The sequence below is a fragment of the Bacillus rossius genome, chromosome 8 (genome assembly GCF_032445375.1).
Source record: "Bacillus rossius redtenbacheri isolate Brsri chromosome 8, Brsri_v3, whole genome shotgun sequence".
NCBI lineage: Eukaryota > Metazoa > Arthropoda > Insecta > Phasmatodea > Bacillidae > Bacillus > Bacillus rossius.
In genome coordinates, this window is record NC_086336.1 from 39,548,997 (window position 1) to 39,670,892 (window position 121,896).

At 38.4% G+C, this 121,896-nt stretch overlaps 2 protein-coding genes across 16 annotated transcripts; one reads left to right on the forward strand and one right to left on the reverse strand.

Annotated features, from left to right (window-relative positions):
* Nucleotides 1–21,079: 21,079 nt before the first annotated feature.
* Nucleotides 21,080–97,343, forward strand: LOC134534775 (protein tramtrack, beta isoform-like). 12 transcript variants are annotated; one of them, XR_010075536.1, is made up of 8 exons: nt 21,085–21,175; nt 23,420–23,804; nt 27,809–27,910; nt 29,910–30,279; nt 37,297–37,365; nt 85,468–85,731; nt 91,005–91,167; nt 96,651–96,736. XR_010075536.1 is itself a non-coding variant. In XM_063373342.1 (8 exons), exons 1-7 carry the CDS (start codon nt 21,138–21,140, stop codon nt 64,683–64,685), a joined length of 1,293 nt encoding a protein of 430 aa, XP_063229412.1. In that variant the 5' UTR covers nt 21,085–21,137; the 3' UTR covers nt 64,686–64,706; nt 75,991–76,347. The 12 variants fall into 12 exon arrangements, 9 of the variants coding, with proteins under 9 accessions (XP_063229419.1, XP_063229414.1, XP_063229412.1 ...); XM_063373342.1 differs by lacking the exons at nt 85,468–85,731; nt 91,005–91,167; nt 96,651–96,736 and adding exons at nt 61,730–61,807; nt 64,435–64,706; nt 75,991–76,347; XM_063373341.1 differs by lacking the exons at nt 85,468–85,731; nt 91,005–91,167; nt 96,651–96,736 and adding exons at nt 61,730–61,807; nt 64,435–64,696; nt 75,991–76,347.
* Nucleotides 97,344–102,394: 5,051 nt separating this feature from the next.
* On the reverse strand, nt 102,395–121,690 carry LOC134534777 (casein kinase II subunit beta). Of its 4 annotated transcripts, none has more exons than XM_063373351.1 (6): nt 121,605–121,690; nt 117,461–117,536; nt 111,013–111,115; nt 108,317–108,508; nt 107,182–107,371; nt 102,395–106,732 (listed from the first exon to the last, which is right to left on the reverse strand). In XM_063373351.1, the coding sequence occupies exons 2-6, from the start codon at nt 117,530–117,532 to the stop codon at nt 106,624–106,626; spliced, it is 666 nt and encodes a 221-aa protein (XP_063229421.1). In that variant the 5' UTR covers nt 117,533–117,536; nt 121,605–121,690; the 3' UTR covers nt 102,395–106,623. The 4 variants fall into 4 exon arrangements, with proteins under 4 accessions (XP_063229421.1, XP_063229424.1, XP_063229422.1 ...); XM_063373354.1 differs by having other exon boundaries at nt 121,401–121,607; XM_063373352.1 differs by lacking the exon at nt 121,605–121,690 and adding an exon at nt 121,338–121,553.
* Between the last annotated feature and the right edge of the window lie 206 nt (nt 121,691–121,896).

Here is a 121,896-nt window from a genome sequence, read left to right on the forward strand (position 1 = left end):
AATCCTATTCCTTGTGGGACCCCTGAACAAATAGTTTCAGTTCCGGCCGAGCCAACGGCAGCCATCTTGGATCAGGGTAACACCACTTCACACGAGCACCTTAATACACAGCAGCGGGCCGCCATTGATAAATTATGCAGTAGTTTTCCAGATGTCTTGAGTAGTAAACTAGGTCGCACAAATTTAGTCGAGTACCAAATTGAGTTAGCGGATAAAATACCAGTGAGATCTCACCCTTATCAATTTTTAGGCCCTAAGATGCAGACGATGCGCAATCATGTTCAGGAGCTTTTAGAAAAAGGGGTAATCGAACCCTCGACCTCCGCCTACAGTTCCCCAGCTTTCCTGGTGCCTAAGGGCAAGGATCAACAACGATGTGTAATTGATTACAGAAAAGTTAATGAGAAAATAGTCATACAAAACATACCTTTGCCAGACCTAAACACTGTTTTTCATTGGTTCAGTAAAGCCAAATATTTTAGTGTGTTTGATCTAAATTCTGCCTACCACCAAATTCCCCTTACTGCGGATTCAAAACCCATCACAGCCTTCTGTGTCCCTTGGAACTTGTACCAATACACAGTAGTACCTTTCGGACTTGCCACGGGAGCCCAAGTACTAACTCGACTCCTGGATCAGATACTAGGAGATCTAAAATTCAAAACAGTGTACAACTACCTAGACGATGTCGTCGTATATTCAGAAACATTTGAAGAACACATCAAACATTTAGAGGAAGTCCTAAGTAGATTTCGTAAAGCGGGGTTAACTGTCAACACAAAAAAGGTTAAGTTTGCAGTCCAAGAACTGTCTTTTCTAGGACACCTGGTTTCTAGCAAGGGAGTCACCATTGATCCTTCACGTACTCAAGCTATTCGTGATTTTCCGCCTCCCACAAACCCTAAGGGTATTTCACGTTTTATTGGTATGGCAAATTTTTACTCAAAATATATTCCTAATTTCGCTGAGCACGCAGCACCACTAAATACGTTGCGTAAGAAAAACACACCTTTCACATGGGGTCCGGAACAAGAAAAAGCTTTTAATTTCCTGAAACAGGCGATTTCTTCCCCGCCTGTACTCCGCATGGCAGACTTCACCAAACCTTTCATTTTACAGACTGATGCGTCCAGTGTGGCTATAGGCGCAGTACTGTCACAGGAAGTCGAAGGCTGTAGACAGCCCATTGCGTTTGCGTCGCGGACACTTACCCACGCCGAGAGGAAAGCCTCCTCGATCTACGAATTAGAATGCCTCGCCGTGGTTTTTGGCATTGACAAATTCCGCCAATTTATAGAACACAGGGAATTCCTGTTGGAGACAGATAATCAGGCATTAGCCTGGCTTTTGGCACACCCGAAACAATTAGGGAAACTCGGGCGATGGATTGCAAAAATTTCCTCTTTGAAGTTCAAAATCCAACATATTCGGGGCACACAGAATATAGTAGCGGACACACTGTCTCGCATGTTCGAAAACCCAACTCAGACTCCGCCCGAAGGAACACCACTCTTATGTCAAGCCCTATTGACAGACTTTCCGTTGGCATTTCAGGATTTACAGAGCCAGCAGGAAGCTGACCCACACATTTCCAGTATTATTAAACTTTTTAGTTCAGGAACGGCGCCAAAATACTTTAGGATGTCTAAGGGGCTGTTGCAAAAACGCACCCCCCAATCAAAAACATACAAAATCGTGCTCCCGCAAAATCTACGTAATATGATATTACATTATTATCACACCTCGCCGGTGGGCGCACACCTCGGTATATATAAGACCATTCAGGGTATCCGACGTCATTTCGTGTGGGACGGCATGCACAAGGACATCACCGAGCAGGTGAAACTATGCAAAATCTGTGCGCTGAGTAAGCCAGCCGCAGAACACTCGTTTCGGTTATTTAACTTCAGATGTGGCCGAGCGCCCCATGCAAAAGATGTTTATCGACTTTGTCGGGCCTTTCCCGCGCTCAAAGACAGGAAACACTATGCTGCTGGTGTGTATCGACGCCTTCACAAAATTTGTCTGGCTCATCCCCATACGAAAAGCCACCGCAGAAAACACTGTATCTGCGCTACGTAATCAGATCTTCAAGACGTCGGGAGTCCCGTCTATAGTAGTGTCAGATAATGCAACCCAGTTCACGGCTAGGAATTTAAGAACATGTGCTTCTCACATGGCATTCTGCACGTCACAACCTCGCCTTATTATCCACAGCCCTCGCATGCTGAGAGATTCAACCGCAATCTCCGGTCTGCTTTAATAGCTTACCATGCGCAGGAGCAGGATAAATGGGATTCGAATTTGGTGTGGCTGCAAATGGCCTTTAATTATGCACATCATGAAGGACACAAAAGTACTCCTTTCGAACTCATGTTCACTTACCGACCAAATACCCCTCTTTCAAATCTTTGGTCTTTGAATGACCTATTGCCCGATGATCCGAGAGACATCAGGGAGATTTGGAGAAGAGCTCGTAAAAATCTTAATCTGGCTCATGAAAGCAAAAAAAGGAAATACAACGAAAACAGATCTCCTAACCCTTACAGGGTAGGCGATTTTGTGCTTTGTAAGGCACACCCACTCAGCAAGGCAGTGGATAAGTTTTCCGCCAAGCTGGCGTACCGCTGGAGGGGTCCTTTTCAAATACAGCGATTTTTAACGCCAGTTACGGTTAGCCTAGCTAACCCCAGTTCGGGAGAATTCGTGACCAGAGCGCACATCTCCCATCTAAAGAAAACACAGGCTGACTTAAAGTAGATGTGTTTAATTTTCTTTACCCTAACATAGGGGACTCTCTAATATTAGGCATGCCAGAAAGCCTCGAGGTCTTAAAAATCCATGGTACTAGAAATAAGAATGCTAGCTTTACGTTGTATTAGTTTTAAGTGACCACTTAGTTAATAAGCTCTTAGTTAATAATATTGTTTAAGGGTTATCGATATGTTGTGCCTGAGAGGCGGACGCGTCTCAAAGGTGTTAGAATATAAGTAGTAGGATACAGGCGAACCTGGTACTAGTTTTACTGAGCTGTGTAAGTGTTGTTTTTTTTCTTCCCTATATGCTCCGCATTCAAGCGGGGGAGTATGTGCCGGAAATTAGGCATTTCGTCACTTTTTTTTTATTTTTTTCTATAATTTTAAAATTTTTCGGGGTTTCTATTTTTTTTTAATTTATCTGGTTGTTAATGGGGGTGATTTACTTTTTGTTAGGCCGGTGTACGCCACGGATTTAAACTTTGTGCCAGTGGACCGAAGCCCCTTCCCAGGGGGCCAATCTGATATTTTGCTGTCTAATGTGGACATGGTCAGCCCGGTTGAAATTTCTCTCGCCTGCAGTCACGCCCCGAGTTTGTAATTTTAATTCCCTGCATGACCAAAACTGCTTTGAGCAGCTCCTGGGCTGCAAGCTGCTACCTTGTAGAGGCCTGCTGAGAAAAGCATGTCTCGTCACGAAGCAGTCTCCAGTGGAGCTGCGTTCCCACCTTAGTGGCTATTTCTGCCCCTCCTTCCTCTCTCTCCTCCTCACTTCAGTTCTGAGAAATTAAGCTAAGAGCAGTGACCGGACGGGACGATGACCTGATGCAAAAACCTTCTCCCGGGTCCGACAGACACATCCCTGACATCTAGCGGCAAAAAAAAGTAACCGCGGGCCTGGTCGCCAGCGTGCAGAGCTTACCCTCATGACACCTGGTGGCAAGTCTGCTCACCACCTCAAGTAGTTCCCCCTTACGCCGCTAGAAGGCAGCGTCGCGGTGCCATAAGGCACTATGCTTTCCTCTCGCGGCCCGGAGAAGTCGATTGTTCTTTGTTTTCGTTTCGGTCCGGTAGAGAGCGCGCATGTCGTGTTGTTGCCACGACCGCCTCGGACTCCTTCGGAAATTTTCGGCTTAGAACCGAACCTACCCCCTCCTTTGACCCGGGGCCTTACCGCCCGATTTAATTAGGGGTTTTGGCCGATTGCGGGGACTCAGCCCTCTGACCTCGGCTACTGACCTCGTCTCATCTACGTCCTCTGCGCTAAGAGGCTTTTTGCGGGAACGGTGATTTTCGCGTGCACGAGAATGTAGTCAGTTTGCTTAAGGGATGTGATCCCGTTTGTACAGTAGCCAGGCAGAGGTAGTTTTTAGAAAAGTCATGCGTGGTTAAATTTTTATTTCTTCTTATTTAATTCTAAAAATTCCGGTTTCATCCGCGCATCCTGATTTCTCGGTCCGCGGCATCCTGATGTCGGCGCGAGACACCTAGTGAGCTCCGAACTCTACACCCTGGTTGGTGAGTAATTTTTTTTCTTTTCCCCCCCCATTCCCGTTTGTTGGCCTTTTGCGCCGACGGTATAGGACTGTCTGGAAGCAAGTCTAATTCGTTTTGAATTTGATTTGGGTTTCAGACAGGGTCGAAGTGCTGGAGAGAGAAATCGCTCCCAGCTCGTGGTCCTGCACCTCCACTGCGGGTCACGTAAGAAGAGAGGTTTCCGCGACCCGACGTTATTTTTTGAAGACCCGGGTGGTAATGTGAAATCAACACCCCCCCCCCCCCCCCACTTTCTAGCTACGAACTAAATAAATCGAATGAATAGCCTACCAGCGAACAGTGCTTTCCTCAAGAAAATGCAGAATCAATAAAACTAATCAGCGATGTAATTCTTGGGACATTCAAATTTGGTGCAATTTTTAAAATTTAATTATGTAATAATTTTTGCTAAGGTGTAACATGTACTGTTTTAATTACTCCTGGGGCGCCCCCTTTAACCTTGTTATTTACTAAGATTTTTATTGTCAGGTTTGAATAATACGAACACAAAATTCCTGAATAATAAATCAGGGTACCTATAGACCAAGCTACTTGTGTAGTGTTAATTTATTTATGATATGCCTTGTTCCCTTAAAAGATCCACCAGCTCCCCAGTTGCTTGTGTCAGGGAGTTCCAAATTATCTTGTTCTCCACCTCGTGCCACCTCTGGTCAATAACTTAATTGTCTAATTTTTCTTACCCAGCAGTTTCCAAGGCTCTTTTTTTAATTAATTTAAAATAATTCAACTTTGAAGCAGAGGGGCGTAACAACGTTAGCGCGGACGGGTACCCGCAGCAGGTCCAGCTCCTCGGGGCCGACCCGTTCCAGCTGGGCAGTTGTCAGTTCCCCACTGCCCCCGGCCTCCGGGGAATGGTGAACTCGCGGAGAGGTCGCCGGCTCACCCTGGAGTCGACGCGCCGATGCTCTGGTTGCCTACCCCGCCGGTGGCATGCCAGTGGGGCGGTTGGTCCGGTTCCGGGTAAACCCCTGTTGGGGCCTCTGTAGTCGTGGTGACACTCTGTTGTCTCTGCGGCCGCCCCGGCACAGAAACAGATTGCTGGTAGCGTACTCGTTTCTCGCCATTCCCTGCCAGTGAACTTGATGTTGGTGTCCTTGGTGCAGGTGGTGGTTGGCGAGTCATCCTGGTTACTGGGTCTGCCGGTGGTTGGTGGATCGGGGAGCAGTGCCCAGTTGTCCTTCCGCCCCCATCCCCGCGTTTCCCGTCTGCGATGCACCGCTTTCGCGCGCTTCTTTCCACGCGGCTCTGGTGGGGCACAGGCGATGCCAGTGGTACGCCTCCAGGCAAAACCGTCACTGTGGCAGGTGCTCGTCCTTGACTCCTTCCTGTGTCCCTGTTGGCCTGGTTTCCGTTCTTCTGTGACGTCCCCTTTCTGCTGCTAACCGCTTAGGGCGTCCCCTGGTGCCGCCTCGATCAATCCCCTTTCGAGGTCCCGCGCCATCAGTGAACCTCACCACTGCCATGTCATTGTCCGTGACTTCCGTGAGAGTCACCCCCCTTGACCCTGAGCGGACCTAGGAAACCCGCGCGCCCCTGGGTGCCGTTCTCCACTGCAACAGGTCGCGCTCAATTACGCGAGCGAGGGCCGCGAACTCCTCCGTGCCTCTTCCGGCGGCTGTTCTCACGAAGGGGCGAAACTCCGGTAACAGCTGTTCGGCGATGGTCGGTAACGCCGCACTTATGTCCCCATCCGTCTGAACAGGCGCAGCTTTTCATAGATAACCTGTTCCGCGCTCTCTTCCTCGTCCTGAGTCCGGCAATAGAAAGTCCTCAGACACATCGCACATTCCTGATCGTTGTTGTATCTAGCCTCGACTTGACATACAAAGTTTCCCCAATCAGTGACGAAACTCCCGGCCATTGACCACCAGTTGCTCGCATCTCCGCGGAGCTGCCCGGTCACTCGAGATGCCCACTCTGCCCGTCGCACTTCTTACAATTTCAGAAGGTGCTCGCACTCCTGCAGACACTCCCGCGGGTCCTCATTGTCACTCCCCGAGAACACTGGCAATACGAACAGCGCATTCACGTATTGCTCGACCGACCCCTCAAAGTCCGCGGGTCCGTCACTCTGTTCACGTTCCCTGCTGTTGTCTGCCCTTACCACATCGTTCACACTTCCTGCTGCTCCACTCATCCCACACTTTAACGTTACTTTTCCCAGAGTCCTACCTTTCGCTCATCTCTGGCTCGAAGCTGATCAGATTGTCCGTGTCCTGTTCTCTCTTTTTCCCCGTAATCCTTCATGCCGGCACTACTGATTCGGGAAGTAATCTTAGCTGCCCGGTAACACAGTCCACGCCTTCCCGTCGCGTTATCTTGCGCCGGTTATCCCGCTGCATCGCCTTCTTGGGTTCCTGTCTCTCTCACATCGCGTTATCTCGTGCCGACGTCTCGGGTTCGCGCCGTTCCCGAGCTGCGTTATCTCGCGCCGACGTCTCGGGTTCGCATCGCTCCCACACCCCGTCGCTCCCACGCCGCGCCGCCGCACCTGCTCCCGACCGCGACTGGATGCGCGAAACCCGGCCCATCCTGTTTACGTGCGTTTACGTGTGTTTATCTTCTGGCCACACTAGTTGGGCGCCACATGACATCCCTTGCCCTGTTCTCCCTAAGTCCCTGTTGCGAATTGTCCAAAACTCGCCCTGATTTGCCCATGTAGCTCCAGTCGGAGAGATAGTGGAATTCAGGACAACGTGGCCGGGACCGGGAAATGTAGGACCGGGAGGGAATCTTGTCGTGGTTAGTGGTTATGATAAAGGTAGAAAGGAGAAGAAGTTGCTGTCAGTTTTCACGAGCTACTTTATTCTGTCGATGGCCTATCGCAGCCTGGCTGACACGTTGCAGGACATACGTTCTCCCTCGCCGCGACCCGGACTCCCGGAAATACACTCGTAGCAACTTATACGCGACTTGATATGACTCCAGAGGCAGTCCCGTTACGAACGTGCTTGTTCCGAGAATTATACAGTACTGAGCGCGCGTTTCGAGCGTAGCGAGCGAGAACCTGTCTGCTCGGCTCGGAGTCTGGCTAGCCACTGCCTTCCCCGCCCGCCCGCGCGCCGCTATGCGCGGGCCACGGAGGAGGGGAAGGGGAAATAGGCCGGTGTGGGAGAAACGCGACTCACAGCGGGCCAGGTTGCGGGTTACGTATTACGAACACAGCACTTGAAAATAAATACAAAATCATTTAAATACAAATTATTCAAGAGTTAAGACGACATTATAGGTTATTATACAAAAACGTAAACACAAGTTAATCAGAATTATGCAAATATTACAAAATTATACAAAATATAGACACTCGTGAGTATTTACAACAGAAACATAATGACACAATATTTATAAGATAGTAGAAATTATTTACAAAACACATGGTTGTTTATGGACGTTCCAGGGCGCACGCAGGTGCGTCCCTGATCGTAGACACTGCACTACACTTAGGTTGCACTAATGGGGAAAATACCTCCCTTAGGCCCATGTTGGTGGACAGGTACGACCTCTACATTTAGGAGGGCACGATGACTGTCGTCATTTTTAACTTAATTTTTTTTTCGAGTTGAAAAAAGTACCGTAAGTAATTTTAAGTAAAAAGAAAATATATTTTATCTGATCTAAATTCTTGTTACCTTTTGTTACAAATGCAATTGCATATTTGTAGTTTTTTGGCAATTGTAATTCAAACAATAATTTATGGGATTGTTACAATTATGATAATACACTTAATCAAATGTTAGAACTTTTTATATCTATGTCGTTTTACCCGTTGCATTATTTAATTATGATTAAATACATAGCAAAAAAATATTTAATTATTTTACCCTCTTCTCATTCTTAAAAGATCGCCACTGGCCTTTTGTGCCCCTCCCAAAATGAAGTCCTTGATCCGCCTTTAGTATTATTTATTATTTTGGCAAATTTATAGCGATTTTTGATGTTGAGACTAGTGACTCGGATTTATTGGAGTTGACAACACTGAGTCGGATGCAGACCAGCTTTCGTTTCAAGGGGTCCTTGGTTCGAGACATGGGACTCTGTCACGAGCGCTCAGCCTGTGAGCACGCGAGAGGTCTAGATCAAATGGAAATGGAGTCGAATAGTTTGACGAAAAGGAAATTATCATAAGAAGAATTGATTGAAGTACATCGTCATGCGAAAAATCATAGGACAATCACAGTTTCTCAACCTAATACTGAAAATACCAGGTATGTACATGGTTCAAGGCAGCTTTACTGATCTAACCATCCTGGCCCATTTATAGTTTTGGTGGAATCACTAGAACATAATATAGGGAACCTGCATCCCATTTCTCTCGGTAGGAAGTTACACCCGAACCACGACATTCTAGAAATTTCTCGCTCCGGGCCGAATAGGTTAAGAATTTCCTTCAGTACCTCTAGTGGGGCTAATCGATTCGTGTCCTCGGATATCCTTGATCGACTACGTATCACATACCACATACCTCAAAGTTTAACCCAAAGAGAAGGTTTGATTTATGGCATTCCTCTCGATATCAACTTGGAGGAAATTATTGCGGGCATCGAATCGTCTCAACCAGTACTTCACTTAGAACGTCTAACCAAATTTGTTCCTAACAGTGCCCGTGTGCCTACAAAACTTATAAAGGTAACCTTCGAAGGGCAGGTTTTACCTGAATATATTGCAATTTTCAAAGAACGTTACAAGGTTAAACCTAGAGTGCAGTCGGTGATCCAATGTCACAAATGTCAATGCTTTGGGCATACAGCTAAACTTTGTAGAGCTAAACTACCTACGTGCGGTATCTGCGCAGAGAATCATACTCAGGATGACTGCCAAAATCAAAACAATCCTAAATGTGCCAACTGCAAAGGCTCCCATTCTTCTCAAGATAAAGTACATTGTCGTATCTGGGAACTCGAACGGGAAGTAAAGCTATTAATGGCTTATCTCAACATACCATATATGGCGCAGCTAAACACCACGTGCTACAATCGACAGGACAATCTGTACAGAACACAAGCCCTTCCCGACAACAGCTGGAGATTCCTACAGTAATGGATTTCCCCCCGCTACAAACAGTACCTACTCTAACTCCTAATCGTCCTCCATCGCACCATACTTATGCACAAACGTTCCTACAGAAACCTCATTCTTCTCACATCAGGCCGGACGGCTATAATGTTTGCTACAAAGCAATTCCTCCAATTACCATGACCGCTGGTTCAGAGCAGTTTAATCTACAACGTTATTACTCACAATTCCGCCCTGACACTCCAGATATTACTAAAGGAAATTTTCATAGGGGACCAGTTCCACAGAGTTTGGACAATGCCCAGACACAATCACCGGATTCACCACCCCGATATCCAGAGACCATTGGCAATACAACTACACCCACCTGTCTGCAGCTGCCCACAATTCCTCGGATTAACATGGACAAGCTTCACTCTTTGATTGATACTCTAAATATCATGTTTACTGAGGTACGTCAACGATCCTTCTATTCTTTAGATAAGGAAAGTTTAGTAGCCGCTTTTATTCAAGTTTTAGACTAACTTGGCTCTCAATAGGCAATTTTTTCTTCTCCAATGGAACATTCGCTCCTTCAACGCGAACTGTTTTCTGCTGTTACACTTCCTTGCGAACAATCCTTGTGATGCAGTCTTACTTACTGAAACTAGGTTTTCACAGGGTCATACATTTCGTATCCCGGGGTTTCAACTTCATTCGTCATATCGGGGCGACAGGGGAACGGCAAACCTGGTAGCACATAAACACATTAGTTCTGGAATACACATTACCTTTCCTCACAATACTACAGGTACAGATGCGACTGTGTTTAAACTAACTTTTCGAAATTATAATTTGCATATTGTCACGGTTTATGTACATCCTAATACTGCCTACGAGACCCATGAGTGGGAAACTTATTTAATTAATTTCCCAGTCCATGTATTATAGGAGGGGACTTTAATGCTCATCACACCATGTGGGGTAATGCTTACAATGACGCAGCCGGTGTGCGGCTTTTTGATTTCCTACATTCCACACCGTTCCTGTTACTTAATGATAAACAAGCCACGTGGCTCGGTCCACCCACCACCTCACCCACTGCGATTGATTTAACTTTCATTTTCCCGGACCTAGCAGGTCTACTATGATGGAACGTCTGGTCAGATAATTGGGGTAGCGATAATTTCCCTATTCATATTAGTACACAAACCTCTTCTAGTGAGGGTGCCCCCATTCTGGAATATTACTCTTTCCTCACCTCAAAGGCCGACTGGAATAAATTTTCACAGATCAGTGAAGAACTCACCATTACTACGCTCAATGAACATATAGATGGTGTTAAAGACCTATATACAACATTTTGTACTAATATACTTGCAGCGGCAACAGCAGCTATCCCACTTAAGTTGAAAGGTTTACCTACTAAAAAGTGTAAGGCCCCATGGTGGGACAATCAATGTTCAGACATCAACAATCAGAGAAGAATGGCTCTCCGCGAATATCGTCGATCTTCTACAACAGCGAATTTCATTAAACTCAAAGAAGCCCAAGCCTCGGCTAAATTAATTTGGAAACGACGCAAAAAGGCCCACTGGCAACAATTCTGTTCTTCCTTGTCACGTACCACCCCACTGCATTCTATGTGGAAAAAATTTGCTTCCTTCAAAAATTGTAGTAGTCCATCCCCTTCAATTAATATACCCCTCCCACTGCTACCTGACTTTATGAAAATGATTGCTCCAGATTATGCTCCTAATATCAATCCATTTACCCAGGCTGTACCGGTACCCACCGGAGGTTGTACTCCAAATCCTCACATGCTGTTAGATACATTCTCTCTTTCTGAACTCCATAAGTGCCTTTCTTCTTCCAGAGATTCTGCCCCTGGGCCAGATTTAATAACGAATACCATGATCAAACATTTACCGTCCAACGCCCTCAGTCTTTTGCTGCGTATATTTAATATGGTATATAATGCTGGGTATATTCCTTCTCTGTGGAAGGAGTTTTATGTTCTTCCCATCCACAAACCTGGTAAACCTCCCCTTTTACCTTCCTCTTACCGCCCTATAGCCTTGCGTTCTAATATAGCAAAACTATTTGAGAAATTGATTAAAAACTGATTGGTCTGGTGGTTAGAACATTATTCTCTTGTACGACAGGAGCAATATGGTTTTAGATCTGGTATTGGTACAGTGGATGCCATCAGCTATTTATATTCACGTATTCAACAAGCGTTCCAACGAAAAGAGACCCTAGGCTCACTTTTCATGGACATTTCTTCAGCGTTTGACAATGTCCAATTACATATATTGCAACAGAAATTAAACTCCTTAGGCATTCTGCTGAAACTGAACAAAATTCTTCATGAATTATTCGCTCAGCGGCTTTATAAACCTCGAATGATTCATAATGGCCCTTATACTCGGCAAGTGTTCCAAGGTTTAGTTCAAGGAAGCTCACTCAGTCCCATTTTATTTCTTATTTATACGCAGGACTTAATCTTCCATCTTGGACCCTATGTTCGCCTTACCGCATATGCGGATGACATAGTCCTATGGTATCAAGGACCCACTTTCCAGGACATTAGTGCAAAACTGGCTGTCACCATTTCATCTGCCAATGAATGGTTAACGGCTCATGGAATGTCCTTATCGCTATCGAAGACCCATCTGGTATATTTCACTAAAAAATGGTACAGTTCACCTCTTCCTACTCCATCATTAGAAGGTCACACTTTTCCGGCCATTTCCCAAGTAAAATATTTAGGTGTTATTTTTGATAGAACGCTCAATGGTATTGGCCATTTAAACTATGTGATCAATAAATGCTACCGCAGGATACAACTGCTTAAAGCTCTAACTGCCAACAGATGGGGAGCAGATATTCATACCCTGAGGATTATCTTTCTCGCTACCATCCGAACTAATCTAATATACGGTTGTATTCTCCTACAGCATATATCTAAGACTCAAGCTTATCGGTTGGAAAAAATACAGAACGAAGCCATGAGGATTATTTTAGGGGCTTTCAAATCTACACCAATTATATATCTGCAAGTTTTTGTTAGGTATATTGCCTTTAACGTTGTACCGACCACTAACTTACTGTAAACATTGGACTCATCTACATCCGACGAAGTTAACCAGCCTCAAAAGGTTGATGGATAAAGTATATGAAATTCCACTGTCCATAAAACGACGTTCGGTAGCCATGTTGCTCGCCCAGATACAATCAAACTTTTCCTATGATTATGCATGTCACCATTATATTCCCACTGTCAGAATTTTCGGAGGCAAAGATACCTCGCCTATTGCTCTCCGTCAGATGGCTAAAGAAATGCTCGCACAATACCCTGACAGTACCCATCTCTAAACCGATGATTCCAAATCTTCTGATGGAACGGGAGCAGCTTGGTTTGATAAAACTAATAAGAAAACAGGCTTATACCAATTACCTACTTACATCGCCATTTATCTGGCGGAAGCATTCGCGATTTATCAAGCATTGACATATATACTAAACTGTCAGATAAAAGCTCCTCTCATTGTCTCAGACTCTGCTAGCGTTTTAACCTCGCTACAATCCTTCCGGACTCCTGCGGAGCTTCTTATCCTTGAAATTAAAAAATTATGCTTAGCCATTCGTCAATGCACAAACGAACCTGTATTTCTATGGATTCCCTGTCATACTGGCATACACAGCAATGAAATATTCGATAATCTAGCGAAAATGGCAATTACACAGGGTGTCCCTATGTACCCACGATCTCCGCAGCTCTTACAACCACTTATCAAGGCCCATTATCATTCTCTCATGATTTCCAAATTGACACAATTATCTACTGCCTGCTCTACCTTATATCATGAGTTACATGGCACTACATTTAAGGTTATATCCCACTACCCCCTGTCATCACATCGCAATCGTGCTATAATATCTTTCCGCCTTCATTCAGATCAGAATAGTTCACTGGCACATCTTTACAAGCTGGGTATTATTGATTCGGCGGGTTGTTCCTGCGGAAACTCTTATGCAGATATGCGACATATACTTCTGGAATGTCCAAATTTTGTGAACAGACAGCAAATGTATCAGGACTTCCAAAAACTGGGATTGCCTTTCCACTTGTTGTATCCTTAGATGTTATACCACCATCCACATGAAGTATGTCAGATCTTAATTGATTTCATTATGGGCAATCATATTCATGTATAACCCATAAGTAGTAATAATCTGAGGTGGCCGGTTTCCGTGCCCATCCTCTTACTCCTTCATCCATGGCCTTCCGCTCCTGTGGTCTAAGTTCCGCTGCTTTGAACTGACGTCGTACCGCCTGTGACAGTGAAGCCCGGTCTCCACCCCGCCAGTACCTTACCCCGCGGCGAGACCGCACCCCTAGCCTAGCCTAGGAAGGCTGACGCTGCCCCCCCCCCCCCTCTTAGGCCAGCCGCGGTCAACGGCAGTCGACAACGGGTCATCAACTAGGACGGAAGTGCCGTTCCCCGCGTTTCCCATTCGTTCAAAAACGGTCAAGTAATTATGTGTGTGTGTTAATTGTGTTCAGACACCATATAGCCTAGGAGCTTAGTAGTGAATGCTGGGGCCGACGACCCACCACAACAATGGCTAGACGCTTTAAGACTAGCCTGGCGCCCTCCCGGAGAACAAACACCTCAACAGAGACACCAGGAACTACTAGGCTCACCCCGGGTATCGAGTTCAAGACCCCGGGTGATGGCATTTGGCGCCCATGCATGTGACAAAAATGAATAATTCCAGTGTTTTTCCGCAATCCGCCTACACCAAGGAAACCAGTGCGCGTGAAACGGCCGTCTCGTGCGTGTGAAGGAATTGGGGTTAGACAGGCAGGCGCGACCAGGACAGCGGACAAAGGGCCCCCTCCCTTTCACTTCTGGACATTCCAAAGGAGCAAGACCGACCTCCCCCTTCCACCAGCCTGAGCTAACGCTCTTCTCTTTGTGCGACCGTCTGGGCAGCTGCTCACACCCCTCCCCCCGCTTCACACCCCAAGCATTCCTTTACGGCTCAAACTGCTTATCCCACCAGCCGAAGTTATCGCTCTACTCTTTGTGCGGTCGTCCGGGCAGCGGCCTACCGCACCACCCCTCCCTCTTGTGCACGCGCACGAGTCCTCAACCCGACTACACCAAATATCACCGGACATTATGTGTGAATTTCTTTTATATTGGAAAAAATTGTTACGTGATCTAATCCTTCTAAATTATATTAGCTACACCAAATCAACTGGCACCTACCAGTGACGTCAACAACACAATTTCTCACCGGTAAAATGTTACCACACATTTCAACAACAGTCTATGCAAACTGCTACCTACCTAAGGGCATGGACCTATTAACAGGGACACTACCGTGGCATAACACATGCCGATGCGCACCCGACACCTTAAAATTCCCGATCAAGCGGGAAACAGTAAAGTCCACATGGGAAATGCAATCGAATCCTGTGTGGCCAGGGAAGGATGAAGCGGGGCTACCACCAACTACACCGCCTGCCCTAGTGACCACAGCACCAATCACGCACACCGCCACGGGAAACCCATCAGATAAAATAGAAACAACAGAGTGTGCAAACTGCGCACAGCGCGAGCAGAAGCCAAGGCAGGCACGGGAACACACATCGCTGACCGACCTGAGCGCCACATGGGGGGCACTGCGAATGGTGACGAACACGGGTAGAGCAACACTACCGGAGTTCAGTGGATTGCCGCAGGAGAACCTGGGGCGAGTTTCTACGGCAATGCGAGGTGCGCCTAGCGAGGGCGGTAATACCACCTGATGAATGGGCAGAACGTGCGAGTGAGCAGCTGCGGGGCGTGGCACGTCACTGGTGGAGCCTCTGGGGCCAGTTCGGAATGCTGTGGCCAGAGTTCACCACCAAGTTCATGCAGCGTTTTGACACAGGAGAGGCGGTGGTACAGTGTACCTCCCAATTCTACGGGAGACAGCAGCGAGACGGAGAACCAGTGGAGCAGTTTGTAGCCCACAAACTGCAGCTGTTTCGGCGGATCATGCCGAACACAGAACCAACGGCAGCGCTGCCAACTGTCACCACCCTGCTGCGTGATGAGCTTCAGCACTTCCTCCGCTGCTATCGACACACCTTGGTAGAAGACTATGTGCAACAGGCAGTGGCCACTGAAAGAAACCTCCAGATGGTGTGGCACCGAAACCCATCAATGACAGAACGGGGGTACCATAGCCTAGCGTTACCGGGCGCACCAGTGACCAACCACCAAGCCAGGCCAAGTGAGCCTCAACCATCACCTAGGCGGCAGCGGGCCATCGAGGATGCACTGGTGTCACGCCAGAGCACCACGCAGCCAGGCCGCCGGGACAACCAGTCGCAACGCAACCATGAGCGGCCACCTCAGTGCCAACGGGGTTGCGCCACTGGAGCATATCACTGGCACAGTGAATGCCCACTTCCCCCACCACCACGCCAGCAGCAGACAGTGCCACAGTCGGGAAATGGACCACCGGGGGTGCGGGACTGAGGGGCCCACCCCCCGCGAGAATGGCACCACCTGCCGCAACTCCCTTCTCAACACCACCTGCCGCAACTCCATTCTCGGCACCACCTGCCGCAACTCCCTTCTCGGCACCACCTGCCGCAACTCCCTTCTCGGCACCACCTGCCACAACTCCCTTCTCGGCACAACCTGCCGCAACTCCCTTCTCGACACCACCTGCCGCAACTCCCTTCTCGGCACCACCTGCCGCAACTCCCTTCTCGGCACCACCTGCCGCAACTCCCTTCTCGGCACCACCTTCCGCAACTCCCTTCTCGGCACCACCTGCCGCAACTTCCTTCTCGGCACCACCTGTCATGACCTCAGCCAGGGCACCACCTGCTGCAACCTTACTCTTGGCACCACCAGCCACACCACCAGCAGTGCTACTGGCACCATCCTTACCAACGGCATCACCGGCCACAGGGCCAATGCCCTCAAAGCCCCCTGCACCACCACCTATCAGGATGATGCCAGGTACCACACCGATGCTGGGCCAACTGTTCCGGCCACACGACCACCTGCTGCGCATCCCGGTGGAGGTGAATGGCCAGCCGACGGCGGCACTGGTCTACACAGGTGCGAGCCATGTGTTTGTCGCCCCAAGCCTGGTACCCCCGGGAGCACTCCAACCCCACCGCGCTGAGCTGCGCCTTGCGACCACTACATGGCCAGGGATGACAGTGGGTCAAGCCGAACTCCAGGTAAGCCTTCGGGAAATGTCAACCACAGTTCTTGCCCTTGTTGTGGAGGACCTGCATGAGGACCTCGTATTAGGACAGCCCTGGCTAGCAGAGCATGATGCTGTGGTGGAGCTAAAGGCTGCACGAGTCCACATGGGAACCCGGGAGCGATACACAGTGTATGCCACGGGGTTCGCACCCGAACCACCTCGCGAACCGCTTACACTGGCGCAACTGCATCACGGTGTACCCCCGCAGCATCAGGCAGCTGTGGAAAAGGTGCTGCAAGAGAGGCAGGATGTGTTTGCACTCGCCAACCCCCTGCAACGCACCACAGTGGCGGAGCATCGTATCCCAACCATGCACGATCAACCTATTCATGAGCCACCCAGGGGATATGGCTTCCGAGAGCAGAGTGCCATCAGAGAGCAGGTATCAGAAATATTACGGGATGGCGTCATCGAGCCCTCCAATAGCCATTATAATTCATGTGTGGTGTTGGCACTGAAAAAGGACGGCTCGCTGCGTTTTTGTGTGGACTTCCGGCCCCTGAACGCCATCACCATCAGCTCACCTCCGCCCCAGATCAGTGTCAAGGCCGCCATCGCAGGCTTAGGACGAGCCAAAGTGTTCAGCACGCTTGACCTCAAGGCTGGCTATTGGCAGGTGCCCATACGGCCAGGGGACCGAGGTAAAACTGCTATTACAACACCAGATGTGCGGCGCTTCCAATTCAGGGCCATGTCATTCGGCTTAAAGTGCGCACCAGCTACCTTCCAGGAGATGATGACACGGGTGCTAGAGGGGTATGTGGGACAGATTGCCATAGCCTACCTCGATGATGTCATCGTGTTTTCCGTGACATGGGAGGACCACATCCGCCACCTTGCCCTCGTCCTAGAGCGGCTCGCGACACACCTTACAGCAGCCCCAGCCAAGTGTCATATCGGAGCAATCGAAGTCGAGTTCTTAGGGCACTTGGTGGATGCGGCAGGCAACAGCCCACAACCAGTCCACCTGCGGAAAATCGCGGAGGCTGAGGTGCCGAGGACCCGCAAACAGCTACAACATTTCGTGGGACTCGTTAACTGGTTAAGGAGCTATATACCGAACTTTTCAAATATCATTGTTCCACTCACAGACCTTTTGTCACCACAGTTGCGCTACAGGTGGGATGCGATCGCACAAAATGCCTTTGACCACATTAAGGCTGCATTCACGAGCTGCCACACATTGGCACGGGTGGACCCAGAGCGCCGCCTGTACCTGCAAACCGATGCCAGTGCACTAGGGGTCGGAGCTGTACTATTCCATCTGGACCAGAATGGAGACCGACAAGTCATCGACTATGCGAGTGCGAAGTTCGGCTCGGCAGAGTGTCGTTACCACAGTAACGAGCAGGAGTGCCTGGCTGTCGTGTGGGCCGTGAATAAGTACCGCCCGCACCTGGAAGGAAAACCATTCATGCTCCGCACCGACAACAGGTGCCTGACCTGGCTGCACACCATGCAGGGGAGGAAGGGCAAGCTGATCCGGTGGGCATTGTTCCTGCAATCTTTTGACTTTGAAGTCGAACACGTCCCCGGAACAGACAACCAGCTGCCCGACCTTCTGTCTCGTGAGCCAGACGAGAACAGCGAGCTAGCCGACCATGAAGACTGGGAGGATATGCTGCCACCCAGCCACCAAAACAGGCAAGCCCAACCAGATGCAACATGCACGCGGATTACAGCCGATGCCCAGGAAAACAATGTACCACCGAGTACAGCAGCCGATGTCCACCACCGAGTTTTGGAAGCCCAAGGGACGTCACCAGAGGCCGATCGATGGCGCCAACAGGCGACGATGGGGGAACATGACACCTGGTGTGTACGAGACGGGACCATGTGGTGCCGTACATCTGGACACCAAGTGGACTGGAAGACGTACGTACCACCTGAAGCCCGGGAAGCTGTACTACAGTTCTACCATGACCACAACCTAGCCGGCCATCCTGGCACCGACCAGACGAAGCGGGCTGTTTGCCAATATTACCACTGGCCCAGGGTCACCAGCGATGTACGCGAGTACGTGCGCGAATGTCAAGTCTGTCAATCACGGAAGGCACGACGGCGAGATGGGGAGGAGCAGCAGCGGCCACGGGAACCCACCACAGCCTTCCAGACAATAGCGCTGGATGTGATGGGCCCATATCCACGAACACCGAGGGGGAACAGGTTCTTGCTTGTAGTAACTGACCTGTTCACCCGGTGGACAGAGGCCTATCCCTGTCGAAATGTGCGAGCCGCCACCATCACCAAGATCCTGGTACAAGAGTTCTTGCCGCGCTGGGGCTACCCGCAGTCAGCCCTCTCCGACAATGGCAGCCAGTTCTTGGGCCGACAGTGGAGGACTTGGTGCGACGACCACCAAATACAGTACCACACCACACCCGCATACCACCCGCGGGCAAACCCTACCGAACGCCGCAACCAGGAGCTGAAGGTGCAGATGCGCATACACCTCAGCTCAGACCATGCGCAGTGGGACAGGCACATTTCAGATGCCCTGTTCTGCATGCGCCGTCGGGTGAATGCGGCAACTGGTAGAACACCCGCCGAGATGGTTCAGGGACACAATCTACCCCTGCCCGGTGAATGGGCCACACATGGAGTACCACACCCGACAGAAGGACCGGAAGAGCGAGACCGCCGCCGCACAGCCACACACGAAGAAGCACGCCAATGTCAAAAAGTCTACGCGATGGAAATAACACCAACGACGAACCGCACACCACCCACCGTACAAGCAGGAGACCAAGTGTTTGTGCGTGTCCATCCCCTGTCGGCTACACCATGTAATTACTGTGCAGGATTGGCCCCCCACTGGGGAGGCCCCTACATGGTACAGAGACGCCTGGGCCAGACCACATACCTCGTGCGCTTAGGTGGACGGCGGGTGAAGAAGATTCATCGTGATGACCTGCGCCTTGCCACACTCCCGGGAGACAGGATCCCAGAATCGCCTGTAACACTGACTCCACCAGAACACCCAGCACCCAGGAGAGAACTGTACGATCCAATCACCCCTGAGAGTGAGGGGGACGAGGACCAGAACGGTGGGCAAGCCTCATGCCGACGGTTCAGACGCAAACGATTACCACGAGTAATTATCACTGATGTCTCGGCGGATGAAATAACATTCGATGCAGACGAGGCACCAAGTACACCACCGGTCGTGACCGAACCGTATGAGACTGACCCCGATGCATCTTTGTCACTGACCTGGGGAGCCTGGGGCCACCTGGCATCCCTGGAGAATGCGCACTTCACTGTCCATGTGATCGAGCCGAATGACGAGGCTAACGAACAGCCCCGCCGGCCAACCCAGCACCCGTGTCACCTGGATGATAATGGCCTCGATGAGCCAATGACCCCACAGCGACAAATTCAGCGACAAATGCGAACAAGGCTGTTCACAGGTGCAGACACCGCACCTGATAGGAGCAGCGACCACGCACTGGCACCACCCACAATGGAACCAGAGGAGGACCAAATTAACCAGAGCTCGAGTGGTCCGGCATCACCCGGGATTCCAGAAAGTGAAGAGACCACGTCGGCCACCCAAACTGACCTCCGCCAACATGAAAACCTAACTGGACGGCCCCAACGGGTCATACGGCCACCGGGATACCTTGCAGACTACCACCTGGGAACAATCCGGGGTGTCCGGTCTGCTGATGCAGCCCCTGGGTGCACACAGCGGGAGACCTGTGAGCAGAGCGCGGGCCCTACCAGCTGTTGCCACTCCAAGCGCCTCCAGCTTGGACCTGCTGCCAATGCTAGGGGTGCAACCATGCTGCGGGGTACCTATCGCGGTGAAAGACCGGGCTTCTCCAGGGGGGGGGGGGGCGTTTGACGTCGTACCGCCTGTGACAGTGAAGCCCGGTCTCCACCCCGCCAGTACCTTACCCCGCGGCGAGACAGCACCCCTAGCCTAGCCTATGTAGGCTGACGCTGCCCCCCCCCCCCCCCCTCTTAGGCCAGCCACGGTCAACGGCAGTCGACAACGGGTCAACAACTAGGACGGACGTGCCGTTCCCCGCGTTTCCCATTCGTTCAAAAACCGTCAAGTAATTACGTGCGTGTGTTCATTGTGTTCAGACACCATATAGCCTAGAAGCTTAGTAGTGCACGCTGGGGCCGACGACCCACCACAACAATGGCTAGATGCTTTAAGACTAACCTGGCGCCCTCCCGGAGAACAAACACCTCAACAGAGACACCAGCAACTACTAGGCTCACCCCGGGTATCGAGTTCAAGACCCCGGGTGATGGCAGAACCATTGCTGCTGGTTTACACCGTAGGCCACACAACCAAAAAAGAAAAAAGTTCGAGACGTGTGTAAATTTACATGTTGATAATATTATTTGTTAAAGAAATGATATTGATGGCATATGACAAAAAAAAGTGAACAAAAAATGAAGAGAAAATGGCCGTGGGTTTCGAGCCGTTGGCCACCTCTCTCATAAATAAATAAATATATATATATATGTATAAAGCACAGATTTGTTTAATAACAAATTTGAATTTCTATGCTGTACGCATAAGGCATGTCCAAGTGTGTATATAGAAAAGAGGATATTAGCAGGTATTCATTGAAAGAATCGAACGGATTGGTAATTTTTTTTTACATTATGACCAATGAAGTAGGAAAATACATAAATGTGGACATGCGTTTTTTCGAATGACTGTGGTATACGGTGAAACAGTGGAGGGAGGCTTGCAGGATGATTTTAATAGATCGGCAGTGTGGGTGGAGAGGAATAATATGATGACAAACGTGGGGAAAAAAGGATAGTCAGTTTTTCAAAGAACATCTAGTTATAATGCTCCAAGGATTGTGGAGAGAAAGTGCAGGACGCACGCACGTCCGAAGTTCGAGAGGGATGTGGAGAGTGCCGTGAGGAGAGAGAGCAGCTGGGTGGGTGAAGGGGACGTAGAGGATAATATAAAAAAGAATGAATAAGTGAGATCATATAATCAGCCCATCAGTGCTAATGAAGAAATTGGGGGATGGGAGAGGGTGATAGACGCAAGAGAACATAAAGGCTAGTTACGACATACCGGAATATTGAGGGGGGAGGGAGGATGGGGTAAGATAGGTCACAGGGTAGGAAATTTTTTTAGAGTAGAACAGAAAAGTAGAAATTCGCTGATCATCCGAATGATTGGAAAATGGGATAATTTAGATGAGAAGGTGGTAACAAGGAATGTGGTAGAGTTCAGTAGTGGTGTGCTTGCGACCAAGCTTGTGCCCAATATCAGCAGACCTCAATTATATAATTTCTAAATAAAAATATTTGATTCAAGAAATGTTTGCAAAGGAATCAAAATGTGTTCTTTGGAAAAAAGTAGATTAATTCTTCTGTTTCACATATCCAAAATTATTATATGAATCCTGATGGCATGATACTGTATTTTGATATATTGATTCTTTGATACATGATGCTTGTAGAATAGGTCAATTATTTAAAAAATTTGTAATGTGAATTTGTAATTTTGGTCATGGATGTTGAAAACTATATGCTCTGTGTGGTCAAATATAAATAATTATTGTTGCGTTCTTGCGGGGTTTTTGGGCGCCTACCCTCTTCGCAGTATATACCAGGAACGCTGCTTCTGGATGGTCTGCCCAGACTGATAACCCAGCTAGCACATCACTGCCCTGTGTTACTGTTCAGAGAGTAATTATTAAAAGGAAAATTCGGTAATGTTGTGTGAATAGTGGAAATTTGCATTACTTAACTGACGTTTGTTATAAATGAAAGAGTAATAACTGAAAAACATATGATTTTAATTGGTACTTGAATATGGGTGTGAAGTTACTGTTACCATGTGATTACGCAAGAACAACCAAGATAATATATTTTGTAAGTTAACCTCTGTTCAAACCTATGTGTCAGTAATTAAATGCAAATGACGTCACTGGAACACTTTAAATAACATGCCGGGTCTAGCTATACGATGTCGGAGGCTTGAAGCTCTCTTCCCAGGACCTCCAGGTGGTCTGCTGCTACGCTGGAACACTGGACGCTGTAAGCTGTAATTGACGAACTACAGGAGATCTGAGGTAGCCGGGTGTCGGGCTGAAGAATCGACTTCCCTCTCGTCCTAGAAAGTCTGGTTTAAAACTGGATCGGTCTCACCAATCGTCGTGGCCGATCGCAGCTGGCGCTGACATCAGTTGTCTGGAACCACTACGGGACGAAACGGGACCGACGCGGAAGTTGGCACTCGATGTCGCCGATACTCCCTATCTCAGACTTATTCAGTCTAGGTACTATTCTCCCAACTCGTAGAATGGAGAATTCTAGATAGTACACGATCGCGGATGACGCGAATCTTCCATTCCTCGGGCGGCAACCAAGGCTTTGGTTCGCCCCAGCCCGAGAAACGTCTTCCCGCTGCAAGATGGCGATGGCGTCTCCTCTCTTCCTCCTTATAACTATTTACTTTCAGTCCCTAGCAACCAAGGAGCTATAGCTATCAGCAAACTGAATAGACTGCATAGTGAAATAACACTTGGATGTTAGTGTGAAAGAGTATCGAACTAAGACCAAATGAATAAAGTTTCCAAAGAATAATTCTTAGAAGACCCTGAAGTTAAAAGTGTGTTGTCTCTGGCAATCAGATGTGTAATATCTATTATACATTGGTTGTCCTCTTTACAATAAAATAATCAAATACATAATATTGGCCCATGAAATATACAATTAATGTTACAAATAATAATAAAAATAATAATAATGTAACTGTAAACAGTTGGACTGTTTACAATGTCATAGGGAAATTTTTCTACAAATTTTTGTGGACATCCTGGATACGTTCTCAGGGCGAAGACGATGGAAGCGAAAAGCGAGCAGTTCTCGCTGCGGTGGGACAACTTCCACAGCAACCTGTCGACGAGCTTCCACTCGCTGCTGCAAGGGGAGGAGCTGGTGGACGTGACGCTCGCGGCCGACGGTCGCTTCATCCAGGCCCACAAGCTGGTGCTGTCGGTGTGCAGCCCGTACTTCAAGAGCCTGTTCAAGGCGAACCCGTGCCAGCACCCCATCGTCATCCTCAAGGACGTGGGCCACAAGGAGCTGGTGGATGTGCTGCAGTTCATGTACCGCGGCGAGGTGAGCGTCGGCCAGGAAGACCTCGCCGAGTTCCTCAAGACCGCAGAGCTGCTGCAGGTCAAGGGACTGGCGGGGGACGACGCGGACGCGCCCGAGGTTGGTACCCGTGTCCTGGCAAACATCATTGCAAATTTAGTTACACAGGTTTCCCGCAGAGGAAAATCTGGAAATCAGAGAAAACTCAGGAAATTGAAAAGGTGTCTTCAAAACTTGGAAATCTTATTTAAAGACTGTTTCTAAAATTTCTACACAATAACTTCATTGCATTTGTTCTGCTGCAAATCTTTTCAACATATATTCACGTAGCATAATATTTTTATCACCTCTTGGTTTACCCGATGATATTACAATAAGTGAATATCTGTTGGAAATAATTGTGGTAGAGTAACAAATGCAATGAATATTTTGAATTTAAATTTTATGAATAGTCCCCAAATAAAAGTTATAATGAAAAAAACTTTAAAAAAAATCAAAAAAAAATCATCATGGTGTTTGAGGCAGAGTCTTAATTGCCAAATTGGTTTTGTAATTTTTTAATACTAGTGTATTTCTTTGATGTCTTGAAACCAGTCTATACTTTAAATCATAATATAATGTGTAGTTGAACACCCAGCTGTTATCATTAACTAAACTTAATAATAAGAACTAATGAATCAACTCTGTATTGATTTAATTATTTCAAGCACAATGAAATTTTAATAGTCATTCACATGGTCACAATCAGTGATGTATTGTTTCATAATTTGATCAAATGAAGTAGATTTATATCACAGCCTTGCAGTGTTGGTTGCATAGCTTGATGGAAAGGTTAACACTGCAAACTGTGTACCTATGGGGAATAGGTATATTTTATGGTTAATTTTACATGTTATATATGGTTGAAATGTGATTCAATACTTATTTTGAGTGTAATATATTTTTTTTATCTTGCAAAATGGAATACTGAGTCAGGGTGAAAAAGGTTTGGTTAGACAGGAAAAACATGGAGACTCGGGAAAAATTCTTTAGAGTGAGAGTATGTGAACTTTGTTGTAGCTACCAGTATTTTAGCTTACGTCAGTCAGCCCCACAGAGTAGCATAAAGCCAGTGGCTGTAAGACTCCAGACTTCCAGGCTACCTCACAATTGGTCTAGATTGCTCATATATGAACACTTAAAGAAATTAGTTTGGCAATGAAAAAAATTTGAGTTCCAAAAAAAATTACTGTTGATGATTAATGATTGATTATGTAAAGTCTCTCGGACACAAACTGATTTTAACTGAGTTTTTTATTTATTTGTTATGAAAACTCCACAACTCATGATGGCCGCCATCTTCCGGCAATGAAAACTTAGGTTCAGTCTAAAAATAAAAACTGGTCGCAGAAAACAACTTCACTGATTTAGAACAGATTTGCTGTACGTTGGTAGGTACCGAAAGTGGGAAAATTAAATACTGTTTGGTGGAAAATCCAGTAGTTGCTTGCAACTTGCAGTACAAGTCGAAGGATTCCATCCTCAAAACAGTGACAAAGTTACTCTTATCAACATTGTGGGCTGTTACCAACGCCTGTGGCCAAAATTTCTAATTAAATGTTCCGAAAAAAAAAAGAGTTAAATATAAACGGTAAAACCCTAACCACAGCCGCAAAATTCTCTGCCCCTACATTCTTTTGTAAAATCTAAGCCACAGCTTGACACGCAACCTTTTGGACTGAGTCCATGGCCGCACTTCTCTACCAATATAGACAAGGGTGCCCATATGACGTAATTTCCAACCAATCACAAAATATTCATTGAAAAATATTGGCCAATCATGGCACATGGTAACAGCTTTTCAACCAAATCGCTAGTCTTTCCCATGCACATGCACTGGCTCTCTTTTTCTCACACTTATATATAACTGATAAAACCGTTGCATCAGCCCGATTGTTCTAGAAATTCAAAGGAATAATGTGAATATTGTGACTAGTGGTTATGGTTGTGTGTAATGATATTGACAAATTCTGGAAATTTAATTTCAATAAGAAAAATATTGTTGAAATAAAGGCCTAATTAATATTTTTTTAACTCAGTGAAAATGAATAGTTGACTGCCAAATTATATTTTTAGTTTATAAGTATAATTTTTTTAAGGATCTTGAGAGAGAAAAAAAAGAAAGAAATATTTGAACAATCAGCTATTATTTTAAAATAAATTCTCTCTCTACACACACAACCACAATCACACCCCCCCTCCCCCCTGGCCCACCCACAATAAATTATATTGAAAGGTTGTTTTATTGTCAAATCATTTTAATTCAATACACCTCCAATTAGCTACATACTTAAGTTGCGGTTGAATCTTGAAGTACTGTATATATTTAATTTATCCACCTTTTACTATTTGCTTACAATTTACCGTATTTACTCGCATATAGGTCGCTGAAATTTTACCAGATTTGAAGGGGGGAAAATGAAGTGCGACCTATATGTAAAGAAAATTTTTTTTAAATTTTTGAGGAATTTTTTTTGCAATACTGTAGAATCCCGCCGATGCGACCCTCCTCTTATGTGTCCATTCCGTTTGTACGACCGTTTTTGGAGAAACCGTGAAAAATTTGAGCAGAGAAAGTCGAAAATTTGAGTAAAATCGGCTGAAAAACAAGTCTGTTACACTGTTGGGCGTTGTGTGTTCACTTTTATCTTGGCGAGAGCTGTACTGTAAACAGGCAGGCATACAAAAGATGGCTAAAAATAGATACCACCTCTCTAGACTGTCCACGCGGCAGAGTCTAGCCGAGCTCGGCACGTCCACTATCGCACGAAAAGCCGTCTCAGCTGTCATGTTATCTTACCCTCCCGCAAGAAAAGCCACCGTGGTAGCTTACCTTCTGCGTGAGAAACTGTCAGCATCCTCCTCCCCCCCCCCCCCCCCCCCCCCCCCACACCGCGTGCGGCAAAAGCCAGGTTGTGTAGTCCATTCTCGGTAAAATAAATATTTTTATGGGCTTATACGACTGTCCTTCGCCGTTAATAAATACTTTATAAGTTATTATGATAAAATTTGTTTATTAGTCACACAGCAGTTTCTGCTGAAAAATCACTAATACCTTGAATTTTATTGAATAGAAAAATTTAGCAGGGCCGTAAATATATTTATTTTACTGCATAGTTACTTTTCCATATGCATTCAAACGTTTTTTTTTTTTTTTTTTATGCTGTGAAGGATTGTGGATAATTGCTTGAGCTGTCAAAATAAACATTGCTGACGGCAAGGGCGGGAGCGCATCCTGTCGGTCTGTCGCTGTCATTATCTACTCCAAAAACATGTCACAGCATTTCAGGATAGCATTGTTCTTATATCTTAATTAACCAAGCAAATTTTCATAACAAGGAATCAAACACACAAAAAAATTAAAGGCAACAAAGGCAACGAAAGATTTAAATGGCATCTTCGAAGAAGGGGAAAAAAACTGTTAAAAATGTTCACGCAGTAAACACAAAAAAAAATGGTAAACGAAGGGCGATGTTGCACCTGGATGGCAAACAAGTAGAAAAAGGGAAGGGGAGAAGCAATGGTTTCCCCAGCCACTATCTTATCTGTGTCGGGAACTTCCTCACGCGTCAGACCAATCGCACGTTTAAAACGAAAACCGCTGTAGATATAAAAACTCATAACAGGACTTTTTTATTCGTAATTAAATTTACTACAACTTTTATTCTGTGCATTTTTTCAATACAAAGCACTGTTTTCGAGTTATAGTCTACAATTAAGAATTTTTATGAAGTTAGGAATCTAACTTGACTTCAATTTTCTATATTCAATTATTACGAGTACTTGTTACAACAATTTATCACGCCATTATCAGCTCTCGTAGTAGCGGAGTTTTACAGTACCCGTTAACTCTTTCCTGCACGGCGCGCCGGCCGTTCGCGTAATTAAATTACCGGTGCGACCTATATGGGGGGAATCTTAAATACCAGATTCAAGACCTCAAATTATGGGTGCTACCTATATGCGATGGCGACCTTTATGCGAGTAAATACGGTATTTACTGTCTGCGTTTTTTTTTTATATGTCTATGCACTTTAAATGTTGTTTTGTAATTTGCTGTAATAAGATTGTGTGATCCTTTGCAGGGCTCCAAGGAACAGAAAACTGCAATAAAAGATGCTCCATCTGAACTGCCACCAATCTCACAGAGAAGCAAGATCAAGACACCACTTAGGTCTCCTGCAAACGTGAGTTTTCTATCATTAATGTGTATAGTTGATTTGTTTTTGGAATACCTATCTTTTTATGTGTGTTATTTGGCAAAAAAAATTGATAGACCTTCACTGCCTTGTCTCCAAGAACAAATTCGAACTGTACTTTTCCTTGTATTAGTTCACTTGGAAAATCACTTCAGTAATAACATGAGGAAACTTCCTGAGCTAGATGCATTGGTAAGGGTGCTGTCGTCCACTGAAAACTGCATGGGTTGTATCAATGCCAATATTTCTTGTATTGAACATTTTCTGTGGCATCTCTAGCTCCCTGGGCTGTGTACCACATCCTGCATCCTGATGTGTGCAGAGTGTGTCTCGTAGGAAGACTTCCTTGGATTTGTAAGGCATCACACAGAATGGAAGCTGAATTGACCACATGTCTGTTAACATCTAGGTATTCTTCTTCATATTGCTGCACCCAACTTTTATTTAGGTGAGCTAAGAAAATATGTTACAACACAGTTTTAATGATTCAAACTACGCTTATAATTTAATGGAATTATATTATTTCAATATTAACTATTTAACTTAATATCATATTTAATAACAGCGGCAAATCGAAAATTGTAATATTATGTGCCTAATTTCACATTTACATGGTGAGTTCCATAAGTGATGTGACCAATTTTTTCCTGACACGACAATACACTGCAGCATGTTCTAACTTGCTGGGCTAGGTGGAGAGGGGTGTTAGCGTCAAAACATGCCCAGTCTGAAGTCGCCTTCGAGCTGCCGAAAATCAAAAGTGCAAGGACATGCGTTCCTGTGAACCCTGTTTTGAGTTAATGTAACACAGTGCGATGGATATTTGTAGAGCTATTTTATGCTTTCAAATTTTGCATTAAACTTGGGAAGTTCGCCACTGATGTATGCAAGGCCATTTTTGAAGAGTGCATCTTCACTGGAGAGAATTGAGGGAGGAAGTGTGTTAAGAGTCAGTGCCTAGTATCCCTTAATATTAATTTAAGTAATAATTGTCATTGTTTATTGTTCATATTCCTAAGGATTATTGTCCCTCCAGGCATGAACGTTTTATGGACATTTAATTTTTTTTTATCTTCAGGCGTACTTGGCCATTCTGAACGATTATGAGTAATAATAAATTCCTAAATTGTTTTAAATTCCTAAAAAACTATTATTTTATAGGGTTTAAATAATTTTATATTTCTGTCTTAATTTTGTGAATTGTTTTATTCCTTATGCTTTTAATGTCTGTGGCATATTTTTTAAAATAATCCAATTGTCTTTGTGTCTTGGTGTGGATTCGCCATCCAGCGCCCTCTGGGGCCATTGCTCGCCCCAGTCTAACTTCATCGCCACCTGAGGCTGGACGCTCCCAGCACCCTGGGAACATCATCGTTACGCGCTAATGACTAAGTAATTCTGATTGTCTTGAAACTGCGCTAAAATCTTTCTTATATCATCGGGACCTGACTGTTTTATTTTATTTTATTAGAACTAGGCTTTGATTTAATTATAATTAGAATTGGACTTTGTCATAAACTAAACACGAAAGTATCGTTCAGCTATGTCAGTGCACTAGACTTCAACCAAACTGATTCGTGCTGCAAGGCTTTTTATTTGTTTTTAGCATTATGTTTAAATTTTGACATCAATAGAAACAGAAGCCTCAAGAGTGGAATAAAGGTGTCATGGTAGACTCATATGTTTCTTTTAACCATATGGGAGTGCACATAGATGTAGAGGCATGTAGGACGCCACAAGACCCCATGTAATTAATAACATCTAGCGTGTCCGTTGCTGAGAGCGGACCAGGTGTTTGCTCTAGGCACTGCTATTAGGGTTCAAGTCTCAAATGCTGCCGCACCTGGGCTACTTCACACACTGAGCCAAGAGTTCTAGCTGGGTCTGTGTCGTCCTTAATCACATGGTGGTGCCCATAGCAGTAAATCAACACACACTCAACAATCTATGGTAGTGACCCTGATGTCACTTGGTATTTTTGTTTAAGGTGGTTGCTTCACCTCTGTCGTCAGCTCCCAAGACACCGATCAAGACTGAAACTGCTCCCAACCAAGAATTTGCACAGCAGCCACCCCAGAAGCGAAGGTGTCATGAACAACCCCAGTACAGTCCCCAGGGACACTCGCCTCCCCTTCCCCAAGCGACCTTGCCGCAGATGTGTATGACCACTTGCAAATCAGTGTCTAGTGTCAGTGACTCGAGCAGAGAAGTGGAATTTGTTTCACTGCCAAACCCCAAGGAAGAGCCCGTTGAAATAGACTCTGACATTGAGGAAGTGGATACCACTTTTGACAATGGCACTGACTTATCAGAATTCCTCGAAGGACAAAGCAGTCAGTTATTTCAAAACTTTCAAGGTATGCATATAGTTTTGTAGTGATAACATTTTTCATAAGTTTTAGAAATGCCTCTAAGTAAGTTGAATTCTATAAAATAAATAATTAACATTTTAGCTATAGCATGTCTCATCCATAGTTGCAGAGTAGGTCTGTCTGAATACTGGTTTTTTGATGCAAAGCGAATCTTGAATCAAATATTCAATTTGCGAAGTCAAATCTAATCACAAATATTTATCTCAGCAAAGCTTCATTACACGTCATTTATAAAATACCTCAAGTAAAAAAATAACATAATTATTATAAGTAAGATATTTAAACAAAGAAATATATCTATATAATTATTAAAACCAACAAGTAAAAAGTATTAAGTGTTTTAGTAACAATGGAAACAGTGACTTTCACTAGTGGCAATATAAATATGTTTTTCACATTAGAGTAACGTATACACAAATTTGTCTCTTTCATTAAAACAACACATATGTGTTCATAGTTGCTAATAAGGATATTTATTATAGTGTGTTAATTACACTACATTCAAAATAGAAACCACCCTCTCTGCCCAAGTTTTATCTTTGAAGGTATCTAACCTTATGATTTATTAAGTACAGTAAACTCTCAATTACCCAGGCCCAGATTATCCAGTTTTGAAAGTTATCTGTGCTTAAATTTAGTTTAGCATTTAGTTTGTTGTATTCTTGGTGCACTTCTTCGCTTGGTCTATATTTTTAACCACCCTGTCACTGTGTCAGAAAGCTGTTTGGTCCAACACTTCGACCCACCACAGTGTCTCCCACCCCCTCAGCTATCACATTTGTCACTCTTTAAAACTGAGGGGGATGTCCTGACTGCTGCTTCGCCATCTGCCTGGCAGCTTGCCTGCCTGACTGGCTTTCGGCTGGAGGAAAGGACCCCTGGAAAATCTAAAAATAAACTAGCCAGAAGTTGATTGTAACTTTTTTTTAGTGTGCATGATCTAATCTTGAGCAGAGGTGAGTGAACTTTCAATTTTCTGCCATTGTAAATGCACGTGAACTAGCAACTTACTTGAAGACAATCTTCACATGTATATCATGACAGGGTTTCAGCTGTTTCCCAATAATATTTTTTTGACATGCTACTGATTCCCCATACTTTTAACTGCAACATTTCACAGCGAATAATGTAGCCACCGCTCCGCAAGAGCGTGTATTGTGGCATCCAGCTTTCATTTATGAAACTTTTAGCCTGTGAACCTTGAAGAATGGGTGTGTTAAAATGAGATACATATATGTTCCTCCATCCTGGCACAGGTTTCTTGCTAACTTCAGTGTGCATGATGGGTTTATGAAAGGACAAGGAACTAAGAAGAAAGAATAACGTTTTGCCGAGGGGTAGAAAAAATAAATAGAATGGAGGGGGGAGACGAGTGGGCAACTGCCACCCCTCCTTTCCTGTAGCAGATGGAGAAGGGGAGAAGGACCGCAGGGCGACTCAGTGCCGGTGTTGTTAACAGTCGAATAAGCTTAGAGACAGTACACAGAGACTTAAGTTGTGCCCATAATTTATACTGAAGGCAAATATAAGTAATCCTCATTTTTTATAAAAAAAAATCAAACATTATTCAGATTGAAGATGGATTTAGTTGGTTTTGGTCTTGTTCGTTAAGATTAAGAAGATAATACTCATTGAGCTTGCAGCCCTTTAAGGACTTAATTATGGGGGTTTAAAAAAAGTCCTCCTTAGTAGTGACCTCAGATGTATGGAAGTGACATTCCTTACATTGTTGTAATCCATGGAAATAATAAAAAAACAAGTGACACTTTTGGCAAAATATAATATCATTTAATTATAAAAGGATATTAATCTATCTATATTTAAGAGTAGATTCACAGGCAGGTATCTAGCTAATTTTACTTTTACAACATAGAAAACGTAAAAAAAAATCAGCAACGAAATTTCAGTTTGAATTAACTCTTAACTTTCCCAATAATTATCTTTATTTAATCAACTCTAAACTTGTGAATCTGTAGGTCCTGAGTTAAGTGGTTCATTTTCAACTGGTCCAGTCGTCGGAACATCCTTTGCATCTGCTTCAGAACTAGGAACATCGTTTTCATCAGCTGTAGACCCTGGAGAATCGTTTTCATTTCTGAAACTTGAAAACTCTGCACTAGGTACGGGATTATTGATTAAACATGGACTACTGATGAAACCAACAAAGCCTTTCTGCAATGAATAATGAGGTAATGGTACATTGGACCAGGTTTACAAGTAACTCATGTCAGCGTTCTCAAATAAATCCTCTTTAGATTCACAGTGTCCCAGGTGATTTGGTGGATTTTTAGTTCCAGGAATACTTTTCTCTGGTTCTGTAGAGTCTTTTTATGTCCTCTATGTCCATTTCAGTTACGATAGAAATTGTGACATTAGCTATGCTTGTTTCCATGGATGTCATGAAGGTAATAAGGTCGGGAATATCTTTGCCTTGGGCTTTTATGCAATCTGCTGTGCGTTTGACTACTACTCCCACACCATCCATTGGACCATTGCCAAGTCTGGCTTCGTTATAGTTTCATGTCACAATTTTTATCCCATATCTCCGCATTAAGTATTGTGAAAACAAATGAAACACCTTTTTATTTCTGTATTGTGTTGTTGGTTCATCGCTCAAGACATGCAATATTTTCATGGGATGTGACAAACATATCTGAAAAGTATCTCTTAATGTGATTAAAAACTGCACAAGCATCATGTTGTAAACAGTCTGAAAACATGAAGAAAGATTTATCTTGGCACTTGTAGTAATATAATGCCGGTATGTAGACATATCTGCTGCCTTGAAGCACCAAAATGTATTGCGTGTATTTAGTCGGAATACTTGCAGCATTAATTTTCTGCGAAATCAACTTGTTTGAACATTTATCCTACAGAAAAATTTGTCTTTAGTTGGTTAGTGGCTGTGTACTGGCAAGTTATATCTCCAAAGCTTCAAAAAACTTTAATAGCAATGTTTTTTCAGTTATTTTTTTCCAGTTTTTATAGTTCTGCATTTTTCTTTTTCCTTGCCATGTATCAGTCTATTTACTTTTTTCAGTGTCCATAATTTGTGCGTTGTTTTATTTGATTCATCAAAAGCATTTATTTTCGGAGCATTAGTCATACGTATCTCGCATTTGCTTAACATACAGGCCTCTGAATTAATGTCACATAATACTGTTTTACAGAACTACCGTAAATACCGACCAGAAATAATGTCCAGATATTTTAGTTTCTCAAACATTAGCTGCAAAGACATGTATCTCTTTCAGAAATGTTTCGTGAAACAATTTATAAGACTTTATTCAGCAAAAAGTTGCAAGGAATATTTTGACCATATTTTTAGTTTGTAATTTCTTGTAAAGTTTTAGCAAGGTATCTTTTGCTTTTTTATTTTTAGTTACACAATATTTCTTTCCAGGACACAATTTATTATTGTCGCCCATTTGTAGGAATTTATTCATGGCTGTGGAAGTTTCTTTTGCTACAATAACTTTGAGAGGGCTCTTTTATTCAATCAGCTGCTCTTATTAATTTACTTGTAAGGTATGCAAGTTTTGTTTCATAGCTTATTTGACATATAAAACACAATAATTTTTTTTTATGAGACAGTGATATTACCCACTGAAGGGACTTTTAGGATGATTTGAAAATTAATAAATAATTAATTATGCATTAAATTTATCCATTTCTTTTCTGAAGTAATAGTATTTTACCTATAATTTACTAACACAAAGCACGATTCCAAGATTTAGATTACTACAGGTTAGTAAACTGGTAGTCACTGTTATTTTTTTCTCAAATGAGAATTACCCATATATGATTTGACCCTGAGGTGGGTTGCAGAGTATCAATCAGCTACTTTGTTACTGATACATACCTGTATCAAGTACTGCAAACAAGTACACTATTCAAGTATCAAGTACTTTAGTATCAGTTTAGAATTCACCTGGAACAACACCACGGCCAATGTGCGCAGAACCCGATCGCAGATGACGATCACTTGGGCGGAGCTTGTGAAAGGGGAGGGAGCGGCACTACGAATAAGGGATAAAGAAGGGAAAGAATGTAGGGGAGGGGGAAGCCTAAGATGTACATCAAGTTCTGTCCCTGCCCGAACACGCCTGAATATTCACCTTCGGCCAACCTCGGTTTATTTATATATATTTATATTTCTCTGTTTATTTTAATGTAGCTATACTAACCTAACTAACCGTCCATAGTGTTCTAAAGTGTTTTAATGTAGCTAACCTAACTGACCACTTTTAATATTTGAATTCATTTTTCCTGCGCAAAAATAAAACAAATCTCGAGGTTGGCTGAAGGTGAATATTCAGGCGTGTTCGGGCAGGGACAGAGCTTGATATACATCTTAGGCTTCTCATCAAAGTACGCTCAGTGCGCAGTGCGTGCTCCTTGCAAAGATTGAAGACTCCGATTACGAAAGGCGTGGAAAGAGAACACCGATACCTTTTTTCGACTACGAAGAATGTAGAATGAGAAAACTGATACCTTTTTACGACTACGAAGAATGTAGAATGAGAAAACTGATACCTTTTTACGCTGGTGATGATGGCACGGAGGATGTGTAACCTGTAACGAGAATGCTGATACCTTGTTGCTTCTGGGACTGCTATTTTGCTACTGCTTAGCTGATACAGAAGTATCAGCTACTTGTAACGAGTACATTACTGTATCAGTAACAGGTCGGAACAGATACCCAAAATTGCTGTAACAACCCACCTTTACCGTGAAATGGATTATCTCGGTGTTTTATGGGATTTCGATTACCCGGGCATCGGTAGGTCCTCATTAACTAAGGATAATTGAGGTTTTACTGCACCTATTTAATTTTATTTCTGATCAGCTTTAGAAACATTTTACTAATATGATGAAGACAAAAGTATTATGTTTCAAACAGTAAGAAAAAAATTTGCTTAAATTGCTTAAATTTGTGCTCATTTGTTTGTTAAAATAAATAAATTAACATCACCATTAATATTAGTTGTGTGTTGAAGGGAAGACAAAGATTGTGGTGCCTCAACTACCAGGCAGAATGTTAATCTACCAGTGCTTTTAAAGCTTCGCATCACGACAAAGCTTCACATTACATTCAAAGCTTCAAATTAAACCAATATTTTTTTTTTTTTTTTGCAAAATTGACGCAAACATCAAAAAGCTATTAATTTTAATTTGATTTGCTTAGTCAAAGCTTCACACAGGCCAAGTTTGCCATGTGCATTAAAATGGGCATATACTCTCTCTTTCCAATACAATAATCTCTGCTATTAGCTCTACCCTTGTTTCCATGTGCTCTGTTGCCAGATATACACCATAGAGAAAAAATGTTTTAGACACAACTTTGTAATGTTATGATATATTTTTTTAATGAATCTAAAACATTGTATTTGGTTTAAGTAAAATTTGGAATGAGAATTTTGGAAATATAAATTTTTGTTGTATTTAGTCATGAGCATCATCTGATAAAATTGCAATATATTTCTAAAGAGTCAATGCAATCTTGATTTCAACTGTTTTTGTCAACAATTTTTTTATTTAATTTGATATTACATTTTTTTCCTCTTTTGAGCATAGCGCCTAATTTTATGGAATATCTTGTTATTGATAGTGGCTAAAAGCTTCAAATAGTTTCTTCTGTGAAGTAATAATAAATTTGTGTTTAACATTGAATTTATATTTGTCAGAATGACTACTACCGTAAAAATACTGTCAATAGACACTAATTTAGGTCTTAAAAATATCTACAAATATTAAAATAAAAATAAAGAGTGTATTAAAAATAATTATTAACAACTTTATACAAAATAAGATTTTAGTGGTAACAACCTAGGCAGAATCAATCTGATAACAGTGGTAAATCATTTACTCTTAACTGCAATCTAAGCATGATAGGGACTATAGCTAACATCAACTGTGACTTTGGGTCAGTAGCGTAGCCAGGATTTGTGTATGGGGGGGGGGGGGGGGGTTTAAGAAGCATGATCCCCCCCCCCCTATTAAAGCGGGGGTGTCCGGGGATCCTCCCCCGGAAGAATTTGGATTTTAAGGTGTAAAATAGTGCTATTTGAGCAGTTTTCGGTACTTAACTTTAAATATTGTAATGGTAAAAATATTATATTAATTTTTTAATAAAAACATTGTTTGAGTGATGAAGTAAGAAATTAATTAAAGATATTTTAATCAATCCAATGCCTTGTCTACGTCCACTCAAAATCATAAATCATGCTTGAAGCTCGACAATACAAAAAAAAGGAATAAAAATGGTTGGGTTTCGGCAGAACTGGCCTATTCCTGGAAACAATTAGTTTCAGCTTGAAGAGTTACCCAGTCACCACCTGCTTATAATTACCGCACTGGTTAAATACAATAGGTGTAAGATATTTGAAAACTTGGGACCCGTCACGGCGTCACAACCTTATAGCTTCTGCTCGCGACAGGGGTAGGGGAAGGGAAGGAGAATCGGTAGGGCTCGCTTACTCTTCCCCTCTAGTGCAGTGGCCGGTGATAGCAGTAAGACACCCAGGCTTTTAGCTAACCTGCTTTCATATAAGAAAAAAAAAATTGTGGCTAAGGGGGGGGGGGTGGTGGTTATAAACACCCCCCCCCCCCCCCCCTTAACTTGCTACGCCCCTGCTTTGGGTAGCACAAAGTATGGAAAATCTCTATAAAGAAAGAATAGAAAATAAAACTTAACAAATAGCAGGAAAAGTGGGTGAAATCACAAAAGATCCTGAAATTTCTTATTGCAACAAAATAACTTGTGAAATCCATTTTTTAGACCATTAGATTGGGAATTATGTTTATATAAAAATTTCTTGTTTCTGTGGTATGGAAAATTCTGAACATAATTTTGAGGAATGAAATTAAAAAAATTTTTTAAATAAAATGGAGGTTATGAAGTTTGCTAATTATATATTAAAATAATTATTGATTGTGCAGAATTTAAAAGTAATGTGCATATAGTAAGTGTAATGTAGCTTATGTTTGTTTTTATTCTAGAAATGGGTCTTCCTGATGGGCAGTGTGGTCCTTCACAGGACATCGGCATTCTGCAAGAAGGCGAGCAAGGTAGGAAACTATTATTTTCTCTCCTAAGGCATAATGACTTGGTAGAGCACCTGGATATTAATCACCGTATTGTACTTGCTTATGATTTGATGTTCTATAATAAAGGATTAAAATTTGTCTACGTGTACATCATAATAATGTATACTTAAATATTTATTTTACTTTTAAAAAAATCATGATATCATTTTCCATTAGCCCATTAGTAGGCCTGTGTGAATATTCAAATTTTTGAATATGAATAATAAACTATTCGTATTCGATTCAACTCGAATACAAACACTTCCAAATAACGAATATTTGTTTGCTTACGAATACTTGACATAGCATACTTCATGAGTTTGTCATGTACCAACGTTGACTGCTGAGATTGTCATTTGTGTGATATGGATACCCTTTTTTGATGTTTAATGGGACTTCATAATCAAAAACATGAACAATAAGGGACTTTTAAACATGCAACAAGTATTTAAAAAAAAATTTCGCTGCTGTCTTGCTAAAAAGCAAGAGAACAACTCATGTAAACAATTCAAAACACAGCACATATGTCATTTAAAACTTGAAAACAAATTATTATTTGTATTTTTTGGTCACATGTACCATAAGTGGGGGGAAAAAAAACCATCAACCATGTACTACAACACCGCAAAACACTGACATTCCATTGAGATGGGGATTAAAAGAAGTAATCGTCGAAGCAAATATTGTAGTAGAACAATATAGGAAAGTCGTCGAAAAAACAGGAGACACATTACGCAGCGCATTCTACCACGTTAGTGTGCATTTGCGATAAGTTTGGCAATTTCGAATGTACATTTTTCCCCCTCTTTTATGAAGTTGTACTTATTTATTATGGCTGGGAAAGCTCGCGCAATGTTTGGTTGCAACAAGTATGATGTTGCTAACTGCTCGAATTCGTTTTTGAAGTTAAATTTCTTTAAGCGCGTTGGTGCAGAAGTGGTCTGCGTGTGGCTGCATTAACCTATTTTATATTCTCTTACATGAACATCGAGGAATATATCAAGCTTATCGGTGTACCAAATAAATCTCTGGGTTAGCAAAAATATTCTGGATTAAAAATTATAGACTTTAATAGTCACACAAAGAACTACTCTAGTACCATTTTAAAAATACATTATAATTTCGGGATTAATATTTTACTTGGAATTTTGATTGGTATATTTAGCATTGTGGTATTAAGCGTGACTGATAATTGCCAGTTCACTGGTTCAAATCCTGATTCATCATAATTTTTTTAACATTTCCTTATATGACACATTATTACATTTTAACACTGTATTTAAATAAAATAATATTATTAATTAAGAAAGTGTTATAACAACTTTAAATACGTAGATCAGTCCTTTGGAATGTTTTTTTTTACATTAGGTAGGAATATAACATTAATTTTTTTACTGACAATAAAAATATTAGAAAATATATTTGAAATGAGGGATTGGGTGTATGTGAATACGTGTATATATAATACATTTAAAAAAGAATTTTTGTTTGTTTGCAGTGTTATTGTACTAATTTAAAGTTTTATTCCGAGCTTGATAAAATTTTGCACTCTCGACCTTCAAAACGCATAAGATTCCTAAAAATTTACTCCCATTACCCTTTCCAAATCCCTTAAAGCAAAATTTTATTAATTCTTGGTGAAATGCTGTATAACTGACATTCAAAATAAGAGGAATGTTACTGGGTACAACTTAATGTGGGAAAAAAAAGTCTTCATCCTTTATAGAAACAAATCTAATTTAAATTAGAGTCATTCCGTGTGAAATCACCAAGTTGAGGTTGCTCGACTATTTTTAAAAAAATTAATATTTTTACCACATATAACCTTATCAATGGGTAGTTCAAAACCATATTCATTTTATTTTTGTGTGCCACCATTTTCAGTAGAGGCTTGTATATCTTCCCAAGTGCGTGCTCTAACAGTGGTTTGCAGTGGTTTCAATAAAAGGTCATTGTTGACATTGTATTAAAGATAGAAGGTTCTGGTCTTCACTGAAGTAAAGTAAACATTGTATGGTTACCAAAAATGTCTAGAAATAAAGATATAATTTTGTTTAACCTTATGTGAAATGACCTTGAAATTTGTCAAAAATGTTATAAAAATTCCATTTTGAACATTTTTTTAAAGTGACTTGGAGTTGGAACCACAGGGCAAATATTTTTTTGCAATAAGTATGGATGGCAGACTTTCCAGAAAAAATGAGATAATGTGTGGGTTTAAACTCCTTCCTGGTTTTCTGTTGCATTAAACTTCTAAAATTTTCATTTTTTTGAGTTTTTCAAGGTCAAATATCTCAAAAGGGGGACCAGGTAAAATTTTTCTGTTTCCACTATTTAGTACACCTACTGGTACTTAACAAATTCTGCAAGTTTCATTTTGTGGTTCAAACAGGTGTAGAAGTTACAGGCTTTGAAACTTGGGTAAAAAGTTGCATTTTACGTAGAAAATAAAAATTAACAGTGGCTCATGTTCACATAGTCTTTTAGTGATTTTACCTTTAAGTTAAAACAATTTGTAGTGCTAATAATAAAAAACATAAAACTCACCCTATTACATTATCCAGATTTGCAAACCACAAAAAAAAATGTCAGCTGCAACAGATTTATTTTACAAGTTTGACCCGCAGTTTCTGAGAGAGTTCTATATTTTTCTCTTCAGTTATATTAAATGTTCTACCTGTTATAGTAGTGAACTCTGTAGGTTTCAAAATGTCTAGAACATTCTTCATCTCCACCCATAAAACATCATCTTTTGTTTTACTGAAGCTTGTAGATGGACCACCTGGTGTGTAGAAGACCACCTTGATATCACTGTTTTCTTGAGAAACCTCACAAACTCTACCAATATACCATCTGTTATCATAAACACACACAACAATGTCGTTTACTGAGATGTCACTAATGTTAAAAACACCAGTAGTGCCATCAATTGGATATTCTTTGTGTTTCGTATCAAACGATGCTGAAATGATGCTGTATTGTATTGTTGATGTGTTCTTCGGTTTAAAACAATGTTGATCTCTAGTGCTTAAAATTCTTTTAGCATTATCAAACCTGCTTTTTAAGTGAAGATCTGCCTCCTGAACTTCTCTTTCTCCCACAAACACAAAATTTATTCCTTTTATGTTTTCCACACAAAATTGAAACATACTCATTGGTGTTATGATATGGCCTTCTTTCGGTCGCTGTAAACTTGTCTTAGCCACCAGTCGCTTGACAGTTCCACCAATACCATCACAAGGCCCCTTTCCATGACTTGTTGCAAAGAAATGCCACTCTGCTTCTAATCCAAAATCTTCTTTATGCTTGCACAAGTTAGAAAAATTGAACCTGTTCTTGTATTGAGCAGCCGATCCATCAGAAAAATAGGCAACTCGATTCAAATTAGGAATAAGGGACTTAACAAAGTGTATCAACTTTGTTTGGAATGTGTACACAGCAACTGTGTTATGATTCATACAGTCACTTATAACACAAAGGCTCTTAGTACACAAATTCTTAGCATCATCTCTGTAGTACACACAGAAGGGATGAATTGTGGCCTGAGAATTCATCCAATGATAACTCTGGATCTCATCTTGGATGATAAATGTATAGTTTTCTGAGAAATCCAGAATTATTACACATTCATCACTTTGTAGATTCTCTTTCTTACTTTTCAGAAATTGTGATTGACTCTGCGAGATGAAATGGTGTTTCTTCAATGCCACTAGTTTACTAACAAATTTCTCTTTGAATTCAGCATGTGGTTCTACTATCGTTACAAGGTTGCAATGGTCTGCTACTATCCACTGACTGTATGTGATATCGTCATCATCACTGACACCCTGCAATAGTTCATCTACTTTCAGGTTTCCTACTTCAGGACAATTTGGGCACTCTCCAAACATACAATCTTCACTATTTAAATCACACACAATATTTTCAAGAAGGACCTTCCAGTCATCTGTTTTTACTGCCATAGTCATTAGTTTGAAATTTTGGTGAATTGAACATACACAAACAGAATGAGTGCCACTAGCTCCTGCAAGGATGCACCACTTGGGACGCAGAATACAGAATGTAGAAAACCCAACCTTTACAGATTGATGCTCTTCTCTAAACTTTTGGTATAGTTCTTTTAAATTACACAGAATTAAACGTTTTTGCTTTAGTTCTTTCTTCCCATCATCAAGACGAACCGATTTTGTATCCTTCATTCCAGGACAGATTCTACTAACTTCATCGTTTTCATAAAATTGAACAACGAGATCTCTAGTTTCTTGAGGCAATTCTTTCCCTTTTTTCTTAGATGTGAGCTGTGGAATAACACCACGTTCCTTAACAATTTCACGTGTTCTTCTAACCAGATATTCGCTTACATCTAACTCATGTGCAGTTCTTTTCATTGACCAGCTTTTTGGCACTACACTAATGACTTGTATTTTCTCATTGTTGGATGTACAGGTCTTAATTCTTTTCTTGAGATTTTCAATATGAATTTCCATGTCTTTTATTGCAGTATCAGCTATTTCTTCATCATCCTCATCTTGAGACTCACAGGTGATGGTAAAAGTGTCGCTTAATTTTTTCTTAATTGCACAAGAAAATTTGCTCACAGTTCGTCTAACTTCTAGATGTTTTTTTGTATCACTAAGTTTAATAATTTTAGTTGGGGAAACTCCTAAAGCAGAGCCAGCTTGATTGATAGACTCTACAACAATTTCAGGTGCGGTGAATAGTTCTTCGTTATCACAGTTGCTAGTACTAGTACCTAAATTCCCCTCAACATTACTTGAAAGTTTTTTATGACAAGAGCAACAAACAGATTTGCCAGGAATCAGTGATGGCCATCTTTCAGACAACTCTACAGTTATTTCCCTTAACTGTTTTTTGATAACTTTTTTATGGTATGAAAATGGATCGCAACACGAATTTCCAAAAAGATGATTATACTTGTCCAGATATTTTTTTTCGTGGAAAGTACACACATTAACAATGTTATGTAACTTACTTCTTTTCTTAAGAAGGTCAATTTGCGATTTAGTGAAGTCTGATGATAATTTTAGGTAATACTTGCCATATGAATCATTTTCACAATCTTCATGTGTAAAAGTACCCAAAGAACACTCCATACTTCTGGTAGATAGTTCTACGTAGTCACTTTGAGACAGAAACTGCAGGTAACAACTAAGTAGCTCACTTCAATGCAGAATTGTAACACATACCAGCAATACTTGTGTGGAGCCAAATAAACAATATTAGAGTAGACAGCACATACAAAACCACAGAACACAAACACATCTTTACTCCTTGGCAGCAGACACAAGACTAAAGTGGTTGGCTGCAATGCACATATATTCAACTTGTCACAACTTGCTCTTTGGATGGTTACATCAGGTTTGCTTGTCACAACTTGTCCATTCATGCCTCCTTACAAAATGATTTATTTTTAACTTTCCATATGTTACAACTCAAAGCCTTATATTATATTTGCACTTCATAAGAAATAAAATAAACATTAATAACTGTTACACAATTTGATTACAGTCAAGTAATTAGAGCTAAAATATTACAACTTTTTACCTAAGTTTCAAAGCCTTTAACTTCTACACCTGTTTGAACCACAAAATGAAACTTGCAGAATTTGTTAAGTACCAGTAGGTGTACTAAATAGTGGAAACAGAAAAATTTTACCTGGTCCCCCTTTTGAGATATTTGACCTTGAAAAACTCAAAAAATGAAAATTTTAGAAGTTTAATGCAACAGAAAACCAGGAAGGAGTTTAAACCCACACATTATCTCATTTTTTCTGGAAAGTCTGCCATCCATACTTATTGCAAAAAAATATTTGCCCTGTGGTTCCAACTCCAAGTCACTTTAAAAAAATGTTCAAAATGAAATTTTTATAAAAATTTTGACAAATTTCAAGGTCATTTCACATAAGGTTAAAAAAAATTATATCTTTATTTCTAGACATTTTTGGTAACCATACAATGTTTACTTTACTTCAGTGAAGACCAGAACCTTCTATCTTTAATACAATGTCAACAATGACCTTTTATTGAAACCACTGCAAACCACTGTTAGAGCACGCACTTGGGAAGATAAACAAGCCTCTACTGAAAATGGTGGCACACAAAAATAAAATGAATATGGTTTTGAACTACCCATTGATAAGGTTATATGTGGTAAAAAAATTATTTTTTTTAAAAATAGTCGAGCAACTATTTAATTAAACATTTGGTGATTTCACACGGAATGACCCATTACTTAGTATAAAGTAAAGATTACAGACTGGCAACATTTAATGATTTTAAATATTTATTCCTTTTTATATTAATATTAATTTAAAAGCATTTTTGTGAATATTAAATATTTTGCTGAAAATTGTATTTTTGAGTTCCTCTCATTCTATTTGATGACTGCTGAACAGCATTGTAATATTTGTTAATGATGTTTTCATGGACATTAGTACTTAAAAATACAATTTTTGAAGTTTTCATATACAGTCAAACCTCTCTGAAACGACCCCTCACGGTTCCCAGGAATAGGGTCGTAATAGAGGGGGGGTCGTAATAGATGTTTTCGGAAATTATCAGTTGATTTCAACCTTTCCCCCACCCCTTTTCCCAAACAGCTACTCGCTAAGAAACCAGCCGTACAATGGCAGGATGCTGTCACTCACAATGCTAGACGGCTTTGCTTTAAACCCACTTCAACCTTCATGACAAGTCCGTCGCCCTACAGGCCACCTCTAAAGAAAATATGTCAAAAGACGGTTTATTTTTACTGGTTAGTTTACATGTACGTTTTTTGCTTGCCGTAGTTAAATACACTAGAACCCCGATGTCACGAACCCCGGATTTAACGAAGCAGTGATTTTAAGAATACATTCTCGGGAACCGTCAAAAAATTGGACATTTAACCAAAATGTGAAAATCAGAAAAAAAATAAAAAAAACAAATGAAAGATTATTAAAATTTGTTAATTTTAACACACAGCGGATTTTTGTGTCGGCTTTAATACTTCCAATAATGTTTGTGTAAGAATAACAAAAAAATAATGGGACATTTCCTTTAAAAATATGGCAGTGGTAGGTTCTGCAACGCGAGTGGGCGCACACGAAGCTCGCCCGGCTGGCTGGCGGCAGCGGCTTCATGACGCATAAGCTCACCCCTCCCTCCCCTCGGTAACATTCTTCAAGGCTAGCTCATCCCTCCCAGACACACAAACCATCTAGTGTCCTCCCTTATAACACCCCAACTTCGCTTCCTTTGAAAAACCTTCAGTGAGAAAATGTTCATTTCACCCTCCCTTCTCCCGTAAAATTGGGCTATTATGATTGGGGTACTAAAGCGGTAAGGGAGGGGTAAGATCGTTGTAAATATTTTCGGACCCCTCCCTTCCCAACCAAACACGCCCAAAAAAAAAGTATGTCAAAATATGTCATTTTTCACACCAAGTTCGAGTTCTGTCATCTCTGGCAAGGAATTTACAAGCTTTCAAACTTAAATTTAAAATGTATTTTAATAGCAAGGGTCCTATGAAAAGGAATATACTGAATAAAATCAAGCTACTGTCACCAAACAAAGCATAAAACGGCCCAATGCGTGGTCGCTTCGTTATTGCTCGCGCGAGAGGCGAGACGTGGAATGTTAGAAGAAAGATAAATGCGGGGGAGACAGACGGCAGCCAGTGTGTTTCCTGCGTGGGGAATAAGTGGCGTAGCCTTTTTCTTTATGCTGGGTGAAGCGACCTTTTTCTATCAACCCATGGGAAAAGATAATTGCTTGAGCTGTCAAAATAAACATCGCTGCAGCAGTTAAAACAAGTCGAGGTGGGCGTGCATCCAGTCGGTCGCTGTGTATATCTACTCGAAAAACATAACATCTCAATTCAAAACAAGATTCCTTATAATCTACACGAATTGCCGGATGTTTTCAGCCTGATCCATGCAAGTTCTTTAGTCACCTTATGAATGAAAACAACTGGCGGGCCAGTGTTGTGCCCTGTTTTGCGGACACAAAGCTTTTATCAATTTTCTGACAGTTTTAATATATTTTTACTCTCGTTAAAATGAAGCAGATAACGTGATCGTTGCCACAAAAACCTTTATCTGCACCCTGCCGGCAAAGGGACGTGGAATGGGGGTTGTCAAGCGCTGACAGCGGTCGACAGGAAGTGGTATCTATTTTTAGATATGCGCTGCCTACGGCAGTACAGCACTCAGCAAGAGAAACGCAGTAACATGCTACTCACCACAAGAAACTTATTTTCTGTCCGATTTTCTTCGGATTTTCGGCAATTTTTTCACGGTTCCTCGAAATCGGGTTGTAATAGAGAGGTGGTCGCAATAAATGGGGTCGCAACAAAAAGGTTTCACTGTATTTTTTTTTTCAGTTCAGCACCTATATAAAAAAATTAAATTTTATAAATTTTAACATGTTTTATGAAATTATTACTAACTTAATAATCAATTTTTAAATATCAAGTTTAAAGTTAAGTATGTTTAATTGTTTAAAGTTGTATTATCTGTCTCATGTTCATAGTTCGGTCTTTTTTCGTGATCATTAAATCAATATGTGTTTGTAGATTACGAAAACTTGTTTCAATTATGAATACACTGTTTTTATGCAAATATATGGAGTGAAAATTCATTACTCTATGACAACAAGATTTCAAATGACGAGAGAAAATCTGTGCCCTTATCGTCCATTGTAATATAAGGGAAATTGAATTTCGCAGTCATTCTTAAGGCCGAGCCTCTAGTTTCGTTGTAGTCAGTGTCGCCAGCGTTTGCCATGTTAAAAAGTCAGAGTTTTCGATATTGTCCTACTAAAATATCTGGCCATAGTTTCAACAGCATATAAATCCATACACACAGTTGATCTAACACCATGTGATACAGAAGCAGCTTACTTGCTGTATACAGCTATGATGAAACAGACGTTTCAACTAAAAAGTATATAAATAAACATAAATAATGGTTTAAGATGCAAGATGAAATCAGCATAAATTGTATTTATAACATTGCTGAACTCAAATAAAATTTACGTAGCTGCTGTTAACAACGAAAAATCGTGAATAACTAGAGTTTAAATTATGTAAATATGAGCTCATTCAATCACTAATTTGGGAAAACAAAATTTAAAAAAAAGATTTACATTTTTCATAAAATAAATGGATTTTGCTGTATTTTGTGGTTCGAGAACATTTTTTTTGATCAATATGTAGAGTAGTAGGTTGTGGAAAATAAGGCAGATAGGAACTGAAATGAAAAGTTAAATGGTTGGTTAGGTTAAGTAGGTTAGGTTATCTTAGCTTAGCTGCATAATAAAAACGGTTATTTCATAATTTAAATATTTTAACAAAAAATTTTTCATATAATTAATGTAGCTAACAAACATTTCACTTTAGTATAATTTTTCTAATTTTCAGGAAGTTGTTACTAATTGAATTCTATATTCGTATTCGCAAATAATTTGATATTCGTATTCATATTTGATTCTAACTAAAAAAAACATGTATCGCACATGCCTATCCATTAGTAATCACGTGATACAGATACATGCAAGTTCACATTCGTGGTAAAATAAATTTTTACACTATACAAGAACTTATAGTTTTGGTTTTGAAGCATAACTGTTCTGGAAATCAACAGTGTCGGTGCCACACCAACTAGCGCAACAAAAAAATTTGCAGGCACCTCGCCAAACTCGTTTTAAGAGTTGGTACATTTTCAATTGTTGTGTTGCTGCTTCTATTGTGTTGGTTATTTTGCAAAACCGTCACAGCAAAATGCAGCCTTGTTGCTTTGCATTTCATGTACCATTTCAGTTTTTTCAACTTTTATTAATTTATATATTGATTCAATCAGTTTGCAGGTGTATTAGGAAAGTAGAAGTTTCATGTATATATATATTTTTATCATTGGTAAATAAACCCCAATCATTAATTGATAACCTTGAATTCTTTATAAAAATAAACACACAGTGAGTTCAGTGACTTCAATCCTGACTTCTAGTAAATTCTTTGTTCAACTGTGGAGTCAGTAATGTAATGAAAACTGTGTACTGCAAGCTGTCATTCAATTTTGAAATAATTTGAGGTATTGGGACTACTTTTTAGTAGAATTTTGGTTATTATATCTAATAAGTAAGGAAAAATAAATTACTGTATTTACCAGCATATGGGTGGCACATTTTATGCAGATTTTTAGTTTAAAAACAAATGTAGTGCGACCCTTTAGTGAGTTTTTAACGTGGTTCAAAAAATATATATATATAATTACACTGTATTTTTGAATGTGTGTAAATAACTCTCTTGTGTTGGTTTTTAATATTACTACATAGTATAAAACAGTCGCTTCACCCTGTCTGTCTGTCCCTATGTATGCAATAGATAGAGTGATTCAAGAGGAAGGTTTATATGTATAATACATGCATAATATAGTAGAGAAACACTGATAATTTTTGAGGTTTCTAAAGTGATGTCGTAAATAAACACATTTTTTTGCGCTTACATTGCAAACTCTGGCTGAACCCTACGAGATAGATCAAAATAATGTGCTACAGTATTGTACACCTTAAAAAGGTCTACATAAATGTCCACAGTGGTATATGTCTATCTCTTAGGGATAACCCACAATAACCATTTTTTTATCCTTTACTTTTTACGAGAAATAATGGCTTATTTACTAAGCCATTTTAAGCAATACAGAATTAATCCTTATCCAATTAAGTACCTTAAATACATTGTGCATTTAATATAGATCAATATGGCCCTTTACAGCATGTAATTTAAATGAATATTTTCGAAGGTATTAGAGATTTAAAATGCAGGGACATAGCGGTTGCAGCAGTACCGGCCGGGGGGCCGGCAGCGCATGTCTATAAGTAGCATTTTTATCTACGTTGTATATAAAGACATTCTGTAGTATATTTAGTATCAGCATTGCACCCGTGCGAAGCCGGGGCGGGTCGCTAGTATACACACACACACACACACACACACACACACACACACACATACACATACACACATATGTATATAATGTAAGGAGTAATTAAAAATTGTTTAGTTAGAATATCTGAGCAGTGTGAAAATCACCATGAATTGCGCCATTGTGCTACGTCTGGTCTTCCTGCACCGACTTTCTGAGCAAGCATTCAGCTCGGAAGGGGAAAATATAAAAATAAACCAGCCAGAGTTTGTGAGTGCATTCAGAGAGTGCGCGTGGCCCTGTAGCGGTAATTGACGGTTATCCCTCTCGCCCTCCTTCTCTCTCTATCTCTTTGTTGTAAATGTCATTGAACTGGCACTGCACACAGACTCCACATCTCTACTGCGACAGGTTTTTAAGATGTAACTGTGACCCGACAATATGTAATGATTTTTTGCTTTCAATGACAGAACTGCAGCCATCATTGGTACTCTGTAAGCCACACTTCAAAGCACGGCTTTGCTTTTACGTTCCTCCAGCCCCTGCACAAATTCCTCCATTCCGCACTGACTAACATGCTTGGTAGTTTTTGTCAAAGGAACTGACAAGAAAGGGTAGCTTGCTGTTTTTTTTTCTATTCGGAATGAGGACTGGTTAAAAAAAATACAATAGCCAGGAAGGGATACACAGCTGTAAAAAATAGTAGCCGCCTCCTTTGTCTTTTTGTTAGTGGGAGGGGTCGTGAAGTAATGGGTGGGAGAGGGAGGAAGTGGGTGCCAGAATACCGCCTCACTCCGCTACAGTGATAAAGTAGCACAGAAATCAGACAAGAGGACTGAGAGTTAACCCTAGAGCAGCGATTCTTACACACCAATCAGCTGAGGCCCTTACCGTGAAAATGTAGGATTTTTCTGACCCTAATTATAAGATTTACCTACATGCAGGGGCGACCCTTCTGCGGGTAAATACGGTACTGACTCAGCATAAAAAAAATGCATTTTTCAAGAATTTTTGTAACCAGGTGCTTTCATCAAGTCATTATGTCTTAGTATTCTTCGTGGATGCAGATAGAAATGTTCTACCAAATAACTTGATTCTAGTATTAAAATTGTCTGTTCTAAAATAAAATAAAAATTATATTATCAAAATGCTAATGACTTAAGTTTAAATAGTGATGTAACTGCTTTTGAAATCTTTGCTATGTGTTATCTGTTGTGACATCACCCAACTTCTAGAATGGATAAAAAAAGTTGAGTCCTATAGTCAGGAACAAATCATTTGAAAATCCCTAATGCACAAATTTACCGTAAAACATTAAAAGTGCTATTTAGTTTTTTCCCCTCCTTTAGTTATGATAGTATTTCTTAATAAATCACATTTATCCAAATAATATCACTAAGGTAATTATTATTTCTGTAATTTATAAGCTCACAAAGTTATTTCTGTGTTCCTCCCCCCCTTCTCCAGAAATCATCGAATTTACAAAATTTTCAGTTTAACACTGTCTTAAGAGTAGGAATGATTTAATTTTGGCTGTGCTACATTGGTTCTCAACTGAAAGTTAAAGCAGGTTAATAGGTCATATATATATTTGAAAGTGAATAGATTCACATGTGCATACGTTGTCGTGGTGCCAGCCTTCACGCAGGGTAAAAGCATTGTAGACATCTTGCAGTTTGGAATGAGGCAATGAAAGATGATTGTTGCCTATTGCTACCTGGAGAGTTGCCTCATTTTAACGAATTGAGATCATGGCTCATTTGGCTTGCCGGAGACATAACCATGGTTAACAAAGCCCAGGGAAGGATTGCAAAGGAACGCACTAGTTGGCTAAAACGGCATCACTTGCTAACCTGCCCCTACAGTGCCCCAGAAGGTTGGTGGCAGGAAACTCCTTGAATGTTGTTCAAGATGGCTTTATTGTAGCATCACTCTTCTGTGAGTACAGCTACGACAGAACACACACAGAGTTTTTCAAGGCTGGCTGTATTGTAGCACATCTGTACTGACTACATCTGCAACAGAATACTCACAGAATTGTTGTTCAAGACTGGCTTTATTGCAGTGTCTCTGTACTGAGATTACAGCTATGGCCGCACAATCACTACCAACGGACGTGTGTGCGAGTGCTACATCGTAACTCATGGTATTGGAGTAACTAGTAAATTTATCGGTATTATTAACTGTCATAACGGGACTTAAGGAACCTGATGTTTCTGCTGGAGCAGTGGTCTCGTAATGGAGTCAAGTAAATTGGAAGATATAATGAATCTTGTGAAATCACTATGCTTGAAAAATGGTTACCACCAACAACTATCTTTAAATATGAATGAGGTTTCAAGTGACCCTACCCTCATATCAAATTGTTTTGCTCAATATTTTTCTAATGTATATACTAAGCCGCATATTATAACTGCATATTATAACACCTAATTTAAATTTTGATACAATTTCAGTGTCATTTATTTTTGAGAGCTTATAACTTTGGGCCATTAAATCCCTATAATCCACCTTTTCAACAGGCCCTGATGGAATACCTGAACTTTATCTTGAAGGGTTGTTCGCAAATTCTTGTGCCCTTACTACAACACATTTTAAACATTAGCATTAAAACCTAAGTATTCCTTTCCAAATAGAAAATAGCCACAGTTATTCCAATTAAAAAAAGGGGTAATTTTTTTTATGTCCCTTTTGTAGGCATTGTTAATGGTTTTGATAAAATATCTGAAGAAAAAAAATAATTTTCAAACATCTTGATTTCAACTTAAAAAATAAAGCTATTAGTCCGGCAGAAATTGGCCGTTTTTTGCATGAAGTGAAATTTGGAGTCTATAGTTTTGTTTTAGGTGTCAAATGAATGATATAAATGTATTGTAACAGAAATTGCTGGGTGACATCCGCTATCTGTTGAGCATTTTAAGATATTCAAAATGGTGGCCAATAGGGTGTAATATATTCAGAACTTGTAATCAAATTATATGTATGTCAAATTTGGTATCAAAATATATGTTTTAGGGGCATTTAATCGAAATACTAGCCTATACATTGTGTAAAAAAAAAAACTAGCAGATAAGCAACATATTTGCAAAAATAAATGTGTACAATTTCGTAATTCCTCAATTTATAATTGTATTGTTAATTTTTTTTGTATAAGTAAACATGTTTAGTGGCTGCATACTTGAAACTTGGCTGTACATCATATTTCAGGCGTATGTCAGAAAGTGGTGATTCCATTAACACGCAAGCGGAGACATTGTACTGTTGATAATAATGCAATAGAAGAACAAATACATCAGTGTCATCTGATACAATGGATATGACTTTAGGGTTCTCTCTTGAAACTACTCTCATTTGCTGAATGATATTTGTGTCAGCTTCTTCGTGTGCTGTGCACAAATCCTCTCGATTCTGGATGACATGACCAGGCGATATTTGATAAGGTGTTTTGTCCAAGCCAGTTATGACAAGTTTGTTTATCACATCTTTGTGAAATGATTTGTCTTTACAGAGATCTTCACAAATCAGTCCAACCAACTGCCTTTTTGTTTTCAGTAACTGTTAGAACAACTTTTTGGGTTGGAAGTGGTGTATTTTCTGTGAGTTTATACACTCGACTAGCAGATGAAGATATTGTCCCCCTAGTTGCGGATTTTATACTGTAGTCATAGTACCGATCGAATATTAGGTACACCTCACTTCTATCCAACTTTAATTTAAGTAGATGCTTGAGATTTGAGATAAGTGTTGTGACTGTCCCTTGGTTTGGCCAGTGAACAGTCCACAAGAGGGCCATTCCATCTATAATGATTATATTCCGTTTGGGTATCGTTCTAGTAGACACACTTACTTGTAGCACTTTTTTAAGCATTGATTTTGCTTTACCTATGCGCATTTATCCTTCCTCGGTAAACATTGATGTTGGAACATGTGAAAGCTCATGATCAAGTGTTTTGCCAATATCTAATTCATGAGAACTTGCCTGTATTCCAATAATCCTTGAATAGATTACGTTAGGATCTGGTATACCTTTTGAATTTTTCACAACACATTTTTTTTATCAGCCATGGAAACCACTTTCTTTGCAATTGTCTTGTGAAAATTTTCAGGTAAACCTTTTTCGAACTCTTTCATCTGTGCAAGTCCAATTTCTAGAGAATAATATACATTCACCTCTGCTCAAGCAACTTTTCCACTCACTATATTTAACAGTCCATCCACATGGTGTGTTGCATTAAGAGGATTGATGCACAACTCTAGTTTCTGTCGAATACCTTCTCGATCTGTTTCATCACTCAACACTCTGCAATTTCCTTCCTCTTTGTGCGACATTTGAATTACATCCTTAGTACCTTCAGCCATATCAAACAAGGAATTTTCTAACTGACATGATATATGTAGACTTAAAGCCCAGGTTTTTAGAGTTTCTGGCTTTAAGGAAATCCCAATGATTCCTCCTTTACTATGCCCATACTTCATAAAAATAGTCTCTATATACACGTCACTCCAAATACCGTTCCATACATCCGGGTTGTGTCTTATTACATGCTGGCCTTCCAGACAGTATTGACGAACTTCTGCAGGCAGTGCAATCATTGACCGAAGGTAATATGTAGCATACCTTGCATAGTGTACATGGCCAGCAGAAAAAAAAGGTAGCATTTCTCTTAATGCTTCAAGATGCAACATCTACTCCTTCTCTTTCAGCTCTTACAAACTTCATCATAATGAACACTGGTTTGATTAGGATATCAACCCATAGTTTACTCGTTCTGCTTTTTGATGCCAGTTCACTGAGAACATTAAAGAGCTGATTTTTGCTTGTGACATTATTCACTATAACTGTATGTCTTAAAATCTCTTCAGCTAGTAGGCGAAGAGCTCGAACATTCTGTGGGAACTTTTTCCCCAACATCATTTTTGGTACACCAGAGAAAACATCACTTAAAATTTCTACAAGCCCACTTCCTTCCATCAAAGTACTTATTGAGCCACAAAAGGACATCAAAGTGTGCATACCACCAAGTCGAAGAATTAAATTCTGAAAATGCTCTGGTAATGCCCACTTTATATGTACCACAACACGATACAGCTGTAAGTCAAATGTACAAACAACAAACTTCTGACCAGTTTGATGCACAAGCTCTTGGCTTCGATTCAAAGGAGTGATGATGGTATCCGGATCGGAAGGTATCATGTCAATAAGGGGGAGATATACTCGTCTAGTTCTATTTTTAACTTTGTGACCTTGTTTCCGGCATAAAGATGTGTTGTATCCATTGAATTCAGGACACTCTGGGTAAGTAGTTACCTCTTTCATAAACTGAAAATCAAGTGCTCCAATTCTTACACTGGCTATTGTCTTGTGACAAAGAAGTTTTAAAGGTAACACTGATGTCTGTGCTTCCTTCTGAGGCATGATTGTTTTTTGGGGGCCATTAAATCGGTAAATTGGAACATCGTACTTTACATTTTTTACCATATCAGTTTTCGATATGCGCTTAAAAGTCTCTTTGAATTATTATTATAAGATTCCGCTGATTCTTCTTGGGATAGAAGTACTGCGAGTGAGCGAGTAGTACTTTTACAATTTTGTGATGAAATTTCTGCATCAAAATTATCTGCGACAACTTGCACCATTCCATCTACTGCATCAAAAAGTCCAGACTTCTTGGCATCTTCTACAACTGCTGTGGCTGCTGATTTCTTGAACCTCAACACTTCATCATAAGAACATGTGATTCCAAACTTGTGCATCAGCTGTATAAGAGACTTTGTGTCACGAAGGACTATGCCTAAGGCTATTTGCAGATTAGTTGGGAAGTTTTATTTTTGTACTTGTAACAATATTACCAATCAAAACTGAAATCAGTGAATTGTTTAGTTTTTCAGAAATACTACATAGCAACTTCATTAGAGTGTTACTGACTTGCTCTGAAGCAATGTCTATATTGATGGTACTTCTGTAATTCGTGCTTTTCTTTGGAAGTGATAGTATTTCTGTTGTTATTGTTTTGCTTACCATTGAAATGGCATTTTCAATATCATCTTCTTCGCTGTGCACAAATTTTAGAACTTGTCTTGCTGTACTTTTAAAAATAATAATGTTGGCAACACCCGGAGAACTGAGGACAACAATATCACTTCCAACTTTCGCTGATATTGCTTTGGTTAGATGTTTTCTTGAGAGTTCACTCCCTGGTATATTGCTGGTATATTTCATACAGTTCTACAGATGTCCACATTGTTGATCTGTTACTAGTCACTTAATTGATGACAAAATATAATGCCGCATCATTTTCACCTTCACTGTTTTCTGTCCTTGTAGCCAGTTTAATATATTTTGGTGACATAAAGTTTGATCTACAGTTAACATGATATCTTGCATCTGCAGCAAGAAGGTCACTCAGTGATCCCAAAACACGTATGCGTACACTATACGCCCATTCATCTTTTCGTATTTCACACACTTGAAGAATAGAATCTTTGAATGAAATTTTTAAGCCACCCACATTAGCCTCTTTACAGATATAGGCTGGTCTCCAACGTGATGGATTTTTTTCATCGTTCGAGACTTTGCATTCTTCAGTGCAAAAAATGCAATGTTATTTAAATGAGAATAGAGTGTTTTCATTTTTCCTTGTTCTTTTTGGAGGTCTCAAGGACACTTCTTCTTGGCGCTTCCTCTTGCGATGTCGTTCCAGCTGTGTCACTGAACAGTATGTTGATACACAACTCTTGTGGCACTTCACAGTCAATTCACTTGTTACAGCTATTTTTTATTCTAGCACATTGTAGAGATTATCATTGTATACTTTACTGCATTTTATAATAGTCCGAATTCTTTTATCACCACTTTCAATAAGTCTTTCATTGTAGTTTTCACAATTAAATTTACAGTCAAACAGGCATTTTTCTGCCATTTTCTTCTCTGATTTACTTCACATTACACTTGCAAAAATAAAAAAGTATTAGCCAATTCCTTCCATCATGCATGATCCACAAAAAAACAATGTTCATGCCACAGCAACTGGAAGAGTTACATTTTATACTAATATTCACATGTCATTAGGCTTAAATTTAAAAAAATCCGGCATACATATTGAATATGTAATTAAATAAAATTTTACACGATATCTAAACACAGCACCCTTGAAAACATGTATTTTGTTTCCAAAAATTACCGTAATATGTTTGTATTGCAATTTTTGAAAATATAACACCATATTGGCCGCCATCTTGAATATCTTAAAATGCTCAACATATAGCCGATGTCACCCGGCATTTGCTGTTACTAGACATAATAATCTTTCATTTAAGACCAAAAACAGAACTATAGACCACTTTTCCAACCCATACCTCATTTCTGCCAGACTATATGATTTTAGATTAGAATGACAACTATAGCAACTCTACCCCATTCTTAATCCTATATATACTGAAGTAACAAACAGAGGTCAGGTAGATGCTTGCTATTTTCATCTGGCCAAAGCTTTTGACTCTGTGAATCACTCCTCATTACATGAAAAACTTTCAAATTTTGGCGTATGTGACACTTATATATATATATATATATATATATATATATATATATATATATATTTATATTTATATATATATTTATATATATATTTATATATATATATATTTATTTATATATATATGTATATATTTTTTTCATTCCAATTTGTAATCACAATTCTTCTAATCATTATTTTAGTTCTGGAATGCTGCAAGAAGGTACTCTTATCTATCACTTTTTTTATTCAACATTTTTACTAATGATATCACTACAATTATAATTTACTCCTCCAGTCTGTTATTAGTTGATAATTTAAAAATCTGCAGGGAAATTACTTTATTTCATTATTTCATTATTGTTGGATACTCCAGTCCGGCATTGCATAATTGAAAAGTGGTGTACCTCCAATCTTGTGCTCTCAATAAAGAAAAAAACAATATCATGTTCACTAGGAAATTTCACCCTATCAGATATGATAACTCTCCACTTTCTGTCACTCCCTTCATTAAAGTTCTAGGTGTCATACTTGACACTAAACTATACTTCTACCATCACATATCTCACTTGATTTCCTACTCACATAAAATATTAGCCTTGATTAAATTCAATACTTATCATGTATCAAACATTGATTTATTTATTTCTCTCTATTTAGCCCTAATAAGATCTAAATTAGAATATGGCTCTGTTATTTGGAACAACCTCAATAAAACTTATTGTGACAAACTTAAAAAAGTTTAAAAAAAATTCTTTAAAATATTGATTAAAATTTTTTTCCAAAAGAAAATTTAGTATTTCTTGTTGAACTTAGAAATCTTTTAGATTCACTTTATGTTTGTAATGGCCACAATTCTAAACTTAACTGCAAATATGTTCTTCATAATACTGGTTTCCAAGTACCTAAATTTAATAGTCATCTGTAGCATATACGTTTTTCAGTTTATACTAAACATATTGTTTTTTGATTTTATAGAGTTTAGAGATTAATTTCTAATTTTAACAATCTTAATAAAATTCTACACTTCTTTGATAGTCAAATTAATACTAATAAACTTTGTAGTATTATTAATAAATATTTACATAGCAAACTTTATCTTCTTTTTCAAAAATACATATAATTTTTGTTCTTTTTTTTATTTCACATGTAGCCCTAGCATATATTGCATTTATTATGTCTTCATTTGTTTGTTTTTTCCCTTCATATGTATTTGTTTGTAGTTTGTTCTTATCTTTTGAAGTATCTTGTCTTGTTCTGTAGTCTGTTGTTGTCACTGTACACTTGCAGCCTGTTTGTAGTGGGATGCCTACCTGCATGTGGTGCATACCTACCTACCGGTAGTGCCTTCCTGCTTGCAGTGCTCGCTTTGTCATTTATGTCATTGTTTGTATATGTTTGGTAAATTGATGACTGTTTTATGTTGTGCCCATCTCAAAATTTTCCTGTTAGTGGGCATGACACAAATATATAAATAAATAATACAGAGTATTTTAAGACTGGATTTATTGCAGAGAGTTTGTACTGACAGTAAAGCTACATCAGATTGCTTAGAGTCTTATTATTAAAGATTAATTATTGGGTACTCAGAACTGAGTGTACAGTTACAACAGAATACTTACAAAGTTGTGGTTCAAGGTTTGTTTTATCGTATCACCTATGACCTGAGTTTACAACTATAACAGAATATTTAGAGAATTATTGTTCAAAGACTGACTTTATTGTAGCGTCCCTGAACTAGATTACAGCTACAATGGAATACTCACAGAGTTGTTGTTCAAGACTGGCTTTATTATAGCATCCCTGTACTGAAAGTACAGCTACAACACTCATGCATCAATGACACTAATTTTGTAACACTTAACTGGCCCTCAGTTCAGTCCCATAATACGTTGTATTCACCACTCGCTTGAAGGAACATTTACCTGGAACTCTTCCAGAGTCATCCGGTCTCGAACAATGCTCACCTACACGCATGCCTAACTTGGCGAGGCGGAGACAAATGGGAGAGGAGTTAGGCCCTTGCTCCAGAGTAGTCAGGGCACTCTTGCTCGTAAAGAAAATGGTGTTACTGAAATATTTAACTGTTGAAACTTACTGTGAATGACGGAGCCCCACGGGATAGTGTCTGTGTCCCTGAAATGGACCCTCTTGGAACTGAACCATTGTCCTGAGAGTAGACACTTGTGACGTCAAGGATGGCAACTGAATTCATAATGGATAAACACAAGTCTTTCTCTGCGTAGCCAAAAAATACAAATAAACTGCTCAACGACATTTATAGAGAACAACCCATGCAGTCTCTGTTAGCTGTCAACACTTCTGTAGCATTGACTCAAGAACCTGATGTCTGAGGTGTCTGTTAAAGAATTTTCTTTAAGTAATTTGGACTATTGTTTACTCTTAACAAGTCTTCCTGCAACATTATTGCCAACCATGGTATAGTCTATAGTAAATGGAAAGTAAGATGCAGTAAAACTTACATTAAATCTACAACACTTGTACAAATGTGAAAACAGTACATTTATATACCTTAAGTGCATATATAAACAGTACATTTATATACCTTAAGTGCATATATTGATACTACCACATTCAAAGTCAATTTCTTTCTGAGTTGGCGGACATTATTGAAATGTTTTTGATGTGGCATCTCACTTCGTGAGTCAGCATACATATGAGGTGATAGCATTACCAAAATTGGCTTGTATATTCTTGGCTGTGGTATATTCAGTACTCTGATATTATTACGTACATTGCAATGGAAAAATTATGCGTTTTGCGCAGGTCTTTCTAACCTTTTTTCTTCGGGTGTGGAGAAGGAGGACCACTTTGAGTGCACAAAATGCCACTCGTACGCACACTCAGTTCATGCTGATGTGCAGCAACCAGTTTGAAACTTGAAACAGTCTTCTATGGTTTTAGTTGGAAATAAATTAGCTATTAAATATAAATCCAATTATAGCAAAGAGAAGAGAAGCTTATGAATAAGAGTCTACAAACACAAAGATTATTTGACAAAATTGTCTTTTGTGATTTTTATATTGGATATTTGCCGATCAAACAATACAATGTAAAGAGGGCTCCGCAAGCCAGAGACAACGGTGGAAAAAATCTTGAAGATATCTTTATGTAAACAAAACTATGAAGTTCTTAGTAGTGTGCTGATAAATCAATCTGACAATGTTGCATTGTCATAATCATTCAAAGCTGCCACAAGAGGCACTCTGTAAACAGACTGATATTGAGTCAAGATGACAGAAATGTTATAATTAAGTATCCTGTGAGTAACTAATACATAAACACATTTCGTTGTGGATTGAAGATTCAATTTATTCATGTCCAAAACACATTCGTGTCGGCAGAAACTTTTTTGTATATAATTTTTTTTAACAAATACAGTATATATATATTATGCATTTACAGTGCTGTAAAACCTCTGAAAAATCAAACCTAACAACTTACCAAGCAAACAACTAGCCTCTCTAGTTGTATATATCTAAACACGCATTCTAAAAAAAGTTATATGCACTAACTCTTAACATTTCAGCCTTAACCTCTGAAATAATTCACTTTACACCACTGAAATAAATTTGTGTTTTTAATTTTTTTTTTTTTTTTTTTTTTTTTCTGGTTTTGCAAAATTAACAGAAAATGTTTTGTAAATTACAAGGTATAAATTTCTCTCTGCTTCCTCATTTGTACTTTTGCTTACTTTTTACATTTCTTAATGTGTTTATGTGTATTGTAATTATTAAAGAGTTTTTATTTGAAACAGTGTTGCTTGTATTGCCTTATATCTATGTTTTTGAGTTTGAACTGTTTAGGATTGCAGTAGCTTTGTAATATCAACATCTTTAAAATTACTTTTTGTTTGTAATAATACATAAGCTAAAGTTTTAAAAAATTTACAATGTTGAATGGAAGTAAGTGTCGGAGTGAAAAATATCTCACCTTTGAACTTTTCTTATTTTATTTTTTCTTGCAACTTTCTTCTAAATACCAACTCAAGTACACTTAAACCACTATTTTTATGTTAAATAGCATTTTTTATTTGTTTTTGTGGTTTGTCAACGTGCTTTTAATTTACTTGTTCAGTTGTTTTTGCATCATCTTGACTCTAAAGTCGTTAGTTATAAAAAAAATTCTTAATTAAATTTTTCTGAACAGTTATTCTCATTAAAGGAATACAGAATTATGAAACAGATTTGGTAGTTTAAAATAAAATTTATTTATTAAGATTGTGTGGAAACACCTTGGAGAAACTAAACAACTGGATAGGGTTCACAGCATCAAAACTTACAGAGATCCATTACAGTTAAGTACTAACTAAAACTTAAAAGTTTTATAGGTGACATTTTCAAAAGTTACATTTACACCACTTAATTTTTAAGGAAAAATTCAGAGCCAAAATTGAATTTAACATTTATAAAAGCCATGTTGTGTGGAAAACTTAAGACGTAGACGTCATCAGGACGCCATTTCACTCACCAGCAATCAACGTTCACCGCGCGGCCGGGCAGAATGACAGTCTGCCTCGGGATTACGGCTCTGAGGTTACATTTGAGCCTGTTATAAACCAATTCCTTGTCCCCGAAACCCCTATGGTAAAGCTTCCTGACGGGAAGTTTTCAAACACGAAAAGTTTATCAAAACAATCCGGTCACGCGGCAACGACGCGGCTGCACCCGGGATGCACATAGTCACAGACCCATCCGCCAGATTGCGACACTCGCAGCGCAGACGGTCGCACACGCAAAACGGATGCGCAGAAAATACGTCCTTCTCAGCTGGCCTCGAAAGAAAGGCAAACAGTGCCTGTGCTGGATTTCCCCAGGCCAGTAGCACAACAGTGCATCAGCTGGCTGGGCTGAAACGTGGTCATGTCCCGCAAGGCTCGCATTCCTTCCAGCCCAGCGGAGACCAACATTCCCTCGCTGATGTTACACAACCTGGCTTGAGGGAAACGGCACCATGAACAAGAGAAAAGATTAACTTTCAACTCTTCAATTTTAAAACTTTATGACAGTATTATCTGATTCACCATGTATTTAATTATAATTCATTTTGAACATTACTATGATGTATCAGTAATGAATTCTTTGACCAAATCCAATGCATTTTTTTCTGAATAATGACATGCAGCTGGCGTAAGCTATTGGCTCAGTGCATTCCCTTCTCATCGTGTGTCGTAACTTTTCGTAGCTTTGTAACTTTTTAGTTTTTTTTTATTTTATTAGATGTTTCATTACACCATCCTCATTTCTCTAATGCTGAGTGTGCATCTTCGTTCTGTAGGTATGCATGTCCCTTACAGGCAAGGTCTTCTTCATTTTTAAAATTTTAAACTACTGTTCGTACAACTATTTTTCCAATCCCTGGAACTTAGTTTTGAGTGCCTACCTTGTCTGATAGGTAAAGCTTGCCTGACAATATTTCAGTCAGGAAACAGAAAACTATTTGATTTTGTATGACACGTTTTTATCTGACCAGAAGCCTATTGGTGCAATTTGTATACATCAGTTGTACTGTGCTCTAAGTAACATAATGAACAACACAATTTAATTGAATGTTCAAATCAAATGAATCATTGCTGTACGAGTGTACAAAATATCTGTTGTAGGCAAGTATTAGGATGATCTGTGTTACATAATGGATTTTAAGTGTTTTATATAATAATATGGCAACCTTGAGAACTGTGCTCAAGTGTGTATCAGATTTTGTGCATTTCAACCAGGTAGGTTTTGAATTCCAAAAATTAAATATTTTGAGTTCTGGGAAAAATCCGACTTGTGTTGTGCTTGCTGCATTTTATCAATTTACTTAGTAAAGTGGCTTATGTGTTTTTTTGAAAATTGTTAATTTACCGAACTGACTCAGAACCAGTGCCTCGTACTCTTGACACTAGCAGCTGCTGAAGATAAATATTGTGTTAAATTTTCATCACAGTCGAGTACATATGTATTAATCAACTACTTTCATTTAGGTAAGTTGTCTTTACATTTATGTTTTTACTTTGTAAGTTTTGTTTACACATTAATTATATTTATATAATTTTTTTTAAAGAAAACTCATACATTTAAGGGCCTGCAAAAATATTTTTTATCTAGTCGTGTGTATACTGTATACAACTTATCTATATGTGTATTTTTTTGTGAGGATGTATTTTATCATGTTAAGAGATTTTTTGTAGTTTTTATGAAAGCAAAATATACATATAAATGTATAATCTAATCTGCTGTAATTTGAATTTCAAGTGCTCTTCATGATTGAAAGATTTTTAGTTTCTTCGAAGTTGTGTTTTTTTATAACTGCGTAATGTAGTGATACAGTAGTACAGTACTATGAAATATCATCCACTTAGGCTTCAATCTTTTTCAAAAATATCACATCGTTATTTCATTTGCAAGCTTAAAATTAAAGGTGAACATAATCATGCTTTAATCAAAACTGTTGATTGAGTGGGATCTTAGTTACTTTGACTACCAATCTCTTCTTCCTTTCCTGTTTTTATGATCTTAAAATACTGAATGTGAGTGGGTTGTCATTTTATCATGTTTTTTTTTTTTTTAATTAGTATAATATTTTCATAGTAATGGTCAAATTGTTCAAAAATACCACATTTGTCAAGATTTAATAATCTTTGAGTGTTTTGTATTTGCGAACAAATTCCACTTATATGTAATTGTGGCAAAACTTCAAAAGAAGAGTTTTATTTTTATTTTTTTGCTTTACCAGGTAAGTTACACTTTGTATAATGTTACAGTTTATACAATATAATAGTATTTTAGTACCTGGAATAAATTTTTTATTGTATTATATATAAATTAAATTGATTATTTACTTCTGATAACATAGAATCACAATATAGTGGTTCAATTTTTAACTGTCAGCATCAAGTCTGAAAATAACTGTTGCTGGTAATAATAAGCACCTCTCCAAATGATAAATCATAGTGTGAAAATATGAGTTGGGATAACATTATGAAGGAAAAATATTGTTTAATTTGAAGGTTTTTGATAAGATAGATTTTTGTAATTAATAAAAAGGGTTTATTATGAAATCAAATATTAGTTTCCAAAATCAATATATTGATAAAGTAGAGAACAAAGGTTTTATGTTTGTCAAGAACACAGTACAAATATCTCTTCTGATGTCAGTCACTTTTTTAAGTTACATTTTGACGTGTGACGTGATAACAGAAATTTATCTTGCTATGTAGCAAATTTGGTCACATCAAATTTAATTACCTTCGGTGCCACAGAATAAAAGTATGTGTATTTGAGTTTAGGGTCTTTGGTTGCAGTGATCGATAACACGTCACACTTGTTTAGTTAGGGTCTCTGGTTCAATCCCAAAATCTCAGTATAACTCAAATTTACGAACGAGTCGGTACCCAAGTGGTTTGGAGTTCCGCTATGGTCTTGGTGGTCACGACACCTTAAGCCCCTGAACATAACCATGTGATATAAAACCCTAACAAATCAAAAGTAAAATCGGCAATATTTAATACAGCATTCTCTGGTTCAGCACGTTCTGTGATTCAGGTGGATTGAGGCACTTGTTTTCCTTGAAAAACAGGCTTCTCCATGTGCTGCTCACGTTTATGGTTCACACCCGGTGTTTATGTGTATTGCTTGTCACGTAGGAAGCTTATAACAGCTTGTTTTAAATATGATTGTACTGTATACTAAGTTTCTTTGGCAGAGCCATCGAGAGAAACTTAGGTGTCGGGGGGCATATAATTTTGCCGGTGCCCCTATCTATTATTTAATGTGAATCTTTTCAAACTCCGCAGTTAAAACTAACCTAAGGACAAGAAACGTTACTGTGGCCGTAACTGTAAACGTGATCTGTGCGTATTATATTACTTGTAAGGTTTACTATAAATGCTATTAGCCTTGTAATTTTTGTCCTATCAGGGTAAACCCATGTATTAAAAAAATTCTTCAAACTCAAGCAGGCCCTCCTGGTGCCCCGTCTCCTGGGATTTTGCCCCCTCAGTCCGTCCTTTTTGACAGCTCTGTTCTTTATTATTCCAGCCAAAACTGTATTAACGCTCGATAATCCAGCAAAATCACTAATCTGACAAGGCCGTAGTCCCGAACATGCCACATTAAAGATCCTTTTACAGTGTATGAGTTTCCTGAATGTTTTCATTTTTTTTTTTCCAGCATACACTTAAAGGGGCCCAACTAGTCAGGTGTATATTTGTGTTGTCGAGGCAGTACTGCAAACATGACGTTCGCCGGTATCGCCTCTAAACGCGAGGCTGCGGGGCTGGCGTGCAGTCTTCTAGTCGTGCACACAGGGCCAACTGTGGAATTTGAGCGGTAACCATCACACGAGATGTCGCGGATGAACGGAGATGTAGGCGTAATTGCGAATCCCTTTACTTTCAAGATTTTCTGCCAGGAGTATTTATGCCTAGAAAATTATTCTGAAAAAAACATGCTTTAGCCATTTTCAATCTTCTAAAAATACAAAGTGCGGGAACGGACCCCAGACTCGGATGTCTGGAGCAGTGTTGAGAAGCGTGGTGGTGCCCAGCGGTCAGGTGCAGGTGCCTTGAGCAGGACAGTGTTGCTGACGGCGGTGCTTGTCCCCCCGCAGGTGGGCTGCAGATGGTGCGCAGCAGGAAGGGCGTACCGCAGCTGGTGCACGACGGCTACCTGTTCTGCATCAACAGGTGCTACGGCAACACCGTGCACTGGCAGTGCATCCAGCACGCCACCTGCCGCGCCCGCGTCCACACGTGCGACGGCGCGGTGCTGGTGCGCTGCGGCGAGCACTCGCACGAGCCCCACACCAGGCAGATAAGGGAGCGAGGGGGCTTCGTGGAGTGGCGGGGACCAGCTCCATAAAGAGGAGATCAGTATGTACATGTCAGTCAATTTGACTTTGTATTAATGCTACTGTTTAATCTTTAGCATAAAAATGTTTTTGCATTTACACTCGTCCCCTCCAAATAATGCCCTAATTTGTTAAAGGAAAATAAAGTGTTAATTTTGACAGCGCTAATCGAATACAGTTTTTCCATAAAGAGTATGTCATCAAAATAATTTTGTTTTCCAACCATTTTATGAAGACACTGATCCCATTAAAGTCAGTTTATAGTATTAGTCATACACTTAAATACATTTCAAACATTTAAAGTAGTGATGGGATTTTCGATACTTCGATACCTCGATACCTTCGATACTTGACGGTATCGCAAAGTATCAAGTGTCGAAACTGTAAGTTCGATACATTTTTTCGATACCGGAATGCTTGTTCATTTGTATTGAATTAAGTTTTGAGTCGCCATCGTACAAAATACAACTACAGTAGAACCTCGATGATACGTTCCCGTTTCATACATTTTTCCGTGTCATACGCCGATTAATTTTGGTCCCGCCGAAAGTACTATATTTACAATGGTTTACTTTCCTGGAACATACACTTATAAAATCATCAATTTCCCGTTTCATACGTTTTTACGAAGCGGAAAAGTCATAAAATGCACAAATTTTTTTAAAATTTTATTTTCCTCCTGATAAACTACGTTTTAATGCTTTTATTTTGAAAAACGTTTATTGTTTACCTTTGCAAAAGTAAGAAAATAACTTTATTGCACCATAGATATGGATAGTATCAGGAAGACTGTGCACTTCGCTAGTAGCATCTATGGCCAGCACCAAGCGAGACTAGTGGTGCAAACTAGCAATGATTATGAAAATGGTGCGCGCTCTTTACCAAGGCACGGATCTCATATTTTGTGCATACATTAACACTTTTACCGAAACCCTAGGCCTCACACCACTAACCGAAACCCCCGGCCTGTCAGACCTCAATATACCATATATACTCGTGTATAGCTTGCCCTTTTTTCCCCTCAAGTAAAGGAAAAAAATAAGGATGCGCGCTATACACGGGAAAAAAAGAAGAGGGGGTGAGGCGGGGAGGAGGAGTGGAAGTCGTTAACTGCCGGGTGACGGGTGACGTTTCTGGCCAGCCCCCACACATACGCACAAGCAACAAGGCCTCTCTTTCACACACACACACACACATACACACACACACGCGCGTGCGCCCACACAATCTGGTCTCTCGCACACACACGCTCACAGCACACACACACACACATGCGCGCGCAAGCTCACACGTCTCTTGTTTATTTTTAGACCTCCCCCTCTACAGAAAGCCAGCGCAGCTAGTAAAATAAAATAGAGAGAGAGAGAGAATGTTGTCGCCATTCCCCCTCCCACTTCCTTCGCTTCCTCGTCGCAGCTGCTACCGGTGAGTCATCTAGTCCTCCGCGTCACGTTCCTGCCTGCCTCCTTTGAATATATATACTGTATAGAAGTCGCCAGCCCAGTTTAAAATTTCTAATACGGTTTTGAGGTAGTTGGTTAATTCACCGCCGCAATCGCCACCATCTCTAGGGCATCGACTTGTGGTGGTCCCTAGCAGACAAGTGTCGAACTCTTCAAACACCCCTCCCTTCCCCCTCCCGTTGAATGACCTTGAGCTGCAGTGAATAATAGATGAGGGGTGTGGGGAATGACAGCGGGCAACAGCTCTGCGCTCTAACGTGTAAATAACAACTAAGACGATACAGGGCATTACGGCAGCGCACTGCAGCGGTGAAGTTCCCAAGCTGCTCATCATACGCTTCTGAAAAACGTAGAGTAAATCCTATCCACTCGCGACTTCTATACAGTATATATATTCAAAGCTGCCTCCCTCCCGTCCACGTACCAGTTGTGACTATACAGCGCTTCATTATCTTCTATCTACACAGCAGAGTTTAAGTATTTTCCTGACGCATCACCACACATCAATTTAAATTATCATTTGTTTCATACGTAATTACTTAACAGGTACCACAAAATGTTAGTAAAATTTATTTATGGGGAAAAAAAATTTTTTTCTTTGGAATTTGTTGCAAAAATCGTGGTGCGCGCTATACACGAGGGCGCGCTATACACGAGTAAATACGGTAATATAACCCATGATTCCATTAGGTTTTAATGGTAATTACCCTATATAGTATGAAAAATGGTGTTTATTGAAAGAATAAAACCAATTGAGCCAAAAACTACATTTATTTCGTATGAAAAAAATCATAAGATCAAAATATTATGTTTTAGAATGTTCAATGAATTTTCAAATGTGTTTCAAATGTTCAAAGAAAATAAAAACATCACCTGTTTAGGAGATGACTTCCTTTGCACATTCCAAGCAAAGTTTTCTACTGCACTCCAGACAGATAGCCTTTGAACAAAGTATGCACTTGTATGCCGTCTTCCTTTTCTTTGCACTTGGGCACGTACTGCAGGTTTTCCTCTTCTCCATTTTGTCACTCGGTCCAGCGTCAGCTTCGTCTCCTCCCTTGCCTCTACGTTCTTCGGCTGGCACGTCATTTCCAAGCACTCTTCTGATGTCTTCTTTCAGGGTTCGTTGAGGCTTGGAAGAGAGAACCTTTTTTGAAGATGGGGTTTGATGAGCTCAAAACTCAACTGTTTTATGAACTCGAATCGTGTCAGAAGAGAAGAGTTCTTGTAGCTCATGTACAGGATGAACGAATTTACGGAACCAATATTCAGCATTCTGTAGAACATTGCTACTGGCCATCTTCTTGTTCGCCGGCTCGAAGAATAGATAGCACACTTCATGTCCATGATGTCAACTCCACATTTAGTTGCATTATAATGCGCTATTATCTCAGGCTTGCGTTTATTCTTGTTTGTTTCAGTTGAATGATGCATCGATGAAATGAGGATAACAGCTCGGTTTTTCTTTGGCACATAGCTCAGTAAAGTAATTCTGTCTCTAAATCCATACAATGATGAGCCAACTGGACGTACAGGATCTTGTAGAAATACTTCTGGGATAGCCTTCTTGTCTTTTCGTACTGTGCCGACGTAAGTGAGTTTTCTTTTCAGTAACTCATCTACAACTTCAAGTGAGCTAAACCAATTATCTGCAGTAACGTTTTTGTTACTGTTTACGATCGGTTTACAAAGTCTTACTACAGATTGAGTTGGTATGGCAAGGGTTTTTTCTGTCTCACTCAGTCCCACGGAATCAGAACTCTTTCTGGTGCAGATGTAAGCATTTAGAAGATAGGAGGTTTTAGCATCACATAGACACATGACTTTGATTCCATATTTCTTAGGTTTTTTTGGCATAAACACCTTAAACCTGCACCGCCCTCGAAAAGGTACGAGCATCTCATCAATCGTTACCTCAGAAGATACTGAGTACGATCTTTTGCAGTTTTCAATGAAATTTCCAAATATTTCAGATATAGGAGCAGCTTTGTCTGTTACTCTTCTTTGATTATGTGTTCTAAAATCATCGAAGCGTAGACACATTAGAAGTATCTCGAATCGTTTGATGGACATAGTCGCTGAATAAATCGGTCTACTGTAAGGATCTTTTGTAAATACAGAAGTTATTTTCTCTTCATTTGAAGATAAAACTGATGATGCCAGCAATAATCCAATTAGAGTGTTGAGCTCCTCAATGTCTGTATCTCTATAGTTGTTTTTTTTAGTCGTAACTGACAAACCAGCTCTTACTGCTTCAAGTTTTATGTTGGTGTTTGCCAGGATCATGTTCATAATTACGTCATCAAACAATAGCTGCCATACCTCTTTTTTGCTTGAATGGTTTCCGAGTGTTCTACCTCGTGCTTGTAATCCAGGTAAGCCCCTAATAAGGTTCCTACCAGGTGTTCTCACGTTTTGGGGTGGTGGCTTGTTGGTCCATGCGTTTGGCACTACTAGCTCAGTCTTCTTAGTTCTTTCAATGAAAAAGACTTCTCTTACAGCTTGATTAGCTTGATCCACTATTGGTTCGTTCAAAGCATCCTCTTCTAACATAATTTCATCTTCTTCCTCAGAACTGTCATCTATAACTTGTCCTTCGCGCCCTGGTAAAATGAAGTCGGGATCTTCGTCGGAGTCGTCCAGTTCACTTACACTGCTTGTTTCATCGTCAGGGACGTCATTATGCAACAAATCTCGGATAATATCACCAAACTGTGGATCACTAGGGTCCAAACGTCTTCGGGGTCGGTTTTGATTACTACCACCCTGATCCTCATCCATAGTACAAAACAATATCTTACACACAGATTCAGCCTAAAAATGTTATACACACTACATTAAATCCTACAACGTAACTAAAAACTAAAAAAAGAAATCAGTTAAAAAATAAACAGAAACCCTCGGTCTGTGTGACCGCGCATCACCACTACACTTACAGAAACCATCGGTCAGGGAGACCGGTTTGTTTACGATTAGGGCTCAGTCAAGGTCAAGTGCCGCACTCAAACTGAACAAAGGATGTGTCAGCAGTAGGAGGGGAGGGTGGGGGGAAGGTACTAGGGAGGTGGACCCGAGACGTCCCACTAATGTTGCCAACATTAAGATGTACAATTTCCTAGCGGTCTGTGAGACCAGGGTTTCGGTAAAAGTGTTAATTAGAGGTGGGTTGTTACAGCAATTTTCGGTATCTGTTCCAACCTGATACTGATACAGCAATGTACTTGTTACAAGTATCTGATACTTCTGTATCAGATAGAGCAGTAGCTGTCCCAGGAAGCGACAAGGTATCAGCATTCTCGTTACAGGTTACACATCCTCCGTGCCGTCATCACCAGCGTAAAAAGGTATCGGTGTGTCTGATACATTATTTATCACGCCCAGTAATTCTCTACCTCTGTTACTCTCATGCCCGCCTAATACAGCCAGTATCAATCAGTTCAACATTCACTGCAGTTCGTCCTGGCCGTGTATTACCATGTACATTGTTGCGGGCTGTCATGCTTTGTAGTTAGTATCTTTATAGTGAAATAAGGAATGGATAAGTGCAGGAAAAAGACTTCATTTGTGTGGAATTTTTTCACGGAAAATAATGAATTTGCTAATTGTAATTTGTTTAAACAAAAACTGAGTTATAAATCATCATCGACTAATCTGAAGAAAAATTTGAAACGTAAACATTGATATAGTATGCTCACTAATGTACCTATCTGTTTTTTTTTATTTTTTATTTTTGATAAAATCATAATCTTTTAATGTATGAAAACACTAGTTACTAATTGTTTTCAAAAGAAGAAAGTCCATGTGTTGATTACATCTGTTATTAGTGTCAACTGAGAATTAATTTGCATTTTCATAGCTGTTAGGTGCACAAATATAAATATTATATCTTGTATTAATGTACTTTTTAATATTAAAATTTCATTAGTTTTATTATTGAACGAGACGGTGCACGCACTGCGCACTGAGCGTACTTTGATGTGGGACAATAAACAAAACGACTTGTAACAACTTCGCTCTGCGCCTCTCCTTCAACGCCTTCCCCTGCGCTTCCTCCCCTACATTCTTTCCCTTCTTTATCCCTTATTCGTCGTGCCGCTCCCTCCCCTTTCACAAGCTCCGCCCAAGTGACCGTCATCTGCGATCTGGTTCTGCGCACATTGGCCGTGTTGGTGTTCCAGGCGAATTCTGAACGGATACTAAAGTACTTGATACTTGAATAGTGTACTCGTTTGCAGTACCTGATACAGGCGAGTATCAGTTACAAAGTATCATGTTGATACATTTTGCGGCCCACCTCCAACATTAATCTTTGAACTGAATATTCCCGTTTGTTATCGTTTTCTTACGATCGGGTTGTTTTGTATTATACGTTTCTCACGTTAAAATTTTATTGAAAATTGTTATGTTGCATAAAGTTGTTTGTAAAATGAAACAAACAAGCAAAAATTTCTGATTTTCTTTTTATTTACATTTGTTCGCGGTAAAAAAAAGTGTACTGGAAAATAAAGGACTAATAGTTTGTATTTCGCTTCTATTTTTTATATTGATTTGAATACTCAAGTATTTAAAGTTGTTTGCAGTTTGTATTTTTGTAATAAAGAGGGAATTTATATAGTTTAAAACTAATTTATTTTATTTGTAATAATTTTTACTTAAAGTAAAATATTTTTTCCTGGAGTATCGAAAGTATCGAACTGAAAAAACAATACAGAATCGAGTATCAAAAGTGAGGTATCATCCCACCTCTAATTTAAAGAAAGTTTTGTGCGTAAAATTACACTTTAAAAAATTATCATTGGCTGCATTTTTTACACATAAGGCCTTGGGCATAACAACATAGCTGAGCTACAAAATAATAATGTTGAATGTGTAATACTATTAAATAACCATAAACCTAATGTTTCTATTAACAGGAAATATTATTTAACCTCTAGACATAATTCTTGACTCTGTTGCATAACTCCACATGAATCACTAACCGCATGACTGGTCACTAGCGCATCCTGGTCAGCACAAACTAAAATAACACTATCATTTCTCGCTAGAGTTGGTGCTGTCTTGCGAGATGGCTGAACACAATCAGGCGTCTGCAATATTTCTGCGTAATGTAAATTATTCTGCCATCTTAATTGGGCTCAAAAAATAGGTAGGCAATGAAGGAAGCAAATAGCTATTAAAGAAAGAGTATAAACTATGTTTTTAAGATTTGTCATATTATTAATGTTGCATATGGAAATCAAGAATCCACGAAGAATGAAAAGAACGCTACTTCAAATCTATTACCGTGTGTCTTCAAAACATGCCGTAATGTATTGGCGGTGTTACTTCAAAACCACGCAAAATTACTTTGAGGGGCGGGTGTACTTAGAAATACACTTCTTAAAAAAAAAAAAGTTTTGCACCAACTGGATTTGTGTGCAAGTATGTGACCAACAGTGTACTGTGAGTAGTGAATGAAAATAAACATTTAATGACAGCAAACACATGGTTTACTATACAAACATTTTCAAAACAAAACCAGAAATCAGAAAGTCATACATATCAAGTTTGCAGGTAACCTTTTTTTAGTGGTGTACATTAAACTATTTCTTTAATTTTAAAAAATCAGTGATTGGTTAGAGCCTAGCAGTGTCCTAAAGATTTGTATTTTTTAATATTTACAGCATGCATCAAAATCAGTCCTGCATGATTCCCAGTTAAAACTCCACGTAATGTCCGAGCAAACAAAATTAATAGAATTTTTTTTTTCCTTGAAAACTAGTAGAATATTACTTTCATGATAGTTCTTCGGTGCTGTTTATGCATTGATAAATTGTACATAGGCTGAGTTTGGCTTATTTTTCTGTGTGTTTGTGTCTTCATCTTGTCTTGTCCATTCTTGTTGCTCTATGACCTTCAGTGAAAACCAACAATGGTGTATGTTCTTAATAATGTTCTAAATCAAGAGTTATAATATTTATACAATGTGATAATTCTGTGACCAAATTTAGAATTTACGGCCAAAATTTGAGAATGTCTAGGCATGTGAGAAAATTATACAAGCAGCATTGTAGGTTTTTATGTGGCACATGGCTTCCATTAATGAGTGTTATAATGGGATGCATGAAACTGTTGCTCTGAAATAAAAAAAATTTTTGGTATACCGACTCTTTATTCAGGTCTGTATATTGTGGATCATTAAGAAAAAAAGAATAAGATTTAATCATTAAATGAAGAACAGTTACATATCTATGGTTTGTCTGTCGCTTTTTATATATTATTGTTTTTTAAGAATGATGATTTTGATTGAGTGGTTACAATGGTTTTAAATAAACTTTTTCAACAAAAGTTAGTAAAACCATGTAACTTAAAACTATCAAAACTTGCCAGGAACAGTTATAATTTGAAAATAGAAATTACATCCTTAGTCATTTTCTTAGCTTTTTTTTAAATTTTGACACTTCGTCTTTTTAGTAAGCGAAGGGTGCTTTGGAAATTTACTAAGGGATAAACGATAATGGCTTATATTCCTTCAAAACTGAGTGCTGCATGGCAGCAATTGAAGGATGTCTTTTAGTGAAGCATTAGTGAAAAGTACAGGACACTGCACGAATCTCTCACGTGGAGAGAAGAACAAAAGAAGCATCCCAGTAGAAAGAAACAGATCAAAACGGAGCTGTAACTCCAATACTGAAACTCCTTTGCACAAACAAAAATCAGGCAGTGGTAAAAACAAGAATTATTTAACAAAACCAGGCAACAAAAACATAAATTAAAATATTAGGGTTGAGTTTTGGGAGATAGGTTCCATTTACTGCTGCAGCTACCTTCTTGGAGACCGGAGAAGACACAGAAAATCTGAAGAAAAGGCAAAGACAAATCTAAAAATAATTACACTTAATCATTACATTACCAAAAAATAGGATCTAAATCCTCACTACTCAAGAATACATTGAATGGTGTGTCGAAGGGGGATAAGGGGGAGGCAGTTCCCTCTCCCCCTTCCCTCCTCCTGAAACTGAAAATACAAGGTGAAAGGAGCTGTAGTGAGAAAATTTTAAACTATCCTCACAAACTATTATTCAAGAAAGTTTATTTTTGACGTGACGTCTAATAAATTGATGAACGCCGACTGAACGCACGAAAAAGTGTCCCATAACGCACATTGTCCCATTTCGCTGTGTCCCATTACGCTCATTGTATGCTTGCGCCGCATCTATCTCTCTTCCACTCGATTGAAACAACCATCAATTTGACTTTTTCGAGGCACATTAAACTTGAAACACTCCCATTCGTTTCCTACTTTTCCTATCATCGTCCTATCCTTAACAGAATAACACAGATTGGAAGAAGTTAAATAGCAGACATGTATAAAAGTTATAGTTAAAATAATCTATTCGTCAAAGTAATAAACATATTTGAATTAATGAGTGCAAATAAAAGTAAATTTATCAATTAAATTGTAGATTTCATTTCACTCCTTTGTATCCATACAAAATAGTGATAATTCAATAAAAATTATTCAATTTTTTTCATAAAAGTATGCAATCATTTCATCAATGTTTTGTTATGACGTCACGTTAAACTATCATTCGTAAACAGACTTTACAGACAACAAATTTTTTTTAAAAATTATTTTCAGTTTTTCGTTTGATATTGTTTGTTTTTGTATGGCTTCATTTATCATCATCCTCCAAGAAAAAGGTTGAATTTCAAAATAATATCCCCTTCTATTTTAAGCCAGATATGCCTGTGCGGCAGAGTGCAGTCCACACCAAAGCATCTCAGGGGAAGGGAGGAGGAAGGATCGTAGATGCCCAGATGGCGAGCTAAGGGATGATCCGGGGTTATAATCTTAGCTACCCATGCTTGGGGAACCAAAGAGCCGGAGGAGGGGTTGCAGACAAAGAGACCCAAGCAAATGTCAGCTCTCCTTGTATACCGGAGACTGGGATGTGCAATTGAGCCAGAGGCTGTTCCCAGCCAACAAGTGTGTGTCTGGTGGCTATTAGAAAACTAAAATTGAATGAGCCCAAGGAAAAATTAAACCAAGTAAAAATTTTAAATAGGAAGATAGGAAGAATTTTGTTAAAAACTTAATAAAAATTTTGAAAAAAATTCAATTTTGCCCCAAATTTTACTAATAACTGGCACTATTATTAGCAGAAAAAAAGTACAACTCATGTTGATTTAGAAAAGGTGCTACTACCAATGCCAAACAAAGACGACTACAAGGAGAGGAAGATACTTACGTGTGAATATCCTGCACAGCCTAGTACCAGTGCAGACATTGCAGATGGTGATCCGACAGATGTTGATATGAGTGTCATTGGTATTATGTAGTTGATTGAAACTACTATCTTACTTTGAATTCTCACCATTAAAAACTTGTGGTTGTAACTCAGCTTATTTCATTTTTTCTTAATGCTTTCTCCTCTTCCATACAGCCAAATGAATTTTGTAATGAGCTTACTTACTTAAAATACATAGATTTTTTACCATTGCTTCAATTCTTACTCTGATGTAGTAAAAAAATTAATTTCATAAATTTAAAATTCCAATTAAGATTTTTCAGTTTTCTATTTCTATACCAGCTTCCTACCTCAGTATATTTGTATCGTGAATTGATGAATTTGAGCTATGTGCATGGTATAGTGGTAAAATGTACTTCTATAAAGATTTATAAGAGGTAAAATGTATAATTCATTCCACCCCAAATATAATTTCATTTAATTACCCTTCAGTGGAACTTTGTTTTTTGAACAGCAGCAATATTTTAATAGAGTTAGTGGAAAACTTTCACTGTTAAAAACTATGTGCTGCTGAAGTTTAAATTAGTACATAAAGGAAAAAAGTGACTGTTAAAACTACTGCAGTAGTTTAGAATTTGTGCATAAATAGATGAGAAAATAAATATAAAGCATTGGGTCCCTGAGTTAAATAAATATAAAGCATTGGGTCCCTGAGTTAAACGAGGGTTAAACCAGGTTGTTCTCAGTCTGTGAAGTTTAACTGTTTTCAACAGCTCTGTGAATCAATGCATGGGTAAAAATGCAATAGAGTAAAAGGCCTTTAATCTGGCATTCTATGCTTCAACACATTCTTTAACCTGGCAACAATTGAGCTGCTCACGTTTACATTTTTTCGGGTGAACATGTTGATCTTGGCCGCCAGGTCACATTACTGCGCTGGCTGCATTTTTAGTTCGCTCAGAGTTTATCGTTTCTGTTTGATTTTGTTTCGGTGCAGTGTTTCCTGTTTTATAGCTGCTTACATTTCACATTTCACTGATACATTTCTGTAACAATTTTTCAAAGAAGAGATCTGAATCACATGATATCAATGCCTTTTGAAACAGTAACGCTCATCTGTATTTTTTTTTTTTTCGTTGTACTGTATGTTAGTTTTTCTCTGATATTCCCACCAAAACCAAGGGCCCCCCCCCCCCTCCCCCCTACCCGAGCCTGAATGATGTATTATTTATTTTGGAAGCTATGTTCATGTTTACTTAGAACCTTAAATTCAAGTGTTAAACTTTTCTTTCATCAAAAGTTGTTCAGAAATATTAAGGTTCAGTGTTGTAAACATTACAAGGCCAGTACATATCTGATGTATTTAATGTCATGATTTGCAACTGTGTTATTCCATGTACAATTGCCCCTCCCGGGAAGTCTTCTTGGAACCGCAGATGGCTTAAAACTGTTGATGGGCATGTTACATTTTTAAATAACTACTATAAATAAATAAATAACGCGGCATTGCCAGACTTCCCAGATTAAAGACGTCTCGCAGTATGTTTGTAATGTGGCGGGCACGTTGGGAGGAGCGGGAAGGAGTCGCGAAGCCACGCAGCTGACGTTGTGGCGGTCTGCAGGTCCTGCGCGGAATCTGGCCCGTGACGGCAGCCTGTTCCGCGGTGCCGGAGGAAGGACAGCGTCCACACCTGCGGCAGCAAGCCGACCGCCATGCGGGAACTGCTGGAGCGAGGCTGCTCTCGGGAGCAGCGGCCACCGTGATGACTGTATCGTGGAAAAGGCGACACAAAAGTGAAAGCCAACTGTTGGGCCAAGATTCATAAATTTTTCGCATTCGCAGAACATAATCTCAATTTTCTAGTGGCACTCTTGAGGTTTCAGTATCGAATATATTGCGTTGTTTTGAAATAAAAATTTTTTATATGAAATATCTCTTTGTCACTCGCTTTTATTAATAAATGTTCACACAACTCCAGCATTACTGAAGTCCATTGTAAAGAAACACGTCTGTGAACCCTGTGAATTTGTTCCTTTTCTTCCTCTCCTGCCTAGCAAGTAACTTTGTGAGTGTGACTTAACTTGCTGCCATTTGTTCTCGAGCCCCATTTCACAACTCGTGGGTTCTACTATTTTTTTTCTTCTTAGTATAATTTGAAATCAAGCTACAGATGTTGCAGCAATTTTCAAAACCAGGTATTTCTTTCCTCTGAACTGTACCTGAACATCTTTCCACCACTTTTTTTTTTTGCTTAAAAAAATATATATGTTAATTTAAAACAATATGAAATTAAAGAAATGTTAATTTGAAATGAATTAATATGTGATTCAAAGTTTATTGTTGTTGTTCGGAGAGAGGCATTCATAGGAGAAGGATGTGTATGTATGTACCTGCTCCCTGCTGCCATTCAATTGTATCCGTATAAAATTGGTTTTTGGCATTGGTTTTTTAACTCTATTGTAAAGGGCTAACTCTGATACTTGCTTGGTTTTAGAAGCCCTTTTATGGCAGTCAGTTGTTTATAAAATGTGCGGGCTATTGCGACACACCCTCTATCTACAGTGCGCGACCCAACTTGGTGTTAAAAAAGTGAGTTCAACATGTGTGAAGCTTGCAGCCAAGAAAAAGAGAACATGTAAAAATTTTCTTCACCGAAGTGGGATAAAAATCAACTGAGAAAGCCAACTCCCAAGACCTCTCAAGATAAAACATCTTGGCAAGTTGGTCTCACCATTATGAAGCCATCCACTGATAGTGCGTCTTTTGAGCAAGGAAAAAAACTTGGCAGCCATCAATCAGTGTGGCCCTGTACAATGTCAATACAAAAAATGCAGGACAGGTCTGGTGGTACTGTGTTAGTATTTATTGTGCAAACTATGTATGAACTTGGTATTTTTACAGTAATGTAACCATTTAAATTTTTCACTAGGGATCCTAAAATAAAATTAAAATTGGACTGAATTGAAATTGTGGAGACACTGTGTATACTTATAAAAATGTTTTATAATACTTTTTAACTCTAATATGAAATTTATTTTTGTGATATTCACAAACTTTTTAAAAGTAACATTGAATAAGAGGTTATTGCATATTAAAAATGTTTAAATATATGAAATACATTTGCCATCTATCTAGTGGGTGAAGAACTGTGTACCAGAAATATGAAGCAGAACATGCTTCAGTTGGGCACATAGCAGTTTAGTCTTTTATTTCCGTTCTGTTAATGCTGCCCTGTTGTTCTGTGAAAGGTTTCAAGTTGTTGCAGTTGCTCAGAAATTCAGCTGTGCATGCATTTTTGACTGAAATTGCAAAATGTGAGGATAATCTTGTTCCAAACTGGATCACGTGTTAGTTTGCTCACTTGACACACTGCTTTATGCCATAGGGTATGACTAAATTTATTTAGTTTGGAAGAGGGAGGTGTCTGCGGCCTTGAAGCTAATGCCTTGGTGTGTTCCATCAGGTGGTCTGCAGATATTGCACAGCAGACAAGGCAAACCCGTGTTGGTCCATGATGGCTATCTGTTCTCCATCCACGCGATCAAAGGCAGCAAAGTCCACTGGCGGTGTACACAGCACAACTTTTGCCGTGCTCGCATTCATACAGTTGGTGACAGTTTGACCGTCAGGTGCGGAGAACATACTCACGGGCCCAATGCGTGGGGACCATTGGAGTGACTGCAGACACCAATGGTGATAACTCCGTCGTGAAAAATAAGCAAGACAAAAGTGCACATCAACCATTGTGTCAAGTTTTGTCGTTTTCTTATTTGCTGTATGTACATTTTTATTTGGTAGTAAACACTTAGTGATTTCAGTATTGAATATGTGTTTGCAATTTGAAATAAATTAAACATTTTTATATGAAACGGCATATTTTTTGTTGCTTACCAATTTATATTTTTTAATTGTTCTGAAACAACTCATAACTTTATGACCTTTCCTTATTTTTGTTGTTAAACAGAATTATTTTTTCTGTAAGATACTTTATTATGGCATTATCAGCAACCATACAGTTCATGTAAAAGTTTACAGATGTTGCTGACTTGGCATATCTATATAACTCTGAACAGTGGTGGTACAAAAGGAAGGCATTATTTAATTAAGGAATCATTTAGTAATACCCTTTATTTCTGTTACTGTGCAGTATATAATGCATAATGTGTATGACAATTCATGTGCCCTAACTTCATGTATTATGCAAACTATATGTAAACCTGGTAAACAACAAATTGAAACTTAACATAGACAATTTTATTTTTATTGCTCTAGCGCTATATAAAGTAGCAGCCACGCTTAAAGAAAGGGTATGCCTTATAGGTTTTGGACTAGCGCTACTGATGCATTGTGTGACACTATTTTTTACAGTGCATATATTGTCAATGAAAAAACCTTTATTTGTCTAAATTAGTAATTTTTAAAAAAAGATTATATTTATGTATCTACTTAAGAATCATCAATAGAACTTTTTTATTTGAAAAAAATTAACATGTAATATTTTATTCACTGGTATTTCAATTCAAACATAATAGTAGAATGAATGTATTTAAATATTAGAAATTAATCTCAATTTATTATTTTTGAAATTACTATTGCACATACGCATTGTTATTTTAGTGATTGTTCACAAACTTTATAACGGGACCCTGAAATAATAGGTTACCATGGCTCACTTTGATTATTGTGAATTCAAAAATGTTTAGAATAGACAAGATGCACGTGCTAGCCATCTAGCGGGTGAAGCACTATGTACCAGAGATATGAAGCGGCACATGCTTCAATTGCGGGCACAACAGTTTTTTTCCTTAATTTTTGTTATGGTAATGCTACTCTGTTCTGTAAAATGTTTCCCGTTGTTGCAATTGTTCAGAAATTCAGCTTTGCATGCATTTTTAACTGAGATAGCAAAACGTGAGGAAAATCTTGTTCCAAACTGAATCATGTGTTAGTGTACTCCTTTATGCCATTGCGTGAGTATGGCTAGCATTCATAATGGTTTGCATTTCTGCAGTGCCAGGCATTCTTTATGTAGCTTGCATGAAATACACTTCGGTGTATTTTTGGAAGAAGGTGTCTACGGCCTTGAAGCTAATGCCCTGGTGTGTTCTCCTTCAGCTGGTCTGCAGATATTGCGCAGTAATCAAGGCAATCCGTTGGTTGGTCAATGATGGCTATCTGTTCTGTTTCCACAAGGTCAAAGGCAGCAAAGTCCACTGCCGTGCTCGCATCCACACTCACGGTGACAGTTTGACCGTCAGGTGCGGGGTACACACGCACGGACCTCACACAGAAGATATTGCAGATAGGAGGCTTTGTTGAGTAGCAGAAGTTTTATCCTCTGTGCTCAGTGAAGACAAGTAATATTAAGGTGAATTATTGATGTTGGAATTTTTTACTTAACTTGCATAAAAATTTTTACATTGTCTACTTTACGACTCTAACATACAGACCTCGTGTTTTTTTTTACTCATGAATTTTTGTTTTTAACTAGGTATTAACACCAAGCTACTGGCTTTTTCCTCCTTGTCATAATGCGTCATGTTGAAATACAACGTGCTGCTTACAGATTGTGTGGGAGGTAGGATGCAGTGACAATCTCTGCTGTGAATTCCCAGTGCAGATGGTGCAGAATTGTAGCAGGGCATCGTGTAGACCAGTTACTTGTGTTTTCCCTGAAGGGGAATTTATGTAGTTTCATAGGTCAGTGTATTGTGGGCCATTGCGCTAACGACAGTGTATGTGTAAGAAAAATCACACTTACATTGAAAGGAATCTGCAGAGTTGTGATCTTCAGTGCCTTTCACACCTGGTGATATGATGCAGAACATTCTGTTTTCAGAATAAATTGTAAAAGCAGTTATGTTGGCATCCTTACTATGTTTGTAAGTTACGTAAGTACGTGGATGTCTCAGGCCTCAGATGTCTGCCAGTGACCTACACTCTTACTGCACGTCTGGGTGGAAGTGTGCTAGTAGCTGGTATCCCGGCGAAACCGACCCTGTCATGTGTTACTTCGTAGGTGGTCTGCGAGTGGTGCATAACAGGAATAGGCTGCAATTAGTCCACGTGGCTGTTGGCCTTGCACAGGTACAGCAGCATCAATGTGCATAGGCGGTGCGAGCACTCACACAAACCACCCAACTACAACATTTAGAAATGAAGCAGTTCATTTAGTTGAACATTCACAGGCTGTTAAAACCAAGTATGTGTGAGAATTGATTGTTAATTTTCAAGTAGTGTTGCTATTTATAATTTAAAATGTTTTGTTTGTAAAAAAAATTATATAAACTATTTTGTAAATTACTTAATGTAATAAAATACAATTAAAGTATTCTTTGGGGCTTATTTTTTAAAATAATGTGATGATTTTATTTCTAATGCAGGTTTTTTTTGGCATGAGCAACACTAAGCCAGCAAAGTGCACATAGCCATCCATGTTTGAGACAGACAGCAACGTGGTTACCCGAGCGTAAACCTTGCTAGGCCTCTGTGCTGCTTGCTGCAGAGACACATAGCAGCACTCCGAGACTGCTCCCTTGGCAGCTGAAGTGTAGGTCTGGATGTGGATGTCTTCCAGTTTTGATTGTGAGCAGCTTGTGCGCATGTACCGGGCAGGTGAAGTGGCTGGGAAGTTGATGGCCCTCTCAAGACAACAAGCATGTAGTGCCTACAATTAATTATAGCTTGAGCTTAAGAAAGGTAGGAGGTTAAGTAGTTAGTGACCATCAACATATTGTTTTAGAGTCCATGAAACATGGAACAGGAAAGGCAGAAATGGTATTTCTCTAGCTGTTTCCCAGATTGTCTAATTTTATACTGACTAGAAATACTCAAGAAGAATTGATGGTTTCAGGGCAGGTTAAAAACTGTGTAAAATATCGGAGGAGTTAAAGACATTATTAAATTTTGGGCTTTTATTATAAAAATTTAGGATCTCTTTCAACCTAATGATAGGTCTTAAACCTTATTTTAGGTATTGATGGGTGGGTTTCTTTTTTGTTTCTTTTCGGTTAAGATAAATTATTACTTGCAGTATGTTTAATATGCAGTTTAGATAGACCCCTTAATCCTTAGGTATGGTAATTTCAGGTATGTATTATTTAAATAAGGTTTTTGGTGCTTTTAAATTATAAAGAGACCCAGTCTTTTTTAAATCTATAATTTTGGAGGCAGAATTAAGTAAAAAGTACTGTTACAAGTGGGGAAAAGAGGTCAGGAAAAGATTAATTAATTAACTAGAGTGTTATTTCTTAGCTAATATTTACACTATAAATTAAATTGCAAAATCTAAAATGTCTGTCCATAAAGTAATCACTCTTATTAAGCCCAAGATTTACTCTCCCCAGTGGAGCTCAGCTCGACATTGGCTTTCACTACTACTCATCCCTTACCGCACCTGCCTGTCTCAACACTATGCCACTTGTCCGCCCCACACAACACCGTGCTGGATGCTTTGGTCCCAGATGCACCAATCTCACACACGAAGCCTGCCGCTCGAAGTCCATTTTCGCCCACGATGTGGTGAGGAAGGTCCTTGCAGGTTAACCTTGCCATTTATGTATCTCATCTCCCGCTGGAAAGGTCTCGCAGCCCTCTGAAGTGTCGCGTCATCAGGGTCGACCTGACATTCGAAGCTCCCAGAACATTGACGTTCCAGTTACGCCACTTCCCGCAGGTGAGGCTGTGGAAACTTGCCATACCCGCAGGGGAGGAATGAGGGTGCCGCACTAATAAGATTGCTGTGCCGGTACGAGATGGGTGGCTGCCACCTGCATCACTCCTCGCCAGCTGTCTCGTCAGCCTCATCACTAGACCCTGTCGTAATAGTACTATACACATTCACATTGTGGAACATCATCGTTTTATATTTTGTTTACTTAATCCACTCATTCATTGTTTCTTAAATCTCATTCACTGTTTCCCCCTAAAAACCATAAGAAAAACAGTTAAATCTAATATTTGGTTTTAATTTAGTTTCATTTTGATTTCATTTCTTTCCTTAAAGAATTTTTAAGAAGATGCCAGTACTTTGCTATTCAGTGTTGCGCTGTAAACTGAGTTATGAACTGGCTGTATATATTCCAGACCTGCCAACTCTCACGATTTTGGAGTGAGGCTCACGATTTTAAGGTCCATCTCACGCCCTCACGCCAAAATAGTGTTTCCTCACGATTTTTTGGGGCCCCAAGATTTTGTTTGTAAAAGTTACAAAACAAGTTTTACGAAAGCTTACAGTAACGAGTTGCCATCAATACTCGAGTCACGTAAAGGAAGCAATTTTGCGTTTTGTAGCGTGTGCCGTGCTGATTTTTCTATCTCGCATAGTGGAAGAGGAGACATTGTGAAACATGTCACTACAAAAAAACACAACTAACACTTGAAGTGTATTGCTTCCAATAAAAAAAATTAATTTTGCTGTGAACAGTGATAATAATGTTACACGAGTAGAATGTTATTTTACATCTTTTTTAGTTGCGGCCCTGCATGATCACTACACGACAGCGCTAAATTATGTTCAACTAAATTAAATCTGCAACCTATAATTTGTTGAAATAAATTTTGAAGCAGAGACCATGTAACATATGTACAGGTATGTCACTTAAATTTAAAGATTCTCATTTGTTATTTTTTTGTATCTAACCTGTATTTATGGGCCTGAAAATTTTTATCGAGGACCTCATGATTTTTTAAATTTGAATGTTGGCAGGTCTGATATTCATAAGAACTAATATGATTACATTTCGGCAAAAATAATAAAATATCAATAAGGTCAAGCCTAGAACTACAATATTCTTTGCAACTTTTCTTGTTTCTGCCCACATCACCGGTTTTTCTTTCATTCTCTCCTGCAACGTATGAGCACTTCATTAATAAAGTGCTCTGCATGCTTGTCTTATTGTCTTTTTGAACAAGAAGCTGTTTGCAGCCTTGATGCTCGCTTGGTCATGTTTCCTGCAGTTGGGCTGCAGATAGTGTCCAGCTTGTAGGGACTGCCACGACTGGTTCATAATGGCTACCACAAAGTCGACTTGCGTTGCGCAAAACACAACGGCTGCCCGGTGCGCGTTCACACGAGGAACAGCAAGGTCGCCGCCAGATGCTCGGCGTGGACCCAACGTTGGACGCATTTACAACCACGATGGCTTTGTTCACCACAATCAGATGTTACATTCACTGTGATTCAATAACAGAGGAGAGCATTTGTATATATTGATTGTCAATGTTGCTTTTGTGTATAATCTTACAATAACGTCTACTGAAGATCCTCAATAAGCAAAATGAACTGTTAAAATTTAGTAGAAAATTTAAACTCATCCTTCCGGTGTTAGGCTGAGCACATTACACTGCAAGTTGCTTTGCTTCCTCCAGTCATCCAAGTAGTGGAGGAGATGTCATGGAAAGAACATTGTTTGGAAAGGGGGGGGGGATTAGTGTGTGAGCAGGAAGGGGGAGGAGAGATGTTTCTAGACAAAGACACTTGCCAGACAGACATTCTTGACATTGTGGTGGATAAATTTTCACCCTGTCTCTCTTGGTATTATGACAATCGAAGAAAAAACCAGTTAATGTATGTATATAAAATTTGTTGTCAAATTTTTGGTTTCTCTCGTATAATGTTCTTAAATTTACAAAGATTTATTTTAAAAACTCATATAGAGTTGTAAACAAGCTAGGTCCATATGTTTAATCATGTATGCAGCATTGATACAAAATAAATTCAGTAGTTGATTGAGGCCAAGTTTGTTGGTATTAAAATATTTCTGTATTATATATTATTTGTAAGTGTACTTTTATTGATATTCAAGATAAAAAAAAAGAATGAATAAGTTTAAAGAAATGTCTTCATGTTTCCTAAAAATCTGAAAGCATTTACCAGCATTAAATATGTTGTTTCCTGTTCTATGATAAAAACTCTTTGTATCTGAGCAAATGTTTACAAAATATATATTTTCTGAGTATGTATTCACCTGTTTTTAAGAATGAATAAACTTCGTGTATTTTATGCTAGTTTTCTTACAGAAAATAATTAATTACCTTATGTTTATAATATATTATTCTTTCTTTATTTTAATTATTTTGTGTTTAATTGAAAATGAAACACAAGTCATACTGCCTGCAATTCTTATTAGTTTTATTCATTTTTTCTGTGATATCAAAAAAAACCTTGTAGGTGATGGTATCCCTTCAATCATAATGGGCTTAAAACTACTTTGATACTAACTTAATGCTGCTCATAGTTAAATATGAGCCATGCTAGTTGTTTGGATTGAACCACCAATCCTTGTCCAACCATATGAGCTGCATGCTGTAGTGATTACGACCACCGATGATCCCTCAAACAAATGGTGGTGCGTCTTGCTTCAGATATAATTTGTTTTCATTTATTACGAATTTAACTTGGCGTAGAAGAATTAACAATACTATTTTCTAATGATATGGTGTGATACTTACTTATTTTACAGTAATTTTGTCATTTTAATTTTTTTACATGGTTTTTCAAAGTAGTAAATTAATATTTCAACTCACGGGCCTACTAATGAATTCAGTTGCATCACAGCTCCAGGAAAGGACAAAAATAGTTAGATTTTCCAGTTGTGTTGCCATGCTTCAGCTGTATCACAAGCAGAAAGTTGAAGTATTTTCAGAATAAAACTTTCACTAAGACTGTGAACACGTATCAATACAACATATATGTAAGTTAATTTTTGTTAAGGATACCATCTGAAATGGTGTACATAATTTCAGAACTGAATCTACGTACTAACTTTCGTAATGCTGTCATATTTTTTTTAAATGTTGGTTGTGTATGAAAAAAGAATTATGAACTTGTGACAAGCTGCAAAATATGAAGGAAGTGGTGCATAAAAAGCACATAATTCCAAACTGAATCCATAAATTATGTAAATATATTGTGTAAATTATTGCCCTAGTTTGTGTCTTATTGCCATAGTGTATGCCAAAACAATGTAATGATTTATATAATAATAGTAATGCCAAGATTATTTTTTTGCTAGCTTGAAATTGCACTTTTATTTATTTTTAAGAGGTTAATATTGTCTACGGCCTTGAAGCTAATACCTTGATGTTTTCCCGCCAGGTGGTCTGCAGATATTGCGCAGTAGACAAGGCAAACCACTGTTGGTCCACCACGACTATCTGTTCTGCGTCCACGTCATCACAGGCAGCACAGTCCAGTGGCGTTGTCTACAATACAGAATTTGCCGTGCTCGCATCCACACTCACGGTGACAGTTTGACCGTCAGGTGCGGGGAACACACGCACGCTCCACACACAAAGAAGATACTGCAGCGAGGAGGATTTGTTGAGTACTGTGACTTGAGTGGAGATATATAAGACACAGGTGAATTTAGTTAGTAAAAATATTATAATTTTGGATTGATATTCAGTCTGATGTTACTGGTCTATTTTTATAATGGAGTTTTTTTATATGCAATGAGAAATAAAATAAAATTTTGTTACTTTTTTTTTTTTTTTTTTTTTTTTTTAAATAAAATAAAATACCGTACAGAAACACATGTTGTGTTATCAATGTCTGAACTGTTACACTAAATTACCCTAGAACTGCGGCCTTTTTTCCCTTGTATGTTTTCACAGGTTGGTTGAATTAGAAAACGAATGCTTCCTCCAGACTGTTTATGCAAGTTTTGCAGAAACGTTCCAACACTTGGGAAAAGCAGTTGAGTTACGCTCACTTATTGTTAGCGTTTGTGTCAACCACTCTGTTCTTGTAGAGAATCAGTGGCATATTGCCAAACATTTGAAGTGTTGTGTTAATGTAAACAGTGCATGTTTTGAACATTTCACTTTGAAACCATGTCCTAAATAATGTATCGTACAACACATTTTGTCATATGCATTATGTTTATTCTAAGAAGAAAAAGGTAGGGTTTTTACATTACTTGGATATGCACAGAGATTTAGGACGTCATGACTTACATGGTTGTAATGGGCTACGAAACGCTCAAATTCTAACTCATTGCTCATAAAGTTTACTTTTTGCAGGGTGTTGATATTGTATCTGGGACCTACACCACATCAGCGTGTCAGATTAGAATGAAACCTTAATGATTTATATACCTGTCCACCAATCAACAAGATTAGATTTATCCCTAAGGGTTTTATGTAAAAACTGCCCAGGTTTTTAAATAGGTTTTCAATATGGGTATCCTCTGAGATATGTTAGCAAGCATAGTCTTCATAGTTTATATTTTTATTTAACGTGAATTTTTTTGTAAGTGTAAACAGTCAAAACTTGTATTTTTAGTCTGTAGTTTTGAAAATTTTTACTGCATATTTTATAATTTGGACCACACTTTCACCTATAGTACAGGGTATGGCGCGGAAACATGCTGATTTGTATTTCGCATAAAGAGGTGAGAAGGGGTCGGAAAAGGGTGGGGAGGGTCTCGTTCAAAAGGGCAGTCCATGACGTGTTGTCACCCGCCTAGTCAGTTGCTGCCATGCGTTGGACCAACGAGCAGCGCGCGTTTCCCGTCGAAGCTTACTTTTCTAATGACCGTTCCATTATTGCCACTCAATGAGCGTTCCGTATTCGGTTCAATATTCGTCCTGCAGGTTCAGTTCCTGGTCGGCAATCAATTGTTACGTGAGTGGACACATTTAGGGCGGGTGGAAGTGAGATGAAAAGTGGGACAGGAGGTCCGCGGACTGTCACTTCCGCTGAAAACATTGATAGAGTGAGGCAGTCATTTTTGCGCTCTCCACAGTGTTCAGCACGTAAACATGCCGCTGCTCTGGGGATTTCGGATCACAGTGTGAGACGAATTCTTCATAATGAACTGAACTTTCATCCCTACAAAATGGTCGTGTAACAAGTGCTTAGTGAACGTGATTTTATTGCTCGCCGAAATGCATGTGAAGTGCTCCGTGAAAACTTGGCTCATGGCGCACTCGTGTTTTTCAGAGATGAGGCTCACTTTCACTTTTCAGGCAGTGAAAACAAGCAAAACATGCGTTATTGGAGTGATAACAATCAGCGTGAACTTCATCAGTGGCCACTTCACTGTGAACAGTAACTGTGTGGTGTGCAGTGTCAAGAGCAGGGATAATTGGTCCTTATTTTTTTGAGGAAAATGAACGTGCAGTCACGGTGACTGCAGCTCGTTACACAAATGATTGAAGGATTTTGTCTGCCTTCACTTGCATAAATGAATGTTGGGAATGTCTGGTTTCAACAGGATGGAACCACGGCACACACCGTGCGATGTTCAATGGATGTTTTGAATCAACATTTCGCAGAGCGCCTTATCTCAACGAGAGGCAACCTTGTTTGGCCCGCCCGTTCCCCCGATTTGGTTCCGTGTGACTTTTTTTGTGGGGTTATTTGAAATCAATTGTATACAATGACCGTCCAATGACCCTACCTCATCTGAAAAACAACATACGCCAAGCTATCGCCAACATACCCGTCGATATGCTTGAAAGTGTTGCACAGAACTTCATAAATCGAGTAACTCAATGCATTGACTATGGGGGCCATCATTTGATGAATGTCATCTTTAAAACTATATAATGGAAAAATTTCAGGTGATATATATATTGCAAGAATAATTAAATTATAATGATATCTTTACTACTTTATTTTTTATTGGCCTTTCAAATTAGCAAGTTTCCGCGTCGCACCCTGTATTACACCTGATTGTATGAGGTGCGTCCACGAAGTAAGTTTCTCACTTGTCCCACAGCTAGCAAACACTACATTGTGCATAGTGACTGCGTGTACATGATAGAGTTGCAGTGGTAGCCGCTGCTCTTTAATAAATTTGGCGCGCTCGTCGAGATCCTGTCTTGCTCGTGTTTCCTCTCCTTTCCCCCCTTCTTCTCCTTCCACTTTTTTTTGTGTGTTATATTCCCCTACCTTCCCCACCTTGTGCTAGGCGCCTGCAAATTGCCTTGTAACTTTATTATTTAAAGTAATGGCCCTTGGAGACGAGTCTCTTTCATTGTGCCCTGGTCGTCTAGTCAGTCGTAGTTGAAGGTCTTGTAAGGCATCAGCTTCTGCCCAGTGCTAGCTTGCGATGTAACGACACATCATGCATTTGTGCAACGAGAACAACTGCTCGACATGGTTAAATTTTCTTTTTTCTTTTTTTTTTGTGCATGAGAGTTGCACGTATTATTTCATTTAAATGTAAATGTCGGTAATTATGCCATATTTGTTGATGAGTGTTTAGGATGTTGTCCATGAAGTTTAAACTTATTAACGAGTTTTCGTTGGGGTTTGATGGCCGCTGTGTGTTGGTTATGATCGTCGGCCATGTCAGGCAAGTGTCTTTCTCAGGTGCCTGTATTCCAGTAATTACTTTTTGGTAACATGGTACTTTTTTTTTCTGTCTGAGCTATTGATTTGCATGTTTATCCCACTTGGAGTTATGTTGCTGACCGAAGTGTTTTTTTTTTCCCCTCCTTTTGGGATAATCTTGACCTCATGACTGCCTTGCGTACTGTATATTTAACTTCACAGATTATTGTGTTATGTGGGATTTCAAATTTCTAGGGTGATGCCTTGTTCGTGCACGTGTCCTTGTTTGACTTATCTTTGTGTGCTAGTGCAAAAATTCATTTGTCTTGTTGTTTCTCTGTTTGAAACCTCCTGTTATACCAGAACTCCGGTCTTGTAAAGTAAAGATTTTTTAAGACTTTCCATGTTTATGTAATTCTTTGCATGTATTCTTTTGTCCGCATAATTTTGCTTGATGACTGATTTATTGGCCTTTCTGCTCATATCAAAACACGTGATGTTATGCGCATTAAGATCACATTCCTATAAATATGTTTTATATTATTGTAAGTACATTTTTTTTTTTTTTTAATGATTATCCTTTTTCTTAATGAAAGTTCTTTTGTGCACTTGTGACATGCTAAAGTCTTTCAGATATCAAAGTTTCAGTATCGTGTTTCTACTCATATTTATAATACATGATTCTAATCTAAAGGTAATTCATAATGTAAGTGTATTCATTTGCCATTTCATATAGGTTTATTTGTGTTTGGACTTATCTTGCAATTTGTGAGTTTGATTGCCATGTTCATGTCTGTGTGAGTGTGTGTGTGTGTGTATTACCATCCCATTTCTTTCTATGGTGTTTGCAGTTAAGACACTGGGATTAGGTAGGTTTGCCTGTTCACCTGTCGCAGCTCTTTACTCAGTTGGGACCGAGTCCGAGTCCCAAGATGCTGCAGAGCAATGATAATAGGAGGTTCTCTAAAGGTACTTACCACATTCTTACAGAAGCATCCTCGCAGCTGTTGCAGATGGAGGCTCTTGTGCCAGCTCCTTCCGACTGTGAAGTGCGGTCAGTGATAAAGTTGCGACGGGCCATTCAGAGCAAGTGATGCAGAATGCTTAGTGCTGGGATTGTCTTCCTGCATGACGACGTTAGGCTGCACACAACTTGACGGACAGCAAGTGTCCTGCAGGAGTTCCGCTGGGAAGTGTTTAATGATCCACACAACAGCCCAGACCTCGCTCTCAGTGATTTATGTCTTTTCCTACACCTACAGAAATTTCCTTCGGTTAGCGTCAGCGTTTTGAGAATGACAGAGATGGGGAGATGGTTGTCACACAGTGGTTCATATTCCAAGCGGCAAACTTCCAAGAGAGAGATATTCAAAAGTTGGTCCTGTATAAAAAAATGTATTCCGGTGGATGACGAATATGTTGAAAAATAACAGAAAACATAGTGTATGTGTTGCAATAAAAATTTCAATAAAAAATATTGTGTCGTGTATCTGAAAATTGCCCCAGGGAATCCTACTTTGTGGACGTGCCTTGTTAATCACCTCTCATTCCCATCCCACAGACCCACACCGACATAAAAAGTACACACCAGTAACAATCTAGTATGTGGAAGTGATGAAGCTTCTGAAGCGTAGATCAGGGTCACACTTAGTGATCTTACCCTTTTATATGTCAGACGTACAACATACATCCGAGTACAGAGGACCCATTAACTACCCTGACACTAGTTATTTCCTACACAGTACCTTTCTTGTTTGAATAAATATTATATATTCAGAATTAATATTCTGTTTTCAGAATGAAATGTAAACACAATAAGTGTGTGCATGGAGTCCACGCACGACAGAACTGAAACTTCTAGCTTATTATATTATAAGATATAGGAAACATACGTAATTCTCTTTGTCTAAGGTCGCAGATTAAAAAAAAAAAAGCAAGTATGCAAGTGCTAAGTTATGCTATTGCGCAAGTGTGCAAGTATGCTGCGTCATTTCTACCTCTTCCCTACCGTCTCCTTATCTATCGGTTCTCCCACCATGTACCTAATGATTCCCCTCCTCTCCCGGCTCCCGTAGCATGTACCTAACTATTCCCCTCATGCGATCGGAATTTTCGTAAAGTTTGAAAATTGTAGCCTCCTCAGCAAAGAAGTTTCACTTCTATAATTGTTGGCATTCTGTTCTGCTTATAAGCTCCATTAGTTTGTCTGTGAACATAATTTTCAGTATCTGATTGTCTCGAGCGGTACAGTGCTTCGTAGCGCTGCCTTTCAGTGACCTACGTTCTTGCTGTACATCTGGGTAGAAGTGCACTTAGAATAATACTGACTGTGTCCTGGTGTTCTCCCGCAGGTGGTTCGCGGGTGGTACGCCGCTACAGGAGAAGGCCACGGGTGGTCCACGGTGGCTAGCAGTTCGTCTTGCAGAGTCACAGGAGCAACAGTATGCATTGGGAATGCGTGCGCAGAACTTGCCAGGCCTGCATTCCCACCCGCGGCAACAAGCTGCTTGTCAGGTGCAGCGAACACTTGCACAACCCACCTAGCTACAACATTAAGAAGTCGAGCAGCTAACTCAGTTGACATTTACGAACTGTTTATTAAAAACAACTGCAGCAAATTCTATGTTAAGATGTTACTCAAAGTACTTAGAATTTTAGACTTAAGCAATGGGGAAAGTTGATTAAAAGGGTAAAATTGTAAATATTTATAGGGCAGTTTTAAATTTTTTAAATTTATTATTGGATTTTCTTAAAATGAGTATACAGTACATGTGTGAAGTGGGTGTCTGTTGATTTCTTAGTACAATTGGTACTAGTATTCACTTTAAATTGTTTTGTTTGTAAAAAGGATTAAAAAAAACCTTTTGTAAACTAGCTTGTGAAATTTCTTCCAAAAATAAAGTACTAGCAAATTAATGTATGAGGCTTTTCTTTTTAAATTAAATGTGGTAGTTTTATTTTTGATGCAGTGGTTTTTAGGTTTTTAAGTTTAATTTTATCGTAATTTAGTCTGGGTCTTTAGCGCTTGGGTGGTGGTACAGAGCCTTGATCTCACGAAGCAGGGCTTGGCAAGTTTAGATCCTAAATTTGTTACATCTAATCGTGGAAACCAAAGACTCGTTATTGCTTTCTTGTGAAATGTCTGTGAATGCTCGGACATCAAAAAATTGTGGTTCGATGGGTAACAAGTCTCAGTACAGCTAGCGCACAAACTTGCCAAACTACGTGCCATGGGAACAAGGCTGTTAGGACAGTAATTTTCGTGCAATATTATTTGTCTGTGTTTGAGGGAAGCCATGTTCTTTGTCATGTTTGGTATTGGATGGCGGTGTTTTAATGGCTGATTAAATAGTTGCAATGTGATTATTTGGGTGTGTTGTATTATAAGTGTACAAGTGACAATGCACTCCCGGCAGTAGCATTAGTCACAGAACAAGGCTTAACATTGAGTGAGTAAAAGAACACTGCTCGATGCCAGCAACATAGCTCCTCAAACGTTATTCTCAAATGACTGCGTCTTCTGAGTGTCTACTGCTTGCTGAGACTGCTTCGATGGCTGCTTAAAATGTAGTCTGCCAGCAGGCGAGACCACAGTCTGTTTGCCCAGATATGGTCATCTATTTTTGGAGCTTAAAGACTCGTTAGCATGTAGTCTGTAGGTGATACTCTTGAGTAGTAGATTAAAAATTGGTAGGTTGTCCATCAGCCTACTGTTGTGGAGTCCTCAAGACATGGGGGGCTGGCATAGTTCAGGACCTGTTTTCCTAATTGTATTATTTTTGCAGACTTGAAATATTCAAAAATATTTTGGTCTTTTGAAGGCAGGTAAAGGTATGAAATGATTTTTTTAATTAATAACTGGATAGGCATTTTTATTTTATTTTCTGGTGAGGTAACCTTCCATAACCTGCAGTTCCATTAGGTCCCAGCACCCTCTCATGTGGCGAGTTGAGCCAAATGACATTTAGATCGTAAGGGATCTGTTGCTTTAGTAAGAGCCTGTCTTGTTAAAATTCAGGTCGTGGAAACAGAAGTGTGATTTTGAATGGACAAAAAACAAGAATGCACATTCACATTAGGTTTGTTTAACTTAAAGTGTCTTTTTGATCTTTGAACTCTTGGGGCAGTCTTGCCAGAAACAGTTTGGCGGTTGGCCGTTTTACTCGAAGAGGCAAGCTGCTCTCATGTCACTCAGGTCGTACCTTTGATGCTGCTGCTCTAGAGGAAGAGTTGCGAGGGGAAGTCGTCTGCTGGTTTTTTTGGCACGATTATCGGTAAATATGTATTGTACGGATTAGCGCCAAAAAAAATCGTACAAATATGAAATAACTTTCATTATATGCTCTTTTACGTCCTCTTTTCAAAACCGCCTGCGGAGATTAAAAATTCCAATTACTTTTGGAGATATCGCCGTTCTTATTTTGCAATACAAGCCCTATGTAATCATTCAACAGACGCCATATTATATTTTGCCGTGTGTGCGTGAATGCCTAAATAACAGAAATTTTCCATTAGGTAAGGTTAGTTACATGATAAATACTTCAAAATAAACGGAAATTAAAAATAATATCAATTAATTTTACTTGTATAGTTTTAAGTATTTATAATGTAACTGACCTGACCTAACAAAACGGGACAAAGGTGGATTAGGTCAGGTCAGCTACAGTATAAATACTTTGAAACTGAACGGACATTAAAAATAATAAAAATTAATTTTAATGGTTGTTTAGTTTTAAAGTATTTATAATGTAGCTGACCTGACCTAACAAACCGGGAAAAAGGATGAACAGTAGGAACTCACGTAATTTTCTTTTTACGTGATGTCGTTCAACTACGTCGCGAAAAAAAAACAACATAATAATACTTGTAAACAAGCAACAATGGTGAACGCGGGAAGCCTACGATTCACTCATCTTTCTGGACATACCCGAATACTCACGTTGGCAAGCCTTCTTTCAACAGACGAGAGGCAAACGCCCGATCGTGCATCTTCGGTTTTTTTTTTTTTTTGTTTTGTTTATTGTAAATAAATATGCAACTCATGAAAACTAATGGTCAATTAGGTTATGTTAGCTACATTATAAATACTTCAAAACATTGTGGATGGTTGATTTGGTTAGGATAGCTACATTAAAAATACTGTGAAATCATGTAAACGGTTTCCTAGCGCTGGATAGCTACATATTAAAATGTTATTTGCTAAGCAACCATAAAATGATTTTACAGTTTTTTTAATGTAGCTATACTTACCTAATATAACCAACCATCTACAATGTTTTAAAGTATTTTTAATTACTTCTTGCTAATTTTAAGAAAAGAAGGAGGCTTGCCAACGTGAGTATTCGGGTATGTCCAGAAGGATGTGTGAATCGTAGGCTTCCCGCTGAATGCCGCATCAGTGCACAACATGAAAATTAAAAAATTCCATATCTCCTAAAGTATTTGGAATTTCTGATCTCCGCCGGGTTTAATGAAAAGAGGAAGTTAAAGAGCACAGAATAAAGGTATTTTCGGATTTTTAAAATTTTTTTTTTAAAAAATCGCCAAAAAATGAATATTAAAAAATTCGATATCTCCAAAAGTAATTGGAATTTTTTTATCTCCGCAGGCGGTTCTGAAAAGAGGACGTAAGATAGCATATAATGAAAGTTATTTCATATTTGTACGATTTTTTTTGGCGCTAATCCGTACAATACATATTTACCCGATTATCTACTTCTGTGTTGTTCGCAGTGTTCAGTGTATTGTGGTTTTTAGGAAAATGAATAACTTTTATCATATTACAAATGAGAATAATAATTGTATGTTTATCTCATGATATTTTGAATATTTTTATGTGACATTTTATCGAAGGAGATTCTAATTCATACTTACTAACCATCACCAGACGTGGTCAAGCACCATTTCCGCAATGTTTTGGGCGGAACACTATGGTGATGATGAGGTAAAAAAGTGACTTCACCTACGTCACAGCAGGCAGTCTCCTAGCAATTCCTAACTCCGTGGGTTTAGCGGACAATAGCAACACTGACCCAGTACAGTAGTCGCGCAACACAACTTGCACTGAATGTCCAGGTTGTTATGGCAACCATAGCGCGTCTTGATATTTTTGTGATGAGCTGGGATTGTTCGTGTGGGGTGACTGACTGGCTCCCTTATTGGGCGGGGTGGAGGGCCAGGCCGCCCAGCCCGGAAGCTGCGGGAACCGCTGGAGCAGCGCCTGGGAGCATCCAGGTGCCTCGACTGAGGGGAAAGGAAAGGAGATAAAGAGCAGCGGGGAGTAGCGTAGAAGGAGGCAACGTTGAACCTGTTTCGAACCATGATGATGGTTTTGTTCACTGCCTTCACGTATTACCTCCGTCATGATATAATAAAAATCAAATGTGCATGTAAATATTTGTGGTTAAGTTAGTTTTATAACACTGCCAGAACTAGTTAGAGGTCATAGTGTGATTTATCAAAAATTAAATTGTATGTCATTTTTCATAAACTATCATAGGAAATACTGTTGGGAGACAAGTGAAGTTCACTGTGAAGTCAGTGTGTCTGGTACGGTTTTGTTCACCTACCATTTTAAATGCTTCATGAAAATATTAATAAAGTACCTAACAAGACTACTTGTGCTTTGTTTTACTTGTTTCGACCAAACTGTGAGGATTGACCTTTTTGTGGAATTAGGCCAATGGTGGATAATCCATGACCGCAAGCCATTTTTGGCCAGCCATGGCTTTGAACACTGGCCTGTCACACCAACAGAAAAGCATAACTAGACAGCTAAATAAATTCAAATTAAGCAAGATATAAATTTTTCAGATTTTCAGAGCATAAATTACACATTATAGATGCTGTAGACGAGAGCTATTTTTTACTGACAATGCTGAGTTGCTAGTGCTAATGGCCTGTCACCAACCAAGTAAGGACATACAGGGTGTGTGTTTGGTGCCAATACTGAACAAGCCATAACAAGATACTTAGTGACCTGCCAAGTGTTTTAATTTTTGTAAATGACCATTACTGTTTAGGTTGGCCATACCTGGCTCAGACTATGCTTCGTTCATGGACGAACTAACATTTAGTTCTGCTCACACTAGTCTAACGTGCCTCAGGGAAGAGATGGTATGCTGACAATGTATAGAAAACATTCTTGATTTAAATAAGAAATCAACATTTAAAACATGCTTTCTTATGGGAAATCCAAGTTTGAGTGGGAACCACATTCTCAACACTCAAACCTTTAACTGACCGAAAATTGTGGCAATGTTACAAGTTATGGTACTGTGTTTTTATTTACAAAGTTTTTATTTATTTACAAAGTTACTATGCATTGAAACCCTAAAAAGCTCCCAAATAAATTAAAAATTCTAAACTGTAACCAACATTTAAAATGGAACAGAGATTTTAAAAATATGCCTATTTTATACAAAACTCCCACTAAACACTATGTTAAGACTGGGCTGAACTACTACCAGTGCCATTAGTTCACTGGGCACAGAAAGCTTCACTAAGCGGACGTAGAACGAAGGTAAGTTGCCAGACCTATTTGTATGATCGTGGTGTAAATCACTCAATAGTGCAAACATGGCACCAGAAAGGCTCTCGTGAACATTGCAAAACCAAAAAGAAGCCAGTGTTGAAGTGTTCACTATGCTCTAGTCATCTTTGAATGACTAGACAGAAATTTTCTGCAGCTTAGGTATTAAATGCAGTAAGTTAAGAGATTAATGAAATATAATTTAAGTTATTTAAGAAAATATAAACTCCCCTTTTTCATGGATTTAGGTTGGGAGGTATAAATTGTAGGACTGTATATGATTAAGTTTTATCCCCTTCTTATCCTTGCATAAGTAGCATGTAAAGATAACCTTTTTGTGACTCATGGAATTCACACACTATTTCTTCATGTGTAAATTAGCTTATTAATAAGTAATTACGTTGACAGTAAAAACTTACAGTTCTTTCAACCTTTATTTATGCTAATACACACTGATTTTTTTCAGGTGCCATGGAATTTGTGCAGAGCAGCAAGGGCAGACCACTTCTGGTACATGGGGACTTCTTGTACCGCGTAGTTCACTGCAACGGCAACTTGAAGTACTGGGCTTGCATTGATGACAAGAAGTGTAAGTGCCGGGCTCGTATCCACACCGTTGGTAGTAGTTTGATTGCCAAGAATTTTAAGCACTGTCATTCTAACCATGTTCAAAAAATTAAAGAAAAAAGATGGGAATCATCTATTTTCTCATGTTCTCAAATTACAGACTACTGATGAAAAGAAAGTATCTATACTAACTTGCATTGGTACATCTTAACTATCATTCTCCAAAGAACTGTGCAAGTTGATTTGCTTTTATTCTAAAGTATCAATTCAGTATTGTTTTAGGAGTGCCATTTTTGTACACTCACCTTTTAAATTTTTTTGTAAGCCTCAAAAATGTTAAGTCGTAAATGCAATCAAATATCTTGCCACAACAATAAACTTTTTCCTGAATATTGTTAACTTGTTTGTCATAACAGGGCTCATAATAATATATAACAGAATTTACTTCTGGAAATATAGCTTTTGAGTATGTTTACCACTGAAAATAGAAGAAATTTGCTGTAGCAATTGGTTTATGAGAGTACTGTTACATGTTTCCATTCATGTTAGAGATGTACTCGGTTAATGTTTTCAGATTAAATATAAAAACAGAGTTGGGCTATGTCCAGTCTACTGAACGCACCCTGCTCAAAGAGATATTTCTCAAACTTGATAAATACTTCCATGATTTAAGTCAAGGCTAAAATCATACAAATGTATTTCTTAAAATTATGTTTATGTTTTAAAGGGTTAAATGAATTTGTTTAACCTTCAGCATGAATTAAAATATGACCTAACGGTCAGTTGGAGAAGAGGGCTGGGGGAGGAAGAGAGCTTGCTCATGCTGCCACGACACCTCTTCTCAGATCACCAGAATCAATTGTCGCACCTCGTCGCCTTCATTACTTGGTAAACCGATCCTTTAACATCCGCTGTCAATATTAACATATCTTAACCTTTTATTGCTGCTTTGAGGCCTGCTCTAAGAGATGGACCACGTAACCTAATTATTTTAATTCCTATATTCCTTTTTTATATTATTTTAGACAAAACTCACTCTAGTCCAGGACACGGTGGCCTGGTCCACACCATATACCGTGTTTTCTCGTATAATCGCGCACATTTTATTCTAAAATCAAGTTTGAAAAGTAGGGGTGCGACAAATATACGGGGGAAAAAAAATTTTGTTAGGTAAAGTTATTCATAAAAACATAACCCGTTCATGGAAAGTACGTTTATTTAAAAAAAAAAAAGTGGAGTATACAAGAGCACGTCAAACAATCTATATTAATAATTCCTTAAACAAAAACCTTTCTTCAACTTTAAATAGAAAAATCCAAAACTCTAACGCGAACCCAAGCCACTTGAATCTGACGTGAACTAGTGTCGTAGTACACACTTGCCACGAAAGAATGCGGGCTATCAAATGTAGTTAACTCGGCACCTGACAGAAAGCGTGCGTTGTATGCACTCGGCGAGATATCGATATTCGACTACGTGCGCGCGCTCTATACGGGAAGCAACATAACCAAACATGAATGATGCGCTGGCTACATTTTTATAAGCGGTACGCCGCGGCAACGCAGACAATCAGATAAAGGAAATAATGTTTAAAAAGTCTTTATAAGAAACTTTACACGTCAAACAACTTCGTATTTTTACGTTAATTTATTAAGTAAGTGGTAATGACCGAATAAATATTAGATTTCTACTTTAAAATACATCGTTTTATACAGAAAAGATACCTACAAAGTGCTCGGCATCTACTAGCGGGACCAAAAACATCATGCAACATTTACACGAGAAGTTTTTTTATCCCAATTTTGACAGCCTAAAATATGGTTGCAAGGATTACGCACCTGTAACTATTGCGCAATAAAACACGGTAATTTTTACGTGGCATTTGTTCAATGTTTATTATACGAGTTTTATTGTAAAATGGCGCACTCAATAAAATAACCTCTTTCCAGAATCTACTGTTAGTCTCTCAAGTGACCATGTGTTGGACTGTGAGACCGAGGCATATTGGATGCCTTAAAAGCCCACTTAAGATACCATCTGTAGACACAATAGTCATCAGATGTATTTATGGGGAGCTTTTGAGCCTAGAGCCACATGGGCTATGTCAAGTCCTGAATCACAGACATAGCTGGGTCCCAGAGGTGACACCCTTGCAGACACACCGCCACCTGAAACCCTCACTTACAACCGTCGCCCAAGAGCGTGGGGCTAGCCAACGAATGTATGATCAGATGAATTCAGCATGCACGAGTTGTGTGGTTGGGCTCCGAATGGGTGAGTCGTGCTGTTGTTCTCTGGTCGAACAAATATTGTCAGAGCATGAAACAGTACTCTGATCACAACGGATCACGTAATCACATGACTGCTGCATGTGCCACCTTTTAAGAATCCAGCCGTGAGGAACTCTACAGGTATTGTTCCGAAATTGACGTAACGACATGACGAACTCACAAGAAACATCAAACCAAACAAGATTAAGCATGAAATTCTTCTGAACTTAAATAAACTGTATTGTATGAAAACTTTTTTTTTTAAATAGATGGACAAATATAAAAATGTTTGTTTAGTCCTGCAAAATTGAGCTCAGCTAGTGAAGTTGGCGAGAAGTAGCTTCTGGTAAACAAGATCAATAATAACTGAAATGAAAAGTTTTAAGTTGGCACAAAAATACATTTTCAAAAATTTAAATATTTAAACAAATATTTTACACATTATTATTGTAACCAACATAACCACCATTCCACTTTAAATAGTACTATTCACCTTTATTTCCCACAGGCTGAAACATTCCAGAAATACTAGTTTTCTTTTAGCGTAATAAAATGATTATTATAATGGATAATGCTACATACAGTATATTGCCAGATAAAATATCAATTAAATTATAAATTTTGCAGTACTGGACAAGCGAGGCTTGTGTGTCAGGACAACTATGGCTCCACGTCGGAAATTAAAAGTAAACAGTCTGTACAGGCAGTGACTTCAGAACAAACAAGCTGACTCTTAGTGGCAGTTTATGAACCCGCAGGTACTGACAGAAAATAAAATGTTCTGGAAACATTTGTAATGAAGGAAGGTTCTGTGTAAACTAAAGTTTCCAGAACGAGTAAGCGGCATGAACTAATACACACTAGACTTATATATAGTGACTCACAAGTGGAGAGTCAGTCAGTCGGAGGCTCTGGTTCAGACACATCACGCTGCTCAGACATGTGAAGGCCTTGCAGGGCACATGGACATATCCCATGCATAGTTTGTTATGTCAAATTTGTATCATTGGCATAGGCTACCCAGACAAGTTGATTAAGTATGAATGTATGAAGAATCAGTCTGTAACCAGCAAGCAATTGTAGCACAGTGTATTATATGAAAGGAAGCTGTAATAAAGTGCCAGTAACTCTAGAGGCGGTGGTTAGGTCATTGCCTTTCGCACTCGTACTTGCCCACAGGTATCTTATCCGCTCGAGGATACAACAATTGTGGATCAGAGTAATTAATGCATGCAGAAACTTAATAATAAAGGTTATATTTTTAATTCATTATGCAAAATTATTTAGGCATATAGTATTAAATATTTTGAGTTCACTGACCTTATTTTTAAAATTTTGTTATGTTTTCACTGTCTAAATCTGCTGAACGTAAAATTCCTTTCAATTGACATTCTAAAAAAATTGGGCAATAAGTATTAAAACGGTAAAACGAAAAGTGTGAACAACCAGGATAAAGATTAACTCTGCACTGTTATTCCTTTCTCTACAGCCATTTTCTGGTTAACTACAAACTTTTCCAATTCAAAAATATTCAATACTTATGCATTTTATACCATCACATCATGCAAAATATCTATTTAGTCATGCTGTACTAATATTAAACATATTTTCTCTTCAAATTTTGTTAGCTTTGTTATAGAGGTGGGACGATACCACACTTTCGATACTCGATTCTGTATTGTTTTTTCAGTTCGATACTTTCGATACTCCAGGATTAATATTTTCCCATTGAGTAACAATTATTACAAATAACATAAATTAGTTTTAAACTATATAAATTCAATCTATCATACCAGCACAATGTCAGATTAAACTTAAATACATAATGTGTAAATAATTGCATTATATTAATGAAAGATATTAATTCATCATTATATATACATAAAATAAAACCAACAGAAATGTAAAATACAGTCCATAATCAAGTAAAGCTGACATGAGAAACAGTGGCCTTACATGGCCTTACAAAATGTTTGAAGTCCTTTCTTGGAGGGGGGGAAAAGTCACCAAGCCTAAATAAGAAATAAAAAAATTAGGCTATTGTAAAAAGAAAATCAGAAATTTTTGCTTGTTTTTTTTCATGTTACAAACAACTTTATGCAACAGAACAATTTTCAATAAAATTTTAACTTGAGAAACTTAAAATACAAAACAATCTGATCGTAAGAAAACAATAACAAACGGGTATATTCAGTTCAAAGATTAATGAATGCACAAAATATTTGTAAAGCGCGTGCACTATTTTCATAATCATTGCTAGTTTGCGCCACTAGTTTCGCTTGGTGCTGGCCATAGATGCTACTAGCGAAGTGCACAGTCTTCCTGATACTATCCATATCTATGGTGCGATAAAGTTATTTTCTTACGTTTGCAAAGGTAAACAATGAACGTTTATCAAAATAAAAGCATTAATTAAAACGTAATTTATCAGGAGAAATATATCTAACAAAAAAATTTGTGAATTTTAGGACTTTTCCGCTTCGTAAAAACGGGAAATTAATGATTTTATAAGTGTATGTTCCGGGAAAGTAAACCATTGTAAATATAGTACTTTCGGCGGGACCAAAATTAATCAGCGTATGACAAGGGAAAATGGATGAAACGGGAACATATCATCGAGGTTCTACTGTAGTTGTATTTTGTACGATGGCGACTCAAAACTTAATTCAATACAAATGAACAAACATTTCGGTATCGAAAAAATGTATCGAACTTACAGTTTCGATACTCTATACTTTGTGATACCATCAAGTATCGAAGTATCAAAAATCCCATCACTACTGTGTTACAATTTATGACTTACCGAGTTCATTCTGAGATTACATACATACCCTGTGTTTTAAAATATAAAATCGGTCATAGTTTTCCAGGCAGTGTAATTCCATAAAAATACTTTAAGAAAACTACTTCAATCATGAAAAACTGTAAATATGGGGTTTCATTTTAAAGTGTTCATACAATAGTGGTGCGTGATTTTATGCTCTTTGCACATGTCAAAATTGTATCAAGTTTTTAAGGAAACTATTGTTTAATCTCGTCCCGCGAGTACAAAAACTTGTCTTTTGAGCAGAGTTAAGCTGAAGCTACTCACTCAGCTCAACTCTAGTTCAGTCAACTTTTTTTCCAAATGAATTAATTATGTGATTCAGTGTGCAACTATTATCTATTATTCAATATAAATATAATCTCAACAGCTAAACAGCTTTTTACAAAAACACATTCATTTCACTCACTGTTAAATGCAACTTATGCATTGGTTAAGTGCACAAAATTTAATTTGTCCCAATTGGCAGAAAAGTATAAAAGGACATTCACTTTGGATCAACATGACCTTAAGGTATGGAACTAGAGCTACAATGATAAATACAAATGCTAAACTAGGTGCAATGCTGACGATTCATTATATTACATTTTATTTTTATATTACAAGTACGTAACTATATATTTGATGTGCTTGTTCAGAGGCATCTCACACTTTAACATGACTACACAGAAACATTTTCTTTTAAAGCTTCGATAGTGTCACAAAATAATGTTTGAAAAGGTCTTGCTTTAAAACCATTTAAATTGACTTATTTATGTTCCACAAGTAAGGTCAAAATAAATTGCAATTTACAAAATCAAACACTAAATATAATACTACCTACAAGCCATGATTAGAGTTCAGCCTCTTAGGTTCTTAATGCTCAATTACTATGTTTAAATAAGTAGGGTACAATATTACAATCACAAATTATACGTCTAATAAAAAATTTACTTTCGGTACCTTACATAACATATAATAATAGCAATTGCGTGCAATATCTCATTTATCACAGCATTATCATATGTAACATACAAAGGTACTGAAAAAAAATTCATGTAATCAGCAACCTGAAGAAAAAAAATTGTTTTGACAGAAAAAGTAAAGGTCTTAAAACATTGTCCTTAAACAAATTTAAACAATATCAACAAACATTTACTACAAAATATTGCTCTGCTAAAATTTTCTGTATATTAACGCTATGAATGTTGATGAAACATGTACATCATGTAAATCATTCTAATTGTAACAAATTACTTCACAAATACATTAATTAGTGATGTGTTGATTCTACTTTTTTCCTGGACCTAGATTCAGTTCGGGTTCTTAAAAATAGATTCTTGGATTTAGGTTAAACTTCATACAATTTCCAGTCACACCAAAGATGCATTGTGTCCTAATAGATGGTGTTTTTATTTGTTCAATATGACTATCAGTTATCAGCACCCCACTTTACCTATCCCCTAAGTAGCAAAGTTGCTTCACATTCACCGGATGTCTGGAGCAGCACTTTACCAGACATCCTGTAGCACAGCAATATCTAGTAATACGCATTAGCAATTTTTTTTCGCTGGGTCAGTATTCAATTTAAACATATCAATTAAAATTTGTTTTGAAAAAATATAAATATATGTTCACAAAATTTTAAGAAAATTATAATAAATCTAATGGTGGCAATTGCAAAGTTACGAAAATAACTGCAAGTTGCAATAAGTATTATAAATTTTAATGGTTGAGGTATGTAACCTCCAAGTTAACAGAGGTCTGTTGAAAGAATATACTAACACATATTTGTTGGTCAAGTTGTGTTATAGAGCTGCAAAAATAGTTGCATTACCTACAGATGAAGAGTATTAAAAAATTGTGTAGTTTATAAGTTTTTAAAGTATTTTTAACCAATGTTACCATTGGTCTACTTTTAGTTGAAATGATTATTGCTTTCTTGTAGTGAAAGGAGGGACAAACGAAAAGGATCAGGATCTCTGCACAAAGATCTCTTCTGTTTACATTCGGCAAGGAGTGGTGGAAGGGAAGTGAAGATTTCTGAACATTTACTTTCACTGTCACACAGGGTGCTGCTAGCATATATTTATTGGTTTTAAGTGAAGTTAAAAAAGTATTTTGTCTGTTGGTCCCCCGAGACAATAACGGCATTTCACGAGAAGTCACGTTTTTTCACAGTAAGTGGAAAGGTGAAGGAGGGTTTTTTTTTTTTTAACAGGGATTATATTTATGGTTCTTGGTGCCAGTTTATTTGCCGAGAACCGACAAACCAGAAATGAGAACCAGGACCGACACATCACTAACATTAATGCAATGGAGCACCCCTAACCCCTACAACCAGCCTGACTTGACACAATGGAAAGAACTAATCCATCTGTTTCACCTGTAAGTGACTGTGGTAAACCTGACTGCTGTGCTATGAAGTTTAAATTCTGACAGGCTGCACAACTACAGCTGAAGTTACACGAGTCACACAGGTGAATCTAACACAGCCGCTGAACAGTTGCATTGATTCATACATAAGTGTATTTCATTGGCAGGAGACATCCTAGGAAATATGAGAAACATCCGACAATTTCTTTTTTACAACTTACAACATTAAGAAACCACGTCAATATTATGGCAAACTTGATGTAGCATTTTTACAATGACATGATAACAATTAAGAAAAGTGTTGGTATTTAAATGTAAACTTTGACTGAACAGGATAAAAATATTCCATGTCTGTCCTACAATTGTAATTTTTCATTAGCGTGCAGGGTGTCCACAAGGAAAAAATATTTCGTACCAACTTAGGCAAGAAAAAAGTACTAGATTTGAAAAAAAAAAGTACTAAATTATTATCTGTTATGGTTTTAACAATTTAGGAAGTTATTATGAAATTGCAATGGTCTAACTTAAATATCACACCACACACACACATACATTCCATAGTTTTTAAAAATAATTATGCTTAATAATAAAACATATTGGAGTTACTGTATTATTATTATATTAAAGAAAAAAAGTACTAGATCTGAGCGTAAATGTACTAGACCACTAAAAAACTTATAAAAGTACTAGATCTAGTACGAAAGTACTAACTGTGGACACCCTGTTAGCGTGGCTTCATAAATTTAACAAACACTACAGAACTTCTTACTTCAAACCAAGTTTTCAACTGAAGAAGCCATTGCAATTTCATTAAGCTTGCAACGAAGTGCCAGACCAGGGGCGCAACAACTAAATTTCCAAAGGGGGGGCAATATACCTTTTTATAAAGAATCATCGATCCCCCTATTGAAGCGGGGGGTCCGGGGGTCCTCCCCCGGGAAAATTTGTATTTCAAGGTGGAAAATGGTGCTATTTAAGCAGTTTTATTATCTAAAAATTGATTACACAGCACTTTCTTTGCCCCCGTTTGCCCCCACTTCAAGGTTTCAGAGGGGGGGGGGGGGGGGGGGGGGGCAAAATACCCTTCTTCCCCCCCCCCCCCCCCCCCGTTGTTGCGCCCCTGTGCCAGACTACATATTTCCACTTTTGTTTTACTTTTTTTTTTTGCATATTAGAATACAAGGTCAGATGTCTGGCAAACAGACAGATAGATGGTGTTGGATGTGTCTGATCTGATCCTGCGGTTTCAATGAAAGTGTGGCTTGGGTTTAAATAATAATTGTTCTACAATGACAAATAATAATTTTGTGGCAATTACTCATAAATGAGTTTATACTCAAACACTAATAGTGCCCGCCTTTCTATAGCTTTTACAGTCTACTGTCACAACTTTAAAGATCTTGGTAATTACCTACTGCTATCAGAAATTTTTATATTACTCAAAACAGTTGAGGTCCAAATAAATGCTGATGATAAGTGCTCCACTTAAGGTAAATAAAGGGTGTCTACTGGATCAAGACAGTCACTTAAGTCACCAAGAAGTTACCAATCTTAAGAAATTTCACAGTCACTAAAAAAATTAAAAAAAGTCAATCATATTCAATGAATTATTATTTAAATAACTAAAATATGTTGCTTTTGATACAAATTTATTGATCACCTTTAAGATAACAAATGCTGGAATGTTGATTTGATGTTTTAATAAAGGCTGGAGTTTGTTGTACACTCCACACATTTTAAACATGCTTGAGGAAAACAAATTTTGTCAAGAGAGCAACATAAACTCAGTAACAGACACAATCTGTGATAGTGTAAGAAAAAACATGAGAAGGTCAAGAAAAAGTCACAAATTTTTATTTCTGTAACACAGTAGACACCCGAAAATTCCATACCTTGTGCAAGTCTTTATAAACATGTGACCATCTACTAAACTAGCCCAGTATTTTTTTTAAAATAAGGATACACTTAGTTCTTACTAATTCATAGAATGTTTGCAATGTTAGAATGAAAAAAGACCATCTGAATATTAGTAAAAGACTACTTACTGATTTGAATCAGAGCACATCATAATGGCAGTAATTTAATGGGACTAGTGTTTAAAAAAAATGTTTAAAAAATTCTACTAATTTTCAAAAATAATTATAACTGGTTTTGTTGTAAAATGAAAATTCTTCATTTCAAAATAGTTTACTGGCCTGAAACACAGACACTTTAAACTAATCAATGACGGTCAATTATACGATACATAAAAAAGTGATTCGCAACAGTTAACAGAATCAGTTTTTAACTTGAAATCTTCAAATGTAAATTAATGCAGACTCCTGGCAGGAGGTGTCAGCGATGGTTGTCAGTGCTGTGTCCAACACACCTCCATCCAGATTCCACGGTAGCAACAAATATTACTATCTGCTATCCACAAAAGATTAGCGCTTCCCGTTGTTGTAGCTCATGGCTCTTAGAGGAGCCTTGAAATTGGTGGATGCCTGTTGCTGGATCTGATAAGCTAGCGGGTGGATTTTGAAGCCATATAGTCTGAAACACAAAAGGTTTACGAGTTTCAACTGTACATCCAGTATTTAGGCAAGAAGGTAAGCAACAAAGAAAAATCATAGTTAGGTATCATTTAGTGGTGCTAAAGGAAGAGTAATGCACTTTATACAGACTTGCACAGCAAAAAAAGACACAGCAATTCTTTTAACCATATTAACTAGCTACACATTAATATTAATTACATAGTAATTAGTTTTAATTGTTTTCAATCCTGTTTTGATACCTGTGACAAGAAAAATTTTTAAAATTAGAATTATCAGAATGTCAGAAAAAGTTTGTAAACACATTAACATCAACAAAGGACATGTTTTTTTTTATTAGTTTATGCAAGGACCCACTTTAAACAAACTGTCTGCATAATCAGGTTTCTAAGACCACTCCAAACAAACAACTACAGTGTGACAACGTCACCAACACAAATAAAGCCTTACCTGGGTACAAACTGGTTGGTGGGCCTTTTGGGCCGGTACTCGGGATGCACCATGAACAGCATCTGGGGGAATCCCGTGCCGAAGTAAGAGCCATCCGTGTGGTGGTGACGGGACGACTTGGGGGTGTACACGTCCATGCACTTGGGACAGTAGGTTTTCACCATGGCCTCCCCGGGCACATCCGACAAGCCTGCGCAGTGAGCATCGCGGTTACGTACAGAGGAGCTTAGGTCACCGTCATATATACTAGTACAATATAGTACAGTTCTGAGCAAGTTTTTCAAGTATTCTTCAAACAGTTTCATCATGTTTTAGAACAAGGGCAAAATTATTTGAACATAGAAATGCCAGAACTCCTACAAAGTATTTGTTGTAATGTTAGGATTTTTCCCCTTCAAAATAACTTAGCTAAATAATAAAAAATCATCGCTTAATAAACACCGCCTATGTGACAAAAAGAAAAATTTTCAGGAGAGCCTAAAACTTTATGTACCATGTTGAAACTGTATGAAGGCAGGTGTTAGAAAATGACCATAGCAGCACATTCTGTTGGATATTTGGCGAAACACACCATGAGAAGATACTAAATGCTTATGTTTCCATTGAGAAACAAAAAACTAATTTTAAAAAAAAAGTAACTTTGGCAATGTTGTTTCTTAAGTGATAATATGCATTTCTTAGAAGCTTTTAAGAATGCATTAACAATTTTCGCAACAAAATCAACTACCACATATACCTGGAAACCTGCTGTCACAACAGACTAAGTGTCTGCAATTTTTTTTAAAGAAAGTTTTGTTTTAAAACCTGTACTTATATTTCAAAAAGGTACTAAAACTTATAAAGCATGAAACAGTTTATAAAAACTTCTAAACTGAATTTTTCTCCAATGAAGAATCATTGCATTATGCAAAACTCAGGTGTTATTTTGTACAAAATAGACTTCCATCACAATCCATCTTAACATGATTATAATTGGAATACATAATAGTTTGCAATAAAAATTATGTCTGCTTTTTTTTTACAACTATAAAGTCCCTACAAACATTTCAAAATATGTACTGTATGGTTTATATAATATGGTACAATAGGTACTAACTATTGGTGCTATTATGGAAAGTCACATATCATTTCTCACCAATGGGCAGCATGGGCTGGCTCTCACAATAGACCCTGGGACAGTGGCCAAAGTCTCCAGACTGGTACTTCTCGATCATTTGACCAATGCCACGGTTGGTGAGAATGTAGCGAGCGTGTATCAAGCCGTACAACATCTCGGCAGCCTGCTCTATCAAATCCGACTGGTTTGGATTGTCATCCAGTTCATCATCTGGTAACACAAAACATGTGATCCACTAGCTAATCAAGTACTTTGATTAAAATAATAATTTGTATACACATTCAACCTATGATACAACTAGTGCTCTTTATTGCTGGTAAATTTTCACTTGGTTATTGTTTGTGAAATGAACAACTGGCTTCAATGATTCTCTGGTGAACAGCACTACTGCACGAGCTAGCAAGCATGACAATACTCATTGCTATTGTCTATTTGTCATTTAGGGTAATTTCCCACCACTAAAACCCTGATTTTAAGTATGCTCACGGTTCCACGGATTGCATTCCTAAATCAGCGGGGGGGGGGGGGATTTTGCCGCACCCCCCCCCCCGCCTCCCATATAATTATTGTTACTTTTGAACCACATATATATGGTATTATCTGTGTGTACTTTGTCTTAATAAATAAAATATCATTAAAAATTAAAAACTATCAATGCAATGAAAAAAATAACCTCCGGCCGCAGCGAGTGAACGCTGGCCCTCCACCACCGGACAGTCGGCTGCTCGCTCACCTGCCCCCCCCCCCCCCCCCCCCCACCCTGTGCTGCGGCCGGTCTCGCATTGTCTTTTATAATATCTCTTATCTGCTTTTGCCTTTTTATTATTTGTAGGCATTATGTTAAATCATGATCTCCAGCCGAATAAAATGAAAGAACAAAAAACACTCCAACCAAACATAAATTACTCTTATAAAGTCTATCTCACAAGGTCATAAATCCCTTTGTCATTTCAAATCAGTGTTTACATACAAAAAAATAAAAATACACCTGTCTCTCCGATTTTTTAACATTTTCAATCACAATATTCACATAAAAATGATTAATACTTATAAAAATGTGGTAGTGTGAATCATTAGCAGTTATAGAAACAGGAGTGTACAAACGCAAACATTGTTACAAGAATTTCCGTAGCATTACTGCTGCGTCATTTCTACCTCTCCCCTGCAGTCTCCCCAACTGGCCTTTACACAACTAGCATGTAGTATGCTAAACTACATACCTCCCCCCCCCCCTTTCTGCTGTCTTCCCATTCAACCGCTAATGCATGCATTGAATTGGCGTTGCCGCTGACGCATTCTCCGCCTCTTCCCCCACCACAAACGTAATTATTGCCCTCATGCGATCAGAATTTTCGTAATGCTCGAAAATTGTTGCCCCATCAGCTAAAAGTTTCACTTCAATATACATATTTATTTATTTGAATTTATTTATTAACGGTAAATGGCTGTCACGTGGGCCTTAAAAATATTTTTAGCCTTGAAGAATGTTAACCAGGGGAGGGAAGGATAAGCCATACCCCATACGACATGACGTCATGATGTCGCCACTTTCGCCAGCCTAGCTCGACGAGTCACGCTGCCACATTTTAAAACGGAATGTCAGATATTTTGTTCTTCTTATAGGAACATAATTGAAAGTATTAAGACCCACACAAAATGTATTTATTGGCTTTTAATTTGATTTTTTCAAATCTTTCTGATTACTGTATTTGTATTTTGGTGTCAAAATTTCCAATATTATGATGGTTCCTCAGAATATATTCATAAAATTGCTACTTCATTAAATCTGGGCTTCGTAAAATCAAAGTTCTAGTGTACTTCTTCACTTCTGAGCAGTTCTCTTTTTTAAAAAGTGTTGTAAACTTGAAAAAACCCTCTGCTTTGCCCAGGCTGAGCTAGTGTCTCAAACCCAAGCCATCTTCTTGAAGTTTGGTATAGAGAAATGAAGAACTTTCAAAATGATGTACAGCAATAGACAGAACATTATATCACACTTGTGCATGTGTGTGTACGCTACATTGTTCGATATGGTTTTACATTACATGGTTATACACGGATATTTGCAGTTACTTTAATGTTTGTTGTCATATACATGCCTCTATAAAATTTAATGACTACTGCTACATGTTTTTGGCCATATATTCAAGGGAAAGGACAAGTCACACTTATCCAAATGCAATTACTCTAAATAAGTTAGGAAACCTAATTATAGTCAAAACAAAGCAGAATTACAGAAACTCTTTGTAGGTGGTAATTGAAGGAACGTGATAATGAAGAGCTAAACCAATGCTGATAGCACCAGCCTTCTCGACTACACCATTCTGTTTTGTTTATCGTACAAAGACTCGCTAGCACACTACATAGTAATACCCACATTGTTTTTCCTTTTCTTGTCTGGAAATAATTTTGGATAAAGAAACACTAACTAATTGCTGCAACGACACAGCAGTTTCAATGAATTAAAATTTTATCCAAAAGGTCTTATGATAAAAAAAAGGTGTATGAAGTAGTCTTATTAAAACAATAAAATATTATTATTCTATCCCCGCTGAACTTTAACAAACAGTAATCATATGACGAAACCAATAACAGTACACCATTCATTCGACCACCAAGGTACGTTAAACAAAAAGTGATATGAGCCAAGCAAACACATCGAATGTTAAACACAAAAGTATGTACATGATAACAACTGGTAAGCATTGTTTACTCACCTGGTTCCAGGTCAAGGATCATGTCCAGAGCCTGACGATAGTGCGGCACCTGCTCATTCAGGCCTGTCAAGTTAAACTTGTCCTGGATATAATCCTCATCCACCTGCGGAAAGGGACACACAGCCATATTGTTATGTGCAAAGAAATACCAAACTTTTACACAGGCAGAACAATACATTTAAATTATTCTCATCACGTTGTACTCCTATGCTAAACTGGTCATTATATAGAAGACACTATATAAGTAATTATATATTTGAACTTAGTAAAACTGATGGTTAAATGTTTAAAGTTGTGGCTAGTTTGATAAAAAAAAGGTTTTTTGATACTATTTATACCTAATGATAATGTCCATTGACTGCATTTTATAGTGGAAACTCCAACCAACTGTTCAAACCATTTTACAGTATTTTCAATGTTACTCTAACCAACCATTCACACTTATAAAAGTACTTATAAAGTAGCAGTAGCTAACCTAACCTAACCACTAGTTAAATTCTATTATAAAAAAATACTATTTTTATTCTTCCAGTTTAACATCTGTTGAATTTTAATTGGTAGAATTCTTGTGTGGATTTATTTTTCTATAAAGTCTGTAGCAGTCTTCAAAGGTTGGCTAGGTTCGGTCAGCTACTTTAGTAATACGTAATTAATATGAAAGTATTACATAATAAGTATTAATAATGAAGCAGACACAACTCAACCAACCTATAATTAATTATTAATTTTCTTGTTTCTCGGAAGCCACATTTGTGTAGGATTACCAAACAAACTGTTAAAACATATGTTGTATACAAGTATTACAAGGCCACGCTGATGATTGAGGGTTAGTATTGTTTTAATTCTCTTGGAGAATCAGCAAACACCAGACGAATAATCATGCAGTAGACATTTTGGCGGGAAGCACTTAAATGCCAAAATTAGTTTTTACAACTCAAAGAAGGTGCAGCTCAATCCATTATAATTTTGGACTAACTGCCCATATTCAATGGTGCCTACTAATTAATACCTGATGAATCAATATCGAGACTAAATCAGGACATTTTAATAAAATTTTATTACAATTTTTTTATATCAAAGGTACTTTTAAATTATATATGATTAAATGTACTACAAAACAGTATGTGCCAAATTTTTCATAGGAAAGCTAAACTCTTTTCAGAGAAAAATTCAGCATGACTTAAGTGGACAGTCTCCAACTATTTATAATTTAATGTGAGACTAAAACTGAAGTGATAAGTCAAAAAACTAAATGAAAGTTAGCAAAAGAATGCTATAAATTGAAGTTTAATGACCCAGCACAATTGTTGTTTATATTGAGACCAGTCCTCCAGTTACCTAACTTTTTCATGACTTTTGTGACCTGTAGACATCTTGTAGAAAAACTGCACTAGCACTTGATTACCTCTACAAAACAGATGCGAGCACATTTCTAGGCGAAATTGTAAATTTAAAGTGATAGTTTAATGTTATTAAAGTTAGAGTTTCTTAGTGAATAAAACTGAGAAAATATACTTTAATATGTTTCATTTAAAGTAACAAACTATTACACAGCAAGAATACACAACAGTCATAGACATCTAGACAAAAATATGTAACACAATGGGCAACGACAACGTGGCTATTCAACCAAGATCAAAATTTTCTTTTTCTTTTTTAACACTTCCACTAAAATTTTACATCATGTGAGCAAAAAAAAAATATTTTACACTTAAACATTACACTATTACAGCTTATCCATTATTTGTTCTCTTAGAAAGACAAAAGGTTGAGTGGGCAATGGCTTTGTTAACACTTTAAAGCCCAAGCCCGAGTATGTATCGGGCTTAGGTTAAGTAATGAACGGCCCAAGCCCGAGGCACGCTCGGGCTTACACATTTAAATGAACTGATTTGAACTGACGAATAATTATCGAGCAAAAGCTTTTTGTACTTTTTCTTGGGTCTCTACTGTATATTTTCTTTATATAAGTGCTGCTATCTGTTGGATTTTTAGGAACTTATTGGCCGTAACATATTCCATTTCTTCGTAACTCGTTTTTCTTTCTCTACTAACGTGTTTTGTTCGCTACTGCTATCTGGTATTCCTTTTTGTAACTAAATAGCGGGTGTTTTTTTACTTGCGCTGTAAAATTATTTTCCCGCGAATTTTAGTTGTATTGGCAAGTGGCGGAATATTTCTGTGATGAAAAATGGATGAATATAATAGTGGAGATAAGACAGATGAATTTATTTACGATTCTGCTTCGGATGGCGAAGTGGAAGAGGACGATTCAGATGCAGACCCAGATTTTCATCCTAGCAGCACTGATGAAGGTAAGATAAATTATTTATTTCATTTCTGCTCTGTAAAGAGTGTAAGCATTTGTACAAAATGTTATTTGTTTAGGAATTGTACAAAATGAGATCTCATAAGTTAGTAAGTAAATAATTTGCATCATATAAAATAAATGTAATGTAATAAAATAATTCCAGCAACATAGCTGAACTCTCAATTTTTTCTCTGATGCAGTGTCATAGTGTTTGAGCCTATGCCAATATACGCTATGTAATTGGTATTTTGGAAGAAATAATTATTTCACATTATTATAATTACTACAATTTTGTTTCAAGCCTTGATTGAATTAGTGTTAGGAATAATTATTATTTTCCAAAAGTATAGGCCTATTTCAGTAGCAATATTTCTTTATTCATATCTTTACTTTAGGCTACATTTATAAAATAAATAACTCCTGCCGATAATATCTGTTGTAGAAAATGAAAACGACACCATTGTTCACCCGGATATTCCAGGCACATCTGGCACAAACCGGAGTAAAAGAAAACGCAGTAAAGAACCAGGAATGGTCACTGATGCTGAGTTGGGGTGGTCACCTATTGATACTCCCCCACCACTGCCATCATTTCAGGAACACAGTGGTGTCTCAGCACCCCTTGACGAAACATCCACACCCCTTGACTGCTTTTTGATTTTCTTTCCAGCACCCGTAGTAAAACTAATCAAACACGAGACAAACAAGTATGCAGCTTCAATTGTTGAAAGACAAAGACGTGCAAATAAATTGAAGAAAAATAGCATGTGGAGTTCTTGGGTACCAGCGAAACTGCAAGAAATATATTTATTTTTTGCCATCGTAATTCATATGTGTCTCGTTAAAAAGCCAAGACTACGAGACTACTGGTCAAAATCGATTGAACCCTCGTGCACATAATCAAGCCTTGTAACGGTTTACTTTTCCATCATCACCCCTCTTAATGGAAAATACCCACTTGGCTGTGAGTGTTCTGTGTCCAGCTCGCTTCACTGGGGTCCAAGTCTGATTTTCATCATGAGTACTTAGTTCTTCTTTAACGGCTTGCAACCATTCATTCTTCTGCGAACTCTTCATTGCCTCATCAAATGATGATGGTAACACAAATTCCACTATTGGCTTCTAAATTCAAATTTCTCCTTGGTCTCAGATTCATTGGTTCACATGGAGAATCATTGAGGGTCTGTGATGGTTCATAATTAGGGTCATCATTGTTACAACTGAGCATACTTTCCTCATTCTCATTCAGTGAGTTTTCATTTAAAGAATTATCACTCAATGCAGGGTCGTTTTTGAATATGACTTCAGAGTTATCCTGTGGGACATTTTCATCACTTTCTTCTATGAATATTTTTGCTATATTCTGTCTTTGTTCAGGATATTTATTCTCATCAAAAACAACATTTCTTGATACTTTAATTCGTTTTGTTTTCATGTTGAACATTCTGTAATTGGTATTATCATATCCAACCAATATCATCTTTTCACTTTTTTTTTTCTAATTTGGTCAGCAACTGATCAGGAATATGTACATATCCTTCACTACCAAATACTCTTACATGCTCCAAAATTGGTTTGACTCCATTCCACAACTCTGATGGTGTTTTGTCTGATGTTTGGCTAGATGAGGTTCTATTAAGCAAATAAACTGCACAATTTATGGCTTCTGCCCATAAATTCAAAGATACGTCACGTGCATACAGCATGGATCGAGCGCTTTCTATTATTGTTCTGATATCTCTTTCTGCACGCCCATTTTGTTCTGGTGTATATGGAGCAGTACATTCATGAACAATTCCTTCTTTATCTAAGTAGTCTTTAAATGCAATATTAATGTATTCACATCCATTATCTGTATGCAAGGCTTTTACACTGTGCATGTATTTGTTTTTCACAATAGCATTATATTTCTTGAAATATTCAAGAGTATCGCTCTTATTTCTCATGAAGTACACATGTCTGTAGCTGGTTGCCGCATCCTTGAATAATAAAAAATACTTCATACCTTGAACCGATGTATGACTCATTGGACCACAGACGTCACTATATACTAGGTCACCAGGTTGTAGTTCTGCCCGAATTGATTTCTGGAATGGAAACCGAGATTGTTTCCCATAAGCACATGCTTCACATACTAAGTCAGTTTCATTACTTTTTTCAATATTTAAACCTTCAACTATATTGTTGACACTCATTTGTTTTATTTCTTTAACGTTTAAATGTCCTAATCTCTAGTGCCACTTTTTAATATCACTTTTATTTTTCTGCACTAAGTTGCATGTGTCAGGAACAACTGTTTCAATGTCCAGTTCATATAAATTGTTCAGCTTCATTTTTGCACACATCACAACTTCATCACCATTGCAAATTAGAGCATTACTGTCTTTCTTTACTATGGAATAACCTTTTCTTGTTATCATGCCTTCAGAAAATAAATTTCTTCTTAAGTTAGGCACATGTAGTACTTCATGTAACATGCTTAGCTCCCACTGTCCATTGACACATCTTTTTATTAGAACTTTTCCAATTCCACATACTTCTATGGACTCTTTGTTCCCCAATGTCAATTTTTCCTGAGTACAAGCTGTATATTCTTCAAAAAAATATTTTCTATATGTCATGTGGGCCGAAGCGCCACTATCCAAGATCCAGGTGTCTTCCTTTGAACCACTGCCTATATTTGACTCATCAACTACATTAAAAGCTAGCATGGTATTCTTATCTTGAGAAGGTTTCTTATGTATTTTCTTTGGTGCACGACATTCTCTGGCAGTTGTAACATTCAAAACGATGCTTCGCAGGTTTCTCTTTGCTAATTCTATTTGTACTAGGTTCATTTTTGGTTGATTCTTTCTTCAGTTTAGTATTAGCAACCAAAAAAGACAATTCTTGTTCTTCTTCACAAGTAATATTAGCTTCCTCATCAAGTAGTCTTGCCGTTAAATTATTCAAGTTTTGTTTTTTAGAATCCAGCGACATCCATGCTTGCTTAAGTGATCTATATTTAGGAGGCAGAGTTCCCAATATTTTCGTGATTATAGCATTGTCGCTGATGCTTTCACCACTTTCCTTGAGCTGCTTTGCGAGATTTTCAACCTTTGCAATATGTTGTGCAACACTGTTACTTGGTGACATTTTATACTGGTAAAACCACTCATGAATTAACATTTATTTCAATTCACTTTTTTGTTCATATATGGATTCTAATTTCGACATAATTTCCAAGGCTGTTTCACAGTTTTCTATTAGGGTTATTTGATTTAAATCCATCGACGAAGTGATAATGTACATAGCCATGCTGTCCTTTTTTAGCCATGCATCCGCATTTGCTTCTGTTCTTTGTATCAAAATATCAATTCCTTTTGCTTTCAGGGCACATTTTATCTGGAATTTCCATTGCCTGATGTTTCTTCCGTCAAATTTATCCACACTCAAAGTTTGTTCCATTTTAAGGTTATATGAGCGTGATTTATTCGAAAATACAAAATATGACTTCTTCTTTGCTGTTTTCTTAATTCTTCAGTTTTCAGAGTTTCCTGGGCCCATAACCTATTAAAGTTAGAGGTTCTTAGTGAATAAAACTGAGAAAATATTCTTTAATATGTTTAATTTAAAGTAACAAATGATTGCACAGCAAGAATACACAACAGTCATAGACATCTAGACAAAAATATGTAACACAATGGGCAACGACAACGTGGCAATTCAACCAAGATCAAAATTTTCTTTTTCTTTTTTTAACAAATGTGTTCAAAGGTCAAATCAATCACTCCTACAGCCCATTTAAAATGGTGAAATTAAGTGGTACATTAGTCAATAATTTCACTTAATTTTTCTGAAAATTATGACTTTTTATTCCAACAATGGCAACAAGATGTATAATCATTAAGTGAAATATTTTCTTCTTCTTTCAAAATTTCAACATGAATTGTGGAGCGGCACCCAGCGAAAACTACCATTTTACTGCAGTTCACCATCATTACAATAATTCATTTCCATCCTGTGTTGTTTAGACTTGCTATGGTAAAACTCTGAGGGTGTGGCACAGATTGACCGGAATTAATAAGCATTCAATGTCACCAAACATTTTAGAATATATTACAGCAAGAACAAACAGAGCTAGAATCAATCGCTCACCTCACAAAAGAACTCATTTCCACGAAGGCCGCAGAACCATGAAATCCACGACACCTCCTCAGAGCTGCTCATTTTCCTGAATAAAATGCAACAAAATTAGTACATTACTATCACACTAACACTATACTGAAATTGCTTCTTTGTACCACGCTTTTATTAGCTTGAATTGTATACGTATGAATGAATTGACTATATAATAAAATCTTTTCATTCATTTTTACCCATTTTTGTACGTCCAAATGTGTTGAAATTTTGCATACATATAAAGAACCTCTACCAATACAATATTTTGATAACTCAAAACCATAGCGTTAAGGTGAAGGGTGGGGTGAGAAGATCAAAAACCTATTTCGAGCTATGGGTAATAACCATGCTTTTTGTGTATCCATGAGGTCGGAGTATGATGGAAATTTTCCCCAGGGTCCACTTTTACCCAAGGGGGAGTGTTTAAAAACAAGAAATTTTGAGAATTTTAAAACTCGATACTTTTTTCAATTTGGAGTGTTTCCGATCCTAAAGGTCGGGTAATAGTGGAAAATGTGCCCGGGTAAGAGGGAGTGACAAAATGCCCATAAATTTCGAAAATCTCAAAAATATATATTCTGTTCGATTTAGAATGTTTCCAAAGTCGAGTTACTGTAGAAAATGTGCCCGGGGTTCATTAATGGCAATATGGGTACTATATCTGAAATTATCTGGCTACTGGCCTGATCAAGTGTATGATACTGACATTCCTACAGTCAGTGTTGATTTCGGCACAGATGGTGTACATATAATTAACCCAATAGCCATTCAGTTTCCAGCAAAATACAGCTATCGTACTGCTGAAAGGCGAATATTGCTATTAATACTGAGTTGGGCATCTACCGTGCATAAAATGCAAGGCTGCACTGTAGATTAAGAAGTTCTTTATTTGGGATCGCGTCTCTTTGCTGCCGGACAAGCTTATGTAGCTCTTAGTCGCGTAAAGTCACTAGATTGTCTCAAAGTACAAGAACTTGATTGCTCTAAGATAACAAGAAAAGTTCCATGTAATGTTGACGCATTAGCTGAAATCACTAGATTACGAGAACATTAATGACTAATTTTAAGTTAATAGTAATAAATAATTACTTTAATCACTCATATTTGGTATTTTTAATTTGTTTGATTATTAATATTCAATATTTTTATGTTATTTTAAGACTAAAATAAAAAAAATGAATAGTTTAAAACCCCTTGGTGTAGATCCTGGGGGGTCAGGGGGCCCGGGTCCCCCTGGAATTAAGAAGCTCCTCCCTCACTGAGGAGAGCCTGCCTGCACCTGACAAAGTGTGGCTGTGAAATGTGTTTGATGTCAAAACTATGTTTTATGGAAAACTTTCTGTATATTTAAAAGTTTTCTTCTTATTGCATGCATGCAGGCCAAAATATGGGCAGTGTACAGCACACGGGCACCGCATTCAGATATGACGTATCGGTTAACTCCACGTGCAAAATTGTTGGGGCGTGCATCCCCCTCCTCGCAAATTTCTGCGGACCCCACTTGCTAATACAACAGATTTGCACCCCTGAAGCACCCCAATACTAATTTTAAGTTCCGTATTGTTATTAATTTCATAAATCCATTTACGTAATGACTACATCCTAAAATTTTAGAAATGCTATATCCTAAAATTTTTGTATTGAATATATCATAGAATTAGTGAGAGAAAATCTATTACAAATCATATTGTTATTACTCAAAGAAAATTTAAGATAAATGATATCAAGCACCCCACGTTTTTAGTTTATAGAGTTGTGGTACATTAGTTGGCTGTTTGACAAATACTTAAATTTAAATTTTATTTTTTAATTTTTAGTTTATAAAATGATAAAAGCAGTTTTTTTAAACTGTAAGTTTATTATATTTATAATATTTGTCTGGCCCATCAAAATATTGTATAATTTAGGGGCTTTTGGTAATAATCTAACAGCGCAGCTTTTTCGTGAAGTATTAATTATTTCCGAAATTCTTTTTTTTTTAACAGTAGACGTTCCTGTATCTACCATGATAACAGTATCTTTACATTCCTACTGGTTTTTTGAGAATTAACAGTTTATACCATATATAATAACATTACCTGTGCATTGATGCAACCGCCACATTTCTTTACAGTTTATACGTTACATTAAATAGCCTGTACAGTGATGTGACTGCCACCATTGGGTTTTAGCTCAACTTTATTCTATGGCTCTCGATACATAAGTACATGTATATTTTTTATTTGGATTTTGCGATGCAGTGAAAGGTTCATAGAATATTGAACAAAAAAAATACCCTAGTCACTACTGTGCATCCAAACCCAAGCATCAACCCTTGACAAGGATTTTTGAAGTGAAACTTCTTTGCTGGGGGGCGATATATTTTTCTAGCGTTACAAAAATTCCAATTGCATGAGGGGAATTTGTGGTGGGGAAACCAGTAGAGAAGAAGAGTGTCAGCGGTGACGCCACACCAACGCATGCACTAGCAGTCGAATGGGAAGACAGAAAAGAGGGGAGATAGGTACGTAGCATAGTAATGTTGTATGGGCCGGGGAGGTAGAAATGACGCAGCAGTGATTCTACGGAATTCTCAAAACGCTGCTTGTTTTTTTCTACTCAGTTTTCGTAATGGCTAACAACCAAAGCTACCATATTTATTTCATTTTATTTAAAGTATATAAAATTTATTTATTCACGTCAAAAACACTTTTAAAGTTAATTGCACAAATAAATAAGAATCATTCATTTTATTGAATAGTGTGATTGAAAATGTAAATATTTTTTCTCTAACTATACCTAATAAGCAAGAAGTTTCACTTTGGGTGTGCATGGACTCCACGCACACTTTTTTTTTTTTTTTTTTGGCATTATGGAGGCACGAAGTGCCGACTTGTTACATGCAATAGCATGTAACCTGGCTTAAAAAAAAAAATATATATATATATATTACGTTTGATACACATAATTGACAATTCCTTTTATGCATCATATAATATACTATTGCACCTAACAATTTGGCTCTTCGCTGTCAAGAGTTGATGCTTATGTTTAAGTCCACAGTAGGGACTCACTTTTTAATTTTTATTTACCTTCTATTGCATAGTAGTATCCAATTACAAAATATAAAATTTCTTATGTATGAAAAACCACAGGATCGGCCAAGCATTTAAAGCACAAAATGGCCACAGCCGCTTCACTACATAGGCTATCTAATGTAACCCATAAATGGAAATTTCTCGGAAACCAGTAGGAATTAAAAAATGCTGTTTTCAGGATAAACACAGGAAAATCTCTTGTTTTCAAAAAAAGTATTTTCGGAATTTTATTATTACTTCACGGAAAAGCCACACTGTAAGAATATTACAAAGCTGAATGCATTACCTAAATTCAAAACACAAATATGTTTCAAGTTTACTATCACACAATGGTACGTTTTTAATAACAATTCCTTCAAATAAATATTTTTAAACTGAAAATTTGGATCACTCTGCTATCCAGAGCACACTGCAGGTAGATAGTGCTCCAGTACGCAAAGGCTCGAATTTGTAACTAAAAGCAGGAGAAAAAGTCTATATTTACAAACACACATTTCCGTGTGTCTAAAAACATAAGCAGCAACCAAAAACCATTTTTTTTATTTCTATTTTTTTTCAGAAAACCTCCACAATTATTTAATTTTAAACTGGCCCTATAAACACATACTCCAGCTTAATGTTTTCGCTATAATGTGCCGTTATCGGTTAATGCCTACAAAATCACTTAAAAAAATCAAATTACTTTTCTATTCTGAACGACTGCGGCAAACGTCAATAGCACATCTTACAAACGAGCATTATATAAAGTATTACTTCAACAAAAAAAACTAACTAACCACCAAAATGAAATGCGCTTCTACTAACTATATAAGAATTTTACGCAACAATAAATCCAATACCCTGCATTTGTAAACTAAACTGTACAATCCCGGTAGGCACGGCCGAAACCAAACGTTAACACAAATAAAAAAACTTCTCAATCGTTTTATATTTAGTCTCTATATCAAAACTAAGTACGTTTTCTACCTATTCAAAAACAAATATGGCTCAAAATTAACAAAAAAACACTAGTTAAATAATAATATAATTTACGAATTCCTCACCTCTTCCTACCCTGATTAGCCACGCTTGACGCTCTTTCAGAAAGTAAAAAAATACGACAGCGCTATCTGCTGTAACAACAATGAAATACGACCAAAGATAATTTTTTATATTAAATTAGTTTTTTTTTTTTTTACATAAATGATCAACTGAAATTAAATGGACTTTTGAAAATAGAAAAATTAATATTGTTTAAAATTTATAAGAAACAATAAACCATTTTTTTTATCATTGAAAGAAATTGTACAGTTTGTGAATAATCACTAGCAAATCACTGGGGCCCACACAAAAAAA

What these genes read in the sequence shown, in the direction of transcription:
- LOC134534775 (XM_063373342.1), top strand. Translation starts at nt 21,138, where the DNA reads ATGTCCAAGTGTGTATATAGAAAAGAGGATATTAGCAG. An exon ending in CACTTAGGTCTCCTGCAAAC is followed by an intron (nt 27,911 to 29,909) that starts GTGAGTTTTCTA and finishes TTTTTGTTTAAG; the next exon opens with GTGGTTGCTTCACCTCTGTC. An exon ending in AATCAACTACTTTCATTTAG is followed by an intron (nt 61,808 to 64,434) that starts GTAAGTTGTCTT and finishes GTCCCCCCGCAG; the next exon opens with GTGGGCTGCAGATGGTGCGC.
- LOC134534777 (XM_063373351.1), bottom strand. Translation starts at nt 117,532, where the DNA reads ATGAGCAGCTCTGAGGAGGTGTCGTGGATTTCATGGTTCTGCGGCCTT. An exon ending in GAAATGAGTTCTTTTGTGAG is followed by an intron (nt 111,116 to 117,460) that starts GTGAGCGATTGA and finishes CCCTTTCCGCAG; the next exon opens with GTGGATGAGGATTATATCCA. An exon ending in GATCCTTGACCTGGAACCAG is followed by an intron (nt 108,509 to 111,012) that starts GTGAGTAAACAA and finishes TTGTGTTACCAG; the next exon opens with ATGATGAACTGGATGACAAT.